Source organism: Castanea sativa, chromosome 6 (genome assembly GCF_040712315.1).
Source record: "Castanea sativa cultivar Marrone di Chiusa Pesio chromosome 6, ASM4071231v1".
NCBI lineage: Eukaryota > Viridiplantae > Streptophyta > Magnoliopsida > Fagales > Fagaceae > Castanea > Castanea sativa.
The window spans coordinates 41491976-41635023 of record NC_134018.1 but is presented as its reverse complement, the minus strand read 5'-3'; the positions used below and the strand labels follow the sequence as shown (position 1 = coordinate 41635023).

The 143048-nt window shown below is 37.9% G+C and overlaps 12 protein-coding genes, 1 long non-coding RNA gene and 1 pseudogene across 17 annotated transcripts; 7 read left to right on the top strand and 7 right to left on the bottom strand.

The window, feature by feature from the left end:
- Positions 1-3972: 3972 nt before the first annotated feature.
- LOC142639982 (uncharacterized) lies at positions 3973-4728 on the bottom strand. Its single transcript, XM_075814102.1, has one exon. The coding sequence runs from the start codon at positions 4726-4728 to the stop codon at positions 3973-3975; it is 756 nt and encodes a 251-aa protein (XP_075670217.1).
- A 7225-nt stretch (positions 4729-11953) lies between these two features.
- On the top strand, positions 11954-13196 carry LOC142640896 (uncharacterized). The gene has a single exon (XM_075815212.1). It carries the CDS (start codon positions 12199-12201, stop codon positions 12889-12891), a length of 693 nt encoding a protein of 230 aa, XP_075671327.1. The 5' UTR covers positions 11954-12198; the 3' UTR covers positions 12892-13196.
- A 16972-nt stretch (positions 13197-30168) lies between these two features.
- On the top strand, positions 30169-35851 carry LOC142638746 (uncharacterized). Its single transcript, XM_075812812.1, has 7 exons — positions 30169-30541; positions 30628-30730; positions 31257-32390; positions 32709-32771; positions 32912-33117; positions 33440-33558; positions 35422-35851. The coding sequence occupies exons 1-7, from the start codon at positions 30485-30487 to the stop codon at positions 35528-35530; spliced, it is 1791 nt and encodes a 596-aa protein (XP_075668927.1). The 5' UTR covers positions 30169-30484; the 3' UTR covers positions 35531-35851.
- A 9628-nt stretch (positions 35852-45479) lies between these two features.
- Positions 45480-51797, bottom strand: LOC142641493 (uncharacterized). The gene is made up of 8 exons (XM_075815932.1): positions 50913-51797; positions 50024-50330; positions 49453-49534; positions 48477-48534; positions 47616-47704; positions 47115-47210; positions 46932-47002; positions 45480-45960 (listed from the first exon to the last, which is right to left on the bottom strand). Exons 1-8 carry the CDS (start codon positions 51547-51549, stop codon positions 45837-45839), a joined length of 1464 nt encoding a protein of 487 aa, XP_075672047.1. The 5' UTR covers positions 51550-51797; the 3' UTR covers positions 45480-45836.
- A 10429-nt stretch (positions 51798-62226) lies between these two features.
- LOC142640605 (putative LRR receptor-like serine/threonine-protein kinase IRK) lies at positions 62227-66789 on the bottom strand. The gene is made up of 2 exons (XM_075814779.1): positions 64637-66789; positions 62227-63953 (listed from the first exon to the last, which is right to left on the bottom strand). Exons 1-2 carry the CDS (start codon positions 66121-66123, stop codon positions 62504-62506), a joined length of 2937 nt encoding a protein of 978 aa, XP_075670894.1. The 5' UTR covers positions 66124-66789; the 3' UTR covers positions 62227-62503.
- An 8388-nt stretch (positions 66790-75177) lies between these two features.
- Positions 75178-76008, top strand: LOC142639981 (uncharacterized). The gene is made up of 2 exons (XM_075814101.1): positions 75178-75323; positions 75561-76008. The coding sequence occupies exons 1-2, from the start codon at positions 75178-75180 to the stop codon at positions 76006-76008; spliced, it is 594 nt and encodes a 197-aa protein (XP_075670216.1).
- A 6750-nt stretch (positions 76009-82758) lies between these two features.
- On the top strand, positions 82759-91040 carry LOC142640648 (tRNA-aminoacylation cofactor arc1). The gene is made up of 12 exons (XM_075814830.1): positions 82759-82994; positions 83478-83573; positions 83833-84003; positions 85038-85103; positions 85724-85789; positions 85905-86021; positions 87648-87799; positions 87971-88061; positions 88295-88363; positions 88947-89038; positions 89802-89865; positions 90629-91040. Exons 1-12 carry the CDS (start codon positions 82914-82916, stop codon positions 90731-90733), a joined length of 1170 nt encoding a protein of 389 aa, XP_075670945.1. The 5' UTR covers positions 82759-82913; the 3' UTR covers positions 90734-91040.
- A 1451-nt stretch (positions 91041-92491) lies between these two features.
- On the top strand, positions 92492-94642 carry LOC142639980 (uncharacterized). Its single transcript, XM_075814100.1, has 3 exons — positions 92492-93031; positions 93503-93734; positions 94170-94642. Exons 1-3 carry the CDS (start codon positions 92492-92494, stop codon positions 94640-94642), a joined length of 1245 nt encoding a protein of 414 aa, XP_075670215.1.
- A 1743-nt stretch (positions 94643-96385) lies between these two features.
- LOC142637961 (two-component response regulator ARR17) lies at positions 96386-99909 on the top strand. Of its 2 annotated transcripts, XM_075811949.1 has the most exons (6): positions 96386-96940; positions 98438-98582; positions 99013-99092; positions 99285-99362; positions 99455-99525; positions 99612-99909. In XM_075811949.1, exons 2-6 carry the CDS (start codon positions 98444-98446, stop codon positions 99700-99702), a joined length of 459 nt encoding a protein of 152 aa, XP_075668064.1. In that variant the 5' UTR covers positions 96386-96940; positions 98438-98443; the 3' UTR covers positions 99703-99909. The 2 variants fall into 2 exon arrangements, with proteins under 2 accessions (XP_075668064.1, XP_075668063.1); XM_075811948.1 differs by lacking the exon at positions 96386-96940 and having other exon boundaries at positions 98242-98582.
- A 390-nt stretch (positions 99910-100299) lies between these two features.
- LOC142637962 (uncharacterized) lies at positions 100300-101635 on the bottom strand. The gene is made up of 2 exons (XR_012844939.1): positions 101445-101635; positions 100300-101188 (listed from the first exon to the last, which is right to left on the bottom strand). It is a non-coding gene; the product is annotated as an uncharacterized LOC142637962 (long non-coding RNA).
- A 2032-nt stretch (positions 101636-103667) lies between these two features.
- LOC142637960 (glycerol-3-phosphate dehydrogenase [NAD(+)] 2, chloroplastic) lies at positions 103668-108213 on the top strand. Of its 2 annotated transcripts, none has more exons than XM_075811945.1 (10): positions 103668-103736; positions 103947-104389; positions 105525-105661; positions 105788-105893; positions 106122-106323; positions 106470-106557; positions 106964-107111; positions 107458-107607; positions 107680-107829; positions 107941-108213. In XM_075811945.1, the coding sequence occupies exons 2-10, from the start codon at positions 104108-104110 to the stop codon at positions 107953-107955; spliced, it is 1278 nt and encodes a 425-aa protein (XP_075668060.1). In that variant the 5' UTR covers positions 103668-103736; positions 103947-104107; the 3' UTR covers positions 107956-108213. The 2 variants fall into 2 exon arrangements, with proteins under 2 accessions (XP_075668060.1, XP_075668061.1); XM_075811946.1 differs by having other exon boundaries at positions 103669-103736; positions 106482-106557.
- A 188-nt stretch (positions 108214-108401) lies between these two features.
- On the bottom strand, positions 108402-110516 carry LOC142641683 (F-box/kelch-repeat protein At3g23880-like). Its single transcript, XM_075816161.1, has one exon. It carries the CDS (start codon positions 110350-110352, stop codon positions 109087-109089), a length of 1266 nt encoding a protein of 421 aa, XP_075672276.1. The 5' UTR covers positions 110353-110516; the 3' UTR covers positions 108402-109086.
- Positions 110517-111699: 1183 nt separating this feature from the next.
- Positions 111700-116583, bottom strand: LOC142639115 (uncharacterized). Of its 3 annotated transcripts, none has more exons than XM_075813215.1 (6): positions 116230-116583; positions 114826-115759; positions 114144-114239; positions 113720-113856; positions 112030-112259; positions 111700-111950 (listed from the first exon to the last, which is right to left on the bottom strand). In XM_075813215.1, the coding sequence occupies exons 1-5, from the start codon at positions 116532-116534 to the stop codon at positions 112073-112075; spliced, it is 1659 nt and encodes a 552-aa protein (XP_075669330.1). In that variant the 5' UTR covers positions 116535-116583; the 3' UTR covers positions 111700-111950; positions 112030-112072. The 3 variants fall into 3 exon arrangements, with proteins under 3 accessions (XP_075669330.1, XP_075669331.1, XP_075669332.1); XM_075813216.1 differs by having other exon boundaries at positions 111700-111943; XM_075813217.1 differs by having other exon boundaries at positions 111700-112259.
- Positions 116584-125464: 8881 nt separating this feature from the next.
- On the bottom strand, positions 125465-137788 carry LOC142641640 (trans-cinnamate 4-monooxygenase-like; annotated as a pseudogene).
- Positions 137789-143048: the final 5260 nt, after the last annotated feature.

Below are 143048 nucleotides of genomic sequence, written 5' to 3'. Positions count from 1 at the left end.
CTTCAATCTCATCAATGAGCCCGACCTGATGAGGATACTCCAGTCCAAGATTTTCGTCCATACAAATGGACAACTGCGAGCGGCTCACATCATCCTTGGCTACAAACCCATATCCACCAGCTTCCAAGCCCCTAAGTACATGATAAAGGTGAAGAACCCTCGAATGCACCAGATTAACATTGCGATACCTGGTTTTCTCACAGGTCCTCCTCCTGAAGGCACACAACCAGTAGAACTACCTTCCCAGCACAGTGCCAAGGAAAAGGCAACGTCCTCTCACTTGGTTCTTGAAGAAGCAGCCAAGGTAGTGGAGGTTTCAAAATTTTGAAGTTTTTGACCAGCCTCAGTCTTCAGAGCCTGTAGGCACTACTTTCTGCCACCTTCCCCCCACACAAGTCAACAGCGTCCAAGAAACCTCTAACATACCCAACACAATGATGCTACAAAGAAAGCCCAAGACGAGCCTACTCAAGCTCCTTGAGTCCCACGCAGGAGGATCGATGCCCAAGTGATCGTCCAGACTAGACCTCCCACTCCTCTTCCCGCCCACACTTCCTAACCTAAACCCGCGAACAAGAAAAGAAAGTGGGACCGGAATGGAAAGGAAATGGTTGAGGAGGGAGAGGTCATCCCCTCCAAGGAGCCCGAGCCCTATAAAGGGGCCAAAATAGCAAAGGGAGCACAGACAAGGTCCTCAAGTGAAAGGGCAATCGTGGAGAGAGGACATGATCGTCATCCCAGGGTCAAGATCTGGGACCCCCCTTTGGTGTTGGATGGAGCTCCTCTTCCCCCTGGACTCCTCTATCAGGGATTTCTATAAGGGGAAGGCAGGCTATGTGGCCAATGCCTTGGAGCAGCCATTATTGCTACCTCAAGACATAGCTGACTTGAGGTCGCTAAAGAAACATAAAGTGTTTCTAACCCTGAAAAGGGACTTGGCAATGGTAAACTTCTTCTTTTTTTTAACTAAGTATTCACGTCATTTTATCTTACTTTTTTTTTAAGGCGATCCAAACAACGCATATTGTCGTGGAGTTAGTAAGTGACTCCCACAAGCAGATGAAGGAAGAGGAGGGACGGCGTATAGCTGCCATCAAGGCATTCACTCTGGCCAAATAAAGGATCAAAGACCTCAACACCTAGCTAACTAAGGCAAACAGAGACAAAAAAAAGTGTCGAGGCAGCTAGAGGGGGCCAAGAGGCAAGCAGAGAACCAGCGCCAACAGTTGTGCCAAATTGAAGACCGGCTTACTATAGCGAAAGAGTAGATAGGGGCTCTGAAGAAGAAGCTGAAAAAAGCAGAGGAGGCTGCAGCTAAGGCTAAGCAGGAAAGGTATGAGGTCGGAGTGGCAGAGACCGAGGAGAACCTTAGGGCCCAAGTCACTAGGGTTTGTAAAGGCTACTGCCTCCAAGTGTGGAATGAAGCACTAAACCAAGCTGGGGTGGATGCTTTTTCCACACTAAGGAGGGCAAAAAATGCCTTCTATCCCCCAGCCCTCCAATTGGCAAGTCCCTTAAGCTCCCAAGCTGAGGCTATTCCCAAAGCTCTAAAGCCCAACCAGACTGCTTCTGCGGATGCTCTTCCAACTTCAACCATCCCTCCTAAAGAGGCTGACCGAGTTGGTGCAGTGGAGAAGGATAATGAGCCTGTAAAGGAGACAGCCCCTGTGCTAGCTAAGCTCCCACCTGCGCCCAAGGACTCCTCCAATGGGAAGGGAGCCTCCCAAGGCCAAGAACTGGTACTGATCACACTCCCTTTCACTGCCAAGGAGGACCCTAAGGGCAAGGGTACAACTCAAGCAATAGTGCCTGAGGTGCCTACCACAACTGCAGCAAAAGCCAATCCTCCTCCTTCCAAGTCCAAATAGGACTCTAGTTATATTTTGTTGTTTCCTTCTTCTTCTTTTTTTAAGTGTTCATTTTATATGTATTTTCTTTTTTATTTATTATTTTTTTTCACAGGTACTTCTTTTGCCTTTCCAAGGCTTTACTTAATGAATAGTACTAAGTTTCTTTATATCTTCAGCATGTTTATATTGAACAAAAGGTTATCTCATTACTGCTTATAATTTCATTGATGTAAGCTCAATCTACAGTCTCTTCTAATTGAGACAGCATTGTCTTTAACCTTGACAAGTGTCTATACAACTTGTAATCTAATTGTCAAATCTCATGCAATTGGCAACTTAACAAACTAACTTCCAAACGCATAATAATTGATAATCTGCAATTTAACTTAGAAACACACTTTGTGTACCTGACATACTTGGCTCAAAAGGTTAGGTGCAATTCAAGACTCCATCCGTAACTTCAAATAAATGTGGAGTGTTAATTGTCTAAGGCATGCAGCCTGAGGAGACTAACGCGTCCAGGGCTTCAATTAACAGCTCAAGTAGTAGGGGGTGTTAATTTACCCAAGGTATGAGGTCCGAGGAACCCAGACATAACCAAGGTTCTGTTTAACACTTAGAGGCATAGGAAATGTTAATTTACCCAAGGTTTGTGGTCTGAGGAACCAGGTATAACCAAGATTCTGTTTGACACTTAGAGGAATAGGCAATATTAATTTACCCAAGATATGTGGTCTGAGGAACTAGAAATTACCAAGGTTCTGTTTAATACTTAAATAAATAACTAAAAGTATTAACTTACCCAAGGTATGTGGTCCGAGGAACCAAGCATGACCAAGGTTTTGTTTAACACTTCAATAAATAATTGAAAGTATTAATTTACCTAAGGTATGTGGTTCGAGAGACCAGGCATGACCAAGGTTTTGTTTAGCACTTAGAGGAATAAAATACACAACATATAATATTATAAACAAAAATGTGGTAGGATTGCCTTTTATTAATTGTAATACCTTCGTAGGTTATTTACATTCCACAGGCGTGGTACAACATTTTCATCTATGTTTTCTAAGAGGTAAGCACTTATGCCAGCCACTGAGGTAATATGGTATGACCCCTCCCAGTTGAACCCCAATTTTCCCCATGATGGGTTCTTTGCAGTACCCATAACCTTTCTCAACACCAAATCACCTGGTGCCAATAGCCTTGCCCTCACACCTGTATCATACCCTTGCTTGAGCTTCTTCAGATAATATGCCAGTTGAACCATGGCAGCTTCTCTTCTTTCATCAACCAAATCTAGGCTTCTCTCTAATAACCTATCATTGTTGTCTGGGGTGAATAAGCTCGTGCTCAGTGTTGGAAATCCAGTCTCTAGAGGGATCACAGCCTCGAACCCATAAGTCATTGAAAAAGGTGTTTCCCTAGTTGACTGACGAGGAGTAGTCTTATATATCCAAAAAACATGTGGTAGCTCTTCCACCCATCTACCCTTTGCCTCGTCTAACCTCTTCTTAAGCCCATTCATAATAACTTTATTGACTAACTCAGCCTGCCCATTTCCTTATGGATAGGCTGGAGTGAAATATCAGTTTATAATGCCCAATTCATAACAGTATCTCCTGAAGGTTTTACTGTCAAATTGGAGCCCATTATCCGAGATGAGGTGTGAGGAATCCAAACCGAGTAACAATGTTTTTCCACACAAAATTTTTTGCATCTAGATCCCTACTATTAGACAATGGCTCAGTTTCCACCCACTTCGTGAAGTAATCAATTCCGACCAAAAGTCATCTTCGATTTCCCACAGCCTTAGGAAATGGTCCTACAATGTCCAAACCCCACTAAGCGAATGGTCATGGACTAGGCAGAGGATTGAGGACACCCCCTGACTGATGAATGTTCGGAGCAAATCTCTAGCACTTATCACATTTTTTTACATATTTTTGTGTTTCTTTCTGCATACTTGGCAACCAATACCCCTAAGTAAGGGCTCTATATGATAGCGACCTGCCCCTGTATGAATTCCACAGATTCCCTCATGCAACTCTTCTGAAAGTGGCTCCACTGCCTCAAGATGAACACAGAGCAAGTATGGTCCAAAGAAGGAACGCTTATACAACTTTTACTCCTCGAACAACCAAAAACGAGGAGCTTTCCTCCGTATTTTATCTGCCTCTCCCTTCTCATCGGGCAAAGTACCTTCTTTGAGAAATAGGACCAAAGGATCCATCCAGCTAGATCCAACCATGATCTGGTGAACTTGGACATTCTCCTTGGTGGGCTTATGCAAATCCTTAACAAGTATATCTCGAGGTAAGTCTTGTCCAGAAGAGGTTGCCAAAGTTGCCAGAGAATCAGTATGTGTATTTCTGCTTCTTGGGATTTGTTGTATAGTGAAAAACTTAAAACTTGACTGCAAACGCCAAGCTTCACTCAAATACCCTTGCATTCTCAAATCTCTAGCTTCCAACTCTCCCCTTACTTGACCTATAACCAACCTTGAGTTCGAGAATACTTTCACAACTTTTCCTCCCATCTTCTGAACCATGGCAATCCCTACTATCAAAGTCTCATACTCGGCTTCATTATTTGTGGCCGAGAAACCTAACCTTAAAGATTTCTCAAAGGTAATCCTGTCTGGGGACACTACAACTACCCCCACTTTAGATCCCTTTTGATTTGCTACACCATCAACATACAACTTCCAGGATGAAGGCCCTTGTAGATAAATTGCCTTAACTTGCATTCCTCCTGAGTTATGCTCCTCGTCCTCTATCTCTATTAGAGACTTAATAAATTCTGCCACTAAATTTGCAAGAACTTGCCCTTCAAAAGAAGTCTGAGGCATATACTTGATGTCAAATGCCCCCAAAATCATCCCTCACTTGGCAATCCTCCCTGTATAATCAGCCTTTCGAAGCAACAACTGCAGAGGGAGTTGAGTTAACACCATAACTGTATGAGCTTGAAAATAATAAGGGAGTTTCTGTGTAGCATGCACCACGGCCAAAATAGCTTTCTCTAAAGGTAAATAACAACCTTCTGCTTCATGTAGTGACTTGCTCACATAATAAACTGGTTGTTGTACTCCATTCTCTACCCTTACTAATACCAAACTAACTACATAGGGAATCGTGGCAATATAGGCAAAAAGAACCTCTTCCTCCTTGGGTCTGGACATAATAGGTGGCCGAGAAAGGTAATCCTTCAATTGCTGAAAAGCTAGAGCACATTCTTCAGTCCACTCAAACCCATTCCATTTGTGTAATAGTTGGAAAAAAAGGCCTACATCTATCTGCGGACCGAGAAATAAATTGGTTTAAGGCTGCAGTTATTCCTGTCAACTTCTGGACTTCTTTGGGATTCCAAAGAGGTTATAAATTATTAATTGCCTTAATTTGATCAAGGTTGACTTCAATTCCATGATGGGTGACCATGTAACTCAGAAATTTGCTCGAACTAACGCCAAAGGAACACTTAGAAGCATTAAGACGTAACTTGTGCTCTCTCAACACCTCAAAAATACTTCCGAGGTCACTTACATGCTTGGACTCTACCTTGCTTTCACCACCATGTCATCTATGTAGACTTCAATATTCTTGTCAAGTTAAGGTTCAAACATTCTAGTCATCATCCTCTGATTAGTTGATCATGCATTCTTCAATCCAAAGGGCATCACCTTGTAGTGGTAATTCCCAGTGGGTGTTACAAAAGTAGTCTTCTCTTGATCATCCAAAGCTAATGGTATCTAAGGGTAACCTTGAAAGGCATCCAAAAAACTCATCCAATGATGATTAACTATTGCATCCACCAACTGGTCTATCCGAGGTATCCGGAAGGGATCTTTGGGGCAAGCTTTGTTTGGATCTGTGAAGTCCACACACACTCACCATTTCTCATTCTTCTTCTTTACCACCACCATGTTGGTCAACCACTCTGGGTAAAACACTTCTTTTATTGCCCTTGCACGCTTAAACTTCACCACCTCTTGCTTAACAACATCAGAATGTTCCTTAGAAGAGCATCGAGGTGGTTGCTTCTTAGGGGTGACGAATGGATTAACATTCAAATGATGACAGATGAATTTCAAATCCACCCTGGGAGCTTTATAAGCACTCCAGGCAAATACATCAACGTTCTTCCTGAGGAAAGCAACCAGTTCTTCCTTCTCTCGATGAGGCAACTGAACTCCCACTTGAAAATACTTCTCATCGTCATTATTAATGATGATTTTTTCTAACTCTTCACACTTTTCCCCTTCTGCCACAGTATCCGAGGGCGTGACTGCTTTCTTTGGTTGCTATAAATCCCTTTCCATAAGGACCGAGGATTCGCCCTCAGACTAATGTCTAATTGCTGCCACCAAACACTGTCTGGCCATAGACTGACTTCCAATCAACACATCAACCTGGTCCCTTAAGGGGTACTTCACTTTCAAGTGCAAAGTGGAAGAGATAACCCCCATGGCATGAAGCCAAGGTCTCACCATGATAGCAGTGTAGGGAGAATATGCGTCCACCATAATAAAATCCACCTCCACGACCTCTGACCCTGCCTAAATAGGTAATTTGATCAAGCCCTTTGGGATAACTGTCTTCTCATCAAACCCCACCACAAGGGAATCATAGCTGACCAAGTCTTCAGGCTTCAACTTGAGCCCCTTGTATAGGTCAAGGTACATGATCTCTGTGCCACTGCCCTGATTTACCAAAACTCTCTTCACATCATACCCCTATATCTGGAGGGTAACCACTAATGCATCATCATGTGGCTGAAAAGTTCCCACTTCATCCTCATCAGAGAAGCTTAGAGCTGGTCAGACTTCCATTCTCCCCCTCTTAGAATCAGGGATTAAATCCTCAGTGTGTGGCTGTGCTATGGACATAATCCTAGATGGATAAGAACCAGTCCGACCTGGGGCAGCAAGAATAACACTGATCGTCCCCATTAGTGGTCTTGAGGAAGCATCCCTTTGATGTGCCAAGCTTGCCTGGCTCCCCTGCCTAGTGGGTTGATCAAGGAAGTCAATACCGTACCGGAGGCTGTACTGGTTTTGTCACCAGTACGATATATTTCGGATACCGGTCAATACCGGTGTACCGTTTCGGGTTTACCGCTATTTTATACACACACACACACACACACACACACCAAAGTATCTAGAACCATGTTTATAAACATATAATATTTCATTTATATTATAGTAAATATAAAAGTTTATTATAAAACATTACCTCAATTCAGAACAAATTATTCATAATTTTAGACTTTAGTATCAAATAAAAGAAAAAAAAAACACAATATAAAAAATAGAAAGCTTAGTTGTTCATTGCATACTAAGAAAACAAATAATACTAAGAAGTTAATGTAAATAAGTTACCATTATACTTTTACAAAAATTCAAAAATTACAAAACTAAAAAAAAAAAAAAAAAAGCTTTTTTCTGTACCGGCCGGTACGCCTGGTACCGGCCGGTATTGCCCGAAATTGGCCGGTATGGCCGGTACGCGACCGGTACGGCCGGTATTTTTTCCGGTACAATATAAAAGTGTACCGGTACCGGTGCACTGGCCGGTACGGCCGGCACCGGTACGGTATCGGCCACACTAGGGTTGATACAAGAATTGCTTCAACTTCCCAATTTTGACCGATTGTTCCATGTGATAATGTAAAGTCCTACACTCTTCTGTAGTGTGTCCTCGGTCTTGATGATACTGGCAATGAAAACTTTGATTACGCTTCATGGGATCTCCTCCCATCTTATTTGGCCACTCAAAGTATGACTCATTCTTTATCTTCTCCAAGATTTGGTGCACAGGCTCGCAGAACACCTTGCTAACTACCTGGGCAGTGGCAAGCCCAGTATGTTTAGCAAAATCTCTCCTGTGGCGATTATTGTTATACCTCTCAGACCTAAAATCTCTTCGGTCCTGGGGAACTACCTTCACCTTCCCCTTTCCTTGTTGTTGATCCTCCTCAACCCGTTTATACTCATCAATTTGGTCCATTAGCTGACGCACACTTCGGGCAGGCTTCCTTGTTAAAGACTTCCTCAAATCATGTTCAGCAGGTAGACCGACCTTAAACGTCTTTATTACTACATCATCAAAATTTCCATTTATCTCATTAAACATCTCCCAATATCTATTTGAGTACATCTTCAGGATTTCTGCCTCTCGCATAGCCATAGATAGCAAGGAATCTAAAGGACGAGGAACCTTATTACAAGTGACAAATCGGGCCCCAAAGGCCCTGGTAAGCTCTTGAAAAGAGCTAATTGATCCTTCCTCCAACCCATCAAATCATCGCTTCGCCACTAGCCCCTAGCTAGATGGGAATACCTTGCACATTAAGGCCACATTCTTTGAGTGGACAGTCATTCTCTGGTTAAAATCGCTAACGTGCTCCACTGGATCCGTCATGTCATTATACATAGTAAATGTTGGCTGGGTAAACCACCAAGGAAGCTTTCCCCCTTCGATCCTCTATGTGAATGGTGATTTGGAAATTTGGCGCAAGACCCTACTCATAGTATCATTCCCCAAGCCCCTACAAGCCGGGCTTCTGCTTTTTCACCTGTGATAGTGATCCTCATCATAAGAAAAAGACTCACCGAAAGGAGTCCTTGATCTGGACCTGTAACTATCATCATCATCAGAGTGAGACTCTGAGCTCGAAGGAGTCCATCTCCTTTGCTTACAGCGTAGCTTCCTCCATAAATGATCTATCTACAGCTGCATGTTCCTGGTGTCTTCCCTATGGGACACATGACTACAACTTCTAGAATGACTCCTACTTGTATGGGTGGTGTGTACACTAACTTCACGGTCTCTCCTTCGTTCAAGATTAAGGAATTGATCTTGACGTTGGGATCCCATAGATTCTTCACGATTTGGTCCTGAACCTACCATGATTGAAATAAGCTTAAGAATGTTCAGATTCCCACAGATGATGCCAATTGTAAGGACACGATTTACTCCATAGCCCAAATGGATGGACAATGGTCCAATGAGCCCAAAATAATAAATTTGTTAGAGAGTGGGCTTGAAACTGAATTTTGAATGAGTTAGGTGGATGATGATCACAATAGGATAGTTATTATTGGAAAGAAATAAACAAACAGTTTTGAACAAAAAAAGTTCTGCTTGGTTAAGTCCGAGGAAGGTTTGTTTTTATATATTTCTCTTAGACTTATATAAAAATTACAGTTTTTGGGTACACAGTGATTTTTCTCTTGTTTTTCTGATGATCCCCTTTGTAATGGGGTTCTTCTCTTTTATATTCTCTCCCCTTCTTTCATCTCAGCCCTCCACGTGTAGGTTAGATTGCTAATCTTCTTAATACTTGTCCCATCAACACTTTCTTGAAGTCTTTAGGGGTAGCTGTAAGGCTGAAAGTTACTGTTCAGATATCACTTCCACATTAATGCAATAAGGGAGTTAGATGTAGAGTATTCAATGCGATGGTAACAGCTTTCTTCTCAGATATTTCCCAACAGGTATCACGATTGCCTATGCCCTGTTCTTGATGGATGGTCGGACCTTGACCTTCACTCTGCTTAGCCGATGAGGTATTTCTCCTCAGACAACGTCTCCTGCTCATTGTGACCAGACTTCTTCCACGGCCCATTAATATGTATGCTTTCGCTAGTACTTATCTGTCCTCGGGCTATTTGACATCCTCGAGAATGGCCCACAGCCCAATACTTATATATGGACCCTTCATCCCTACAGGTAAAATACTATTTTTGGTCCCTAAACTTTAACAAAAGTTTTTTTTTTTTTGTCCATAAGCATTAAAAAGTTCATTTTTAATCCCTAAACTTTGTAAAGAGTTTTTTTCAATAGTTTAGAGACAAAAATAGGGATAAAAAAGAATTTTTTTAATAGTTTAAGAATGAAAAATAAACTTTTAGTAAAGTTTAAGAACATAAATAAATAATTTTCATTAGTTTAAGGATGAAAGATGAACTTTTCAATAGTTTAGGAATGAAAAATGAACTTCTTAAAGTTTAGGGATGAAAAACAAAATTTCTATAAAATTAAGGGACCAATATAATATTTTACCCTACATTTTGTAATAAATTTTTACCAATCTTAATTTTTAAACACTTTTTTTGGGCTTATATACTCAATAATCATTATAATAAAATTTTGAAATTACAACCATTGTTATCTTTCTAATGTAGATTCAATTAATTTTAATATCATTCTCTGTCTTTTTTTATGATTTTTCATATCTAGTTCAACATTTCTAGTATACAATTCTAATAATAAATAAAAATTATATACAAAATAAACACTACTTATCTTCAACATAAAAATAAAAAAAGTAAAATATTATAATCTAATTTATCAAATGCACTATTACAATTCCACTTAATAATATAATCACTCAACTATCCTAACTTGTCCAAAAAAAAAACACGAATTCAATATATAACTTGATAAATTAATACCAACTAAACCAAAATTAAGTTTACATAGATTAGTATATAATTTTTGAAAAAAAAAGAGATAAATTTAAAAAACTTTAATTTACTTAAAAATGAGTTTTAATGTGCCTTGAATAAAGTGATACGTGAAAGGATTTGTAATTACTAGACAAACCCCAATTACATCACATGTCAATTATGATATTTTAGTTAATATTGGCTTATAAAAAGATCAAATTTTAGCATTTTTAAATCTATATCATGAATATGCACTTTAGATTTTAGAGTTTAATTTGAAACTAATATTAAACTTGAAATTTTATTATGTAAATATTGTTATAACCTATAGCCTATACACAAAATTTTCAAGAAAAAAAAAACTATTACATAAAGAATTTTAGATTATTTTGTCATTTTCTCCTTAAAAAGTCATACTTCTTCTTCTTCTTCTATTTTTTCCAAACTTTATTTTATTTTAAAGGTTTATTTAAAAAACTATTTTTAAAGGTTTTGAATCTTAAAATCATTATTAAAATATATGAAGGTTTTAATCTCATTAATTAATTGTTTATAGTTTATGTAGTAAGTACAATGTCAATCCAACTACACTTTGTTAATATTTTTAGTTGTGGCGGCTACAAGTAGTATGTTGGTTCTAATTTTCTAAATTAAGCATTTGTTTTCGAGTATTTGCACGCAATGAGATGAGATCTCATAATGGCCAGCTATGCGTGCCACGTCAGGAGAGAGATTGAATATGCCGATGTGTAAAGCACACATTGCTGATGTGTAATTCGCCACGCTTTGTGACATGCAAGCCGGGCGTGTTATGGTGTGGCACCGACCAAATTGCACGCATTTTCCACAAGTTAACCTTGTGTTTGTCTTTGTCACTCACGCCCTTTTTACTTTTTAGTCACTTTCTGGGGCCCACTTCCCAGATATATTTACATTTTACATGTTATTTCTATTTTCTAACAAAATAAAATATAAAACTCATGTAAAATACGATTATTTCATTACTTATTATTAAATAAAAAATTTAGAATTGAAATGTGACTATTTCTTATAAATGCTTTAGTAGTTTAGTTTGATAAATTAGTAAACTCATAAATTCCTTTCTAAAAAAAAAAACTCATAAATTCAAATTCTATTATATTTTTAAAAAATTCACAAAATTTTGAGGGGTAATAGAGAAGATTTGTGATAAGATTTTACCACCAAATCGTGCTAGATCTTATCGTCATTTTTTTAGGGAAGCTAGATTTTTGATGATTTTGATATAATGTTGATGTGTAAGAAATTGACTAGGACTAAGCGCGAAACCTTCAGCATATATTGCAAAGTGCACAAAGTTCGTGTGTTCAACTCGTGGACAAACACTATGTACACGTTCTATTTCACCCAGACCACGTGCCGGTCCATGCTGGCCACTCTTCTCTCCAATACGGTAGATTCCACTATAACCCACTCAACCCACCCAATACATTCTCTCATCCACACACGTAAGGCAGTCAATCTAAATAATTTGGAGCATCCAACGGCCGAAATCAAAGGTTGCAGCAGATTCGAATAGCACCACAAAGTGGACAAACAAAATTCATGAATGTGAATTTCGTTGCTTCTTCGACCAGCGTAGCGTTTAAGACCACGACTCTTCAAACATTGATGGAGTTGAACAAAACAACACGACCGAAAGTTACTCAATCCTAACCAACCGAGTCAGCCAAAGGTGAAACTCCTAGGCCCTAGCTCTCCTCTCCACAAGTGACTTCTTTAATTATCCACACTTTAAATACGATACAATAAACCCCTCAAACCAGAAAAGAAGAAAGAAAAAACACGTTCACGTTTCTTAGAGGCAAAAGCGCAAACACATTAAATACAGAATCTTTGTAGGCAATCTCTCATCGAATGGCTTTCACTACTTCGTCTAATCTCAATCTGGGTCCTCGTTGTGGGGCGAATCGTGATGGTTTTTCGAATCGATTGGGTCAAGGGCCGTGTTCTTTGGCGATCAAGAGCAACGACGCCGTGTGGAGAGGAATTAGACGAAGAGGAAGAATTTCGATGTTGATGACGACGGCGATGGAGGCCAAGACTGGTTCAAAGAAAATGGAAACGATAAACAATAGCGAAAAAGGGAAACTGGGTCATGAAAAGCTGGACGAATGGATGACAAGGTCGGTGGTGGAGATCGTGAGGAACTTAAGGTCGGCACCGCTAATGGTACAAGTACACGCGGAGAATAATAGTAGTAAGATGTGGTTAGAGACGGAGAAGGCGGAGGAGGAGAAGTGGGGAATGGTGAAGAGAAAGTGGGAGAAAGGAGAGGCTCCAATGCCGAATGGGCTAATATTGGTGGAAGAGCTTGGAGAGGTAGAGAGGAATATAGAGAGTGAGAGGGTGTGGGGGATAGTGGTGCAAGGGAGAAAGGAAGAGTGCGGTGGTGGACCATTGTGTTATTTGTTGAAGACAACAAGCGTTGCGTCTGGGTTGGGAATGTGTTGCACCCACTTTTGTTTGGTTCAGGTGAAGGGGTTCAGGGAAAGCGCTGAGTCGCAGCTCAAGAATTCTTGGTTGGTGCAGGCTGCCTTCTCCTCGTGATTTCGGATTTCAATTGAATATTAATTTGCACATAACTACTATTCTTTACTTTAACCCCAAAAAAAAAAAAAAAAACTATCAGGCCAGGAGCGCCTGCATTGTTTTTTTTTTTTTGAGATGATTAGAAATTTAGAATATATATAAATGACCTGCAGCTCCTCATTGCCCTCAAGCACCCGCTAAAGCACTCTTTTGTTCTTTTGCTTATCTATTTGTTTCAATTCATGGTGTTTTTTCGATCAGGAAAAAATCATGGTTTTTTTTTTCTTTTATGTATATATATATATTCATGATGTTTCAAATCATTGATTGGTTTGGTTTCTATTTTTTTGCAACTGATATTGGATATGGTTTGGTCTTGGGCCGGGGATTCCTATTACTAACACAGTTCAAAAGATAAAATTTTGGGCGTGGGCTTAGATGTTGGCCATTTTTAATGAGATAGCTCTAGTCCAATACAATTACCTATTCTTGAATTCTCAAATAATTTATTTCATGTTCCAACTTCCAAGTATCAAATTTAATTCACTTCGTAGGATGTAGGATGTATGTAAGATTTGCCAACAGGGCTTGGCTCAACTGGTAAGACTTGAGCACTTCCTCCAACTCACCTAGGTTCGAGTTCCGCCACTAGCATGAGTCCGTTGGTGGGCATTCATAAGGGTTGGGCTAACCCTTATTTTCTTTAATCAAAAAAAAAAAAAGATATATGAAAGGTTTGTATCAATCCTAATTTGGAAGCATTTTGTTGATGTTTGACTTTGATTTACATGCTTCAACGAAAAATGTTGTGCTGTGACGTAGATAGCCCTAACGTACTCTGTTCCAGGTTCAAATCAGCAAGGTCAGTGACCACACACTGAATAACTTTTTTTGTTAAGGAAAAAAAAAAGTGGTGTCTGAGGTCTTTTTCCGATTTGCCACATGTTTAAACTAGATTGGGCTTTCTTGCTAACCCGGATTTAGTTTTGGGAGCTGAAATTGCAACTCGCTTTTACATCAAACTTCAGCCACAGTTTGGAGAATTGGGTGTTAGTGTTAGTGTTAGTGTTAGTGTTAGCTTCAAAGGCAAAGGAAAGATGACAGTAGTCTGATGAGGGAAAAAACTGATCAACAATCTTTTGTGCACTCAGTAAAAGAGAGAGGGAGTGATATAACAAAGGAAAGGCATATTCATAGTAAAATTTTTCCTCTTTTATGAAAAGTTTGACCAAGAAAAATATAATTCTCATAAAAGAGGATTAAATATGATGCTATACAAATGCATATAATTCATTACACATAAATAAATTCGAGAAATACTATATGCACAATACTTTTACTACAAATTCTAAGTAGTAGGTTTTTATTGGTGCACCAAAAAAGTAATTTTAGTGGCGGATTCAAATTAAAACCAATAACAACTTATCACCTAAGATATATGCACAATACTTTTACTACAAATTCTAAGTAGTAGGTTTTTATTGGTGCACCAAAAAAGTAATTTTAGTGGCGGATTCAAATTAAAACCAATAACAACTTATCACCTAAGATATGTTGTGAAAATGTCGTAGACACGTAGTGCAGTAAAACTTCTTTTTAAATTCAATTGAAATAGTTGCTAAATTTTTTTTTTTTAAATTGCTAACGTCTTTTTTTGTATCAAAGCATTTTAGAACTCCCTCTAGTGGTCTTTAGACACGAGGTATGCTCTCTCTCACTCTCTTGGTTAGCGGATGATTCATATGGTTAACTTGCTTGTGTGATATAATTCTGCTATGTGCAGTTTAATAATAATAGGTTTGGCTTACCTCCAGTACATTTTTAGTTTGATATGTTCTTTTGTTTTAAATATACAATGCCAAAAAAAAATATACAATGCCAAAAGGTAGTGTGCTTTTATCTCCACCTTTATTTAGTTAGTGGGTTACGTGGCAGTCTCTCAGTAAAATAAAATGAGATTCTAGTTTAAAAAATACTGGAGGTAAGCCAAACCCAATAATAATTCATTCTGTTAATTTTTTTTCATAGATATGATCGAATAAGAAGATATGGGATTAGGGAATCCTATATCATATCAAATCTATGTAATATAATCTATTAATTAATAGAAGAAGATATGCGATTGGGGATCTTTTCCAACTTTCTTTTCCTTTTGTTTTAGGATGCATCAAACAGCTAGCTAAGTATAATACATTAATAGGATTCATAGGAAATTTATTTGGTAGAATACCCTAGAAAACCTTAGAGAATCTGAATCCACATTAATATTAATATTATTACATGGAGATTGATCTGGCTATGTAATATAATTAATAGAATAAGAATAGGAAAATCTCATATCGTATTTAAAGTGTGAACTATTAACTTGAAATTCATGTGGGTACTAGTTAACTCAATTAGTAAAGTCTCTGATGGTTGAATAAGAATTACAACAAAAGCCGATTAATGTCTTGGCCTGATGATAAAGAGTTATAATTAAAAGCAGACGCCATAAGTTGAAATTCTCTATAAAAAATTGGAATTAATAATATAAGTATACTGTTAACAATAGCAACATTTGGATTCATGTTTTGATAGACACGTGTATTGTAGCCCAATTTTGTTGGTGTATATATTTAAAAAAAAATTGTATATAAATGTTTTTATTATCTATAGAGAGAGATATTGATATTTTTTTTATGGCTTAGGCACAACCTTACAACTACTAAAATGTAAAATTTTGTTAGATAATTCAATTTACCCTTATGTGCGATGACCGATGACTAGTGCATAGTACACTGTACACCAAGTGTTTCAAATAATTTCTCAGTATAATTAAAACCAAAATGGTGACAAAGCTAAAAGTATGCATAATGCATCCTCTCTCTTTCTTTTCTTTTCTTTTTTTTAATTTTTTTTATGCATTCTGAAGACCTTTGAGGGAAATAAAAACCTTTAAGTATGGGGTTGGGCCGTGGGGGAATCTATTTAAATCTATTATTATTATTTAAGGTGGTTTTTTTTTTTTTTTTTGGTGCACGTAAGTACGTAACTGTTGGTAAATTATTTGGATTTCTGTTTATATTGATTTCAAGCTTTTTGCTTTTTGCTTTTTTGGGTTATGTGGGTTATGTGTACTTAAGGTGGGTTATGTGTACGTAACAGTTGTTTTAAGGTGGGTTATGTTCCCTTATGTTTGGATGTTTTTTGAACCCTTTTTTTTTTTTTAAAGAATTATGGCAGATGTGGACTATGAGAAAGTAGTCTTTTCAGACAATGAGGAATACGATTCCAAGTTTAAAAATGAAAAGGCAAAACTCAAATCTGATCTTGAAAAAAAAAAAAAAAAGAACCTAAAGCCCGTGAATTATATGACACTGGACCCAATATGTACAACATTTGATCCCGAAGAATCTTTAAAACAATGAGAAAATTTTGTGGAGTCATCAGGTTATAGTGTCAAATACTATCAGCCCAACACTATACCTCAATCCCCTCAACCTCAACCCAAATAGTTCAAAGAGTTGGAGGTATGTTCTTTCTCTCTGGTTTGTGTATACTGTATAGTAGTAGAAAAAAATGGGGCTTAATCAACTAAACTTGTTTGTTGACATTGTTGTGCAGCTTCTTGAAGATGAACACAAGAAATATTCTTCCTACGCACGAATGTTGATAACACGCTACAATGAAGAGAAGGTTTGTTTTTTCTTCTCGATCAATATGTAATATGGTTAGTGGCGGAGGCTGAATTTAAATATATAATGAAAGGTTTTGACTTTTGGTTGATTTCCTCTACTTTGCTTCATAATCTTTTGAAATCCCACATTTTTTTTTCATGTTTTAATCAAATCTAATTTATGTTTTTCAATTGAATTTAAATTCTATAAAAATTTCTTATAAAACATTCTATATTTATTGCTCCATTAGAAATCTTATTGCATCATATTTTTTTAAAATGATAGAATAAATAATTTTATATTCAAAATTTCAAACACAATTACCTATTAACATATACACAATCATATTTTTCTTAAGTCTTATTGCGTATCATATACAAAAGATCATATTTTCTAGAATTTTTCCATGCATTGCATGAATTACTAATTAGTGTAAATTTATCGTATGTATTATTTTACCTTATAGAATACATACGATCATTTCTATCTAATATATATTGACAATTCATAACTGACTCTAACATTTTGTAATTAAGGTTTTGTTTTTTTTTTTTTTTTTTTAATGGGAAGGTTTTGTTTGTTGTTATTTCTGTTTTACTATAAATTTTCTCAAACATAAGAAAATTTCATTAAACCAATTTTATATAATTCAAGAAAAAATTTATTTCATTAAGTCATGTGCAATTGTCCTTTGAATTATGTTAATAACAATTTTTTTTTTTGAGATATTTCTTAACAATTAAATTATGTTAATAACAATTAAATTGAAGATTAAATATTGAAGTATAATTGTAGTTTTAGAATAAATAAAATGAAGACGAATCATTTAATTCTAGATAAAGTAAATAGCTTTCACTTTTTATGTGCCATACATAATGATGGGACTGACGAAGTGAAACATAGACGAGGTGGCCTCACGGACGAACCTAACCCGTTATCGTCATCATCAGAGGAAGAGTTAAGGCCATTGAATGCTGCCAATAAAGCCTCAACCGTTACAAAACCAGCTGGACGAACCAACGAGAAGGCATTAACACCCATTACTCCCCCGAAGACGTTATCAGAAGAGGTATTAATGCCCCAATGGATACAATCCCCAAGAGTATATAAAACCCTCTCAACACCAAAACAAGGTACACACAAAAAGAACTACATCACAATTTTAACTACTTTTATTCCTGATATTTCAACAACTGTCTTTTTCCGTACTGACTTTATCATCGGAGGTGTTGTGGCAGGCACCACACCGGTGACCACTTGAGTAAATTCCTGCTCCCACAGGTTCCTCAGAGTACTTACAGGAGCCGTCTGGACGAATCCCAGCAAATCAACGAGATACTGCTTCATCAGCTTGGCGCCGTCTGTGGGAACGACTTTCTCATACAACAAGAACACAGTTCCGACCAGCTCCAGATGGAATCCAACCAGGACTCAGCGGCCTTGGCGCAGCAAGTCTGAAATCTCGCAGCCACCGTCGAAGAACTTACAAGACAGAATCAGGAGATGAGACAGAGGTTACAGCAAGAAGAGAACCGGTCAAGAGCTGTTCAAGAGGAGGAAGGGGATAGCCATGGAAGAAGTGACCGACGGAGAACGGTAACCCCAGAAGAGCAGCATTCTGACATCCTCTAGGAGATGAGGAAGGAGATGGACGAATTAAGAAACGCGATCAAAGAGAAAACCGATCGAAGCCTGGATAAAATGGTCAGAGCGACGGACTCTCCTTTTACCATGGCAGTCCTAGAACGACCAGTACCGGCGAAATTTCGGCTACCTCAGCTTGAGCCTTTTGACGGGCTCAAAGACCCCCAAGATCACCTTAACACCTTTAAGACGACCTTAGGCCTTCAACAGCCCCCTGACGAGATCATGTGTCGTTCATTCCCCACTACGCTGAAGGGAGCTGGACGAGAATGGTTCACGAGATTGCCCACTTCGTCCATCAACAATTTTGAGCAGTTAAGTAGTGCTTTCCTGCGCCATTTCATCGGGGAGCAACGTCCCAAAAGACCAGCGGATCACCTACTCACTATTAAGCAAGGAGAGAGGGAGACATTGCGATCATATGTAAAACGCTTCACTCGGGAAACTCTAGAGGTGGACGATGCAGACGATAAGGTCCAGCTGACGACATTTAAGGCAGGGCTTAAGTCCAGAGAATTCGTCGTCTCGTTAGCAAAGAATCCACCCCAGACGATGGCAGAGATGTTGTTGAAAGCTCAAAAGTACATGAATGCTGAGGACGCACTGGCGGCCATCGTAGACGAGGGAAAGCTAAAGACGGAAGGAAGAAAGGAAGACGAATGCAGGGGCCAAAAGAGGGAGCGTTCAAGCCGCCGGGGGGGTGACATCGACAGACGAAAAGACGAGAAAGCTCCACGACCGGTAAAATTCACTCCTCTAATTATGCCTGTTGACAAAATTTTGGCACAGATCCAGGATCAACACCACCTAAAGTGGCCGAGGCCCCTGCACTCGTCACCAAGTGTGCGGGACAAAAGCAAATACTGCCGATTCCACAAGGACCACGGCCATTACACAGAAGATTGCCGAGATCTGAAGGGACAGATAGAAGAATTGATACAGAAAGGAAAACTTCAGAAGTACGTAAGGAAGGGGGACTCCAACAGGTTCAGAGAGGGCAACACGAGCCAACGAGAGCCCTCGTCCAAAAACGAGAGTCGCCAATCTCAACCACAAGAAGTGGTCGGAGAGATAAGCACGATAGCAGGAGGACCTTTCGTGGGGGGATCGTGCAAGTCCCTCAAGAAAGCATACCAGAGACAAGTAAACAGTGTCCATACGGAACCCCCATTGAAACAAAGACAGACGAACCAAGATATATTCTTCAGCGAAGAGGACGCAAGGGGGGTCAGGCAGCCCCATAACGACCCTCTGGTGATAGCACTCACAATTGAAGGATTCAATACTAAAAGGATCCTCATCGACAACGGTAGCTCTGTAGACATTATGTACCTATCGGCCTTCCAACAATTGAAGCTAGGTCCTGGTAGATTGCGTCCATTTGAGTCCCCCCTCGTCAGCTTTAGCGGTGACAGGGTATACCCCAAGGGCATTGTGACACTAAAAGTCATGATAGGCGCCTACCCGAAGCAGCAGACCCGTCATCTGGACTTCCTGGTTGTGGACTGCCCTTCTTCGTACAATGTGATCATTGGTAGGCCCACGCTCAACCGGTGGAAGGCAACAACGTCCACCTACTGCCTAAAGGTAAAATTCCCAACTGAAGACGGAGTCGGTGAGGTAAAAGGAGACCAAGTCTTGGCCAAAGAATGCTACCAGGCCGTGTTAGCTGCAGGAGAAAACCACACATGGACGATCGAGAGAGAAAAAGAAGACAGAATGGAAACCTTGGAAACAGTGGAACTCGTTGAGGGGGAAAGCTCAAAGGTGACGAGGATAGGTACAACCATAAGTCCCGAGATGAGGAATGAACTCGTCCGTTTCCTTAAAGGAAATTTGGACGTATTTGCATGGAGTCACGAAGATATGCCGGGCATACCATGCCAGGTAATCCAGCACGAGTTGAAGACAGATCCCGAGAAGAAACCCGTCTAGCAGAAACGACGAGTCTTTGCCCCCGAACGAAACCACGCAATCAAGGAAGAAGTTAACAGATTATTGCAGGCAGATTTCATCCGAGAAGTTTACTATCCCGAATGGTTGGCCAACGTCGTGCTAGGGAAGAAAGCAAATGGAAAGTGGAGAATGTGTGTAGACTTCACGGACCTGAACAAGGCCTGCCCGAAAGATAGCTTTCCTCTGCCAAGGATAGATCAATTGGTAGACTCTACGGCTGGACATAAATTACTAACATTAATGGATGCATTTTCAGGTTACAACCAGATAAAGATGGCTGAGGAAGATCAGGAAAAAACTGCTTTCATCACAAGCCAAGGACTCTACTGTTATAAAGTAATGCCCTTCGGACTAAAAAACGCAGGAGCAACGTACCAAAGACTGGTAAACAAGATGTTCAGCAAGCAAATTGGAAGGAATATGGAGGTATATGTGGACGATATGCTCGTCAAGAGCAAAGAAGAGTTGACTCACCTAGACGACCTGGGAGAGACATTTAACACCCTCCGGAGGTATCAGATGAAGCTCAATCCTAGTAAGTGTGTGTTTTGAGTAGCTTCAGGAAAGTTCTTAGGGTTCATGGTGTCCTAGAGAGGAATAGAAGCAAACCCAGAGAAGGTGCAAGCAATACTCGACATGGCATCCCCCAGAACCATCAAAGAAGTCCAAAAGCTCACGGGAAGGATAGCTGCACTGAATAGGTTCGTCTCTAAAGCGACGGACAAATGTCTCCCATTTTTTAAAACATTGAAGCAAGCGTTCGCCTGGACTGACGAGTGCGAGGCAGCTTTTCAAGAACTCAAGCGCTACCTAGGCAGCCCGCCCATCTTGAGTCCCTCAAAAGCAAGGGAAAACCTTTATTTATACCTAGCAGCATCAGCCACGGCCGTCAGTGCAGCCTTAATTAGAGAGGAAGATAAGAAGCAGCTCCCAGTATACTATGTCAGTCAAGCCTTCCAAGGGGCAGAGGCCAGATACCCCAGGATCGAGAAGATCGTCTTCGCCCTAATAGTGGCTTCACGAAAGCTGCGACCATACTTCGAAGCACATCCTATCCTTGTAATGACGGACCAACCTATCCGAAAATCCATGAACAAGCCTGAGGCAGCGGGGAGAATGGTCCAATGGGCAATTGAACTCAGCCAGTTCGACATCGAATACCATCCCAGAACAGCAATCAAGGCGCAAGCTCGCGTACTTCATAGCCGAATTCACCCTTCCAGAAGATGACGACGACCAAAAAGAGGTGGAACGGTGGACGATCCAGACTGACGGATCGTCAACCCAAAAGAGGGGAGGAGTAGGGGTCATTATAAACACCCCCGATGGAGAAAAACTCCAATATGGAGTCCAATTAAAATTCCCGGCAACCAACAACGAGGCTGAGTACGAAGGCATACTGACGGGACTGAGACTTGGCAAAGCCCTCGGGATTAAGAACCTGCTTATTCAGAGTGACTCGAAGCTGGCAATAGGGCAGATCCGGGAAGAGTATGAGGCGAAAGAAGAGAGGATGCAGAAGTACCTCAAGCTGATCAAACATTTGGCCTGTGGGTTCGATAAGTTGGATTTCGTTCGGATCCCAAGAAGCCAGAACGCCGTGGCAGACGAGGTCGCCAAAATGGCCTCGTCCAAAGAAGAACCAACGAACAGTGAAATTCTCATGGAGATTCAGAAACACCCCAGCATCGAAGAAGTCCCAGTATTCTCCATCCAGAACATAGGTGGATGGATGGAACCGATCGTCTCGTATCTCCAAGACGGGCATCTCCCTCGTGACTCAGCGGAAGCTAGGAAGGTTAAAGCAAGAGCGGCCAGGTTTACAATTTTGAATGATACTTTATACAAAAGAGGGTTTTCCTTGCCTTACCTGAAGTGTCTCGACGAGGAAGAAGCCAAGTACGTCCTCCACGAAATCCACGAAGGGATTTGCGGAGACCACGCCGGGCCTAGATCCCTGGTAAGCAAGGTTGTTAGAACAGGATATTTCTGGACAACCATGCAGGAAGACGCCACAGAGCTCGTCAAGAGGTGCGATAAGTGCCAGAGGTTCGGGAATATCCAGAGGCTGCCAGCAGAAAAGATGACGACGATTACCTCCCCGTGGCCATTCGCACAATGGGGGATTGATATCGTCGGCCCATTACCCCAGGGAAAAGGACAGGTAAGGTTCTTGCTCGTCGCTATTGATTACTTCACTAAATGGGTCGAAGCCGAGGCAATGGCAACGATCACAGAAGGAAGAATCTGTAGCTTCGTGTGGAGAAATATAGTCTGCAGGTTCGGGATTCCAAGAGCAATTATTTCAGATAATGGCCGATAGTTCGACAGCCAGGGATTTAGGGACTTCTGCTCGGGGCTAGGCATCAGGAACAAATTCTCGTCACCTGGACACCCGCAGTCAAACGGACAAACAGAAGTAACTAATCGAACCCTGCTCAGGATCCTCAAAGCCCGGCTAGACGAAGCTAAGGGCGCATGGCCGGAAGAATTGCCCAATGTCTTGTGGGCCTACAGAACGACGGCAAGAACCCCAACGGGAGAGACACCTTTCAGGCTCACCTATGGCACCGAAGCCGTAATTCCCGTCGAGGTAGGGATGGCCAGCATCAGGCGAGAAGTGTTCCATGAGGAGGACAACGACGACCAACTTCGAATCAATCTGGATTGCCTAGACGAAGTTAGGGATAAGGCCTCGGACGTGACGAAGAAGTACCAACAGAAGATGAATGAATATTATAACAAAAGGGTCAAGCTCAGAAGACTAGAAATTGGTGATCTCGTCCTACGCAAGGTGACTACTGCAACTAAGAACTCCGCCCACGGGAAGCTCGGTCCCACGTGGGAAGGACCTTATAGGGTCGTGCACTACTCCCGACAAGGTAGCTATCATTTGGAGACCCTAGACGGACAAAGACTCCCACGACCCTGGAACATAGAACATTTGAAGAAGTACCACCAATAGATATAGATCAAGAATGTACCAATTCCTCAAAATTAATGAAATGATGGTTCAAATGATGTGCTCATACAGGTACCAAGTATCGGAGAATTAGAAATAAAAAATGCCTAAGTAATAAGATTCCGCATCGACGGATGTACATTACTGACGAAGGCAATACAAAGTTTTCCTAAGTAATAAGATTCCGCATCGACGGATGTACATTACTGATGAAGACAAAAGCAAAGAACTTTTGTCTAAAGTAATAAGATTCCGCAAAGACGGATGTACATTACTGACGAAGACAAAAGCAAAGAACTTTTGCCTAAGTAATAAGATTCCGCATCGACGGATGTACATTACTGACGAAGGAAAAAGCAAAGAACTTTTGTCTAAAGTAATAAGATTTCGCAAAGACGGATGTACATTACTGACGAAGACAAAAGCAAAGAACTTTTGCCTAAGTAATAAGATTCCGCATCGACGGATGTACATTACTGACGAAGGAAAAAGCAAAGAACTTTTGTCTAAAGTAATAAGATTCCGCAAAGACAGATGTACATTACTGACGAAGACAAAAGCACAGAACTTTTGTCTAAGTAATAAAATTCCGCATCGACGGATGTACATTACTTACGAAGAAAAAAAAAATGCCTAAGTACAGGAGAAGGCTTAAGTAATAACGTTCCCATCAAATGAGCGAACATTACTGACGGATACAAAAAAGTTTTATATAGCAGAACATGTGAAAGTAGATATGATATTATAAAAGCCTAAAAACCAGAGGCCATTGTTTGTACGAAAAACAAAAGAGAAACCCATAAACACTGGGCTAAAAATACACATGGAAACCTTTAAAACGTTCTGGAAAGCAAGCCTTACAACATAGGGCACAAAAAAAAAAAAAAAAAAAAAGATAATTTTTTGCTGGTCAAAAACAGGTTCAAGCGTCTGGATCAACATCGTCTTCAGCGGGGACTTCAGGAGCAGAAGCTTCAACGACTGGAACATCAGGAAGGCCTTCAGGAGCGTCAGCAGCCGCAGCTTGAGCAGCCTCGTCAGCTGAGATTTCCCTGTCTACCTCTTCCATATCCAATGTCTCCAGGTCGATCCCAGAAGGATGCTTGAGGCAGTACCTCCTTAAAAGATCGAACCCTTTGAAGTACCAGCTGAAGAGTACAGAGTTGTACTCCTCCGTCTGCTGGAAACCCTCAATCGCTCTGGAGGCAACGACCTTGATTTTTTCCTTCGCGGCTGCCAGCTCCCCGTCTTTTTCAAGCACGAGCTGCCGCTCTACCCTCAGCTCGTCATTTAGCTTCCTAGCTTCCTCCCTGGCTTGTTGGGCGCTCTCCATCGAAGCAATTAGTTCCCTCTTCATCTTTGAATTCTCCATCTGCAAGACCTTGATCCGGGACAGCGAAGACTCAACCTTAATCTCCTGAGCAAGATACTCAGAAGAGAGGTGAACAGTCTCCCCCAGCACCTAAAAATATGCATGTTAGTTTATACACGGCGACATTTAGCTCAGAATAAACCAGCCTAAAAGACACGAATGTTACCTGGACGAGCTTCTGGAGATGACGACCCATCAATTCACTTGTGTTCATGCCTGAGAACACCTTCAGGTCTTCTGCAGTCACGACTCCACGAGCCCGATCCATCGCCAGCTTCTCGTCATCCCAAATGGTCGACGAAGATGTAGTCTCCTTCCCCCTCTCCGCTGTACGAGGCCTCTTCGAAGCAGGGGTCGGGATCTCTTTTATTGAAGTAGCCGGCGAGGCCGTCCTCGTAGTGTCGGCACCCGAAACCACGGGGGTAGGCGAAGTAATCGGGGTGACAGAGGTAACTTTCCCTTTCACCCGGACCACTTTCTTCCCTATGCTGGACAAAGGTTCGTCCTTCTTGGATCGCATTTACTCGTACATACCCTTATTAAATTTAGTCGTCATCTCTGCGAGAGAAGAAAGTATTGTAAAAGAACAGAGCAAATAAATACGAATGTAGATCTGACGAACCCAAACCCTTACTCTTCTTCCCTTCAATATCGAGGCTCCGGAGGACGAAGGGAGATGGATCGGGGCCTAAGTTGTAAAAAGCGAGCGTCCGAGGATCTACCAAGTCGTCCCAGTTTTCGATAGACTGAGCATACACAATGGCTGCCTCGACACGCTCTTTGTACCTGCTTTTTAGTTTTGGTCTCCTTTTGACAGCAAAAAAAAAAAAGGGAGAAATTAGCAACGATAACATCGGATTCAATAAAGAAGGGAAAGGAAAGGATACTGACGCACCTAAAGTCGGGGTTCCCCACCGACGAAGCAATCGGGGGATATCTCCCCAATCCTGGTTAGAGGGAGTCTCAAAGTCGTCCCCTGACACAAACACAAATCTGGACTTCCAGTATCTGAAGGACGAGGGTAAGCCCTTGACGATCCTGGTTCTTCTCTCCCAAGGTACTAGCTCATAATAGCCATACTCCTTCGACTCTTTCAAACGGTACAAATAAATAAGCTTGTTTACCTTGATCATATCCCCATTAGCAGCCAACCATATCTCCACACAGTTGACTACTATCCTCCACGAATTGGGCATGAGCTGCCCAGGAGCAATACCCAAGTAAGCTAAAAGCTCCATCACAAACGGGTGAACGGGGAGCCTTAATCCACAAGTGAAAGCGGCCTCATAGAAGCACACTTCACCGGGGAAAAACTGACAAGCCCTCTCCTCGTCAGAAGGCCGACGAACCCGAACTCGCTCCGGGAACTGAAACCTATCCCTAAACCTACCCACGGCATCGGAATCTAGCCCACACGCCTCCACGAGGGCATGGAAAGCCTTAATCTCTCTCAAGGACGACGCGGCAGTATCCCCCTCCATAAGATCACCACTAGACGATAACCCCGTCTCTAGATCGCTGACCTAACTTCAGACATCGGTCGTTGTCTCTTCACCAAACCCTCAAACCAATCGACTGACCGGCGAAGCAGGGGAAACAAATCGCCCAAAACAATGCCTAAGCCACTACCCGCAAAAACGAAACCCTCCAAATTGGAAAAAACACCTAAAGACCCTCCTAAACGAGCAAAAAGAAAGGAAATCGAAGGGCAAGTTTCTCTAACTTCTAAGCTACCGACCATCGACACCCAGACAAAGCACAGGTAAATAGGAAAGTACTGAAAAAACAACAACAAGCAGAAACCAAAAGGAAAAGGGAATCAAACGCCTGCGAAGAAGAAAAAGGGGAAAGAGAAATAGAATAAGAAACATACCTCAAAAAGAAGAGACAAGAAGCCCAACGCGCACCAGCTCAGAGGGAGATGAAGAAATAGGTGAGAAAGAAATAGCTAAGACAAACTGAGAATTAGAAAAATGCAAGATAAAGCAAGGGAGAAGAAGTTTAAAAACCAAATGGAGGTGAAACTGAAAATCGGCGGGAAACCTAAGGGACATAATTCTCCGCCAACCACATCACGCCACGTGGCCACAACCCACGTAACGCCGCCACCACGCATTCAATGCGGCACGGAGTCCCAAAAAAAAAAAACTGTTCGGTTTCTACAATCATCACTGACGACCGTGAAACCCGGGGGGCATCTGATGGGACTGACGAAGTGAAACATAGACGAGGTGGCCTCACGGACGAACCTAACCCGTTATTGTCATCATCAGAGGAAGAGTTAAGGCCATTGAATGCTGCCAATAAAGCCTCAACCGTTACAAAACCAGCTGGACGAACCAACGGGAAGGCATTAACACCCATTACTCCCCCGAAAACGTTATCAGAAGAGGTATTAATGCCCCAATGGATACAATCCCCAAGAGTATATAAAACCCTCTCAACACCAAAACAAGGTACACACAAAAAGAACTACATCACAATTTTAACTACTTTTATTCCTGATATTTCAACAACTGTCTTTTTCCGTACTGACTTTATCATCGGAGGTGTTGTGGCAGGCACCACACCGGTGACCACTTGAGTAAATTCCTGCTCCCTCAAGTTCGTCAGAGTACTTACAGGAGCCGTCTGGACGAATCCCAGCAAATCAACGAGATACTGCTTCATCACATAACATATTAATTTATAATATACAAAAACATTATAATAATAATCATACCAAATGAAATACTTTAATTTCTTTCGTTTTTGTATGAATAAGAACTCATCCCAACTCTCTAAACAGAACATACACTTTATAACTCCTTATTAATCGTTAAGAGCGTCAGCACTGAATGGGTCAAATGGAAAATGTAGGCCTCTTTTGCAATTCTTTTACAATTCAGCCTAAAATCCTTGCTCCATTGAATATTGTATTTTGTAACTATTGTAAAAAAAAAAATACAATTGAGCTACAGTACCATCTTAAATGTAAGATGGTATTTAAGATGATACTGTAGCTAATGGGATAAAAAAATTATTTTTTAATACTCTCTCTCCCATTTTTAACCCAGGAATTTCTCTCTCCTCTCTCATTATTTCTCTTCTTTTCTCTCTGTTCCTTCTCTCTTTCCCATCTGCTCTTTGCACTGTTCATACTCAAGACCCTGTGGGTTTTGACAACGGTGGAATCGGATAGCTTCGATGGGTCGGCGTGACGGCTCCGATGGGTTTGAATCGGAGCTCCGATGGCTTCGATTTTAATTCCGACAAGGCATCGGTGATTCTTTGTTATGATTTTGCTGGGTTGCGATCTGGCTAAAGGAAGAGGTCTGTGATTTTTTGTTGTTGTTGGCAAAGGTGGAGATCGGTGGGTGGCGAGATTGGTGGAGCTGTAGTGGCTGTAGCATTGTGATCGGCGTGGGTGTTGATAGTTTTTTTTTTTTTTTTTCCAGTTTCGCCGATTTGGGTTGATATGGATGATGGAGGAGTTGTGTAGAGGAGTTGGGTTGATATGGATGATGGAGGAGGAGTCTGGAAGATTGGCGTTGTGGTGGCTGTGGCGTTGATCAGCGTGAATTTTTTTTTTTTAGTTTCGCCGATCTGGGTTGATATGGATGATGGAGTTGTGTGGAGGAGTTAGGTTGATATGGATGATGGAGGAGGAGTCTGGAAGAGAAGAATGTGAAAAGTAAAGTAATGGAGATTCAGAAGGTGAGTGTGGGGATAAAATTGGGAAAAAAACAAAAAAGGAAAAAATATATTTTATTGTGAAGATATATTATTTTAATGAGTAGAATAGAAAAATAAAAATTTTGATGTTAGGGTATTGTAAAATGGTATGATATGATTGATAAATTAGATTTTTGGGATGGTAAAATATGATAGAATTAGAAAAATGAATGCTAATTCTCTAGTCATGAACATTTGGTGGAGAGTACAAATTTTGAATTTGTGGGACCTACAAAGGCAATGGCAAACCTCGTTCGTGGTGTGAGTTTTTGTATTCGTTTCCAGGCAAAGCCCATCAGTGCCGATCCTGTGACAACCTTTGAAGGTTTTATGTTTGAGGACTTGTACTACCCTAGTAAAGTGTGCCTCGTAGTTGTCAAATACTAAAGCCAATGTAGCTCATGGACATGGAGGATGAGGTCGTGGTTTCAACAACTGGATATCACGTTGGAAACTAAAGTCAAGCTGCTGGATTAATAACTTGATGCTTATTCTATTTTTCTCTTTTTTTCTTTAAGTTGCTGTTTTGGTGTGGCATCTCTGCTACTCTCCTAATTCTTATTTTCAGTAAAAGGACATTTATAAAGATTGAATTTTGCATTATTTGCAAGAGGAATTGATGAGTAGTTTTTCAACGATATTATGATCTATGACACTGTCATCCACCACTAACACATGGGATTGCTCCACATTTTCCATCATCCCCTTTGTTGAAGAAGACCTACAGAACCAGCTGCATCCATATGTTCCAGATCTAAGAAACATAGAGATAGAGACCTTTACAGAGTCACTAAAAGAGAGAGTGTGTGTGTGTGTGAGAACTGAGAAGTATCAACTTATCATTATTATTTTTGCATTACATATTAAGAACATAATATCATCATTATTATTATTGCAATCAAAGGTACAGGTAAAGTTGTAATGCTAAATGATAATATTTACAATTACTGCAATTTGCGAACCTTTATACCATGGCGGCATGACCTGTTTTCTTTCATGTTCTTCAAGGAACTTACATGTGATAGAAGGATTCAACATAACTAGTTCAAAACATTAACTTCGAGTATGAATCCGGACAGTAATATGTTAAATTGTTTATCAAGATGCAATTGGTTTACCTTCCCAGATCCTCCTGAGTTTCATGCTAATATGTGTTAGACCTTCTACAAGCAAGCTGAGCTCTTCTTAATTGTTTCTACCTCCACCTTTTTATGTAAACTTTTTTTTGGGGTGGGGGGGGGGGGGGGGGGTAAAAATTTAGACTTTAACTTTACAAGGTTGTTATTGCAAAAACTCTCAATACAATACTAAATGTTTCCACATGATAGGAAGGGAGATTCAAATTTTGAACTCAAGTCATTCTCATTTGAAAGCATAAGCAATGCCATGATAATAAAAGTATAAAGACTTACTAATTGACTTTACTATTGGGGTGTCTTTGACAAACCCACCAAGGGTAAGCTAATCTTAGAAAGAAGTCTTCTAGTGATTCTTACAAGAGATTCAACTAGATATTCATCCATACCTAGAGGAAATAGTTTGTAGCTTTATGATGAAATTCGGGGCATGTTTGGTTGAGTAAAATTATTTGTAGTTTTTGAAAATACGTGTGGGTAAAAAAGTGTGTAAAAATACATGTAATATTGTTTAAATACTGAAAACTGTTGTTAAAATACACTATCAAACAGCCTCTCAATTCTTAAAATCTTATAAATCACTCCAACCCTGTAATAATTAGTAACATGTAACTGTAAATAACCCTCCTAATAATCAAAGTGAGTTAAGGTGGCGTGGAGTGGAGAATGGTGTGGGATAGAAATTAGAAACGCGTGGGAAAATTGTGAGATGGCGTGGCATTGTTGTTGGGTTTGAAATAAAAGTCCCTCCACTTCTCCAACCTCATTTGAATTTGAAAACACACCCACGTTGTTGCCCTCCAAAAAAAACAATAACTTAATAATAATAAAACTCTAGAACACTTATTAGTAATTGAATCACTACTACTGAGAGACAACCTTCGGCGTTTGCAAATTGCAAAGCGCGCTCTCCCTCTCCAATTCAAATCCAAATCCAAATTAACACTACTTTTACTACTAATCAAATCTCCGAAAACAAAGATTATCTCAACCCTAGCCCACTAGATCAACCAAGTTTCAATCTTTATCTCCGCATAGAACAATAACAAAGATTCATTTTTGTTCTTGACCCATTTGATATTTTCTCATATTTTTGTCAATTCTGAAGCCCACAATCCAGATTTGTTTGTTTTGATAAAAGGGTGTGAGTGCCAAAAGTATTGTGTTTGAAATGAAAACGAAGGATCAAGGGGAGCGCTCTTTATTGATACCCAGATCGGATTCAAAGGTTGGTTGGTTGGTTCCCTCTTGCTCTCGTGTTATTTTTGTTTCTTAGGTACATGTTTTTTATTTCTTGATTTTGGGTTGTTATAGATTGTGAGTGAGAAGCGGGGCAGTGCTGGATTCGAAGAAAAATGTGATCTTTCTCGTAAGCGGGTTAAAATGCGAGATCTTGAATCAGTGTGTAGGTCTGAAGGCAAGTCTTATTTCAATCTCTGAATTTTCTTTTTGGTTTTGGAAATTAGTGGAAAAAAGGGTCTTGATTGGTTAATATTGAGTCAGAAATGTATTGCAAAGAAGCTTAGTAGCTTAAGTTAATCATTTTTTGTCTAGGTTTCTAAATTGTAGCAGTATTTGCACTCCTCTTTCAGTTGAATTTTTTGCCCCTCTTGTGTATTAAATTTGGTGGACAATGAGCATTGCCAGTTTATTTTCTTCTGATTAAATAATATATTTAGAGTTCTGATGAAGCAGTTTGTGCACTTAATCAATTTTTTTTAACTACAATAGAAGTTGATCCAAAAAGAAAAGAGGAAGTTATGAATTACAGATAATGATGTTTAAGCACGTTACATGGGTTGCACATTTGGTTTGATTTTGAGACACAAATATAACGTATGTACCATATCTTTTCTGTTTCTTATGTTACTTTCTTGGTTTCCTATCTAGGACAGTGGATTTAAGCTGTTCAAAAGTAGTAAATTCTTGCATTTATGCCACAGGAATCAATTTCCATTTTCAAAAATCATTGAAAAACAGTGAGTCTGGTGATCAGTCTCCATTTGGTGAAGAAGAGATGTCCCAAGTTACTGAGGTGCCTATAACATCTGACTTGGATGCTTCTCAAGCTGAGAAAACTGGAAATAACTTATTTCCAATAGCAGTCAATCTTGCCCATGGACCACTAGATCTCAATGCTGAAGCTTGTGCTGCCAAACATTCTGTCTTCAATGATACTCAGAAATGCGCTGAGAATTCTGGCAAACTATCTTTGCTTCAGAACCATGGGAGAGAAAATAACAATAATTGTGTAACCTCCAGAGGCGTTAGCTTGGATCTTAATGCAGAAGATGTCTCTAGCTCTGTGAACCAGGACACATCTTATCCTTTAAAAGTTCATGAACGTTCAAAGTCAAGAGACGTCTCTGAGTGTGGGAGTACTGTGGAGGGAGATGAAGATCCACTACGGCGTTGGAGGGAGATGAAGCAAAATGGTTTTCTCTCGTCTTCTCATGGAGGCATACCAATGCCAAAGCAACGGACTAGGAAAAGTAAAAGTGATGTGATCAAGAAAAAGATGGAGCTTGCAAAGAGAGAACAAGTGGACCGGTTCACTAAGATTGCTGCTCCAAGTGGATTGCTCAATGGATTGAACCCTGGGATTATAAACCATGTGAGAAACAAAAAACAGGTCCACTCCATTATTGAGGCCCTTGTGAGGTCTGAAAAACTCGAAAATGGCAAGGTTGGAAGCAAACATGCAGCTCAGCTAAATAGTGAAAGTACAGAAGCTGCCAACAGGAAGGACCTGGAAAATGTGGATGATTCAGGAACACAAGAAGTCAGCTTTTCTCATGATGATGGATCGTTATGTTCTTTGTCCGGGATCAGACATACAAGAGGATATCCTGTAGCAATGAGTAAATCTTCTAATTTGATTACTGGGGGCACAGGTGGACATTGTGATCCAAGTATGATAGAGAGGATTTGTGGTAAAACTTGTGACTCAGACTCCACCCTCGTCAGTCAAGATTACATGTTAGAGCTGAAGTTATCGTCATCAAATCAGGCATCCGAGAATGCTGGCCCTTTGCCTAATGAGGAATCAGCAGCAAACTTTGCCAGCTCTATAAAGGGTTAGTATACAATTTTCTTTACAACTTTGTTTCTTTGATTGTTTCAAATGTCTACTGCATTCTCTATTTCATTTTCACAAATTTTATTGAAAAAATAGAAAATGTTCTGCAGAAGAAGTTTGTATTTTGTTGGGAGCAAGGTAGTTATTTGAGTGTACAACAGGAAAATGTGTTAGTTCCACGGGTTATAAGTTGGATTGAGGATGAGGTGATATTATAGTAATTAGGCATAAGTATTTCAAAGTTATTAAAGTTGGTTTAATGTGGCAATGAGAAAGAAAAAGCACCTCAGCTGATATGAATGCTTTTTTTTGTCAGCTGCTGATGTTGCTTCTCAATGGTTGGAACTTCTTCATCAAGATATTAAAGGACGCCTTTCAGGTAATGCCCTTTTCACCACCATGCAGGATCGTTATGAGTTTTTTATTATTATTATTATTATTATTTTTTTTTTCCTCACCTGTTTGTGAGTGCTTTACTTGCATTTTTTTTTGATAATGTATATTGTTCTTCAAATACAGCTTTGCGGCGTAGTAAGAAGAGAGTTCGAGCTGTAATTACTACAGAGTTGCCTTTCCTGATGTCAAAAGAATTCTCATTTAATCAGGAGAATGAGAACTCTACTGATAGATTTTCTAATAGTGCAAGTGCTGACATGCATCATGCAAGATGGAGCACAATGTTTGATCAGATGGAGAAAGCGCTTGCTGAAGAAGAGAAACAACTTGTGAGTATATGAAAGTGATTTTTCTGTTTCATTTGCAGAATTATTCTGGCCGTATCTGAAACAATGAAATTCCCACCCTTACTATCTGCCACATAGGCATGCTTTGCATGCACTGTCAACAAACTTGGGACACACAATTTACCTTATGTGAATCTTTTCTCCGGCTATTTGGCTTCTTTTTTTCTTTCTTTTCTTTTCTTTAACCTAGCAATTCTTGCCTTTTTAAGTAAAATAATTATATAAAAAAAAACCCTCAATTTGCTCAATGGAAAAGTAGGAATGAATTTCTGGCTAGTTAATGCCTTATGATCATGAATTTCAGGAATGTTGGTTGAACCAAGTAAAAGAAATGCAGCTGCATTGTGACCAAGGCCTGCAACATGTCCACTGGAATGTGCCTTTTGGTTTGAAACTGCTCGGAGCATCAGAAATTGACCCCAGGTAAAGTGTGTTATAGTTGCTGCTGTTATGATCAACCTATTTTTACTAGCTAGATGTACTGGTGGTACATTATACGCCATATTTTTCAGCTCCAGTAGACATTACATTATATATATATATATATATATATATATATATATATATATGTATATGTATATGTTGTATGCCTTATTCCAGTGTGCCTTTTTTAAAAGGAGGAGAATACCTATCAGGCTATCACCACTTTAAATTATTTTGAGTCTGAGAAGATTTCTTAGGTTATAGCATGTTTCTATCTTGAAGTTAGCAAATATGACAAACGTAATATTCCTACATCTGTTGCAAAGAGTAGTTTGAGCTGTACTTCCATGTGAAAGTCAGGACGATGAGCCCTACTTATTATGCATTTACCTTCATATTGTTTCCAGAAAATTTCTCACAGAACTTCAGAGATAAGTGCTCAGTGGAAAGCCAAAGCTCTTTTTCTATTAAAAACATGTTAAATCACTAACCAAATTGAGTCTTAGGAGTTCAAGTGTAATGATTTCTACCATATTTGGATGTACCACAGCCAAGAGTTCACCCTATGCTAAGCCAGTCACAATTTGTTTCCAACTTGTATAAAAAAACATGATTATGTGCTTTCCTTTCTGGCAGTAATTTTGGTTGTGTCACAGCTTCCTTGAAATTTTCTTTATTAAGTTTACAATTTTTTTGCTTCTTTCTGATTTTGTTGACTTGTTTTCTTTTCTTTAAAGATAGATAAAGGCTTTGCTGCTTATCAAAGAACTGAATTCTTTGGTCAATTGCATTTTTTGTTTGCTAACATGCCATGATCTCATCATTGAAGTCAGAATTGTAATTCTAGCAAATTTATGTCCATATTGTATCGGGTTGTAGTAAACTTTCCCTAATAGGTTATTCTTGCATTTCATTATAGTATTGTGGAAATCATAAGCACATAAAATAATGGCCTTTATAATTCTAGATCTAATGTATACTTGTCAACAGATTAATTTTCAGTATAAACTTGATTTCATGTGTGGGAATTACTAAATTTTTTCATAGTCTAACTCTTGCATTTTCAACTCCTTTTTTATATACGTTGAAGTTTCACAAAGAAATTATGCCCCCGTTTGTCGGTCTTAGATTCTAAATGAGTATGTCAGTATGCCTCTTGCCTACAACACAGGAGTTGTATATTAGAACTGTCTAAAAGAAAAAAAGTTTCTGTTGGGAAACCTACAATTGGTACACTACTCCAATAAGTATAGGGTGGTGGCTGTGGTCAGGGGGTATTCCCTTAGGTCCACGAGTATTTGAAAAAAACGACAAACAAACCAAAAAAAAATGAAACAGTTGGATCTCAGTCAGTTCTGGTTGTGGATCATCTTTTACTCCACTATAAGTTTGCTCATGCTTTGTGGAGTGAGGTTTTTCTTATGTTCGGGGTTCAGTGGGTGATGCTGAGTGCAATTGTCTCTCTTCTTTTCGCTTGGAGGAATTGGTTGGGGAATTATTCTTCAAATGTTTGGAATATGGCACCGGTGTGTCTTATGTGGTAAGCATGGAAAGAACGCAATGCCCAAATTTTTGAGAACATTGAGCGACCTATTGATTTGTTGAAGACTTCACTAGTTAGTTATTTGAGTGGTCTCGTATTTGGGGTCTCTCACATTGTATTTCCTTGTCTGATTTCATTATTTCTGTTTGATTTTCCATTTGATTTGATTGTATCTTTTGCATTGTTGTGAGCTTACAATAGTAAACACATTGCACTTTTGCTATCAATAAAACTTTTATTACCTATAAAAAAAAGTCAGTTCTGGTTGTGAAGATTTTTGTCCCTAGTTTTACAATTTTATCATTTTATTCATTTTGCAGATCAAGAAAAGCGGATAGCTCAGAAAGGGAACTAGCTGTTATGGCTGCTGCAGCTTCCATTTACTCGACGTCCAATTTTTTATTGTCAGAGAATGTATGCTGTTTCTGACTTTAACTACAGTCTTTTCCCCTGTCTAGTTATATTGACTCTTCTCCATGATACTAGGCCTTGATAAACCTCCATGTGCATTAAACAGCTAATTAGTAGGTCTTTGAGTGGATAAGCCTCTTCTGAGTTGTTGAGCTGTGTAAGACTAGAAGAGATTTTTTTTTTTTTTACTTGATATCCTTGGCAGTGTCTGGTAGTTGTAACTCTTAACTGAATGAATTAAATTTTTTTGTGGGAATATTTTTTTTTTCCTTGTTTTTCTGGACAGAGAACAACTGTTGGTGAATTTCAGATTTCTAATGCACTTCCTCTTGGCAATAATTTCTTCCGTAAATGTATTCACTTATTGGATTTGTCTTTTATGAGAATTTTACTTCATCAATTACTAGCTTTTCTTCTGTTATCTATTGTTGCAAAATGTTCATTGAAAAGTATAAAGAAAGGTTCCTATGCTGGGGATATAGCTTGGAAGAAATTTTCACCAAAATATCAGAATGTCATTTCTCTATCCTTCTATATCTTGGCCTAGGTAGCAACAAGCTCCTTGTCGTAGTCCAAGGCACTTCTTCACTCATATATAGTTGAACAGGATGGATGACTTGTGAATTTTAATTACTTGAAGACACTATCTACCATTGCAAATAAACTGAGAAGCATTCCAAATGCTCCAGACCTCAAATGCCTCTATCTTACATGTTTAAATGGGCTTTTTGCCACGAATTCTTTGTAGATTCATGACTTCTCTTTATTGGTTTGCATTGATTGCAGTTGAGAGCTTTGGTTGCAGTTGACAATTGAAAAAAGTTAAATGTGGTATCAATCTAGTTTTCACTTGTAATTTGTAGAAGTGTAATGAAGATTGATTTGGTGGTGATTGAGGATGCAAGCTCACAGCAGAGAGAGAGAGAAAAGGCCAATGGCCTTCGGAGTTTGGACTAAATACTGCTTCCACTCATATAAAAATGGAATAGAAGTGAAATGGACAGTCTATTTTAGAGTTAAAGATTACAATTCCTGTATTTAGGCCTGTCCACAGGTCAGGTCGGGTCAGATCGGGTTTAGGCTTAACCCGCATCTGACCTGACCAGATCAGTTGGACAAACTTTCAACTCGCTGCCGACTGAGAGGATGATCAGTTTGGACAGGTTGGAACAGCAACAAACGGCGGTCGGGTACAGTCAAAGACGAGATTTGGAAAATAGAGAAAATCGGCGAGAAAACGATGAAAATCGACCAAAATCCTTTGAGATTTCGCTGGAAATAGCAAAGATCTTGACTAGATCTGGCAAAATCTCGCTAGATCTAGCCAAGTAATCAACTACATCTAGCAAAATCTTGCCGGATCTAGCCAAAAATCATCTCAAAACTGGCTAGACGATGAAAATCGGCCAAAATCTTTGGAGATTTCACCAAAAATAGCCAAGATCTCGATTAGATCTAGCGAAATCTCGTCGGATCTAGCCAAGAACTCGGCTAGATCTAGCGAAATCTAGCCAAAAAACATCTCAAAACTTGCCGGATTTATCAAATATCGTCGGAATATTTGTGAGTCAGTCGGATCAGGTTTCTCGGATTTTGAAAGAGAACTGACATCCAACCCGTCAAAGTTGGGTTTTGGAGGAACCAAATTGTCACGGACCGTCGAAGAAGTCGGTTCGGTCAGCAGTGGTTCGGGTGCGGTCGGCAGAGGCGGGTGGGTTAGGTCCCACGGTTGACTAGACAGCCCTACCTGTATCTAATAGTGTTTAGGATTGGGAGTTAGAGTTTGAGAATCAGCCTCTCAAAAAAACAAAGGCTTAAATTTATTTACCAATCACTTCTTCTAAACCTCCTAAACATGGGAGCTCTGTACACTAACTATAACATACATTTATCTAATAGTGTGTAGGATGGTACATCTATTAAATTTTAAAATGATGATTATTTAAAAAAAAATTAAAATGATCAAGATACTCTTAAATTTGTAATATTAAATTTGAATAATAGAATAAATTCACTTCATGGTATTTATATAAGTTGAAGTTTAATATTTATTGTTGTTTTGCTTTTGTTAAACTATAGCATTTTGGCCCACCTTAGTCCATTTTAATTGTAAAATCTATTGGCAAATAATTAAATGGTTTTGTTCAAATCTATTAGTACATGAAATCATTTAAGCTCTTTTAAAATTAATATTAAATAAACCACAAGATCTTTTAAATAATGCATCTTATGAATGCTTTCATTTAAATTTTTAATAGTTAAAAGAACATTTAAACAATATCATTTATTTACTAAAATTTTTACAAAGTGGCATAATTGGTTAGTGTCACATCAACAACATAATAAAAAAAAATTAATTATTTTTTAGTGATACTGTAGTTAGTACAAATTAATCTATATAATATCTAGTAGCTAAAGTATAATGTTTTAATTTATTTTGGTCCATTTTAATTGTAAAATCTAATGATGAATAAGTAAATGAGTTAATTTAATTATTTTGTCCAAATCTACTATTACATGAAGTTATTTTAGCATTTTTTTTAAATTAATATTAATCAAACAATAAGGTCTTTTCAATAATGTATCTTACAAATGTTTTCATTTAAATTTTAAACAGTTAAAAGGAACATTTAACTAATATCATTTTTCAACAAAAAAATTTACAAAGTAACATGATTGGTTAATTTCACGTCAACAATATAATAAATAAATGCCTAATTATTTTTTGAGAAATGATATATTCACAACCTTTTCACAACAAATCTTAAATGACAAATTGTTACTAGTTGTTATGGGTGAGCAAAAAAATAATTTAAGTTGTGGATTCAAATTAAAACGAATAACAATTTACTATCTATAATTTGTTATAAAAAAAATGAATAAATTGCACTTTACCCACCTGTGGTTTGGCCCGTTTTAACAGTGCTCACCCGTGGTTTAAAAGTTATAACTTAACCCACTTATGGTGGCCTCCGTTAGACCCCCGTTACCCACCTCTACCCTTTCCGTTAGAAAATCTCATTTACTATATAAGCTAAAATTAGAACCCAAATAAAACCCTAAAAAAAGAACAAGCTCTCTCCCTCCCTCAACTTTGGAACCCCCAAAAATCCCCAATCTCATAATCCCTTTCTCTCTTTACTTTGATTGCCAAAGTGAAACCCTCGAACACTTGCAAGCAAGGAGGAGGTGTGCTAAAGCTTGGGTTTTCCTCTAAATCAGGTATGAAATGACTTTCTAGGGTTTACTATTGTTGTGTTTTTTCTTTTCCAATGTGTAACAATTGATGAAGGAAATTCGGATTAAAGTTTTTCTATCATAAAATTAGTGGTTTACCATTGTTTGGTTTACCATTAGTGTGTTTGTTCTTTTATAGTTGACATTGATGACTGTGGTCCCTAGGAATATTTTGGTTAGATGCATCTTTAGGTTGTCTATGGTGCCAAGGAGACAAATTGTTTAGTTGGTTGTGTTTCTTGTCTCCCCTAACCCTACGTTAAATGGTATTTTATGTTGTACGAAATTATTTTGCTTTTGTCAATGATTGATGCTTTTTGTGCATGTCTTGGTTATATATTTAATTATTGTTGTTTGTGCATGTGTTTTAACTCTTGTAGATGGCTGCTGAAATTCGTTTTGATTTTATTATTCATCATAGTGGGAATTTTGAGTGGAACCCTGGTTTAGAGTATGTAGGTGGTGAGGTATCTGTAATGGGTAATGTTGATCCAGATCTACTAAGTCATTTTGAGGTACAAGACATTTGTGCTGATATTGAGGGACCTATTAATAGTAGGATTTATTATTTAATACCTAGTGATGACTTAGAGCAAGGGTTAAGGTTAATTACTTCAGATGATGATGTGACCTACATGTGTGAACTACATGCTGAATGGCCAACAAATGAAATCACACTTTATGTAAAACCTGAAGTTGAACCAATTGCTATTGAAGAACCTATAGTTGAACCAGATCAACCAATTGCAATAGACCAGCCATGGGAAATGAATGATGAAGATGATGATACTGATTGTGAGGAGGTGACCAATAATGTCTCTGTTAGATCATCTGTGGTTGACCAAAATGATGTTAGTGAAGAACCTGTTGAGGGTTTAAGGGATGGTAGTGTTGGTGGAGCTGTGCATATGGATGACCATGCTACCCATAGACAGAATGTGGATGACAATGCTACCTATGGACAAATTGTTTGTAGTGAAAATGTTCATATGGATGAACCTGATTGGCTAGATGAAGGGTATGAAAGACCAGATTATCCTGATGACATATTTGGTGCTCAGGTACCCAATATGAGGGAGCATCAAAGAGATACTAAAAATGTAAATGAGGGAGAGCATTTGAAGGAGCCAGTTAAAGATAATGGGAAGAGACCAGAAGCTGCTACCAGTGATCAAGCTGCTGATGATAATGATTGGGCTGAAAAAGCTCTTGATGACGATGACACTAGGAGCATTAACAGTTTTGAGGATGATGATGAAAGGGTGAGATGTCCAAAGTTTAATGAGAGGAATGGCATGAGTAACCCTCAGTTATGCAAAGGTATGAAGTTCCCAAATGGGAAGGTGTTTAGGGCTGCCTTGAGGGAATATTCAGTGAAAAAGCCTGTGGACATTAAGTTCAAGCTTAATGAAAAGACCAAAGTTTCTGTCCACTGCAAGTATGAATGTGGTTGGAGGGTATATGCATCACAGATTGCAGGAGAGTTAACCTTCCAGATAAAGACCATGGTTCCAACTTGTACATGTGGAAGGACATTCAAGCATAGCTAGGTCACTTCTACATATGTGGCTAGGAAGTAGTTAGATGATTTCAACAAAAACCCTGATTGGGCAATTTTTGGTGTGAAGCATCGAGTTATGCAGAATGTGTCTGTAGACTTGAGCATAAATCAAGTGTACATAGCTAAAAGGAAAGCTAGAAAGCTTATACTAGGTGATGAGAGGTTGCAGTATGGGAAGCTCAGGGACTATGTAGAGATGATAAGAGTAACTGATGTGGGGAGTAAGGTGATTCTGCAAACTGAGATTACTGAGCTTAACACACAACCCAAGTTCAAGAGGATGTATGTATGTGAGATACAATGCACAGAAAGTTGGATTCTTGGGGGGGGTGCAGGCCACTTGTAGGATTAGATGGTTGCCACTTGAAGGGCAAGTTTGGTGGACATATATTATCAGCAATTGCAAGGGATGGGAATGACAATATTTTCCCTGTTGCATTAGGTGTAGTTGAGCAAGAAAACAAGGATACTTGGGTGGGGTTTTTACAAACATTTGTAGATGATATTAGGAGGCCAAATGAGTTGACTCTGGTGTTCATTTTAGATAGGCAGAAGGTAATACAATTCACTTGTTTTTTGAGATTTCTGTTTGTTCTTAGTCATTACATTTCTACTTTTTGAAAGTTTTGTTTTTGTTCTTAGGCAGATGGTGTTCATTTTTGTTCTTTGGATGTTTTTTTATTGTATTTATGATAACCAGAGATTGATACCTGCCATAGAAATGTTGTTCCCAACAGTTGAACATAGATTCTATGTGAAGCATATTTACAACAACTTTAAGTTAAACTTCAAGGATTTAGAATTGAATGTTGCATTATGGAGGTGTGCTGCAGCAACAATAATTAGGGAGTTTGAGAAGAGAATGCAAGATGTGAAGGAATTGGACAAAGAAGCATGAGAGTATCTAGCAGACATCCACCTAACCCAATGGGCCAAGTCACATTTCACTCCAAGAACCATCTCTGATTGTTATGTGAACAATCTTAGTGAGTCATTTAATTCTTTGATACTAGAAGCTAAGGACAAGCCTATCATTGCCATGCTAGAGTGGATTAGGGTTAGGTTGATGACTAGAATGTACAGTAAAAGGATTGGGATTGAAAAATTCACTAGTGACATATGTCTAAACATAGTGCAGACGCTTGAGCAGTTGAAAGTTGATTCTAAGTCATTTTCTATTGTTCCATCAGGTTGCTATATATATGAGGTTGATAATGAGTATGAGAGGCATGTGGTTAACCTTACAAGAAAGTGTTGTACTTGCAGAGTTTGGGATTTGACAGGATTCCCATGTAAACATGGTGTTGCAGCAATCTATAAGAACCTGGAAAGGCATGAGGATTATGTGCATGCATGCTATAAAAAGGATGCCTATGTGGCTGCATATAAGGAGATGATTACCCCACTGCCTAGCCAAGATGAATGGGTTGAAACCAACCAACTTGCCCCTGTTGCTCCAATTGTGTACAAGCCTCCAAGCAGGCCGCCAATGAAAAGGAAAAAAGATGCAGATGAGCCAAACAACCCATACAAAGTTTCTAGGTCATATAGACCTATAAAATGTGGGTTTTGCCATAAGGAGGGATATAATTCAAGGTGTAAGGCTGGAATAACTGGTGAGATACCATGGCAAAGGAGACAAAGACTTGAGAGGCAAAAAAAATTTGTAAGTAAAGCAAGAATGTGTTCACTATAACAATTATATTACAAATCTAATTCTGATGCAAGTAAATTCTTTTTGTAGGGACAAGGAACAAGCACTAACCAACCAGCAAGCACTGACCAATCAAGTCAGGGTGTAACTTCAGTACCTCAGCCAGCAAGTTAGTCACCTACGTAACCAGCAAGGAGGTTTGCAAGGCAGCCACCCTGGTTTACCAACCAAGTAGCTAACCAGAAGTCAGCCAGCCAACCAGTCAGCCACCTAGGCAACCAGTAAGGAGGTTTGCAAGGCAGCCAGCCAGCCAACCAGTCGCCCAGCCACCCACCTAGGCAACCACCAAGGAGGTTACCCAGGTAGCCAACTACTCAAGCAGGCAACCAGGAAACAAATCAGCAAGCAAGGCTGTCAACAAGATTAGCAAATAAGAAGGCCAACCAGACAACCACCATTCAAGCAAGGCAGCCACCTAGATCTGCAAACAAGGTAGCCAACCAGTAAGCAAGGCACCCACCTAGACCAGTAAACAATATAGCCAAGCAGACAACCAGTCAACCAATAAGTGGGGTAGCTAGCCATTTAACAAGAAAGCCAACCACCCATCAAGCAAGCCAACCAGCCACTAAGGCAGCCAATAGGCAAACCCTACACACAACCAACTGAAACATCTGCTTCAGCTTCAAGTAGACTACCACCATCTACAGCAGATTCAAGTAGACCACCACCAAGTAAAGCACCCACAGCTCAATGGTTCTCATGCAACCATCCCATCTCTCATACTCCTTAGGAAACATGGGACACAAGAAAACCTCTATCTCAGGTATATACACAAACACAAACACCACCCTTTATACTAACATAAAACAATGGATTAGATCTTGATATGGAATTGCTATGTATTTTGCAGCCTCCAAGGGAGTTGGTACCACCAAGGGTAGTTGAGAGCAGTCATCTATTCTCATATGAGAGGAGGTGGATTAAGAGCTGAGACATCTGGTACAATGTTTTCAACAGGAAGGGGAAGGGGTAAGGACAAGGGCAAGGTTTTTGGGAAATGAAGATTGGAGAATGTGCAAGCAGAAACTTTACTTTACTTTACTTTTTTTTTATTGTGCATGTCTGATAGTGGCATGTCACCACTTTTTTGTTATTGTGCATAACTTTCTACTGTAAAGTTTTTTTGTTATTATCTTAATGGGGACAGAACTACCCATTATTGAAGTACTTTGGCAGTGTTTAGCCATTAATGTTAGGTGGAGTTCACTTGTTTTGAACAATGCTTATTATATATGTATGGAATGGAACTCTTGCTTTAAAACATACTTCTTTATGCTTCTTCAATTTATGTAAACAGAATCTTGTGGGATGCATGTGCAATTGACCCTTATATAAAGAAGAACAGATTGCATACCCTATTCAAATTACAAAAACACATTACAAGACAGCATTACACATTACATAAACAAGACAGCATACTCTATTCAATTACATAAAGAACACATTACAAGGCAGCATTACACATTACATAAACAAAGCAGCATGCTCTATTTAATTTACAAGATCACATTACATAAAGAACATATTACAAGGCAGCATTACACATTACATAAACAATGTAGCATTACATAAAGAAGAACACATCACATAAAAAAGAACACATCACATAAAGAACACATTGCATACTCTATTCAAGTAAACAACAACATTACATAGTGCCAAATACATAGTTACCACTTTTCTTTTTTTTGTGGTAGTACCCAAATTTATACAATAACTACAACAACTTGCCTTCAAGGCAGACTCAATAGCTTTGTTCCAAATTCTCTCATCCTTCCAAAAAACACAAAAAAAAACCTCCATGACACAACAAGTACAAATTTGTACTTCTGTAATTTCTTTTTAGCTATCCTCTCTCTAACCCTAGCTTTTTCTTTCCTTCGCTTGGCTACTTTTTCCCTCTCAATAGCTGTTGTTTCCCTATCACTAGCCTCCTTTTCCTTTTCCTCTGCAACTCTTGCTTAATTCTTGTATATATTGAATCTTGCAAGGATAATGGGTGCAACTTCAGACCCACACTTACATGTTTTGCCATCCAACCACCTAAAGTATTTACAAGTAGGTTCATCATCCTACAAACAAAATCAAATTAGGGTTATTCATAAAGCCAACAAAACCAGAAAATAAAAATACAAAAAGGAAAAAAAATCTGAAAACCAACTGTTACTCACCACATCATAGTAGCTACACCCATAAAACCTTCTCCCAAAATTGTTCAAGGTCCAAGCAGTCCATAGCCGACAATAGTCAGCAGAGCATAAATGGTAACTGGAACCCGAGTAATAACTTGAAGAAGACATGTTCAAATTTCACTTTGGCAATCGGAGTACAGAGAGAAATGGGTTTAGGGATTTTTAGGGATCTTGATATAGAGGAAATGGGTTTGGGGTTCTAAGGTAGAGAGAGTGAGAGAGCTCGTTCTTTTTTTAGGGTTCTATTTGGGTTCTAATTTTGGCTTATATAGTAAATGGAATTTTCTAATAGAAAGGGCAGAGGTGGGTAACGGGGGTCTAACGGAGGCCACCACAAGTGGGTTAAGTGATAACTTTTAAACCACATGTAGGCACTATTAAAACGGATCAAACCACATGTGGGTAAAGTGCAATTTTTCCTAAAAATATTGTGGATGTAACACTCCTCTTATTTATTATTGTTGTGGCTCATTTTGAGCCACATCAACATAGCATATCAGTTTACTTTGATCCATTCAATCCAATACGGTCCACTTTGTTTTGTTTTTGTTTTGGCATATCATATTTACTCATTTCCTAACTAGAGAGACTCTGCCGCCCAAGGCACTTGCGACCCTTACTCTGTGGCCAGATTACCTACAAAGGCGACTACCCCACCTGGAAAGTCCTTGCATGGCAGTAGCGTGCCACTCAGCTTATGCTAATACATAACCACTCTAACAGGCGTCAATACCCCAAGGATAGATTCAAGAACGGCAACTAATTTTGAAATAGAAGGGGCATGGAAAAAAGGCAACTACTGGTGTGGAACAGTTTTTGTGGCCACAGAGTCAAAAGGGAACAAAATCTTCACCAGAAGTAAAAGCAGCAGAGCAATGAGCAAGAGAACTGCCAGACTCATGTCAATCCAAGAGGGATAGCTCAAACCAAGAAGGCCGGCTATGACAGACTGATCCTACTGCTGCCAACAAAGGACCTGTAGAACATCATCACAAGGAGAAGCCAATTCATGTTGAAGGACATCACATAGCTAGGAGGAAGGCACTCTCAACAACAGTAATTCTGGTGCCACCACCTATCCTGCAGGAGGCCTACACCTTAGCTGATTGCTAATAAGAACCGTATAAATGCTTTCTGGATGTATGATATTTGAACCCCACCTTGGTTGCTCTTCTACATTGGTACCCAAAAAAAAAGAAAAGAAAATGTGTGTGTGTGTGTGTGTGTGTGTGAGAGAGAGAGAGAGAGAGAGAGGGATTGTCACGCCAACAAACTGAAGCAGCACTTGATCTTATAAACCAAAATTGATTACATGACATTCATTTTCCTTTTATACACAGGCTTCACTTGAATACAATAATTGCTCCCATAATTAAAGCAAAGATGACTAAACGTTCCTAACTCAAATCTCATTCAGGTTTCTCAAATCAGCAGTAACATGGCTTCTATAATTTACAAGACGCGTATATCATGATATTCTGTCACAAGAATTACAATAATACAAGCACAAACAGAACCCTCTTCCTTGATAAAGTTAGATTAAAGTTTTGAAACGTGGCATATTGGTAACCAAGTAAGAATCACACTTCACTTTTGCCAATTTGGAATGCTGCAGCTCTAGAGCCAGTTTGGAGCCATCTTGCTTGACATTGTCTTTGAGGATGGGTCATCCGGAACCTTAGCGAGTGAGCGATATTGCAATTTTACACTCTCTGCATTGTCCAATGTCTTCACGACATACCTATAAATAAGATTCATGTCAGTAACAAAAGCAAATTTCAAATTTATTTATTTTCTTTCTTTCCATTTAAACACAAGCACTATTCTAGTAAATGCTCATTGATGAGCCGAAAGTAGCTTAAACCAAGGGAATCTAGTTCTCTCTCTGATCTCTCACACCCATGTTTCTCTTCACCCTGATTCTATCTATTTTGATTTAGAAAAAAAAATATCAATCAAAAGACCAACTTTAAATGATGTTTCTTCGCCTTTGTTCCCCAAAACTGACCTGTTTTAAGATACTGAATTTCAATCATACTATGACAAGTACAAAGAATACTATTCATTGTAATGCAATTATCACAGCAGAAATAGTATCGAACTCAACCAAATTCTTCTTCAACATCAAAATGCCTACAGCAAATCAGTGATAGTTGAAATTAGCTGGCTGCAGCACCAACTCAACATTCTTTTTTTGATGACATGGAACCTCACCAAGGGAGGGTCCTTTGGACCCAACCCTGGGGGTAAACCATGGATACACGAGTAACACAACCCCACCCGCCAGAACCTTGTATTAAGTAATCCAAAGGAACTCCTAGTGGGGATTGAACCCAGTCTGGGTCTACAGTTCATCCCAAGCCTCCAACCACTAGGCTGCACCCTGACGAGTAGCGCCAACTCAACATTCTTCTAGAATTCCATTAATACACTTTAAGAGTAAGTACTTGCTACACTATATCATACTATGTGAGTAGTCCAAGTACATTATGGAATACCAAACTCCCAGCTCAGCAATGTATCAATCCCAACTATTTTGGGTCAATACAGAATTTTTCCTTGTTCTTAATCTCCATATAAGAGCCATAACCTCCATTAGATCTTTAGCAATGAAATTCAGACACATCACATCAAGATAGATGTTTTAACCAATATTTCAAATCTTACAATCTGTAACAAATGGAAGGGTTGAGAAGTGGGCAAGTGTCTAACCATCCATTTAAGCATTGTGTTGTTACAATAGCCTCACGTCCAACAAAGCGCTGTGGTGTCCTTTTGTTTCCCTGATACATTTTCCCTCCAATTATTAGTTTCAAGAAACTACTAAACAAGAATTACAGTAAAAGATTTATAATAACCCTTTATAATAACCCTTTAAGTGCCATAAAATATAACCTTTATAATAACCCTGTCTGTCACTGCAAATGGAAATTGTACACCTCTACCCCTAGGAGGATCCATGAGAGTTGAATCACCATAACCACCTTTGTCCTACAAAAAAACAAAACAAATATTTTAGAGGAAATTTCAAGGGCAAGTTAACAATTAGAGGCCAGGCTGTCCACTCTCTAGTCACAAGAGAATGTTCAAAGACAGCAACAAGCTCCAGAGATGCATTTTGAAAAGACACACCACCCAGATCAAATTACAGAAGTAAAGGCACAGAATTAGGGTGCAAGCCTGCGTGATAAAACTACAACCCAGCTCAGATCAAATTGCATAGGTTTACAAAAGAAAACTAGGCCAACAGTTTTATACAGTTCCTTTTGGAAAACAAGGAAATTTAGACAGTTAACCTGCTGCTTAACCACCATGTGGCTGCACAGATGCTGCTCTCTCTCAATCAGAGACACAAACTTAAGATGCTATAAAATTTGCACCATAAAAAAGACTAACCTGGTCAAACCTTTCTCTTCTTCTTTTGGATGAGCGATAAAACTGTAACTCTTCTTCCCGGCGGAATGCCTGCACAGCAGCTCGCAGAGCTGAACATGTAAATCCAACCAAAAACAAAAGAATAAAATAATTAGAATAATTAACCTACTAACATTCTAAGCTTGACTAAAATGCACTGCTTTTTACATGCTTGGGTTTGAGCTGTTTCTGACCCAAATTCCAATTCTGGCCACCTCATGAATTGTGAGTGTTTCATTATCATGACGGATTTCACAAAAAATTAATGCTGGCTCCTACTAAATAAAATTATAAATTATAAAGGATTCAAATCTCGCCTCTAGAATTTGGGCTCCTTTCATCCCTCCCTTTTTAGGATCATCATATGTCATCTTTATCAAAGTGGATATTACATCATGAATTCTTCCAGAAACATCAAGTACTGCCTCTGGAGCTTTAGCAGCAAATCTAGACATCTGAAGTCACATTGATATAAACCTTTTCATTTGGTACAACAACAAAGATAGTTGTCGGTCAGATAAAGGTGTCCACATGGCAAACTTGGAACCATAACACAGGTGTTGCCCTAGCAATTAAGTCAGACATTTATACATTTTTTTATTGGTAAGTTACGCACTCACTGGGTCCTAAACCCATGACCTCACCCTCCACCTAGAACTTATAAGAAGAGAAGGTGCCAGGTCAGCTACAGCTCATTGGCAAGTCAGACATGCATACACTATTTCCCAGAACACAAAAAGGGCAACTATGGCTGTCCAACTGGAGGGTTTGTAACATTACAATTCATGTTGATGCACAATAAAACAGAAATTAGACAAGCTTCCATGACAGAAATTTACTTACAGAGATTTGGAGCTATTGAGTCTTCTGAAATTGACTGAGAACAAGTGTAGCAAACTTTCTGAAGAGGCATCATAAGAGTTAATCAAAATACTATATGATGAGCACAAAATAGAAGAAATGGCCAGTATTGCTGATCCCCTTAAAAAAACTCCAACACAGGAAGTTAGATGTGCACAAAAGTAGTTAATCCACACAAATTAAATACATAATGTTAAATTATTGATTCTCCCAAAAGCTTAAGCTATTAGGAAATGGTGAGATTAATCACTTAACCATAATTCTAACACTCCCCCTCACTTGTGTGCATAAAATTCCCCTTAATAAGTGGAGGCCCAACAAGTGGGAATTTAATATTTTAAATGGGAGGTAGAGTGAAAATAGGGATTGAACTTAGGATCTCCTATTCTGATAGCATGTTAAATTACAAATTCTCCCAAAAGCTTAAGCTATTAGGAAATGGTGAGTTTAATCACTTAACCATAATTCTAACACATAACAACAAGCAAAAAAATAAATGCTTGAGCATTGCAAATATAGAAGATCACTCTATAATTTAATATTGTAACACTAAACGAAAAGTATCCATAAAACATGGCTCAGAATGATCAAGATGGACAGCAGTTGATTTATAGAGGGGGGAAAAGTGGCTCTTTTAGATAATAAAATGAGTCAATCTTACACATTGTTATACTATGAGCAAGTAAGGCTTTTTGATACATTTGTTCACATGTACACCTCAGCTCAATGATTTTCCAAGCAAATAATCATTAATCACTATGACAATTTGAAGAGAACACTCATATCAGTGGTGAATTTCAATGTCAAATACCATTTTTCTGTGACTTCTACTTTCTCTGTTCTTATATGCCATTAAGATTTAATGCACAGCAATTTTCACCCAGCTCCAGAAATTATGTATAACTTTCAATAATATTTGACAACTGATAATTCAAAAAGGAATTTGCTGAAAACTCACCATTCTAGTAACATGCTGTATTCCCCCACTACCAAAGGAATGTCCACAAGGCAATATCATTGCATCATCCATAAGAGCTCCACTGAATAATGAAAAATCAAGTATAATGCATTAGCTATTACTTATTGTAGTAATCATGACATGATTAACTTGAGTCCAAAAGACATATTCAACAGAAAACTTATGCACAGTGTGACATACCTACATTCAAATGTAAATAAAATTGGATCGAATTTGTTATAAAATAGCTCACAAAATGATATATTTTACCATATAAAGATCAAAATTTAATCCAGGGTATGGTTTTCAGTGCCCAATTGAACATGCCAGAAAATATGATTGAACCCCTTCTACCATCAAATTAATCTCCAGTAGTGTAAGTCATATATAATGGCATTTCACCAAGGATGTGAATATAAGTTTTGCACAAGCATGACACAAAATAACATTTACAAAAGAGTTTTCAATACAAAAAATATTATCACTCTATATGGCCAGTAATACATTATACATAGAGTAGAGCAACAACAACAACAACAAAAACCAGCTGATTATGAAAAAGCCAACTTACTTGACAGGATCTGAGAGAATAGCCCTCAGAGACTCTCCTGACTCACTTGAACACGAAACATCCCTTCTCCCACTAAACCCACAACCATTGTCCATAACTACATCCTTGTGCCCAGAAGCAGAAGCAGTCTCAGTACCATGCAAATACTGAGAATAATACAACTCCCCATCAGGCTCCGCAATAGTTACCGCGTTTTGGTAACTCACAAGCCTTCCTTGCTGCTGCTGATGATGATGATTCTCGCTCGTGGCGTCATTTGCAGACTGACCCACATTCCCATCTTTCCCCAAAACCTCTCTACTCGACCCTATTAATTAATTGCCATTATCATTTACCACCAATTAACAACCTGAAATACCAACAATATTCCCAATTTCTTTTGTTTTTGGAAAGTAAAAATTGGAAATTTTCTTCAATTTCTTACCAAAAAATTTCGACCCTAGCACCCAATTAGCATTTAGGACCAATCAACAAAACCTCAAAAGACCAGTGAGCTCTAGCTCAACTGGCACCTCCTTCCCTTGCAAGTGCTAGGTGGAGAGTGAGGTCGTGGGTAAGACCCACCAGGTGGGTGTGTAACTTATCAAGATATAAAACCTCCAAAAATCAACTAAAATCCAACCCCCCCCCCCCCTCAATTTTGTTGGAAAAGCGAAATTCTCGAGTTTTAAGTCCCCAATTTCTATTAGCACCAATAAAAAACCAACAAAATTCCAAATTTTGGGAGGGAGAGGGGACTAAAAATTATAAAATATATATATATATAAATTCTTGCATTTTCTTACAGAAGAACTCGACCCAAGTATCCAATCAGTATGAGCAGCAATTAACAACTTCAAAAATCCCATATTTAGAAAGTAAAGAGTGAAAAATGAAGAGAATTTCATACCAAAAGCGGAATGGTGGTGCTTGGCTTTCCCATTTCCCAGTTTGTCTGCAGCACCGTGCACACTGCCACTACCACTATTAGCATTAGCACTAACATTAGTATTATTAACCTTATTGCCAGCGTTATCGTTATTGTTATTATTGTTGTTGTTGTTGTGGTTGATGGTTCCATCAACACCAACGACCAGTCGCTCAACCTCACCATCAGGGTCACCATCATCGACCTCATCGTCGTCGTCGTCATCGTCAACATCGTCGTCGTCGTCGTCGTCTTCGTCGGAGCTGGGAGTGGTGGCTCCGCCGCCGTTACCGTCCCAATGACGGCGATGAGCGAACAAGCTGCTGCTGCTGCTGTTGTTGTTGTTGCTGTTGCTGTTGTTGCGGCGGAAGTCGGTGGCGGAGGGGGGCTGAGGGGCGGTGAAGAAGAGCTTGTCGTCGATGAAACCGGAGAGCTCGCGGGTGGACTTGGGGTGGTCCTGGAGTCCGACACGGCGTTGGTGATGATGCTGAGGTGGAGGGGCGGAGGCTGCGGCGGCGGCGGCGGCGGAGGAGGAGGAGTTGAATTCGAAGACAAGTTGGGAGTTAAGACCGTTGGAGTGGGACTGAGAGGGGACCATTCCTATTTCTTCGGAGGACATGTTTGGGATTTTAAAATTAACTGAATTAAATTTAGGATTGGGAATTGGGGGGCATGATGTTTTTTGATGTTGTAAATGTAATCAGATACAATTTGGGAACTAGGGTTTCCGATTTGAGCTGTGAGCCGTGAGTGTGATGAGTGAGAGAGAGAGAGAGAGAGAGAGTGGGTTTCAGTGGAAATGGTGTGCCACCTTTTTTTTTTTTTTTTTTTTTTGGGTGGAGAATGAATGGGGATTTTGTAAAGATTAAAGAGGAGATATGCTCAAATTATGGAATAAAATCCTTATTATTATGGTATTGAGTATCAAGTATCAAGTATCAACCATATGTATCAGCTACTTATCAAAAAAAAAAAGTATCAACTATGTATCAGTTGAAACCGTACTTAAATTTGTATTGAAATTTTTTTTTAATAGGGAAAATGTTTGGAGAAATATAATTTAGAATGTGCTTAAATTTTATAAGCTAAAACTAATTTTGCTACTGTGATTGTAAATAAATCATATAAAATACTAGCCACGTGCTCATGCGCATGCTGAGAGGCTTCTCTATTTTTTTGGATAAAGGTTAAATTTTTGCATCTATTATAATTTATAAATATATATTTTTATTTTTCAAATAAATAAAAATGATAAAACTTAGAGATAAAAAGTAACTGTAATTTCTTTTTTGAATATAATTTTTTTTTAAAGAATTCTCTTTTTGAATTTAAAATAAAATTTGTCATTTAATATTTATGACCCTATTTCTAAATGAAGTTATCGTTTATTAATGAAGATATTTTTGAACCATATAAAAGTCCAGTTGAAAAAAGGAAATCATTTTGTATATAGTATAGACTAGCATGGGCTTTCTCATAATCACCTCAAGGCCGAATTACATTTAAAATGCAATATATATATATATATATATATATATATATATATATATATATATAAAAGCTTATCTCATATTTTTTAAAAAATTTTTCTTAATTTCCTTTTTTTAGAAAAATAAGCTTATCTTATATGTTATCATAATTATCTTATCTCATTCTCTTTGTGTTTAAGATTATGGATTTATTTTAAAATATAACTACCTCCTTAATTATTTGAAATAATTAGGAATTTTTTTATTTTGAAAATTCTAAGCTTTTAACTAATCTCTACGTTGAAATGTGTCAATTGAGCTATAAGCTTATCTTATATGTTATCGTAACTATCTTATCACATTCTCTTTGTATTTACAATTATGGATTTATTTTAAAATATAATTACCCCCTTAATTATCTCAAAATTTTAAGGATTTTTTATTTTGAAAATTCTAAGTTTATTTATAATCTCTATGTTGGAGTGTGTCAATTGAGTTTCAAGACTCTTAATAAAAATTCTAAAATCATTGTATTATGTATTTTAAAATTCAGTTATTTTGTTTCTAAGTATTTAATTAATCAAAATCCACTTTCTTCTTATAAGATTTAGCGTCCGTTTGGCATGATTAATTTTGCCAACTTATTTTACTATTCAACTTATTTTTGCTACTATTCATAGGTCCTACTGCACTTTTTAGTACTATTTATGGATCTCATTACACTATTTCAACTTACTTTTACCTTTATTTACAGTACTTTTAGCAAAAAAATTTCAATTTCAGAAAATAAGTAGATTCTAAACAGATTCTTAATTGTAAAGATGGGCCAATGACCGTGTTGGTCTAATGGCACCTCCCTATATCGTAGTACCTACTGTGGGAGATAAAAGTACTTGAATAAACGTTTGAGTTTTAGGCCTGATTGGCTGGTATAAGTCTGTTTGGTCAGGATCTCTAGGCCCACCGGTCAAACCGCACTGTATTAGTCCGAGGAGTTGTTCGAGGAGGAGTATATCCTCTGACAGGCCCAGTAAAGACCTTGGGACTTACTAAACGGCTTAGAGGCATAATTCTGGAAGAACTGGTGGGTAAAAGTGTGGTCCAAGCCCCCTTTAGAAGCAGGAACATGTGAGAAATATCTGAGGAAAAAATTGCTACCACCACATTAAAGGCCCTGCATCTACCTCTCTGGCCGCATTAATGGAGAAATGACCTCTGAACAGTAGAATTCAATCTTCCTGCTATTATTTGAAGACTCCAAGAAAGTGGTGGATGGGACAAGTATCTAAGAGGAAGATTTGTGTGACACGTGGACGAAATAGGGAAGAAGAAGAAGTACATAAGAAGACGAGAGAGGAAAGAAAGAGGGATCAGCTTCTTAGCTAAAAAAAAAACTAAGAATTGTAATCTTTGGCTTAGAAAAAGAAATACTATACAAATTGTCTTCGGCTTACGTCCGAGGAGGTTTCTTCGTCATATTTATTTGTCACTTGCATAGATTGCGGCATTCTAACCTGTTGATAAACTTCCAACATCCCAAACCTAGGTTTCAAACTCATACTCTACAAATTTCATTGTATAAGGCTCTTTGGGCCTGAGCCCATCACTTGTTTTTGGGTCTAGGTACAAATTATGCACTTACACCTACTACCTAGGGGATTTTTTTTTTTTATTCAAGAACCAGGGAATGGGGTACATTTAGTAGTTATTGTAAGTGCACAATTGCACCTGGACCCAAAGACAATCACGGGCTCAGGCCCAATGAGCCTTAAACAATGAATTTTGTAGAGTGTGGGCTTGAAATCTATATTAGAAGTACTGGGAACTTGATAACAGACTAAAAAGTTACAAACACTTGTAAATAATAAACAATAATGGCAAATAGACCTCCTCGGACGTGAGCCGAGGACTACTTCTGTATTATTTCTCTTTCTTTCTTAAAGGTTACAATTCTTTTTTTTTTCTTTTTTTTCTCGATCTCCCCTCCCTTCGGCCTTCACCCCCTTTAAATACTTCCTTCGTTGATGCCTTTTGGCTAGTGACTAGAAGTTTCAGCCCTACTGTTCAGGGGTCACTTCCCCATTAATGCGGCCAGGAAGGTAGATGCAGAGTCTTTAATGCGAAGGTGACAGCCTTTGCTCTTGATATTTTCTTTAACACTGGTGCATCGAGAAGGTTCAGGGTTTCCCCCTTTAACCATTAGTCTTTCTAGAGTTGTGCTTTGACCTTCATAATGAAGTTTTAAATTCTCTTGGGCTTGTCCGAGGAGAAGCTCGTCCTCGGCTGCACCCTCGGACCCTCGGCGTATGGGCCAATTCTTAAAGTTCAATTCTGGAGCAGGTCGGCCCTCCATACTACAGTCCAATGGCCCATATGCCCACTTGAGTCGTTTTACTCCTCACAGTTATGTATATTAGCTTGTAACCCTAAACATGTGCATGGATACACTTAAAAATATATAATAAGATGCATAATATAATTCTTATATATATAATTTAAATACTATTGATAGTCATTTTTATATTTTGTTAACTCTTAAAAAAAATTGTAAAAATATCATTAGGTATAAAATGTAAATTGTCCATTTTTTTAATTATTGTGAAGCACCTTTTTTTTAATTCATTTATTCTAGACTCTTTGATTTTTGTACTTAATAACTCACTTTGATGAATATTTATAATGTGGTCTCACATTTGATTCTAAAATTAAGAAATAAAACTCTTTAAGAATAAATAATTTAGGACACATAACGTAAAATTGAAACTCTAATTTGAAATTTTAATTTGAGTTTCTCACAATTTCACTTATTATTATATAATATATATATATATATATATATATATTTTTTCTAAACCAAACTTAAAATATAAATAAATAAAAATTGCATAGATGGAATCCCTTATTTAATGTGTGCTTGGATTAGTTTCTTAAAATAAGTAAACATAAAAAAAATTCACAATTACTTTCCTGGCCAAGGTGATTTAAGAAGGGAACTTATTAATTAATTGTACAAAAAGAAAAAGAAATAAAAAGGGGTGTAAGAAAGAAGGTAAGAACATGTCTGCTTTGCTATTTCATAATATGGATTGGGCTGTCTTTTACTCTTTTATAATGTTGCTTGCTTTGAACTGCATCGGAAACCATGTGCATATATGGATTGCGGCCCAAGGTAACAAACCAGCCAGGCCATGCTATTGCAATGGTGCTTGGTGGCCCCAACTCCCAAGGGCACTGCCCAACACCGACACAAGGGACCCAATTGGTTTTTAGGGCCCTTGGCTCCAAAAAATAAATTTAATTAAAGTGATCAGTTTGGGTTTCACGAGCAGTTTATGTTACACCCAAATGCATTATGTTTACTATGACAATTCATTTATATATCAATTCCAGTCCCAACCAAAGAAGTAAATTGTAAAAGTTGTGTGAATATATGTGATGATTGTATGATGAGCGGAAGTTCAACTTAATAACTTATGTCCACAATGAGAAACTCTTTGATGGCTATATATATATTAAGCACCTATATTACAATAAACTCAATATAATGTTTATATAATAGAGAGTATTTGACTAACCTTGGGTTAACTATAGACTAACCTAAAGTTAATATGTTTGTTCTATAAGTACATGGGCTTACAATTGATTTGGGTCACTTAGGCTATAATATGTCTAACATAAATAATTAGAACTAATGTAAAACAATCCAACATGAAAGAAATTAAAAAAATGCCAATCGATGTTTTTCTATCAAGTGCATGTGAAATAGAGAAATGATTGATATGATTTCAAGAACTCTTCAATTGCTTCACAAATTCAAACTAGAAAAGAACGGATTATTAGATCAAGAAAAAACAGGTTATGAGATTAAAATATGAGTTGAGTTTAGCCTACTTTTTGATAATGCCTAAAACGGTAGATTGGTGAAAGCAAAGTTTGGTCTATAAAAAAAAATTGTCAGTGTCATCTCTTCGAAATTTAAAGGTGCTATTTGTTTTCTTATCATAAATCTTTTTTCTAGCAATGTCTTAACGTCTTTTTGAAACAATGTCATGAGGTTTAGGATACCATTTCAGCTTTTTACCTCCCCAAGTCTTCACCTTATCATTGTTAATTAGATTTAAAAGGAATTTTCACCAATGTCTCCCATATACTCATATAGAGCTGGAAAGGCAAGGGATTTAGCAACGATGAGATACCCTTGTCTCATAACAAGTATCAACTTACTTTGTTGGAGAATATGAGAAATTATTGCTCCAACAATGGTATTTAAAATAAGTTGCAATGAGGTGAGTGACAAAGATTGAGGTGTGGACTATGTCTCTCGCTTAAAATGATTTGTGCCTTTTTGATAGCAGTACCAATGAAGAGAGGTTATTTGACACATCGTCTCCAAAATACAAGCCAGCTGCACCAATTTTTATTTTTAACACCTCCTATACTAAAAAATAAAATGCTTTCTTTTTGTTGGTTTAATGAATGGAAGGATGTAGGAGGGTACATGGCTATGGAAGGATTTTAGAAAGAAACTTGCATTTGAGTGATAAGAAGAGATGATAAGTGTGTGCTGTTTATAAGCTTAGGAGAGAAAGATACCTAAAGTTTTATATAAATGACACAATCTTAACTCACCTAATAATAACCTATTAAAAAAAATTCAACGCCTAAGGCTTGTTTGATTAATTTTCTACCAACTCCACTCTATTTCTCCTTCCTCCCTTTCAATCCAAACAGGTTATTAGTTGAATAACATGATAAAAATGGGTTATCAACCTTTGTAGGTGTTTATAACAACGGGTGCAAAGAAGTAAGCTACCATTCATTATTTTAAGAGTTTATAATAACCGGTACAAAGAAGTGAGTTACCACTCATGACATTAGGTTCAAAGGCATTTTTATTAAAAGACCACAGCATGCATAGGTGAAGTAATTTTGGCTTTTAATCATCCTTGAATTAGCTTCGTGAATAATTCTCCAAAGCAGCACTAGTTCTTACATTCAAACTTGATGGTTTTGAGTGAATTTACATGATCAGCTCAAATAGTTTTCTTGGAAGAGGTTTCAAGAAACTGCAACTGGGCAACTGCATATATATAAAAAGCAAACTTTAATTATTAAACCAAACTAGAAGCCAAGTCCAACTTCTAGGCACCCAATACAGAGGGAGGCAAGTAGGTAATTACATAATTACTTCATGTCATGGTTGTCAAAATCCCAATCTGGATCCTACGATCCTACGATTTTACGATCTCACCTGCTCAAAACGATTAAGATCTTTCAAGTCGATAGGATCACACGATTTTGACGATCCCAAACGACCTTTATTTCTTGTAATGTTTTTAAACTTAATAGATTGCTCAGTTGGACTTAAATGAAAAATAAAATCCCAATAGACCAAATTTTTCAACTCTAATGTAGAGAGTGTGCCAGTTGGATCCGAATAAAAAATATTCCAATAGAGTGTCATGTTTTGAGATTTTTGACCTCTTTAAATGATGCTTATAAATGAATATAGTGATGTATGGTAATTATATTAATGAATGTATAATTTATGTGATTATTTAACATACAAATGTTTATTTTTTTTGTTTTTTTTTCAAATAATATAGGATCTTACGATTTACGATCCGATCCTACGATCCACGATCTCACCTACCTCCTACGATCCTACGTAGGATCCCGATTTTGACAACCTTGCTTCATGTACATAATTAATTAGATGAAGTAGAGTGGGTTATATAATATTGGAAGAGGAGCTGTGTCCTTCCATACATCAATCCAAACATCATGTGCTCTCAGGACTAAATTACTATGCGCTTAACAAAAGTTGAGGGGGTATCATTTTGTCACTCAATAAAGCATGGACCCAAGATTAATTATTTATAAAAAAATAAAATAAAAAAGCACACACACTCACACACAGAGACAGAGGATCGAAAGTTGTCGAGTGCGTATGCTGCACTTTATCTTCATCTCAATAGTGCTTTATGTCCTTTTTATTACTTTTTATCTCTGCTAAAGATCGAATGAAACGCAACTTTTTGGTTCAGTGCTGCTCCTCTTCTTTGTAAAAGTACTTGCGTGCAAGATTTAGATTTTAAAGTTGAAGCTCTAAAATTCTTGGCCTGCCCAAAACGCCTTTCGTTCATGAATGCAAATTGCAAAGCATTATTAGTTGGTTGATCTAATGAGAGGGTTGCCATATCATATGTGTATTGGACACTAATAACAGATACAATAATTAAGCACTTAGAGCATTCCCATTAGGGGAAAAATATAATCAAGGCACAAAAAGGTGTTAGCAACGGGACTTGTAAAATGTCAAAATTGCAATTTTTTTTACAATTGTGCTACAGTGTCATCCTAAATGTAAAATGACACTATAGCATAATTGTAAAAATTATAATATATTTTAATTGATAAATATAATCAAGGCACAAAAAGGTGTTAGCAACGGGACTTGTAAAATGTCAAAATTGCAATTTTTTTTACAATTGTGCTACAGTGTCATCTTAAATGTAAAATGACACTATAGCATAATTGTAAAAATTATAATATATTTTAATTGATAAAGTGAGAGAGATGGAGAGAAAAGAGAGGGAGAGTTGTATTAGAATATATTATATTATTTTAGTGGGTAATGTATATTATTTTAATGAGTAGAATAGAAAAATAAAAATTGGGATATTGGGTGTGTTGTACAATAGTATGGTATAATTGATAAAGTAACTTTTTGAGATGGTAAAATAGAATATGATACAATTTTTTATTGGGAATGCTAGGTATTTCTTTCTATCACTGGCTCTCAGATGTTAGTATATAATTAATGTGACTCATCACTAAAAGAATAATTAAGGTTATTAATGAAACCATGTGCTATTTGATGATGACAATGCCAATCTAATTGGGTTCTCTTGGGCTCAACACAATTTATATAACTTATATATAAATAGCTAACTGCCCTAGGGACAACTCATTTGCTTGTAATCTATGCACATGGCTATGAAAATTTATATTCTTCGATTCCCCCACTTCATAATGGGTGGTTCTTTTGAGGTGCAGCACAACTGTGACAAAATATATATGTGGGAGTGCTCAATTCTAAAAAATATTTTTTTCAATTTAAAAAAAAAAAAATATATATATATATATATAAGAAGACTAGAAAGGGCAACTTATGTAAGTATTGGGGTAGATTCTCAAAAAAATATAAGTATTGGTGTAAAAAGAGGAAACTATTCAATAATCTCCCTCATATTAGTAAGGAATTGGATACTCTCTCTCTTTCTCTCTCAATCCTCTCTCTCTCTCTCTCTCTCTCTCTCTCTCTATATATATATATATATAAATCTATCTATATATATAAAAGTAAAAAATTATATTAAAAAATTGGTTGCAACCTAAGACTATAACATTGCTTAATAAAATAAACATTATTACATATTTTGAAAAGCTAACCGTTGATTCTCAAAAAAAGAAAAGCTAACCGTTGAATTGCATATTCTTTACGCTCTTAATACACATGTTAAATTTTGTGTAATTTGATATTATTTACTATATGATCTATAAGTTTATATATTATGCATAATTTTAAATTACAAACTTACAATTTAAAAATTTTATTAATGACATAGCTATTGATCTTTAATTTTCTAAAAAAATTGCAAGCATGGAGGATATAAATAGAAAATGTAATTTAATGATAAATTTGTCAAAATTCATCTCCATTAAATAAAAAAAAAAGTAAGGTTGTAGTCTAAGACTACAACTAATTTTGTAACTAAATTTTGTCATAAATTTAATTAATGAAATCAACTATTAGGTGAGGGACAAAGTTTGGCTATAACTTAATTATAACTTAAGGCTACAACTCCCTCTAAAAAATTTAACACTACTATATATTTTGAAAATCTAACCGTTGGATTACATATCTTTTATATTCTTAACACACATATCTTAGTTAAAAAAAAAATTCTTAACACACATATCAAATTTTGTGTTAATCAGATATTATTTACTATTCGATTTATAAATTTATTTTTTAGACAAAAAAATTGAAATTTAAAATTTGGTTAATGACATATTTTTTGATCTTTTGATATTTTAGAAATTTCGTAAGTATGAAGCATATAAGAAGAAAATATAATTTAATAGTGGATTTGTTAACATTTACATTCAATACAAAAATACTGAGTAAAATTATAATTTTAGATTACATTGAAATTATTAGTGAAATTTTGTCCTTAAATGAAATGAATGAATTTTTCATTATAAATAATTTAATAATTATAAATTTACAATAAAATAAAAAATTTGAACCTAAATGATTTCGTTTATAACACCAAAAATATATATTATTCTTCCCATCATTTATCAAAAGATACTTTGGCTAAGTGGCCCTCACAACCTCACATAAAACTTGTTAGACAAAGGAAAATGGTATATTAAAAAGTATTTAAATAAGAGTCCGAATAATGTATGTCGTCGAAACTTTTTTAATTTTGAATAAAATTTTTTAAAAAATAATATACTATTGCGTTGGTAAAATCCTTTAAATAAAGTTGAAATTAAAACCTAAAAGGACAGAGGTAATAGTAATAAGAATATAAAAAAGAGTATTTCTATTCCGACAGCATCATAGCATGTAATATTCTTTTTCTATTCCTTCACAATCGTTATCTTTGGGTCATCAACTCTTTATTTCTTTAACATGACTTTCCCATTTCCCGTTGTAGTTTTTCCCTCCTGCCCATTATTCTATCCAGTACTTTAGATTAAATTGCTTCAAAGTGGGTGCTAAGAATCTTGAAGTCCTCAGGTTTCTCAACTCACTTTTGACTTGTACAATTCTATTTTAATACCTTCACCATTGCTGTCATTGGAAATGCATAATTTGGATGAATGGGACGACCATTTTTGTGCAGGACCGTGAAAGTCAAGACTTGCCCTTTGTTGTGAGGGACATTACTAGTCAAAAAAATATAGGGCTCTAGATAGTATTTTTAAGTGAAATAGAGCTCAGGACCAGGTAGTATTTTTGCGAGAAAAAAAAATGCATGTATCATATAAGATAATTATTTGTAAGAAGATTTGAGATATTTGAATTATAGGACTTGTGCAAAATTTTCATGTCTTTTTTCACAGATTTTGTTATAATTTATTATGATTGTTGCCCAATAAATCTGTATATTTCATGATAATTGATGTGATTTATTGTGAGTAGTAAATAAATAATGTAATAATTTTTCACCCTTCTTTTGGAGAAATATTATTGGTGCAGGTGGTTTCAATGATTTACGTACAGAAAATGATGTTCCTCCGTGACAAGCGGTGAAAAAAATTGAAAATTTTTTCAAACGCCAAAACCATATAGTCCCAGACTCCCAGTACAAACATTAATGCACTGAGTGTCCCAGTACAAGCATTACACTCTTTCCTCAATAAAATGCTCAGTCATGGTAGTAATAATTGTCACAATTTGTCTGCTCCAATTAAAGTGAGATATTTACCTACCAACAAGTACAGTGGACAGGGTTGCCTGGATAAAGGAAACCCATTTGTAATGTAAGAATGTATTAGTGCCTAAACAGATGAGATAATTAAGCGCTCGTTTAGTTTATTTGAAAATATTTGTAGAAAATACGTGAGTGAAGAAGTGGTAGAGAATATGTTGTTTGAAAATTGAAAATGGATGTTTAAAAACACAATCCAAACACCCCTAAAGTTCTTTACTTTCCAATTCCTCTATGAAATTGGAAAGAAAATTTTACTGCCCCGCACAAACTGCCTCCAGGGCTTATCAATATCAGCTCAAAAGCAACACTGAGAGATGACAAAAGATTAGTAACATGGTAACAATATTTGTAAGGGAACCAAACTGGGACCCGGTGAAAAGGAATCCGGCAACCTGACTATTACATAAGAGGAGAAACCACAAACATAAGCAGGAAACAAACATGAAAAACCACAAGAAGAAATAAATAAATAAAAAGGAAAAATTTTCCAACATTCAAATTTTTCTTCTCTCAGATAAATGAACAAAACCGGATTCTTCTTCGCCGGGCAACTCATTTAAATCCCTTCTCCCAATCCCCGATAAGTAAAAATTCATTCCAATTCCTCTTGGCCCTCTGAAGGGCATCTGATGAGCTCCAATATATTAACTACCTCTCCCATATCTGGCCGGTTTGATGGCACTTGCGACGTGCATATCAACCCCAACTTCATTACAGGAATCGCCTCCTCAGCCGGGAAGTTACCCTGAAGCCTCCCATCAACACATTCCTCCACCCTGCCTTCCTCCAGTGCTCCTCTAACCATGTCACAGAGCACCACGACATCATCTTCCATGTACTCCACAGGCCTTTTCCCAGTAACGACCTCCAGAACTAAAACCCCAAATCCATACACATCACACTTCTCAGTTATCTTTACAGTTCTACAGGCAAACTCAGGTGCCATGTACCCTAAAGCACTCTGAATCTTGCTGCTTAAAACGTAACGGTCAAGCATTGGCAACAATCTTGCTAGACCAAAATCTCCAACTTTAGGTTCACCAGTGCCATCAATCAGGACATTACTTGATTTTATATTGTAATGAATTATGCTCAATTGATGCAAGTGAGCCAAGCTTTTTGCTGTTCCAAGAATTATATTGAACCTCTCATTCCATGAGAGGAAGTTTCCACCTAATCCTTCGTGGATGTGTTTATGCAAACTACCACCAGAGACAAACTCATAGATGAGGAGCTGTAATGATGGAGTCCAGTAATAACCTTCAAGTGCCACAAGATTAGAGTGCCTGACCTTCCCCAGTTTCTTAACTTCTCTTTCAAAATCTTCTTGAGACTTGACAAGACTTGAGACAGTGAGCTTCTTTATTGCAACTGGGTGCCCATCTCGAAGAACAGTCCGGTACACTGCTCCAAAACCACCACGGCCAAGCTCACAGTCCTTGTTGAGCAAAGCATGTGCTCCTGTGCTGAAATCAGGGTCACCAGAAAACATGACAAGCTTGCCAGAATTGGCATCTGTAGTGGGAGAATGGCTAAACTCATCCCCGGCAGATAAAGTAAGAACTGCTGCAGACCTAGCTCTGGATGACCTAACACGGAGATTAAGTACAGTGATGGCAATAACACCAATGACAATGACTGCAGCCGCTCCAATGGCGATGAGTGCGGAAATGCTGAGGATAATTCTTTTGTGAACAATATTTGGAGGTAATGAACTAGATGTGGAATCAGAAGAGGAGTTAGGATTGAGGACAATTGGTTTGGGAAGTACTGCAGGGCAAGACTTATTGACCGCAGAACCACAAAGAGATGGGTTTCCAGTGACAGAGAAAGGGGAGATGGTGTTGAAAAAACCACCGGCAGGTAATTCACCCTGGAGATTATTGTGAGAAATATTGAAGGTGAGAAGGTGGGGGAGGTTGGCCAATTGCTTGGGTAAGCTTCCAGAAAGGTTGTTAAAGGACAAGTCCACATTTTGTAAGTTTGTAAGTTTGGCTATTGCTACAGGTATATAGCCACTCAATCTGTTCTGAGATACAAGCCTGCAGGATTCAACCAAAACAAAGCAACATAAACAAGAAATTAAACCCCTGTTACAATGATAAAAATTAGATATGATTCTTATCATGTGACCCTACCAAGTTCAAATTGTCCATAGAAAGAAGCCTTAAGGTACTGACTAGTGTGTAAGCATGAATATCTATGTCAGCCAAAAATATAAGAAAACTTGGAACTTCATATTTGTCACACTATGCAAAGATACAACACTATAAATTCTTACAAACACAAAGATATACGCATTGTCACACTATTATTTAAAGGAAACAGCCATCAACACCAGAATACCATAAAGTTTCTCAGTATATCCCAGATAATCTTAAATATTGAAACAATTAACTGGAACCGGAGAAAGAAGTTGGTGGGGGGGGGGGGGGGGGGGATCAATCAAGTTTTTCCAAGACTAGAAATCATAAAAAAGAGCTAGTTCAGTTATCACTGAAGACGCCATATTTCATTTCAAAAGGGTTATTGAATCTTTAAAAAAAAAAATGCAAATACAAGTACAACTCCTCTCTAAGCATAGTAGGGCACGGTTAAACTATTTGACATAGTTATCTCTTTGACAAGCTGCCATTCAACATCGAGACTGTTACAATATCAGATTAAAGTAAAATAGAAGCAAGAATTTGTTTTTGAGACATCGGAGACTGTAAAGATAACTTACAAAGTTGTTAAAGAAGAACAGTGCTCAATTGAAGTTGGAACCTTCCCCCATAGAAAGTTCTTCTCCAGTCTCAGTTCATTCAAAGAAACTACTCCTCCAATTTCCAGTGGAATACTTCCATTCAGCTGATTCTCACTCAAATCAAGATTATTCAGGGCCTTCAACTCTCCAATTGACACTGGAATATGACCAACAAGAAAGTTCTTAGACAGATTCAAGAACTGCAAGCTGCTCAAAGCCCCAACTGAGGATGCGATTTCACCAGAAAATGCATTGTGGGACAAATCCAAGATTTCAAGTGAGCTCCCCACTGACGAAGCTAAAGGACTATTCACGCTTCCACTCAGTTTCTTCTCTGAAAGCGAAACTTCTTGTAATCCTGACTTGAAAATCCACGCAGGAAGATCACCCTTCAACGAATTCTGGCTGAGATCTAAGACCACAAGGTTTTTGCAATTAACCATGGACTCCGGCAAGGTTCCTGTAAAACCATTGGCGGCAAAATTCAAAACCTTCAATGACTGAAGATTCCCTATTGAAGATGGAAGCTGACCAGAAAAACTATTGGCCGAAAAGTCCAAAGTTTCAAGGCTTTTCATTTCTCCAATCCAATCAGGAACCTCACCAGTAAAAGAATTCATGTGCAAATTAAGAAAATTACACAATGAAAGCTTCTTCAATGTCTCTGGAAGGGTCCCGGAAAGTGAATTCTCACTAAGATCAATGAACCTCAAAAGCAAACAACTTCCAATGCCATCAGGAACCTTCCCAGAGAACTGGTTCTTACCCAAGTTAATGGCTCTCAAATTATTCGAACCTTCAATCCCCTTTGGAATCTCACCCACCAAGGAGTTATCCGATAAATCCAGGGATCTAAGCCCATTCAAAGACCAAATCCCAGATGGTAAAGACCCCGAAAACTGATTCGACGAGAAGTTAATAGACGCAAGAGTTGAACACGAGCTCAAACTGTCTGGTATCTTCCCAGAAAGCTTGTTCTTGGCCAATGAAATGACTCGTAGAGACCCACATTGCCTAAAGAAATCCTCTGGTATAGCCCCAGATAGGCCATTCTCACTCAAATCGAGCACTCGAAGACTGTCCAGCCGTGCAATGTTGGGGGTTATGGTTCCGGTGAGATTGTTTTTGGCCAAAGATAGCTTGCGCAGAGATTGGAGTTGGAGAAGGCCTCTGCCTATATGACCTGAAAGAGAAAAGCCATCGAGGTTGAGCTCAGAGACCCTGTTGGATCTAGGGTTGCATTTCACAGCAGCCCAGTTACAAGGACTATCATCGTCTTCATTCCAAGACACAAGCTTTCCAGTTGGATCTTGGATATCAGCCTTGAACACAATGAGCCCCAGCACGTCGTCGTTTAATGATGGACTCAGAGATCTCACAACAGCTGGGATTACAGCCAGCAACAGCAGCAACAACAACAACGACAACAAACTGAGCTGGCGTTTCATTCTCAACAATGCTAGCATTGTCTGCTGGTAGTTCTAAGAAACTCGAAGACCCAACAGAGCCATGAGAAATTAGTGCCGACACAGAAGAAGATAGAGCCTGAAATCACTCATTCTGAGCTTCAAAGACTCAGACTTTGAAACGAACAAGCTAACCTAAACGCATACACAACCCAAGAAATTCCAAAAACAAAAGCAAAAGGCCAACTTTTTCTAGAACGGCTAGATTTGAAGCTCCGGAAAACCAAGAAACGTCAAAGTGGAAACTACTAGATACCAGGAAAGAAGTAGCATTGGTAAATAAAGAAACCCCAGGACGCAGAAACGAAAAAAATACTAGCTGAAATGATAGGATTTGCCGAGCAGGTAAAGTGTGGAAAGCAAAAACTTAGAAATTTCTTCAGAGAGCTAAGATTTTTGAGGTTCAGGAAACACAAATCAGAGAGCTAAGAAGAAAATAAGAAAGAGGGTCTGCGAGGTTTCGATCTAAGAACCCAAAAATGCAGAGCAGGGCGCTCAATGTCTAGTCAGAAAGTCCCAACAAAGTCCCCCGTTGGATTTCAGCAGTAAAAGAAGAAGCCCCCACTACAAAGCCTAAAGCTAGGGTTCCGGTGAGAAAATGGTGAAACACCAAGTACTCTTCACTGTGGGGTTTAAGAGAGAGAGAGAGAGAGAGAACAGTGAAGAGAAGAAAACTAATTTGGTGTGAGTTTTTATTTAAGCATTAATTAACGGGAAAAAGAAAAAAAGCAGAGCAGGAAGGTAGCTGAGGCCTATTGATTTACAATCTTTAAGATGTGGACGCGTGGCACGATCTGTGCGGTTGATTGGAATCCGACGTGGCATTCACGTAGTCGTTGTCACTATAAAACTTTTGACGTGGAAACGCATAAGTGGCAATTTTTAGCTTTAGCCTTTACTTTAGCTGCTCTGCGTGTGTGTCTCAGTCTGAGCTAAAAGCTTGGCCTTTGTGCTGTGTTTTGGTCCAAATTTCTCTTTTACTAAGATACTCCTAAATTAACGTTTTATGTTGTACAATGTTGACCTGTGGTCGCCAACGGATAAAATGGACTAATACGCCACTAACCATGTCCCAAGGATTTGTTGTACAACTGATTCTACATACTAACAACCTTTTTTTTTTTTTTTTTCAGTTTAGTACTAATTTTTTTCAAAAGACTGAAAAGCACAGTAAAATATTAAAAACTGTAAATAAACAAATTAATTAAAAAGTTAAAAAGGGGAAAAAAAACTTGTCCAAATTTACACTTTAAGCCTGTTTGCCTACTAATTGATTCAGCTTATTTAATTTTAGACAGTGGTTGGATTTTACATCCTAAAGTTTTAAAATTTGAATTTTATCTCTTGAAGTTTAGTGATATTTAAATTTTATTTCCTGATATTTTAAATTTTGAATTTTACTTCTTATGTTTTAAGAATATTTAGATTTTACTCTCTAAAGTTTTGAGGTGTTTAAATTTCACACCCTAAGTATAAAATCCAAATAACCCTAAACATTAATGTGGCGTTTGGTACGGGGAATCCACATTACTCTTGGCATCTAGATTCTCAGGAATGTGATTCCTAGGAATCACATTCCTAGGAATGTAGCTATTCCTATGTTTGGTTTTATTGGGAGATTCCCAGGAATGTGAGATGATAATGTTTGGTGTATTCCTAGGAATCTTAAATGAATTATTTGTTTTTCCCATTTTGTCCTTAGATTTGAATGTGAAGTACCAAGCCCATTAAAAAAAAAAAATCTTCCTTTAAATAAATAATGAAAAAATATATATAAATTATTAATTAGTCCTTTAAAAAAATATCTTACTCTAAATAGATAGATAAAAAACATTATATAAACTATCAATTAACAACACATTCATTAAAACTGTGATCTAACGTTTCAAAATGACAAGAATAATACAGAAATAACTATTAGCAGAGTTATTTATCTTGTTTATGTTGTTTTGGCGGGAAAAGATAAAGACAAGAGAGAAGATATTGATAATTTGTTTTATAGTTTATCTTAATTGCTTAAATGATAAGGAAAAAGGGTTAAAATTGTCAATTTATAAAAAATACAATTTCTTTTAAGTTTGGGAATCTGGATTCCCACCTGTTTTAAAGGGAATCCACATTCCCACTGAGAGGGGTTTAAGGATTCCCCTGGCATCTGATTCCTTAGCGTAATTTGCAACCAAACATGGGAATCTTTAAACATTCCTGGGAATCCTAAAACATTACCCCGTACCAAACGCCACTTAAAGGGTAAAATCTAAGTTTTGAAATAACAGAATGTAAACTTTAATCACCCCAAATTTCATATGGTAAAATCTAAATTCTCAAATTTTAACGCGTAAAATCTAATCATTTTCAAATTTTCAGAGTTTAATTTACCATTTACTCGTAATTTTTTAAAAATTTGTTTTTTAAGCTAAATAATGCAATGAAAAAAGTCCCAAAACCAACTTTAAGAGACCATTAAATAGGTCATTTGTGTCCGTAGACCGTGGCTTCCTAGTACTAACGTCACCTACTATAATGGTTATTGGTTGAGGCCACCCTGACCCGGCACCTCATAATTGACATTAAAGGTTCTTGTCCCTCCCAATGATGTCTTAGCCCATGAGAGAAAGTTTCCAAGGGAAAAAAGAAACTAGTCAACTTATTACTTGAACGAAGCCGAGATAATAATGGAACTCATTAGAAAAACCAAAAAAGTAAGGAAGAATGAAACTCTATTCAGTGACTTTTAGTGTCCATGGCTTAGCAACAAGTTGACAATCCCACCATAACCAAACGTGTTTTGGTTAACAATTAAGCAATGCTTTTGAATAAGGACATTTCAATTAGGATAAAATACAACTACACCCATGTAGCAGTTTTTTCTACTAAATATAGTATTAGTTTTTTAATATTCTCTTTCCTAAAATCATTAGAGAGAGAAATATGAGTGTGTATGTGCATGTGATTAATTTTCATTAATGATTTTAACAAAAAGTTAATTGAAATAATTAATAATCAATCATAGTCATTGAATATCACAAGGGTTGAATATTATAGAATTAAATTAAAATCACATTAATGGAGATGCCTTTTTCCAATTCACTATTTTTTAAATGAAAAAAATTTGGCAACAATTTTTTTTTTGAGAAATAATTACAACATACTGCTAATCCTGCAGTTCAAACCCTTTCTCCCCTAGACCCCAAGCACTTTGTACAAGAGGCCTGCAAGTGTAAAAAATGTAATAAGAAAATGTAATTTAATACTAAATTTGTCAAAATTTACACTCAGTAAAAAGATATAGTGTAGAGCAACAACAAACTTAGTTGCTCTACTCTATATCTTTTTACTGAGTGTGAATTTCGACAAATTAAGTATTAGATTACATTTTCTTATTACATTCTTTACCCTTGCTAAATATTCAAATAATAAAAAATTAATAGCTATATCATTAATCAAATGTTTAAACTCTAAATTTTTGTAGTCTAAAATTAGACATAAAAATTAAGTTTATAGATTGATTAATAAATATTATTCGATTGATACAAAATTTATTATGTGTGTTAAGAACATAAAGAACATCCAATTTAGTAGTTATATTTTCAAAATATATAGTCTTGTTAATTTTTTTAATAGGAGTTACAACCTTATACTACAACCAAGTTTCTAACAAAACTTTGTTAGTTTTAAAAAAGTTTTATAATACAAAAAACTACATGGATATATAATTGGAGATGCATTTAATCATTTTACCAAAATACAATACTATATACACAAAATTTTCACAATTTTTTTGTTATAATTATTAACATTATTTATTGTAATTGGAACAATATCATTTTTACCGAAAGCATAACACTCATATCATTTTTATCATCTGTAAGTGCACAATTGCACCTGGCCCCAAGAACAGTTACGGGCTCAGGCCCAATGAGCCTTAAACAATATGAATTTGTAAAGTGTGGGCTTGAAACTCAGGTTAGAAGTGTTTGAGGATTAAATGACAAGCCAAAGATCGCAAACACTTGAAAACAACAAGGAATATTATAAATCAGCCTGCTCGGACACAAGCCGAGAGCTGTTCTTATATTATCTCTTTCTCTTTTTTCTTTTTCTTCTTTTTTTGATTACCAAAAAAGGGAGTCCCCATTCCTGTTCTAGGTTTTTCCTTAAATACTCATCTTTTTGATACTTTGTACACGTGTTGCCCCAACTCCCCCTTAACCCAGATATTTCTTTTCTCAATGCCTTTGAATAGTAACCAGAAGTTTCCCTTCCACTGTTCAGGTGTCACCTCCTCATTAATGCAGCCAGGGTGGTAGGTGCATGGTCTTTAATGTGGAGGTGGCAGCCTTTATCTTCGGTATTTCTTTAACATCGATGCTTCTAGAACATTCAAGGGTTCACCCCCTTTAACCATTGGTCTTAACCGTGTTGTTTCCTAACCTTTACCATGAAGTCCCGGGTTCTCCGGTGTCCGTCCGAAGGGAAATTCATCATCGGCTGGATCTCCGGATCCTCGGCGTATGGGCCAACCCGTAGTATTAACAAGTTCTAAACCCAAGAGCAGGTCGACCTTCCTTAGCATGGTCCAAAGACCCACATCTCCATCAGGGTCTATTTTCTTCCCACATCATCAACCAATCACAAGAAGTTAAAATTTTGTGTCCCTTAAACTCTTATTTTTCTTTGTTTTGGTGAAAATTTTTATACTTGGATTATGGGTTAAGGAAAATGGGAGGTTGAGTATATTGAGGCAAAGTGGAGAGCAACAAGTGTGTAGGTGGTTGGATAGATAGATACATGGAAAAAGGAAGAAAAAGAGAAAAGTAATAAAGGAAAGTAGGTGGGCATGGTGATTGGTGGTGGTGGGTAGTGTAATTAAAGAAAGAAAGAAAGAAAGGGTGACTGTCCTCTAGTCCTGTTGGTGGATGCAATTCAGAATGCAGAACGCAGAGGCGTGAGCAGTACTACTGAGTACTGACTGGCCTTTTGCTAAGGCTTTCTTAAATTCCATTAAAGTTTTTAGGGTCCCCCTACCCTCCTCAATTCTAGCCCATTCATTCACTTCTCTCTCTGGTGTCTTAAATGTGGGGGGGTTATTTAACCCTTCCAGTTCCACATTGTTCAGCCTAGCCAGCCCTAGCTAGTAATAAGGGAAAAGGTACGTTTCTCTTTCAGAGGGAATCTGGGTTAATTACTCCCCTAAGTTGTGACATATGAATAGGCCAATCCATTGGTCAAAAACCGTGTCTTTACCCCTACCTTTATTCCTTTCTCCGGCATCTTAAACACATGCAAAAAAAGGTGACATATCATTGTCCTCGTCGGTTTCAATTTTATATATATGTAAGAGCTACGTTTTTCTATCTTAATTTAGAATTTAATTTGTTACAAGGGCACTTGACGTAACCATGTTTGAATATTAAACAACTATAATAATGACAGTATCCAAAAAATAATAATAAAATAACTAATAATGAAAATTGTAAAGTAACAAACATGGATTGGTTTTTTGACTTACCACAACACAAGAGAGAAAGATTAACCAATTAAATTGTTGGCTTCTTCTCATGCAAGCTTGTTTATCTTGCACTTGATCCCTATTTATCAACCATTATATCTAGGGTATAAGCCCTAATTCCATCTCAAAATAAGCACTCTTCATGCGGTTGCATATTGTTGTTATTATTATTATTTAAAACCAAAAAAAAAAAAACCCTATACGGCGGGGACCAAGCCCATAAAGCTTAGGGCAGAAAATATATTTGTCTTTATGCATGGTGATGGTAGTATGTGGCTTGACATTTTATTCCAATTTTGGAACTTACTGAGCAACCCCGCGCGAGAATTTATAATTAATTCATTCTGCATTACAGAATTTTGACTTTCAAGTTTTTCTGGAGTTGCTGTTCCCATGGTTTGACCTCTGCTAAATTTGAAGGGTCTAATATTATGCTTATATATACTTCTCATTTTTAGAAGAAGAAAATGCAAGTACAAATTCTAGTATATATTAATATGATGCTCTAAAACAAATAGAAAATACGTAATAGTAAGAATTAAGAATTATATGAAAAAGGAATAAGCCAACGACCCTTGAGTCAGTTGGCACCTCAATTGGCACAGGGGCGTTTAGGATTCGATGCCCGTCCCCCATCTCAATGCAGCAAAAAAAGTAAGAAAATGAGTAATAACATGATTAACATCACATAATTAACGTTCTTTCAACTTATTAGTTATAATTATGCATCATTAAAAACACACACAAGCTTTTCCCTTTTACTTAAGAATCTATTTCTTATAGAAATTTTTATTCCATGGTTAAGCCTTTAAGGCATTTGTTAATAACTCATTTTTAGAAAGTTTTGATACCACTACATGGAAAATAGAAAAAATTTGTATAAAAAAAAGTTACTATTTTATTGTTCCATAAAAAGTTTATAAATTTTTTTTTTTAAAACCAATATTCCTAGAGTATCCATTAACTTTTTCGCTTTATTGAAAATATGTACAATAATTATTCATTCAAAGTAGCAATGTTTACAAATTTATAGCATCAAAATTTCATCATTTTTGTATAAAAAAGAAAAAAAAAACTTTGTAGTTTATAAACTAGTACTTACTTGTATTTCCAAATTTGACATCTACTATTCAAATCCCTTTGTAATTGTAATTATTAAATTATATAAAAAAAAAGAATCATCATTTTATGCTCCTTTTAAATAGACTACATTAGATTAAAGAATTAAAAATATTTATTAATAAAACAACAATCCTAAGTAATTGGATTTCCCTGCTTATTTATGTTGCCATTTAAGCATCAAAATCCCAAAAAAAAAAAAAATTCACATCAGCATAACATGTTTTTTAATTTGGTTTTTTTCTTCTTTAAATATTAATTAAAATGAACCAATTTAAAATCAACCACATTAGAGCGTGACTTAGAGCATCCACATTAGTGGATGCAAACTTATCATATATTTTGCACAAAAAAGCTATTTTTTCTATTTTACACCCTTATTTTTACAAAACATCTACATCAGTCCATCTATTATACACTATATTTTATATAAATAATATTTTTATATTCTTTTTTGAATATTATTTTATGTCTTGTTTCTTTTTCCTATCCTTCATTTTCTTTCTTCTTCTTTCTTTTTCCTTATCTCACTCTGTCGTTTCCTCTATCTTTTTCTTCTTCTTTCTCTCACGGTCAAATCAACATCACCATCAAAACCCAGAACACCTCTCTAGTCCACTGATCTCCGTCAACACTCCATCACAAGCACCACAATTATCAAAACACAGAAACACCGATCCACATGTAGCGGTGACAATGGTGATGGTGATGAACACCTCTCCAATCCATCGATCTTCATCAACACTCCATCATAAAGCACCACAACCATCAAAACCCAAATGTGCCGATCCACATGTAGCGGCGGCAATGGCAACGGTGATAAACACCTCTCTAATCCACCGATTTCTGTCAACACTCTATCACAAGCACCACAACCATTAAAACCCAGAAGCACTGATCCACATGCAGCAACGACGATCCACATCATTGATCCAAATTGCCTCTCTGATCCACGATCCACAATCACCGATCATTGATCCAACGTTTTTGTTCCAGTGTTGACTTTTGATTTTTGTAGTTGATTTTTGATTTTGTGTCTGTGGGAGTGTGTATCAGAGGAAAAAGAACATGATGAGGGAGAGAATGCGCTAGTTTTGCAGATAGAGAAGAGAGAGAAAAAAGGAGTGAATTATAAATTATTAAAATATTAAATGCATGAGCTACTGTAAATGTGCATATATACACAATTATTGTAACTCTTGTGCATTTAAACACAATTTTATACTCACTGATGTAAATGTTTTTTTATTCAAAATGCGTAAAATCAGTTATTTTTTATGTTTTGCAATACTTTACATGTATTGATGCTAGAGCAACCACATCAGTCCCTCTAAAATCTTCTAAAATAAAAGAAACTACCAATTTTACACATTTTGAGCAAAAAAATACCCACATTAGTGGGTGTAAAAATATGCAAAAGTGTGCAAATCCATCCACGAGCTACAGTAACCGTGTATATTTACACGGAACCTGTAGCTCATTTATACATTATTTTATTAATTTTTGTTCACTCATTTTTTTCTTTCTCTTCTTCGTGCTCAACAAACTCAATTAACTGCTCATCTTCTTCTTTTTCCTCAGATGCACACAAACACACCCACACACAAATACATCCACGCAGACAAATCAACACAGAGATATACTTGCTCAAAAAAAAAATAGAGATACACAAACACAGATCGGTGCTTGACTGGATCAGAGCTCGTGGCTCATGGATTGTGGATTGTGGATTGTGGATCGGAGTGGATCGGAGCTAGGGAGAGTTGATCGAGAGGGAGAGTTTTTCAGGGGAGAGATGGGTATAGAAAGAGAGAGAGAAACAAACAGAAATGGGTAGAGAGAGAGAGAGAGAGAGATGCGCGTATATATATTCGGTAGTTAGAGAAATAATAAAAAATGTGAGAAAATTGATTATTTAATTAAAAGATGTGTAGAATAGACGAACTGATGTGGGTGTTTTGTAAAATTAGATGTGTAAAATAAAAAAGTAAGTTTTTAGTGTGAAAATAAATCTATAAAATGAAAAAATTGATGTGGTTGCTTTAATACTCTTTGATGAGGGTGATTTTACGAGTTGCCAAATACCTTAAGAAGGCTGACGGGAGTAGCAAGCCCGTCAGCTCTGGTCAATAAAACATCTCCTTTTGACATCCGTGGCTACACCTCATGCCTGACGGCGTTAGGCTGAAGGAAGAAAAGATGACGGAGTCAAAGCTAAAGGTCCTAAGCTGACGACCTTACCAGAGACATGCGTAGGCTGACGACCTTACCGGATACACGCGTAGGCTAACGACCTTAGGAAGTAAAAGCTGAAGGGGTAACCCAACCTTCATCCATAGCTTGTTTTGTCCACCATGTACGTGCATATGAAAAAAGTTCTTGCGCTACACGCTTGGCCATTCGCCCTGTGGGGATTGGATATCATGGGACCATTCCCAATAGCAGCAAAGCAGCTGAAGTTTCTCATCGTCGGCATCGATTACTTTACCAAATGGGTCGAAGCTGAAGTCTTAGCCACGATCACTGAAAAGAATGTACGGAATTTCATATGGAAAAACATTGTTTGCAGGTACGGAATTCCAAGAGTCTTGATCTCGGACAACGGTAAACAATTTGACAACAACTCCTTCCGGACCTTCTGCTCAGAGCTAGGAATCAAGAACCACTATTCCTCCCCAGCCCATCCTCAAGCAAACGGGCAGGTTGAAGTCACGAACCGATCCTTGCTTCGAATCATCAAGACTCGGCTCGAGGGGGCAAAAGGCATATGGCTTGAGGAGCTGCCCAATGTACTATGGGCGTACAGAACGACAGTAAGGACTCCGACGGGGGAAACTCCGTTCCAGCTAACATACGGAAGTGAAGCGGTCATCCCGGCCGAAATAGGACTCATGAGTTACAGGGTGGGCAAATATGACGAGGGAAGAAATGACCAAGAGCTACGTTTACGGCTGGATCTAGTTGACAAGGTAAGGGCGATGGCTGAACAGAGACTTGCACGATACCAGGACCTCATGGCCAAGCACTACAACTCCCGAGTCAAGCGCCGAGACTTCAAAGTCGAAGACCTCGTTTTAAGGAAAGTGATGGGCGCTGCTAGAGATCCTGCACAAGGGAAGCTTGGCCCAAACTGGGAAGGACCCTACAAGATTACATCATGGCTAAGAAAGGGCACTTATCACTTAGAAATGCTTGACGGACAGAGGCTACGACACCCATGGAACGCCGAGCATCTCAGAAAATACTACCAGTAAAAGATAGCAAGCAGAACACTACTCCTCATTGCCAGTTTACTTTTTTTAATTATCTGTCCTAATTTATTCCTATCTACTATATGTTTTAAGCTCAAAGGGCTGAAAGTTTATCCTTTTTCGAACAAAGTTCTACTTATGCATTCATCATAATAAGAAGAGTTTTATTCAGAAACGACTAGTAAACTTATTATGTCTCCAAGGAAACAGCAAGTCCATAAAGTGGACGACCTTATGGCCAAGTCCACAAAGTGGACGACCTTATGGCCAAGACCACAAAGTGGACGACCTTATGGCCAAGTCCACAAAGTGGACGACCTTATTGCCAAGTCCACAAAGTGGACGACCTTATGGCCAAGTCCACAAAATGGACGACCCTATTGCTAAGTCCACAAAGTGGACGACCTCCTGACTAAGTCGACAAAATGGACGGCCCCATGGCTAAGTCCACAAAGTGGACGGCCTCACGCCTAAGTCCTCAAAGTGGATAACTTTATGGCTAAGTCCACAAAGTGGACGGCCCCATGACTAAGTTCACAAAGTAGACAACCTTATGTCTAGGATCACAAAAGTAGACGACCTTAGGTCTAGGACCACAAAAGTGAACGACCTCACGGCTAAGTCCACAAAGTGGACGGCCCCATGGCTAAGTCCACAAGGTGGACGACCTTACGCCTAAGTCCGCAAGGTGGACGACCCTATTCCTAAGTCCACAAAGTGGACGACCTTATTGCTAAGTCCACAAAGTGGACAACCTTATTGCTAAGTTCACAAAGTGGACGACCTTATTGCTAAGTCCACTAAGTAGACGACCTTATCACTAAGTACACAAAGTGCACAGGGGCAACAAAGTACTGATTTGTCCTCTTTATTGAACGTTATACTGAACCCGTCACCTACCTGTGACAGCTAATGAAGCTGACGATGCTATATATAAAGTAACGGGTATATGGCAAACATCTTAAAATAAGTTATTAATCGGCTAAAAGAAAAGCTGACGGCATTGTTCATAAAAGTGACGGATATATGGCAAATATATAAATTGAATTGAATCAGCTAAGAAAGCTGACGCCGTTAAAAATTGACAGGCATACAACAAAGTTTTGATCCAACGACGTCGCCTATAAAGCTGACGAAATCATAAAAACAACTCGAAGTCTCAGCTAAAAAGGAGCTGACGTCGTTACTACCTCAACAAACAGAGAAACAACGTCGTCACCCCTATGCTGACGGGGTCGTCATGAGCAAGTGGTTTTAACTTAGAATATAACAAGAAAGAAACATACTTGGAATATAAAACGACATATTAAGATTAGCGCAAATACTGTCTTTACAAAAGCCCAGAGAAATGGGCGTCAAGCGTTAAAAGTCGTCTACACCCTTAAAAAAAAGGGGGGGGGGATGCTGAGATTCATGAAGTAGGGGGATCTCGGGACCTTCCGTCATCTTTAGAAATAAAGGGCTGGGCGCAAGGAATAGAAGGGCTGACGGCATTTGGATCATCACCATGAGGATTTGCTGGAGCCAAAGTAACAAACTGGTCCGCGGCTGGCTGAGCAAGAACGACGCTGTTATTCCTCTAATTATCATCGTCACCTTCTTCATTGATGGCGTCGCCTGCAAGGGTTGACGGGATGGACTCATCCATAGAAATCTTAGATAAATCCAAGTCAGGATGAACGGATTTCACTTGTTTCAAGCAGTCCTTAAACCCGTCACCATAGTAGGCGGCACAAGCGTCTATGAAGGATGACGAGTCCTTAAACTCCGTCACCGTGTCGCTCCTTGCCGTTTCCACCTGGACTAGGATGGACTTTAGCTACTTTTCCGCCGTCAGCTTGGCTTCTTCTTCCAGCTCCCGTCGACGGCTTTCCTCCGCCAGTTTTTCCTTTAAATCTTTCAGCTTTGCACCCAAGATACGGTTTGCATCATTGTATTGCGCTTGACCGTCAGCCAGATACTTGGTGCTCTTATGAAGACGGGCAATCACCCCCTCCTTAGCAGAGCACCTATCTGACAAAGCCTTCATGCGAACCATAGCCTACATAGAAAAAGATAAAACAACGTCAGAATGTTAAGATTGATTGGGCACCAAAGTAAAGAGAGAGGCATACCCTAGTAAGATCGAAAAGGCTTGACGCCCCTATCTCTTCAGTGGCCTGCTCAGCACAAGGGTCCATCTCTTCATCCTTTAAGATGGATTCCGTCACCTCCACAACATAGTCTTTGTGGGTTAACAGGCGGCGTACGGATCCTTGGGTGATGGGGCCTGACGAGGTCATCGGCCCCTTACCTGCCCCATGGATGGACCTGGGAGGTGACGGCCTCTTTGAAGACTTGTCCCCAGGAGTCATGACAACCTTTTTCCCGGGACGGTCATCCTTGCCGTCAGGTTTCCTCTTGGCTCTTGTCCTCCCGGCAGGCTTTGGGGCAAACGGCGGGGTCAACTCACCCCTAGCCTTCTCTTGTTCCTTCTTCTTAGTAGCAGCGGCAGCTCGTACTCTTTGCCTAGCTGACTCCATTTCTGCGAAAGATAAAAGTTAGAAAAAGACAGCGTTAGGATGCAGACGAAAGAAATTGAAAGATGCTCACGCCGACGAGAATAAGCGTTTAGTTTGTAAGCTTCCTCCGTCGGCTCGGGACCGCCGCAATACAAGTATAGAGTATCTAGCATGATTAAGTCCCAACACTTTCGCTCGTCCAAGGGGATGGCTGTCACTCGACGAATAAAATCCTCTTGTTCCGCGGTAATGCGCGGACGATTGTTAGCTGCAATAAAAGAGGACGGGTTAGAGGACCGGATAGGTAGACGAAGCAAGAAAGTCGACGGGACTAACTTGAATTTCTAACATATGCCCAGGTGTTGTCAAAACCATTAGGCATGGACTCTCATTCCTCCTGACGGCATACCCAGTTCGTCCCCTCTACAAAGAAATATCTGCTCTTCCACTTCCTATTGGAATCGGGCATGTCTGACACCAATTTTAACTCTTTCTCCCTCACTGCAAAATGATACACCCCCTTTGACGAGGAGATATGCTGAGGGCGGTAGTATCAAAAGAACTCGTCCAGGGTTAACTGACGGTTCCCACCACTTAAACGACCCCACAGGATCTCGGCACCAATAAAGGTTCGCCAGGCGTTAGGGGCAATCTGGCTGACGGATATCCCCAGAAAATTAGCCAGCTGACGATGCAACGCCGTCAGTGGTAGCCTTAATCCGGCAGCGAACATGGCATCATACATGCCGACATCCGCGGTTCATCTCGAATAACACCTCTCACCTTCTTCGAGAAGGCGGATGAGGATGTCGTCTGGTATTTGGTAACGGGAACGCAAACTTTTGAAAACATTTTCCGACATCGTCGGAAGGAACTTGTTGACGGACCATTCTGGGGGTAGGATGAAGGGACGATCATCACCAGAAGCTCCCGAGGTACTCTCTAAGGTTTCCTCGTCACCGTCACTCTCACCCCTGTCACTGGTACTTCCTTTTTCATTGATCCTCTGGTCTCCATCATCTACCCTCTCTTCTCCACCGTCCTCGCTCACCTCACTTTCTCTAAAAATCCCTACTTCCCCGTCAGAAGGAGTTGATGTTTCCCTTTCTGACGACCAGGATAGGCCCTTCGCGGGCTCACGGCCTGATTGGAAGACTTCGTCGTAACCCGCTCCGTCGCGGATCGACGATTGATCACTCGTCGTCTCCCTAGACATCTGACTACCTACAAACGATAGGTTTTTATTCTAAGATCCTAGGCAGACGACTTCACTAAAGGGCATTACTAGAAAAATAAAAAGGTAAAGTGAAGAGTACTTACGAGTAAAAGGACGGTCTGAAGAAGCTGACGGCAATCTGGTTGACGGAGTGAAAAGATCAGCAGTGACATTCTCTTTCTCTCGAAGTCAACAGGGTGTGAAAAGTTGGGAACAAGTGGAAAAATGAAATATATATAGGCGAAAGGGGGCACGAAAGACGAAGCGACACGCTCGTCCAGACACGGGGCCAATCAGTCCAAGCCATGTGTCCCAGCATTTAATGAAAATGGCACGAATTACCACGCAAGAATGGCTCCCCCAATAACGTCCACTCCATAACCTGTCAGCTACAGCTGACGGGGTCATGGAGGAGGGGGCAGATGATGAGGGTGATTTTACGAGTTGCCAAATACCTTAAGAAGACTGACGGGAGTAGCAAGCCTGTCAGCTCTGGTCAATAAAACGTCTCCTTTTGACATCTGTGGCTACACCTCATGCCTGACGGCGTTAGGCTGAAGGAAGAAAAGATGACGGAGTCAAAGCTAAGCTGATGACCTTACCAGAGACATGCGTAGGCTGACGACCTTACCGGATACGCGCGTAGGCTGACGACCTTAGGAAGTAAAAGTTGAAGGGGTAACCCAACCTTCATCCATAGCTTGTTTTGTCCACCATGTACGTGCATATGAGGAAAGTTCTTGCGCTACACGCTTGGCCTTAGTCTAGAAAATTCCTATAAGGAAAAGAACTCTAAGAAATACGAAATTCCACGAGTTACTCTCCTAGAAGGAAAGAACTTCCTGACCAAGGCGTGAATTTTGGCCCAATGCTACTATATATACTCCAAAACCCTCACAAAACAAGGTACGCATAATTAACTCGACTCTGACATTCTAGGGTTGTAAACAGACTCTAACTTTACCTTCGGAGGGTTTTTAGCCGGCACCACACCGGTATCCTTTGTTGGCCTTGTCTGTTATTGTACATGTGTTGTTTTGAATAAAATGAGGACCACGTGACAACTAATGAATTTTCGTTCATCATCACTCTTAAAATATAAAATCGAGACTTGGGAGACGTTTACCGCTCTTGGCAAAAAACAAAGAGAAACGTTTACCGCCAAAAGCAACAACAAAAACTTTGTAAACTTTGGTTCGAATTCCAACACTCTGATTTATAATTTTATAGTACTAATTAATGTAATTTTCTTACAATATTTTTCTCTAAGTTCCTACTCCCGAGGTGAATAAATCCAGACAGTAAAACGACACTGCTATTCTTTGCTTTTAGCTTGTCGTTTGTGGTTTTTTACCTCAGTTATTTATTTTTATGCATGCCGCTCGAGCACTACAGACTAAACAGTATGCACGGTAACAAGAATTTCTCGCCAAGTAAAAGTAATTGACAAAAGAAAGATCATCCAAATTTCGCACTTGTACAGTTGTACTTGGCATGGTCAGGGAGAGCGTAACAATTTTGAATTTTCAACTCACAGAATTTGAACTCAGATTCCATTCACCTCATTCAAATAGTGCTGCATGCAGTATCACTTTTGTTATATATGGACATCATTTCTTCCACAACTTGCTCTACCATTTTTAAGATTACTGGTTGTACAATTATTTTCACATAAATCCCGCTAATAGTAGTTATATCATCCACTTTTTAAAATTTGCCATTTTAAATTTGAAAAATTGCAACAAAAAGTTAATTATATCCATAAGATTTATTCGCTGGCGCATGTTTATGATATATCATATATAGATATTGTACTTTCACTTGTCGCACTCAAGGATATTTTTTAATATGAAAATATTGGTCATATCATATGTGGCATAGAAAACTAGGAACCAATCTTTCATAACATGTACACTAATTACGAAAGCAAATAATAATGCTATAGTGTAAAGATCTAGTATTTGATTTGGCAGAAGGTTGGTTTTGGGACTTGGACTAAACCCTGGTACTAGTACTACCGATCTATGCTAGCCAAAACGCTGATGAGCTACAATTCCAAGCTAATTTTGGCTTGTATTGTAGTTAATTTTCAACTAATTAAAACATTTTCATGCTTTCTTTACACCCTCTTATTTTCCCTCTTCCGTATAAATGGCGTCACGCTAAAATATGATCCAAACTAAAGATTTGTTGTTAAAGCTAATTTGGCAATTTGGAGTGGCGCTTGGAGGTATTGGCAGTGTAATCCCAAGGCTGAGGTTGTGAAAGAAGGCTAATATATCAATTATGATTGTGATTGCGAAGAAGCTAGCCAAAGTGGTCTCATTGGCACCACCACCACTAATGAGCATCAGTTGTATAGGACGAATGCATGTGTTTATGTGGGTCTGAGTGTGGTTATCTTAGGTAGTGGTAGCAGTGTGGTCATAGTATGATGGGATTATAGCTTTAGGTGATGGCACAAATAGTTTGTGTAGATGGTTTAGGGAAGAAAAGAGAGAGCTGAAAGAGGACTAGTGAGAGAAAATTTCTAAGAAAAAAAAAGAAAAAAAGAGAGTTTTTATATGAGAGTATTTCAAAACTAATAGATTTGCTCAGTGAATCACATGCTAAATACAACAATTTCATTTCTAAGAGCATATGATCTAAGGATCAAATTGGTTATTTTTTAAATATTTTAGATTTGTTTAGTATTAGTCAAAACCTCATGGATGTCAACTGTAATTTACCTATTCTGTAACTAACACTTTTCCTCGTTGATTTTTATAAGCTAAAAAATGTTAAAATTAAAGGATAAAGCTATTACTTCAGCACCCAATGAATGTGTGTAGTGTACCTAAAAAAAAATTTGAGTAATTTTTGAAATAAAAAAGGGATTTGTTGTGGTAGATATAGGGTATAGTATAGAGCTCTAATTAGAGAACCCACCAAGTCAACATGACTCAATGAGCATGGCAAAACGAAACCATAATCATTTTTGTGCTAAGTCCCATAGGGGGGCCGTTATATTCCAAGCCCATTATGGTTCAAAATATTAAATGGGCTACAATATGCCAACCCCATAAAACCCATACACGCAAAAACCCTATCAAATTTCTTACTGTCCGAGTGTTCCTCTGTGAGAATTTTGCTAGGAAAATTAAACACAACAGAAAGACTTGTGAGAAAATCGAAAGGAAAGATAGAAGAAGATGGCCGCGAATGGATGCTTCAATCTCGATAGAAATCAAAAGATAGTGTTTTCTCTTTGTAAACACCTCTCCTTAGATCCTGTAAGCACCACCTTCACTTATTCCATTTCTTTACGCCAAGCTTTTTCAATGCACAAATTTTGTTTTCTAGTATAAAGTTTGCATTTTTCTTTCTGGGTTATTTTTTTTGGGGGGGTGTGGCTTGGTGGGTTTTCTTTCAAAAACTTGAACATTAGAGCATGAGTTTGTATATTGGAATTTTAAGATTTGGGTCATTTGGATTTGAGTGGATAAGTAGTTGTTAATATTGGGTGATAATTTGTGGGAGATTTTGACTTATATAATTTCTTATCATGACCTCATGTTGCATGTCATTTCACTGAACTTTTTATATGTACTATCAATTGATGAAATGCAATTGACATTATGTGTGTAATTTGGAGAAAAAGATGTTCTCATACATGAATAAACATTCTCAAAATTTGATATTTGTACTGGCTCATAATATTCACAGTTCTGGGAAATTGATATCAAGTTATCCTAGTTTAAAATTGATTTATGCAGAAAATTTTGTCGGATGATGTCAAGGAAAATGATATCAAGAGCTTGTGCTTGAACCTATTGAAGTCATCTGGGGCCCCTTTGAATGACAATGATGAGGTAAAGTTGATACTTAGTTTGCCACCTTGAATAATGTTACTAGACTCTGTCATATTGAATTCTTAGGTGCATGTATAGATTGCTTCTGTAAGTGACTTCATAAATTATGGAAATCTTTTATAATAGAATGAAAAAAAGATACTTAATGAAGTGTTTATGTATAGACCCCTATTAGTGTGCTGGTGTTGATTTTGCTGGATTTCTTATTGCTAAAATTTGTGTATATTTTTTATCTTAAGAACTCAAGTTGTGGTTGTAGGTGATGAAGTGGATAACCTTTGCAGAGAGTTTTCCTTTAGATTCTAAGTCATGCTCTGGAGTTCTCAGTGGATTAAATGACGACTTGGCTCAAAAGTCTGTACTTTTGGGCATTGGATTAAAACCCTCGGAAGCTGATGTTATTGTGTTTGCAGTACTACATCCTTTGTTGGTATGGAATTTGACATTCCATTTGTTTCTCATTCTACAAAAGAAAATGAAGTGAGAAAAAAAGAAGGAAAATGAAAAGAACTTTAAAGTTTTATTTTTTGTCATTTTATAAAAGAAAAAATGGAGAGAATATGAAGAGGAGAAAAAAAAGTTTTATAGCTGTTGGGCATGAGAAGAAAAGTTTGACATTGTTTCCTTACACTTTTTTTTTAATCCTTTTCTCACCTCGTTGGCAAACCAACTAGTAGAAAGAATAGAACTAAAAAAAAATCTCTTCTTTTATTTTCTGTAGGGGTGAATCAAATGAAATATAATCTTTTTGCTTCAAATGAACCTTCACAATTATTGTATTTGTCTATTTTCTGAACTGAATTATGATTGACTAAACTTTATGTTTTATCAGTAATACAATTGTTTATTTTTCCAAGGTGTGTCATTATATAAAACTATTAAAAATCAGTATCATATGGAATTATAGTAAGATAAGTAGATAACTTAAGTATTATATATATAATTTTTTTGATAAGTAACATAATGTATGATATTTAATTTGTATATATAAAAAGAAATAAGTTAACACATATAACAGTTCATTTAGTCCCGAAATTTTCATTCAAATCCATTATATATGTGAATGTACACTTATTTAAATTTTATTCATTCCTTTTTAAATTGATATTTGTATTTTATGTATCTCATGAGGAAATTTTGTTTTCACGATAACAACTGGTGGGCCAGTTTCTACCTTACTTTAAGCAAATAAGAAACCAAAAATTATATATTTGTTATAACTGTGAAATGGAAAATTAAATGATTTATAACTTCCTTGAGAATGAAACCCTTTTAAAATGGTGAGTGACTCAAGAATAAGATTGCCCTTTTCTTTTAAAAGGTTTTAATCATGTAGTTCTATTATGATGCCAATCATCATTCATCACATTCCAATTGGGGGTTGGAGGTGCCATTTACCTCAAAGGCCATTAGTATTACAGTATAGAAATTTTATTGACTTTTTACTGTGGTTCTTATTTCTAGATTGGCCTTCCAAATGCAGAAAAGGAAAAATTACCTCATGTGTTGAGATGGGTGGATTACATCCAGGTAGGGCCATATCCTGATTAGTTCTGTTATTTTATTCATTAATGTTTTTAGTATTTTCATGAAAAATGTGTAGTTTCCAATTTTTCTCATAAGATGCAGACATTAACTCCTTAGTTAGACATTGGCTTGTCTATGTATCCATTTAGGGTATAGCTTGGGTCTGTTTCAATTAGCTGTCATGTGTTTTAGCTGTTTGCAACAATTTGATGCGTGATACATTTTTTCATTACATTAATGATTGGGAGTGTCAAAAGTTATTGATGAAGTCAGGAGAGTCATAATGTACTATCTGCTGCCCTAAGGAAATGTTTAGGCTGAGTCTAACTTATTTGAGTTCTGGGTATGCATTTGAAAACCTAGGTACATCTTTTCAACGAGCAATAAAATGCCGTGGGCCATATTTGTGATTCAAAGATAAAAGAAAGAAAACTGAAGATTCAGAACATGGGGACAAATGAAAGTAGATTCCATAGCTAACCTTAGAATTATACGTGCATCAAAACCCTGCTCCATCCATTGGTCCCTGACCTTTTATGCGGTCTTGGTTGCATATTGTTGTATTTTTACTGTGTGCATATTATTAGCCATTGCTCAAAAATTATTGCAACACATTTTAACAGAACAAGGAGGACTTCGGGGAATTATTTGAGAAGATATTGCTTGAAAAGGCTAAATTTGAGCCACAGGTGAGTACTTTTTTCAGTTTACTTGTGTGTTTGGTTGTTAGCCTGTATATTACTGATTGAGTATATGGGTTGAAGCAAATGAAATATATGGGTTCCACTAACTCTTCGAATGCAGGGAGCAACAAATACAGTGAGGGTGGAAGTAGATCCAGATGCAAAAAAGACATCGCAAAGTACCAAAAGTGCAGATAAGTCGGAGGCAGCTATGAATCCAAAGAAAAGCGATGCTGGGGTAAGCCCTGTTAAAGTTGTGATCCTTCTTCCCCACCCCAATTTTTTCTCTTTTCTTGCATTATTGTTTTATTTTTGGGGTAAGTTCTGTTTATGGGTCCTTACCTTTTGTCTTTAGAAATATAAGTTTGGGATTATGTAGAGTTTTATGTGGTCCTTCCTCATCCCCTTGGGACCAAAACTTATAAAAAGAGCTTATGATTGTGTTGAATTTTAGAAGTCCTTCCATTATAAACATCTTTGTTAAGTGATTATGTTATGTTCTATAAAATGAATCAGAGGAAATTTGACAAGTCTTGGATTTATCGATGGGGATCTAATATCTTTAACTGAGTGGGAGCTGTAACTGTAAGTGCATTTCAAGCGTAGGTAGGCAAATCAAGTTTTTATTATTATTGTTATTATTATTATTATTATTATTATTTTGATAAGTTCAAGTTTTGAATATTATTACTTTTCAAACAAACATGAAGTTTAATTCAATATCAATGCACATAAAGACTCAGAGATTATTCTCTTAAATATAGAAAAAAAAAGCATAAATACTTGGAGACAAGTTCTTTAAAATTCATATAATTAAGAAGTATTAGACTTTCATGAAACAAGAAAACTATTGATTGGATATTACTGAAAGCTTATACCTAGCCTTGAAAACTATTGACAGGGAGTGCTAGATAAATTCTTATAGAAGTATAATGGTTTGCTATTGGCCAAGAGCCTTGTGGTTTGGTAGCATTGCGAATCTAGGTTCAATACCTCTCCTGCGCTTGTTGTAATACACAAAAAAAAAAAAAATGAAATTTGAATTTAATCAGAGAAATTGTTGTTTTATATTTGTTAAATTACTAGTTTTCCCAAAAGCATAAATTCTTAGAAAATGGTGAATTTAATCATTTAATCTAACAATATTCTTCTAATTCTTTCAGGTTATACCACCATATAAGTTATTAATGGCTGGGATCTCTGTCTGGGTTCATTATTGTAAATGACTAAATTACCTTCTACGGAAAAGCAGTAATTTTTCAAAAATGAAAATACAAAAAATATAGAAACCCAACAAGGAAGACAAAAACTAGTTGCATATTCAGAACATACAACCAGTAGTTGGCACTTGTCTTACAGCTCTTCCTTTAGCAGCCAGGTCAGCAGAGGCGTTTGTTGGGGTGCAGCCTTGTGTTTTAGTGAGAATCAGGGAATGTGATACTTTAACATGTAGAAAATTCATGCCGTTAAGTCAAAGATTAGGCCACCATGGAATATTTACATTAGATTCTGACCATGATAAAGCTAGCTGTCAGGATAATCAACCTCAGTGGCACTTCCCTTATTGTTTTAGACATTCACACGTTCTTGTAAAGATCTTGTATCTCTATAATTTATTGGGGATTACCATCTATCTTATGTCCGGATTAGTCCATGCAAATCATTATCAAAAGCATCCAAATTGACCTTGCTATGTTTGTAACAAACGCTAATTTTGTAGGGTCCCATGTGTATGTGTCTCGGTGTAGGTTGGTGGGGTTAGATTTAGAGAGAATTCCATTGATTGCTTGTGTTTTTGTTTTTTGTTTGGTTTCCATCTTTGTACAATACTTGCATAATGACACTGTTTATTTGGAATTTTAAGAAAAAGGCCATACAAGATAAAGAAGCTACACAGGAAAAGAAAAAGTCATCTGAAACAGCAGCAGTTGAGAAAGACAAAGATATTAGTGTCAGTTTCCTTAATATACAGGTTGGTCTTATTCACAAGGCATGGAAACATCCATCTGCTGACAGGTGTGGCAACAAGCTCTTCTATCTTTCTCTTCAAGAGCCTTTTTTATTCATTAGATGACAACTGAATTTCTTGCACCCCATTGTAGTTTTTTGAGGTTTTACTGTCTGAAATGCAATATAACTGTAGGATACTACTCATTCATTAGCATTCCCTTTGAATTCATGATGCAGTTTGCTTGTCGAGGAGATAGATGTTGGAGATGCTAAACCACGTCAGGTGGTTAGTGGTTTGGCCAAGTTTTGTAATCCAGATGATTTAAAGGTAATAATTACTACATGATTTAATAAGATAAAATCAATTTGATGAATTTAGGTTGCCTGTGCTCTGTTTTAGCTTCTAAATTGTTGGATTTGTTTAAGATTCTTCTTCTTCTCTCTTCTTTCTTCTCTCTCTCTCTCTCTCTCTCTCTTTAATACAGGCGATTCATATTGGATTATTGAAACCTGAACATTTCTTACTGTTGGTTCTTTCATGTTTTTGCATGTACTGTACAGAACCGGCGTGTCGTATTGATTACAAATGTGAAACCTGGAAAGCTACGAGATGTGATGTCAGAAGGACTGGTACTCGTCCTTGGCATTTTTATCAAATTCTGCTCATGTTTTTCTTGAATGGCTTCATTAATGAAGCACTATGTTCTGCAAAGATTTTTAATTTTTTTTAGTTCAAATTTTTCTCTTTGGATATTCTTAACTAGCCTAGAATAAGGTAAAAATAAAATAAAATGATCTGTGTGTGTTGCTAGAGGGTTACCATAATTTTTGAGATTTCACCCATGGTCGATCTACAAAGGATATACTGATATATGTAGTTACTTGTTTTCCCTTAATCCTCAATAAGTATACATGAATACAAAGAAGCATAGAATTTTGCACTAATCTATTTTGGCTTATCAAAAGGAAAAAAAAAGAGAAAGAAAAAAGATTGAAGGTTGTGGTATTGAATCACTTTGCTAGTGGCTGTTTTGGCTTATATATATGACACTTCCTCCGTTCTTATATTGAGGTCGTGGGTTCACCATCACGTGCATGAGTAACTTGTGGTTTAAGAAAATAATTATTTCATTAGTCTAAGTTACCCCTTTTGAAGACTGCAATTCTAGTGGACTGATGTTGATGTCCATACATGTAAATCCAACTTTTACAGGTGCTATGTGCTTCTAATGAAGATCATACAATTGTAGAGCCTTTGCTCCCTCCTGAAGGGGCCAAAATTGGGGAGCGCATTTCATTCTCTGGGTAAGCTTGCAGAAATCACGTTGAGCTATTAACATACATTTATCTCCTGGATAATCTAGCCTAACAGCAGTTTTGTGAGTATTGTCAACAAATTGATTCCTAGGAAGACGGGTTTGAAGCCTTGACAGAGAATCAAATGGTCACAGCTTGTGATCTAGTTGATTAGTTTTGCTATTTCACTGTTAGCTTGCTTTCTGTTTCTGACTGTATTTTACATTGTTAGTTTGCTTTCTGTTTCTGACTGTATTTTACACTATGTTTGGGAGTTTATAAAAGAATGGGATAGATCATAAATGAATGAAATGGAAAATGTTGTATTTTTCCTAATGTGTTTGGGAGTATATAAAAAGAAGTAATGAAAAGGAAACAAATATATAATTCCACTAGTATACCCTTCACCTCTTGTCTTTTTTAAAATAAGGATAAAATCAATATTTTACCTCCATTTTATTAAAGGAATGAGTGTTCCTCCCATTTTTGTTCTTGGGAGAAATGCATAGGAGCTAATGGAGTGGAATGAAATATCCCTTAAAGATTTTTTATTCCATTTATTTCCTCCTTCTAAAAGGACTGTTAGAGTTAGTCGGGATCGATCCTCTTCAGCCTCACTTTCTTATGGTTGAAGTAATCTCATATTTCCCATTATATAGTTGGTCAAAGTTTGCAATCATTGTGGCATGCATAGAATGAAGTGTGGCAGGTTTATCTTACATTTTTCGTGTATATAATGTGTATCTCACACACATTTGGTGTTTTTGTCTAGGATTGACGGAAAGCCAGAAGATGTCCTTAACCCAAAAAAGAAACAGTTGGAAAAGATAACACCGGTATGTGTATGTTTTGCATCTTCTTTTCTATGCAGTAGCCTTAAGTGGATATCTATCTGTTACCCAGATTATTCAATCGCCTTCCACATCTTAAATTTAATACACAGAAGGTAAACCGTATAGCGGCTTATTAGATGAGTGGTTAAGGGTGACTAAAATCTGGTCCTTTGTTGAATGAATGGCTTAGGTTTTGGGTTATATCCTACCAACCATACTCCCTTTTTCATAGAGAAACTATCAGCAAGCCACCAGATATTTGTGGTCTGTTTTGTGAATTATGAATCAGTGATATTACAGCTATCAATTGTTATCTGGACATATTAGTTTTTAGCTCAACGGGCACCTCTTGGTATTTGACGTCTAGAGTTCAAATCTCCCTTCCCTATTATTGTTACTATATAGGGTCTGTTTGGATAGAACTTATTGCTGAAAACTGAAAACTGAAAATACTGTACAAAAATAATTTTTTAATGTGTAAAAATTACTGTTCATCCCAAAAAATACTGTTCATTGGCCTAAAATCACTGTTCATGGCCAATGAACAGTGACAGATGCGCGTGGAAAAAAAAAGAAAAAAGAAAAAAAGCTGAACGTGGACGCAAGTTTTGCTATCCAAACGCCCTCTTAATTATATCTAAACACACACACACACACACACACATCCATGTTATGGTCATCACCTCTACCCTAATAATTGCCTTCTTTATGCTCTGTAAATAAATGCTTCTGAATTTGGAGAAATAATTGTGTTTCATCGCTGCAGCATCTTTTCACTGATGACAAGGGTGTGGCCACTTTCAAGGGAATCCCATTTATGACTTCTGGTGGACCATGTACATCATCCATTCCCAAGGCAAGCATAAAGTAATGAAGACGGTATATTGGCTTCTAAGAACAGTGTAACTCACTTTTTAGATTTGAGCATCAAAGCTCTACTTGATAAGAAGACATTAATGCAGGCATGGTTTTTGATTGCTTAAAGTGTCTTGTTGCTCTTACAGTCATTTCAAATGGTTTCACATGCTATTGCATTCAGTTTGAACCTGATTATACTGAGCTCAATTCAATTAGGATCTGATGATACAGAAAGTTAAGCAAATGAGGGGGAGCTTTTTCTATAGCCCTTTCTTATATTAATCTATTCTGAATATCAAACTTCCGTTATTTTGGTAAAATTCCAGTGAGATAGCTTGCTTTCTCCTGTTATTTAATCTCTCCCTCAAACCGGCCTCATTTATCAAGAACCGTACTCCCAATAACAGTTGTGGCTGTTTGCAGAGGCTGGATAATTTGCTTTCTGATTATTTTTTGATTGGTAAGTTACACATGCATCTAATGGGGAGGAGCTGTTGAGCTAGAGTTGACCTGCGATTTAGCTTTCTAATTATTACAAAAAGTTTAACATCAACGAGACAATGACTATCGTGCCTAGAGACTTTTTAGGGGAGTGGGAGTGTTACAAATTCAAGGCTATAGGTATTTGGAAAAAACTTCTTTATTTATTTTTCCTTTTGGGTTAACTGATCTAAGTGAGTAGTGACTAATCATTGGAATTAGGCTACTACAAAAAAAAGTTCCATTTATTTTTGTCGGGTTTTAGTTATTTAATACATTTATGCTATGTTTTGATGAATTAGTCAAGGTTTGGAACCCTTGCAACTATGAATCTATGATAGAAAACCTTTTGCTTGTTGCCAAACCCTTCACATTTCTATGCGTGATGAGACACCCAAAAAATCCTATGGAACGAGAGTGTGGTGTATGAATTTACTTTCATAAGATATTTGGTTTATTGTGTAAACATATCAATATAACTTAAAAATGATATTCTTTTTGGAAATAAAAATTAAAAAAAATCCCATCCAAACCTAAGTTTGATTTGCTATGCAAGTAATAGAAGTGAGAATAACTTAAAACCACGTTTTTAGTTATTTTGGACCGATTGTATTTGCACATAGTGAGTGTATAAATGTATTTGACTTGGGTTTAGTGTCATGTGCATTGGACCTGATAAGGTGTTATGTGTTCAGATATTGCCATGTGGCACCATTTCATTAGGTCCAGTGTATAAGATGTACTGAACCTACAAAATACACTGGACTTAAGCCTCTCCCAAAATAAAAACATTGTCCGAATCAAAATAGCAGCATTTTACTCCTATATATAGAATAACTTGGTGACAGTTGTGTGAAAAGATTGAGTCATATGAGACTTCAATGAGAGTCTTTGATCTTGGTAACGTTGCACACAGCCAAGAGCCAAGGTGAGCATACGCGCCAAAGTTCGATCTGCTTAATGCATGGATTTATAAAATCATATCAATAACTGTATTTCTCATTTGAATCGCAATCAAAGATTTAAGGTTGTTTTCTCACAAATCTTTTCTTTCTTATTTTATGTCATTATCTGATTTGATGTTAGTCTCTCTCTCAGATTTGGTATAGATTTGTTCTCACTTCTTCCTTTATTTATTATTTATTGGATGATAAATGAAGATAAGTTGCTAACCACAAGAAAATACTTTAGAGCCTTTTGAGCCAACAAGGGGCACTAAGCAGGGAGACCCCTTATCCCCGTACATTTTTATTTTGTGCATGGAGTATTTAGGTCACCTTATTAAGCAGAAATGTGTGGAGGGCTCTTGGGCCCCTTTGAAGCCTCTAAGGAAAATTTGGGTGTCTCTCACCTTCTTTTTGCGGATGGTATCATTTTATTAAGCAAGGTTGACTCCGTGGCCTGTGAAGCAATATTGGAAGTGCTTGAGAAATTTTGTGTCAAATCTGGGCAAAAAATTAGCTCGGAGAAGTCCCGCATATACTTTTCTCCAAATGTCAATGAAAGATTGGAGGAAGAAGTCTGTGATAACTTGGGCATCTGGGAGACTCATGATATTGGGAAGTACCTTGGCTTCCCACTAAGGCATAGATGGGTTGCGAGGAACCCATACAAATTTATAGTGGAGAAGGTCATGAGCAAATTAGTGGGGTGGAAGACTAAATACCTCTCCTTTGCTGGTTGGACGGTGTTAATTAAGTTTGTAATGTCAGCAATCCCTAATTATGTGATGCAAGGGGTGGCCCTACCAGTCCATATATGTGAAAAACTAGATAAGGTCAATCGGGATTTTCTATGGGGCTCCACAAGTGAAAAAAAGAGGATGCACATGGTGAGTTGGAGTAAAATTGTGAGATCCAAGGAAGAAAGGGGTTTGGGGATTCAAGCAGCTAGAAAAAAAAACATAGCGTTACTCTCAAAATCAAATTGGAGGATGTACCATGAACAAAATGCTCCATAGGCTAAGGTGTTACTAAAGAAATATTGCTCCTCATCGAGAATGAGGTCGAGGAACCCGGAAAAACTTCCTTCATCACCTAATTGGAGAGCTATTAGCTTTAGGTTTCCCATATTTATGAAAGAGATCTGTTGGGGAATGGGTAATGGCCACTGGATAAAGGCTTGGCTGGATAACTGGATTAATGGAAATTTTCTTCGAGGCATGATTTAAAGGCCCTTAAGGCAAGAAGATCAAGAATTGACAGTGACTGACCTATATCATGATCACGAATGAAGATGGGAAATACTTTCCTTTGAGCTGCTGGATTTAATTAAAAACAGAATTAAAGCTATTCCAATTCAGCTGTTTGGAAATAGGACAGATTCTATCATGTGGAAGTACTCCAAAGATGGGGAATTCTCCACAAATTCGGCCTATCAGCTAGCTAATGAAGATGACATGGCTGAAAACCAGTTTCAAGGGCAATGGCTTTGGAAGCTAGATGGGTTGCCAAAAATTATAAGCTTCCTTTGGCTGTGTGTCCATGGTAGTATTCCTATGAAAAGTGTGCTGGCAGTTAGGGGCATCAATTGTGGTAAAACTTGTCCATTGTGTAATCGGCATGAAGAAACCATTGTCCATCTTCTTTGAGATTGTGAAGTTGCTCGTGACTTGTGGTATATGTTGGGGGTACGTGCTTCACACATAAATTCCTTCAATGAAAATTTTTAGACTTGGCTTAAAACAAATTGTCTAAGCACTGTTAGGTACAATACATTGATCCCTTGGAGCATGTTGTTTTTATTTGTGGTTTGGTGCCTATGGAAGAATAGAAATAAAGTGGTGTTTGAAAACACCACTCTTAATTCTAGGTTGGACAAAGCCTGCATTGCTCAAGCAAGGGAATATTTTTACTGTGTGAGTACAAGCCACCAAGTCTCTTCTCGAGTTGCTATCCCTATTAGGTAGACTAAACTGCTAGGTAGGTGGCATAAACTTAACACGGATGGAGCGACTTGTGAAAATCCAGGCAAGGGCGGGGGTGGAGGAGTTATTAGGGACTGTCATGGAGGTTGGGTTAAGGGATTTTCAAGACCAATAGGACACACAACTAGTGTCATGGCTGAATGGTGGGCTTTACGTGATGGTTTGATGTTGACCATCCAATTGGGAATACATCAGTTAGAAGTAGAGCTTGATGCCAAGGTGATTGGGGAGATACTTAATAGTGCAAATTATCCTAATAGAAGTTATGCTACTCTGATGTGTGATTTCAGGTCTCTCATGGCAAGGTTCAAGCATATTCGAGTGGGGCACGTATTTAGAGAGGCGAATAGATGCGTTGACCTTTTGGCTAAGAGGGGCTGTTCCATGTTGGAAAATTTTGTTATGTTTGATACATCACCCTTTGAAGATTTAAATGTTTTGCTTGATGCTGATATGAATGGGCTGTATTATTATAGGCATGTTGCCAACACTCTGGTCTTTGTGGCCAGTTTGTAGTTTTTTGTTTGTTGTTTAATATATGCACCTGTTTAACAAAAAAAAAAAACTAATAGTTGAGTTACATGTCTCTCATCCCCTACTTGATTTGAAATTAACAATTAGGAAAGAAGAAACAGAAAAAGAAAAAGAAGATGGATGGTGGTTTACTATTAAGACCGACATAAGTACTTTTACATAAAACACTTCAACATGTAGTAATTTTTCCCCTCTTGAACTTCAAGACTTCACGTCATATTACTCATAGTCAATAAAATATGTGCATCATGGGAAAAACTACACAAAAAAAAAAAAAAACCTTCTTTTTTGTTAAAACACAAAGTGCTCTAAATTTTGAGTGTAACATTTATGTGGTACTGTTTTATTATGTAAATTTTTTTTTAATATTTATTAAAATAAACGATGAGTTGTTGATGTGATGATACATATCCATATTTAAAGTTATATTTTCACATAAAACAACATTATATAAGTGTTTTGTGTTACAATCAAAATTTCAAAGTTAAGTGTTGCACAATTAATGACCTACACATAAAATAATACCACATGTGAGTTAATTATTATACTCAAAAGTCAAAATCTCAAGGGGAATTTGTATTTTGATGGGAAACCACATGAGAATATTGGATATATTTTCTATATTCTATATTATACATACATGTGTTTTTTTAAGAAATTTATTTTTTTTAAAATATTTATATTTATGCCTAGCGTATAAACCATATTATAAAAAAATATTTTTACAATTAAAGATACAAAAAAATTAATTTTGTTTGATAATTTATAGGCAATACAATTGTTTATTTTGCCAATGTGTGTTATTAAATATGACAATAAAATTATATATATCAATATTTTTTCCATGTTTAACTATTTATATTTAATATAATTTTTTTAAAATATTATATGTATTATAATCTTGAGTTTTTTCTTTGATCTATTAAGTCCTTAACATCATATGTATGTTAGTTTTTCCACAAACAAGAAATAAAACTATTTTAAATTATAGACATATGAGAAAATACTTTGCTATCTTTTATTTTTTGGTAATAAGTGAATGAAGGAATATATTAAACATCATCTCTTTCAATCACTTGCGTTTTATTTTTCTTGAAAATACAACCACAATTTGGAAAAAAAAAACTTAATTAGTTGTCTTATTATAATATTTTATGAACTTATAATATCCAAAGATATAATATCTTATAAATTTAATTACTTAATTCGATATTTATGTTATCTTAGATAACATAAATGTGATACTAAATTGAAATATATCCAAAGAAATAATATAAAATATATAATTGTTCTTTTAGTTCCAAATTTTTAAATGCTTTTAAAACTTTGAACTAAATTAATTTTGTGTGTAATATGTATTATATATATTTTGTTCCAACTAATACTAAACTAATTAAAGCTTCAAGGAATTTTTTTTAACATTCTGCAAAAACACTTTTACAAAATGCAATATTTAAAATATGGGTAATTACACTAAACCCACCTGTGGTTTGGGCGAAAATCACTTTGCCTACCCGTGGTTTGAAAAGTGTCACTTAACCCACCTGAAGTATGGTCCGTTTGTTTTCCGTAACCCACCTCTGTTAAAATCAGGGGTAAATAGGTATTTTTGCTCAAATTTTATGTCTCTCTCCTCCCAAAACAAAAAATAGCACAAAAATGCAAGAGAAATAAGATAAAAAGGAGGGTTTTGTGAAAATTCTATGTCTCTCTCCTCGCATTGTTGTACTCGAAGCAAAACGTCAACAAAATCCTCTCTACCACTTCTCACACCTTGTTCCTTTACATGTTCCTCTATAATTTCTTCACAAACAGCTCATAAATCCTCCAAGTTCTTGCTCAACCTTTTCGTGTACCCATTTAATGAGCCAACCTAGTCCCAACCCAGGAAAAAGTCACCCAAACAAAACCCAGCAAACAAGGCCTGTGTCTTGGTCAAAACCCCAACCAAATGACGCTTTTGCCCTTCGTCCTCCCCACTCTCCTCCTTAAACCTCTTCCCAAACGCCACGCGACACAGCACATCGTTTGCCAAAGCGAAAAACATCTTACCCAGGTTGAGTTCGGACTCAGACTGAGCTGACGTGGAGCCCAGCAACCGATTCATCTCCTAGTCTCTGACGAGTTGGAACAAGCTGACCCGTTTTGAGCTGAGCAACTCAGTGATGCAGATCTTCCTGGCTTGGCACCTGAGCAATTGAAGGAGAGGTAATGAGCTGAGAGAAGGTTTGATCTGCTTGCAAAAACGTGGTCGTGGGTTTTAAGGATGAGTTTGGCCAGGTGAGCTGATTCTCTCTTCAGTTCCTCACTCTCACCAACCCAAGCCGTGGGTTTCGTTGTGTTCAATGTGGGTTTTAAGTTTAATGGTTTGTGGGTTTGATGGTGGTGGATTTTGGCTGTGGTAGTGGGTTTATGGTGGTGGATTTTGGCTGTGGTAGTGGGTTTGTGGTAGTGGATTTTGGTTGGTTTTGTGGTGGATTGTGGGTCAATGGTGGTGTGGCTGGATTTTGTCTAGGTTTCGTGGTAGCTGGATCGAGCTAAGATGCACAGTTGGTGTTTTGCCATGCGTTGGTTGTGAGTTGGTGGCTGGGTTGGTTTGACATAGCAGTGAGTGGTGGTGATGGTGGTGGTGCCGTGAGGGTTGTGGGTCAAAGAGAGGGAAGAGAGGAAGAAAATAGAGAGATAGAGATGCCGTGAGGGGCTGTAGGTGTTTTTTTTTTTTTTGGGTATGTTCTTCATGAAAACCCTCCCTTTTGATCTTATTTCTCTTGTATTTTTGTGCTATTTTTTGTTTTGGGAGGAGATAGGCATAAAATTTGAGCAAAAATACCTATTTACCCCTGATCTTAACAGATGTGGGTTACAAAAAACAAACGGAACATACCTCAGGTGGGTTAAGTGACACTTTTTAAACCACGGGTAGACAAAGTGATTTTCGCCCAAATTACGGGTAGGTTTAGTGTAATTACCCCTTTAAAATATTACTGTATGAAATTTCACGAGAGAGAAAAAAAAAATGATCGATGTAACACTTTTTTGTTGCTGAGAGTTGAGACAAATGATGTAACACTTCTTGACTCTTGTTTCTACATGTGCATTGAATGGGAAAATTGCTTCATAATAGAACCATTTTTTAAATATTGAATTGTACATATTATATACACTCTTATTTGTGTACACGTAAAAGACAAAAGAGAACATTGATTCGTTATCTAAACTCTTGGAACTGTCTTGAAATGTGTAGCTGGTAGTCTGGTACACACAGATTCAATAACTAGATTCACTAGAGAGTGAGGATATCGTTGAAAGATGCGAATGTAGATACTCGTAGAGAGAGAGTTATGGTTTAAAGAAGAAAAGCAAATCAAAAAAAAGAAAAAAAGAAAAAAGAAAAAAAGAGAGAGAAATCCAATAAAGATCACGAAATATCTGTGACTGATATGATCTCTGTGATAGCGTGTGATTCTCTCTCTCTTTTCTAAAATTCCTCGCTCACCAACCACCATAATTTTCTTATGCATTAACTCTATATAAACGACCACATTACGTTCATACATGTCTTGTGAGTTTGTTTATGTATGCAATCTCTCTTTATTATAGTTTTGTCAGAGAAGCATCTACCTTTTTGGTCTTTCCATCATTAATTTGTTTGCAGTGTCTTTTATTGCAACTGTTCTGTGACTATTACTCTTGATCGCGGCTATATAACTAGAAGAACATCTTCATTATTATTAAAGTTTTCTGAGAGGGACTTATAATTGGGGTAGGGATCTGCAGGAACATATGGATGCTGCTAGTGCTGCTTCTTCTTCAACAAAGGGAGTGATGGAAAATGTGGAGCAACCCCATGTTTTAGCTGTGGATGATAGTCTCATTGATCGCAAACTCATTGAACAACTACTCATAAACTCCTCTTGCAAAGGTAATATACATTCTTTCTTCCTGGTTTGGGATGCAATAGTCTCTTGGTTTTTTTAAGGCTTTTTTTATAAAAATTTTTCCCACAAGGGTCACAGTTGCTTAGGGTGATGTAACTTAACCCTCCTTCTATACCCCAATTAAATTCAATATTGCTGTTGCATTGTCCTTGGAAAAGATAACACAGTTTTTGGAGCAAATGGAAGAGTTGTAGCTAGTCGAATTTAAAAGCAATTTTGTGTGTGACTAGCTACAATTTGACTAAAAAGAGGACATGAAGAGTGGGATGGTGAATGCTTTTACATATGAGTAATTCATAAAAAAAGCATTTTATTCTTTGATATGCTACTAATTATGTTACTTGCTCAAAAAGGAAAAAGAGTTTTTGTTCGGTACTTCGGTTTTCAGAGTACTTATAATTTATGTGGCTGCAGTGACTACTGCGGAAAATGGGAGAAGGGCATTGGAATTTTTGGGCTTAGGAGACGATCAAAGTAACACCTTGGAGGGCAGAGTAAGTTACTCTAAAAAGAGAGATAATTCTGAATTTTTTAGTCCGTTTAACTATTGGACATTATCCAGAATTTTTCCCTTTCAAAGAGAATAAATATGGGAACATCTTCAGTTGAGATGAATCAATGACCAATGCATTCATAAATTGTCTTCTGAATGCTAAAAGGTATTTAATATTATGATTATCTTGCAGGTATCAAAAGTAAATTTGATAATTACAGATTATTGTATGCCAGGAATGACAGGCTATGAGCTACTTAAAAGAATTAAGGTATTGCAACAAGCAATAATTAGTATGCCTAATGGAAAGAGCTTATTTCAGTGACAATAATGTTGACCATATCTCTGTTTCTTTTCAAGCAGGAATCATCAGTCATGAAAGAGGTTCCAGTGGTTATTGTGTCATCTGAGAACGTCCCAACTCGTATTAACAAGTATTTGCAAATGATGCATGTTCTCTTCTGTTTCTCTTCTTTTCACTCATATATCATTTTTAAAAGATTTGCACTTTTCTGATCAGGTGCTTAGAGGAAGGAGCTCAGATGTTCATGCTGAAGCCCCTAAAACAATCAGACGTGAAGAAATTAAGATGTCATTTAATGAACTCCTGAAGATAAACACCCGTATTCCTAAGAAGATTAGAACCCGCAACAAGTATTCCAATGACTAGAGGAAGCCCCAGAATTCCTTGGATGAAATAAAATTAGCTTCAGTTACCAATCAATTTTGTTTTGCTCAAAAATCCTACCCTCCACATCCACATTGCTGTGTACGATTAACGTTAACCAAATAGTTTCAATGACATTCCTTTCTGCGATAATCATGCTCAATTTATTATCTTTAATTGTCTGTAGATATCAATTTTCTTGTTTTAATGCTCTCCTGAGCCATATTTTAGTTCGGGAAAGTACTTTTTAGTCTTATCATTGCTACGCATGGATGAGTAGTTTTTCTAGCTAGTTGGAAGGAAGAGTTATCACTAGGCAACTGCAATCACAATGCTAACCCTGCAGAAGTAGGTGCCTAACTATTTACATTATTGTTACATATCTTCAATTTTGACTTTTGAGCTTCCGCTTGCCGACCAAAAAAAAAAGAGCATCCACTTGACATGGCAGAATGCAGGCTACAAAGATCCATCAATTGTTTTTTATGCAAATACATTCAATAATTTGACAATATTAAATTCATGTTCACCCACCACAAAGTAATCAAAATGGTACAAGTATATCAATAATTTTGTTTTTTTCATCAAAACCAGTAATTCCCGATGCCTTGATCCTCTCAAAATGAATATATAATTCAGAATAGAAAGGAAATGAACAGAGTCTATTCAACAATTAACATAATAATTACAATTTAACTCCTTAATCGACATGGCAAAAGCCAAGGAAAAATGGGAACATTCCTCTGAAACTAACTCGGATCAAGTTCCTACGATATACTTCCTATAAATGACCCCAGCAGGCCACTCCACTAGCATATATACCTCCATTAGAAAAAAAAAGAACGAAGACATTTCTGGAAGTATTACTTTGGAACCTTGCGGCCCCAAAAATAGTTTGTGAGATTCTAAAACTTTCAACCTTTTGTACATAAATCAAAAATAAAAATATTTTGTTATTTTTCCTCCATATTCTTCCTTTGGAAGAGGAACATGGATGAAAATATTTCCACGTAAATAGATTGGACAAAGTGAAGCTCCCTATAGAATACTTCCCAAACCATATTCTTTAAATGGGTTGGGGACCAAAAGAGAGAATTTTGAAGTCACCAAAGCTTTAAAGTTCAAACCTCGTAATTCACAACAGAGCCACAAACAATAATGAAGAATGAATCAAAAGAAGTGCTTGCGGTGATGGTTGTGGTGACGGTGTCTATGTTTATCGCATCCAAAGCATTGGATAACGGGGTAACATGAGACAAACATGCACCTTCCTATCCGTCTGAATATTGAGGAGGCTAGAACACGAGGGCATGAACAACAACGTGCCACAAATGGTTTGTGACGAGGGCTAGCCCTTTCATTTTCATGTTGGTGTTGGTGGTTGTCCATATAGATATATATATTGCTTCAACCTCCACCACCTCTATCACCTAAAACGGCAAGGACCAAGAATTCATGTATGAGAGCTAGGATTATGCACATGCTTCAATAGAGAACATTTTTTTACAATCAGAATGAATTCCCAAGACCCAGAAATCAAATAACACAACTACTATGATTGAAAGCTTTTGTACCAAAGAAAGAAAAAAATTTGATAGCAAAATTTCCTCTGTTAATAATTCAATTTTTGGAATGAAGAATGAATTAAAAATTGTACAAAGGTTTCAACTTTCAAGAAATTCTTACCTTCAATTGTTAGTGATAGGCCTTGCTTTGTTCTTCTTTTGGATGGCCAGAGACTTGTAGCTAACATGACCATGTAAACAAGTATAATTTTATAGCTCCATATTTAGTGTTACCTTGGGCAGGAACAACATTTCCGATTTTTTTTTTTCTGATACTTTTATTGGATATTGTATAGAATATTCTTTGGAAGTTTTTTTACTTTATTTAGTTCATCTATAAATAAAATAAAATAAAAAGAGAAAAGGCTTTTCCTAACAAGTACGCAAAGTGGAGAGGAAGGCGGCCGGGACTAGTTGAAGGTGCAAGTGCAACAACTTGATACTCGTCGGCAGTGTCTTTTACTTGTTTGGTTTTTCCTACCATAAATTAGGCGTCTTTTAATAATAATAATAATAATAAATAAAGAAGCATTTGATTTGATGTATCACAAAATATGGTTTACAGTTGCACCATCATTAATATAGCTTATAAGAAATTGACCCTGAAGATTACATTTTCCCTATTTAATCAATTTGATTCTTATAGTCAATCAAAGATTTCATAATAAATCAATATGATTCTAATATTCAATCAAAGATTTGATTGCTTAGGTGATCTTTACCAGAATACAATGCAAATTCCTATTATTAAAAACTTTCCCTTTTCTTAAAAAAGAAAAAGAAAAAGAATTAAGTTTCCCAAAAATTGACTTGTACTAGTGTTGAACTTTATAATTCACACACACAAAAAAAGGACTTTTTAAAGTGTTGAGCAGTCGAGCCATTGTATTGTATCATTTCTTTTCATATGATTTCTCACCTAACAAAATCACACTAACATGAAATCACAGTAAGAAAAGAATTCAAGAAAAAAGAGGTATATATTTTTGCTTGTTATGTAAAAAAAAATTTAGTGGGTTTTCATTAATTTTTATTTATGATTTCTACAAGATTTTAAAAAAAGAAGAGGGTCGAGCAAATGTGCAATTTATGTACATGTAATTGTGATTTTTACTAGACCAAACTAGTTATGCATTGAATTTGGTTTAATTACTTTTTTTTTTTGGAGAAAATTTTTGGTTTAATTACTTGTGCAATTGATATTCTATAGGCACGCATTGAATTTGGGTTATTTACTTTTGCAATTGATATTCTATAGACACTATGGTGAGATTTATCATAAACATAATAATTGTAACAAGTGAGTATTGCAAACCAAATATTTAACCTAATGTTTAAGTCATTTTTCATTTGATTTAGATATGTTAATACATGGTGAAGAAATATCTGATAAATTTCTTTTTCCAAGACAATGATATGGTATGTTGAGGTGAACGTGAAGCTACTTTATTTATTTAATTTAATTTTTGATAAGTGCATTTTGAGTCCCATGACAAGGAAATTGAAAAATACAAATTGATGATCTTTGTATCATGAGACGTGGTCATCAACTAATCATGCCATCCCTTGGAGTGAAAATTTCCTATGATGCTTCTATGAAGGGTTTGAGGGAGTTTGATCACTGAGTTTCAGGTGTTTATTGGATTCAAGAATCTCTTCATTAATCCTTAGGATTTTTTATATATATATTTATTTAAGTACATATTGCATATTGGTCTTTTATATGTAAAAAAGATTATAGATATAGAAATAAATAACTCTCACAATCCAGAATAAAAATATAAAGTTGTGATGAGGTAATAGGTGGACGAAACATAAATAGAATACACGTTTCGGATGAAATGGTTGTTGCTATATGTTATAATAACAGATCATTGATTTAACTTAATACCTAAATAAAATAGATAGAAAAACGTTTAACTTTGAATTGGTTTGGAGTTATATTCTTCCAACCCACTATGTGAGGATTAAAGAAATCTATCCATGTGTAGTTTTAGTTATATAAATTTTTTAATGAGTCATATGATAGTTTTACAAGTCATCACATAACAGAATAAAAAAAATAACTCTAAATTAATTTGAATCTAAACTTTCTTCAGTATATATATGATTTTAGGCCAATGTTTTGAGTGAGTGATGGCCCAAAAATTCCTCAAGGGTTGGTTGGGCTTGGGCCCTAAGGATGCCCTTCTTTTTTACATTGGGGTCTAAATTAAAAAAATGTTGTTGTTGTTGCTGTTGTTTTTTTTTTTTTTTAATTTTTTTTTTAAGCAAAAAAATGTTGTCCTTTTATGCACTTGATAAACGGATAAAGATTCTAGATGCAAGGATAAAATTGAGAGACAAAACCAAAATTTTAAGTAAAAGACGGTAGTATCTAAATATGAAAGTTGGTGGTCAAAATATGTATACAGTAATTATAAAGTTTAATTATAAAATTAATTATAGTTAAATTTTTTTTTTTATATAGCCTATGCGAGTAAATTTTTTTTAAAGATTAAAACATAAATAACTATATTACCAATAAATTACCTAAATTACAAAATTTTATAATTTAAAATTATACATAAAATTATATAATAAATAATACTAATTTTTTATCTAAATTTTCTCCGTATAACAGTAGGCGAAGGGCCACGAGACGCAGTCGCATTTTACAAATTATTACAACGTGTATGTTAACTGAACCAAGCGAAACACTGAAGAAAAGTGAAATTGAGAAAGAGAAAGAGAGAAGGAAACAGTGCGCTGTGTTTCTTTTCTTGCATTCCAAGTGTTTGACAAATGGCGTCAGTGTTCACGAGCCCAGTCTCAGTCTCAGTCTGGGCTCCAACCAATCCCAGACTCCAAAGAACTCCTTCAACCTCAACCTCAATGTCTGTCTCTCTCGCCAGTTCCGATTCTCAGCCACCCTCCGAAGACTTGGACCCGGAAACCACTGCCACTGGTGACCGGTCCAGGAAAGATAGGCGCAGAGTGGTTCGATTGGCCTGGGAGAAGCTGGTTCGTTGGTCCCGCTCTTGGCGCTCCAAGACCAAGATTGATGTTCTTGAACGTACTAATAAGGTCTCTTTCTTTCTTTCTTTCCTTCTTTATCCTTCAGCTACGTCCACTTCATATTTTGGTGCTCAATCAACTTCTTTTCATATATTGGTCCATTTTGCTTGCTTTATCGTAATGACCCATGGTTTAGTATGACAGTTATTCAGTGTTTAAATTTTTAGATATGCATCAAGATATGTTCATATCTTGGTCCATTTTGTTTGATTTTGATGTTCTAAGTTATAGCATGTGCCTTTCCCAATGTGCTATATACATCCCAATTGGCACTTTCTTATCCCATAATAATGGGAGGAGGGTGAGGGTGAGGTCATGAATTCAAGGCTTATTATAGGGTGTGTGTGTATCAGTGTAGTCAAAGGCAAAAGGAGACCTTAAGCCACGGAAGTCCTTTTGTTGCCTAAGACTTGAGGTGCCAAAAAGGCACTCACCCAAGTGAATTGAGACACCCAACTCTATATATAGTTATTAATTATTATACATGTAATAAACTCGAATAATATGCATCTAATGCTTATTGGGCACAATTTCAATTTTTCAAACTGGTTGAGGCTTTATTAAGTAATACTTAAATATAAGAATAGACTTTACAACAATATCATACAAAAAAATTTCAGAAAACAAAAAGATAAAACTATTAGAGCTTAAAGATCATATGATTGTTTTTTTTTTTTTAATAAAAGAAATCTATTTTTTAAATTCTAGCAGAAAGAAAGAGAGGTGAGATAAAAGAATGCAAGAGAGAGGGACACCCGCAAGCTTAAAGTCAAGTATAGAACAATCCCTCTTGGCCAAATTAAAATTTTTTATTTTCATTGAGGCTCTTGCCTCAAGCATCTTACAGCTTATTTAAGGCGGTCCTCGCTCGCCTCAACTCTAAAGGCAAGTGATTCACTAAAGGCATCTCGCTTGAGCGCCCAACTTCCCTTTGACTACACTAGCGTGTGTAACTTACCAATTCAAAAACTTATAGCATGTGCTTTTGCAACCTTTTTTTTATTGGTAAATAGACATGCAGTGAATGGCTTGGATCCTCTGTCTCACCCACCACCCTGCTTTTACATGTACAGGATCTGTGTTTGGGCTAGTGTTCATTGGCCTTTTGCAACTATATTGTATGTTAATTCATTTTGGTCTTTAGGTTGTGGTGCTTGGAGGTGGATCGTTTGGTACAGCAATGGCTGCCCATGTTGCAGATAGAAAGGCTCAATTGGAAGTTCACATGCTTGTACGTGATCCTCAAGTTTGCCGATCCATTAATGAGAACAACTTTAATTGGTAACTTTTTATTTTTCTTCATCATGTCATGCCTCTACACTAGGCATTGCAATCTTATCAAAGTGACCATTTTCCTCTCTCCAAGTGTATGTATAATCATGCTCTCTTTTTTGTTTTTCCTCTCAGCAAGTACTTGCCTAAACATAAACTACCTGAAAATGTGATTGCAACAACGGATGCCAAATCTGCTTTGCTTGGTGCGGACTATTGTCTTCATTCAGTGCCCGTGCAGGTCTTTCATTTTCCCTGTTTCTGTTGGTGATTCAGTAATTCAGAGCTTTGATAGTAACTTTTATGATGATTTTTCGGCATTTCACATATTCACAACCTGATGCTCTATCACTACAGATTGCTATAGTAATTTTATTTACACCATCAACAATACAGTATTTTATGTTTCCTGGTCTAACATTATGTATAAAACAAGGCCACTGCCTGATTCTTATCTCTTTTCTTGCAGTTCACCTCATCTTTTCTTGAGGACATTGCAGATTATGTAGATCCTTGCTTGCCATTCATCTCCCTTAGCAAAGGGTTAGAGCTGAATACATTGAGAATGATGTCTCAGATTATTCCTCAAGCATTGAGGAATCCCCGCCAGCCTTTTGTTGCACTATCTGGCCCTTCATTTGCACTAGAATTGATGAATAAATTGCCAACAGGTGACATTATTGATTAAAATTTTTTCTTTTCCTTTTAAAAAATAACTAATACAAGTATTTACCATTGTAAAATCTACACCTTTAAGTTGTTCATTCTTTGGGGGAAGCTAAAATTTGTGTCTTGCCTTTTCTTTTGCTTTGGGTAGCAATGGTGGCAGCATCAAGGGACAAGAGATTGGCAAATGCTACTCAGCAGTTACTAGCTTCTAGTCATTTAAGAATCAGCACTTCAAGGTAGATGATCTTCACTAAATTCACTCGAGTAAATTTCTATTCAAATAAATAGACTAGCTATCTCTCTTTTCCCCCTCCTCTCCTCTCAAAAGAAAGCCCCTCAATGACAACATCCCAGTTTCCCACTCATGCAACACCATTCCTAGTTTCCCACTCTGTTTTGCCACCAAGTTATTGGATATTTATATTTGACCATTGGTCACTGAATCCACCAATTCTGCCCCCTTGGTTAGTAGTTGCTTGTATATGTAGTATGTACCTACTTGATTATCTCTGTCCCCCTTTGGTCATACTGTCTTTTAGGTTGGTGTAGCATATATGCTAGAAGTTTGCATTATAAAATGTAAACATCCATATCCATACATTTTGTACACATGCTCAGCTCATAACCTCTGATTAACTCCAGTGATGTTACAGGAGTGGAAATTGCAGGTGCACTAAAAAATGTGCTTGCAATAGCAGCAGGTATTGTTGTAGGGATGAATCTTGGTAACAACTCTATGGCAGCTCTTGTTGCACAAGGTTGTTCTGAGATACGATGGTTAGCAACAAAGGTATCTTATTTTCTATTGTATGTAATATACATATAGCGTAAGTCATTGACAACACCTTAGTTTTTATCTATGGAATGCTTATGGCATTAAACCCTGCTCTTAAAAAAAAGCATTTCTGCATTTGGATATGGTGACTATCCTTTGGTCAATGACGAATAAGCCATACTTGATAGCCTTTTGATGATTTAAATGGGCTTCCTTGTCCTTGGTTTTGTTTGGTTTCTGCATAAATTCATTGGTTGGTCTGTTAATTAGTTGTTGCCTTAGTTCCAAGAGTGTTGTTCCAAGGATTTATGTTACCCGTTGCTGTTACCTTACAAAATTTTCCTCCAATCTATTTTTGAAGATGGGTGCGAAGCCGACAACCATTACTGGTTTATCGGGAACTGGAGACATCATGCTCACATGTTTCGTGAATCTTTCAAGAAACCGAACGGTTGGAGTCCGCCTTGGATTGGGGGAGAAGCTTGATGATATTCTAAGTTCTATGAATCAGGTGGTTAAATTACTACTCCTGATGTTGGTTGAAAATTGTGTTTTGTGGTTACTCAGCGTCCATATTTTGTAGGTGGCAGAAGGTGTATCAACAGCTGGAGCTGTGATTGCATTGGCCCAGAAGTATAATGTGAAGATGCCAGTTTTGACAGCAGTTGCTCGAATTATAGACAATGAACTGACCCCGAAGAAAGCTGTTCTCGAGTTGATGAGCCTTCCTCAGGTTATTCTCACTCAATTGTGTTCAAACGAAGATAAAAGTTTATGACTGTAATCTGCATTTTTTTTTTCGTTTTGGAGATTCTAAATTTTACATTATAAATTTTAACTGTAGGTCGAAGAAGTATGAAACGTAAGGACTTTGTCAAGAAAATGAACAATTTTTGTTGAGTGAAGCACTCCGACGTTAACTCCAGGTGCTGACATATATCAAACCACACGAGGAACAATTTACAATTACACATGACATTACACAAGTGAATATTTTTGGGTCTATATATTGCTTGAACTCGCTATTTTTTGGTCAGGAGAACAGTTTTGTAAATCAGGTATGATATTGAAATTCTCAAAATGAGATATAATTGAAATGATGGTTTTCATTTGATAAGACCTCATTTCTACGGCCATTCAATGGTTGTTTAAAATTCGCCTATTTTATTGAAATTAAATTTTTTTTGTTAAAAGTATTGTAAATAAAAGTAAATATTAGTTGAAATAATACAATAAAACTCGTGAATAGTAATAAAAATAAGCTAAATAGTAAAATAAGTTGACAAAAAATAAGCTAGTTAAACAAATACTCAATCTTTGTCTTTTTATTTATTTATTGGCTACTGCCATTCAATCTCTTGCCACGAATACATGCTATGGATTGATTATATATCTAGATAGATAATGAGAAATTAGAGCCATCATTAAGATGGATACACCAGAGTAGATGTGAAAACATTGATCCAAGTAGAGTAATTAGAGGTAATAAACAGACATTGTTCACCAAGTGCTTTAAAGAAATACTGCAGTAAAGGAAATGAAACGCAAATTTTAATACATGACTAATTGGGAAGCAACCTCCGTATGCTCATGAGTAGGAATTCTTATCAGTGTCCGAGGTCACCACTAGAAACAAGAGGAATTTTGATAAGTCATATGAGCCGTCTCTGTTTGGTGTTTGCCTGGCGGCAGTGGGTGCATTAGTACCATAAGATTGAAAGAAAGACTGCAGTAACATTTGAAGGCAATGAAATCGAATTTTCGGTCATGAACTGTAATTAAGGATCAACCTCCATACGCTCAAGAATAGGGTACCCTTCTCATTGGTGTCCATGGTCACCACCAGAAGAAATAAACATTTTGCCATTGCCAGAGTTTTCACAAAGTCGTCTGAGCCACAACCTGTTTGGTGTTGTCTTGCAGAAGCAGGTTCATCCACACCATAAGGTGAAATCAAATTCTGCATGCTTAAGAGTAGGCACTCTCCTTATCATTGTCTAGGATCACCACTAGAACAAGAGAAATAGTTTGCAACACCGTGCTTTAAACCAAGAATCAATTGCCAGAGGCTGCGAGAAGCTGTGTGAGCGGACCTCATTTGGTGTTGCCTTGCAGGAGCAGGTTCATCCGCCGCATAGGGTGAAACCAAACTCTCAGCACACACGGTTTCTTGTAACCAATGTTCAACGCCATGAACAGCCAGTTTGCTAACCTTATTTTCTATCGGGTGATAAGTAGCAAAGCCCTCCAATTTTATTCCAATCACCACTGCACCACTCCTGGTGAAACATAAGGGCACATAGTCAGAATGTCTAACAGAAGCTTCAGGTCCAGGCATCCTCGGAATAGTAATCAATTTGGTCCAAGTCTCATCATCCTTACTTGTCCACACGTCAACATAGCTCAACCTCTGCGTATGAATTGCACAAAGCGACCCTTCCAAAGTCCCCAACCATGATACATTCCTACGAAAAGTATCAGGAGGGGATGGCACCACCTTAAACTTCTCCTTAGCCAAATCAAAACGCAAAATTTCACAGCGAAAGGGGTCATCATTGGCTGCCACAAGCCAATACAGAGCACCATTGGCATTAGTGGCTTGAAAGAAATGCTCAATACAAAAAGGTGGAGTGTCTTCGTCTGGAATTTTTCTCCAAGTATTGGATCCTAGAGTTAAGACCTCGACCTGAGGATGGTAATCCTTGATCTTCGTTTGACAGTAACTAGATGGGGCTCTAACAACCTTGTAATCCCCGATGGTAGAATCGAAACCAAGACCAAAAACCTCCCTAGTGGAATGAAAATTTCGTGGAAGTGGAAGTCTCTTGTATTGCCTAATAGATGGATTCCATAAAACAAGAGCACCATCACCACCGTCGTTGATAACCACACAAATCAAGCCATCACAATGACCCTTAACATAATAAGGCAAATTCCTAACGAGACCAAAAAAGCCAAGCTCAACAGCCTCTTGAAAACCGTCTACAGTAGTAGTAGTAGTAGTACAAGTATTAAAATTGGGTTTGGGTTGTTGTTGTTGGGGGCCTATGGACAAAAGGGTGTCACAATAACGAGCCAGAAGGATAAGGGACCTGGATTGGTTGAAGTGGAGGTGCATGTGGATGAAAGAAGAACTGGTAATAAGAGAGTGCCAAGATTTGGAAACACACCTGAATCGTACAAGGGGCTTCACCGGAAGCCTTTTCAGTATGTCGGGAATGATATCTTCTGGAAGTTCCGGTGTGGGTGCTTCCATTTCTGATTGTCGTGTAGTCGTCAATTTGTGAAAAAGGTTTATTAGGGTTAGGCTTCACAAAGCAAAGCAAATGGGAAAGAAGTGGAAGGGGAACAGTGTGGCTGGGCTTTACTTATCTTTATCTTCTTTTCCCCCTTTTTCTTTCTGAATAGGTGGGGTGGTTGCTTTGTGTCTTCTTTTCTAATTTGTTTTGTTTTTATCGATCCATCACATTTACATGTGTCCTCCCTCCAATAACGATTCATCCTTTTATTTATGTCTAGTGTTTATCTTACATTATTCGTTTTTTTTTGGTGCTAAACTTACATTATTCGTTAACTTAACAGGCGCGGCAGCATTTTTGTTTTTATTTTTATTTTTATTTTATTAATTAACAATTTTTATCTATGCCGGCTTTATTATTATTTTAGTGGTAATGGAGTCAAATAAATCATAAATTAAAATCTACATTTCACCTAGGTTAAGTTGTGTTCATAAATCAGTTTACCAATCATTTAATAAAAATAATTAAGAGAGAGAGAGCTCTATTTAGAGAGAGAACTTTTCTAAAACTAGGAAATGACCGAGGTAAAACCATAAAATTTTATAGTATTTTTCATTTTTCTCTATTCCTTCTCTGTCCAGACTAATGGAAATAAATAATAAAAAGGGGCACTGAGAAACAATTTCATAAAAAAATTAGACTTTAATTAACAGTTGATTAAAAGCATTGGACCTAATTTAATAGCATAATGAATAATTGACCTCACTTTAGAAGGACAAAGTATCTCCTACGCCCCTTCACATGAATAAGGTATTTTACTTTATTGAAAGAGGAAAGAAAGTCTCGCTGTCTTCTTTCTTATGTTTTCCTCCTTTATTCTTCTTTTACCCTTTTGATTTCGAACTCATTCTCTTGTGAATGCAATGGAATTTTCAACATTTGGGCTTCAGGGTTATAAGCTAAGTATCCCAACAAGGTTGGCTTTTAGAATTTCACTATGGTTTGAATTGCATTATTGTTCAAGAAATTCATTATCACATTTACTACTGGTGGAGTGTAAGTGAAGGTTGAAAAAGTTAGAATCAGCATAACGTGCCTATAGTCTTTGCTTTCAAGCTACACTACGGGCATGTTGAGGTTAAAGCCAATTAATAATTGTAGAAGCCGCTAAACATTGTTTGGATGAGCTTGTTTTCACATTAAAAAACAGAAGGGAATGTACAACTTTTCAAAGCTTTATTTTTTTAGAAGTACCTTTTTAAAGCTTTTTTTATTTATTTCAAAGATACAATTGAAGTTTTACACAATAAACTAAATATACTAATAAAAATAAGCTCATACAAATGCTGAAATGCACCACAATATGAACACATCTCATCTCTTGCCAATTCATTACGTAAGTTACAAGCACTATGCGCTTCACGAGAATAAATCAGGTTCCCAAGACAAGTTTGCTAAAACATTGTACATCAGAGTACCCTAAACTACTGGATGATAGTCACTTACCTATGAAGAGAACCCTTCAAGTATCTATGGAACTCAGGTTTTTGATTGCCATCATGGCATGGTATTGTCTGTCCTCAAGCCCCTCTCCTTTTTGTCTTCTGTCTGTCCTCTATACAAAATTGCAGGAGGTATTAAAAAAGAAAAAAAGATATTACAAAACTCCTGGATGATAAACATGCTTTTTTGACCTGTGGTGTTTGAATGAAATATAGAGAAAAAAGTGAGGCCATGCTATTCTCTCTTGTCCTCCTCAAGATCTTCTCCAAGCCCAAACACATGGTGGTCTGCTGCAATTGAGACCTTCCTTTCTTTTCTCTCTAGCTTGGTGGCCAAATCTCCTGCCACCATTATTCCACCTCCAGTGAGTGAGATAGCCTCCTCTTCAAAGTCTTCCCCTGTCTCCTCTGAATATGCATATCTGCACAAACCCAAATCAAACCAATTTTCATGAAGGCCAGTCTTCTAAGCAAAATGGTTCAAAACAATGATAAAATGATGTCTTAGTTGTCATCACTGAAAAAATTACAAGCAAAAACATACCATGTGACAAGAAGTTCAAATTTGGTTAGCATGTGTGACACATTTTAGTACATATTAGGTGTTAGAGGAAGCTTTCCACCTCTAAACCTAGCTAAGCGGTTAATGGGGCAAGAGCATCAATCTCCAAAATATCCTAAGAGGTAGAGTGCCCTGGAGTGGCTATGTAAATCTACATGTTTGAACAATTCCATTTTACTATTATTATTATTATTATTATTATTATTATTATTATTATTATTATTATTTAGTTTTGCAATTTACAGCATCAGATTAAAAGAAGATAGTTAAGTGACATAAACTGAATATAATCTAATGGTGTTAGAATGTATCAAACCATTCAGCAATCTGCTTAAATCCAAGTTCATGCAAGTGCACCCTGTAGATGAAGCTAAAAGAATGAAGATAAAATATTAAGTTATCCCATCTTTTTGGGAAAAAATAGGTTAATGCAAGTGCATCATGTGCCTGAAGCCTTTTAATAATAAAATAGACCTGAATTCATCCATATGGGTGCTCTCAATTCATCAATCCACATTTTGGTGGCAAATTTGCTCCAAAAATACCAACCTGCAGTCCAAAGATCAGCTCCATTTACTCCTTTGGTTGGTTCAGGCATCTAGTTTTCAATATACATACTTTCTAAGAATAGATTATTCTTGGTCCTACTCAATTTCCTGGGAGATAGTAGGCCTTCCAAATCTGAAGACCACATTCTAAGCTGCCCCATACGTTCAATAATAACGCAACAAACTATACTACAAAATCCTTCACAACATAACACTGGTTTCAAAAATAAACTCTGCCCCTGATCTCTCCATATAACCTGAAGAAAACCATAGCTTGCATATCATATGAAACAAGAAGAAAAAAGAAAGTGATGGCCCTTCGTTATTTTATGCGTGCCTAATTTGGAGTTGGGAGTTATCAGACTTCTTAGAAACTTGAGAGAAACTGCCAAGAATGATCTATTTCTCCTAAACTTAGGAAACATCCAGAAATATAGCATGGACCTATTTTGCATGTACAAATTTTTTTCATTAAAATATAAGCACAAAATCATTGACCATTTTTTCTAGGCTGCCTAGCCCCAACACTCATCCATAAAATGTCAAATCTGCTTTATGCAGTTTCTAAGCTTTTCCTTTTCTATTTTGGAAAGAATTTTAAAGCATAACTTCAACCATCTTTAGTTATCAGTTAAATACTGTAGCATTCTATAATCTTTGAGTGATCATATTGGAAGTTGGAACCAAAAACCATTTAAAGCAAATCCAGCAAGTAGTAGTTTACCAAAAATAAATAAAAACAAAAGAAAGGGTATCAGAATCAAGGATGTACCTAGTTGGGTTATGTGAGGGATCCCAAAGAACGCATATCACCACCAACAGTATGAATGCAAGACAAGTCCAGAAAGCTGGGATGATCCAAGCACTTCGCCACAGTCCGCTCAATGGATCGGACGCATTAAAGTACAACTGAACCAACACAAATCAGAAGCTTGACCCTTAGTAGTACAATTCTACATAGAGAAGGGGGGGGGGGGGGGAAGGGGGAGTAGCTCTTATATTTAATAACATATATGAATGACTGTTTCAAAGAGCTACAAAATTGTGCAATTCTAGGGCCAAACCATTGTAGAAGTACAAACTTCTACAGCAAGATAAAGAATAAGATTTGAAAACATGAGTTCTGTTTATTCACAATATTGTGGAAGATGAAAAGGAAAAGCGAAAGAACTGAAAATAAAAAGTCAAAAGACCACCTCATAACCAATCCAAGCAACAGAGAGCAGCACTGATATTGCAAGGGAATTCGTAAACTTCCGGTAGAGCTCAAGTTTTGCTACGCTTCTTCGAATCTGTGAAGAAAGCAAACAAACAGATAGAATGATTACAATATTTGCATCAGAAATATAAAAGCTTCTTGCCAATGAGCACTAATTCGAAGTGCATCTCCTTCCCCTAAATAATAAGGTGAAGAAAAAAGTCACAGGTTCAAAATCCATGGGGTCTACGTGTAACTTACAAACCAATTAAAAAGGGAAAACATCAATGGGATGTATGATTTAATCTTGGATTCAAAAGTACAAATTAACACAGCATCCCACCTATTTAATAAATGCAAAGCATTCTTTGAACATACAACTGTTGGTTATTTTTCTGTGGCAGATGCATCATGACCTCTAATTTATCGAATTCCATTGACCTAGCTCAAGCTAAATGGTCAAAAAATTAATGTCTTTCCTGAGTTTATTTAATAACATGCATATCCATGCATTGCATATCGCATACCATGTTTGATGTTTGTGTGTGTATACAAGGCAAAATGAATTAGTCCCTTTCCTTAATAGCCACAAACTACTAGAGACAGGCATTCAACAAGTCAATGTTTACTCAATAACGGCATGGAAGGGATGTGCAAGAGAAAAAAAGAAGTAAGTTGACCTGAAGCTTCTCCAAAGTTTTAGATAATGATGAAAATATCCAAAGAATAAAGCAGGCATCCAGTAGAGCAACAGGTAGCACAAGAAAGAGTCTTGTTTTTCCAGAAAAGTCATTGATATTCCCCAAATGTTCAACAAGCTCAAGAGCTTCAGAAGCTGCAAAGTATGACACACCAAGAAGAAGTATTTTTGAGGTTATATTGCCAAGTGTTGGACGAACAACACCATATCCCATTGAAACCACAAGAAGGAGAAGACGGGAGAAAGTCTTCTTAATAGCACTGAAGCTAACTGCCCATACTGTAATTCCCATTGGTCTGCTTCCAGTGGAATTGAAATTTGCATATTCAAAATACCAGAGAGCCATTTCACACATCCCTAGGCCAATTACAGCTGTGATGTGGTAATGCAACTGTATCACATTTTTCCAATATCGTACAAAGCGGATGAACCAGAGGAGACCTAGAACAATATAAGCTAAAGACATTAAGCCAAAAAATGTCATCAGTGGTGTCATCTTTCCAGGTAGATAACCATCCGGATTCTTCCAAACTGTTCGTCCGCTAATTAACGTGCCCACTAGTTCTGGATCACAAAACATGAAATATAGATAATACATTCCAGTACTATTGATCTCAATAGTTTCAAGCACCATTTTGGCCTCTCTGTTTTTTCCTTCAAAGAAGGTCTGAATTCGTATTGGCCCATCAAGCTTATCTGGTTCTTGATGGATTATTACCTCTCCTACCTTGCAGGATCCATTCTTGGCAAGATCAGGTGTGCAGCAAATCGCTTCAGAATTCAAATAAGAACCCCCAATCTTTGTCCTGTCTTTGACCCTAACAATTATAGCTTCAACCAAGCCAGTCCTTTGTTGCATCTCATTCTGCTTTTCAGCAGATTCTGCTGTTCTTTGAAAGGTGATTGACTCAAACCTAAAATTTTACATATGAAATAGAATTAATAAGACCTTCAAACATTTTCAATTGTGCATATAAAACATATACTAAGCATTATATATGTATTCATAACTTCTCAATATCATATAGGCTATGGCAGACATAATTGTCAACCTCCTCAAGAGCTTTCATTACCACCTACAACCAAACATGAAAAAAGTCCATCAATTTTTTTTAAATGACATGTAGCACCACCATTTTTAATCTTGATTGCAATGAAAAGTGTAGCATTGCACATTTCAGTCCAACAAACAGACACAATCATAGCAAGTCAAGCCAATGGGTACTTGAAAAATCCGTTTCTACCAATGAAAAACCTATTCTTTTAATGAAAATATAAAAACTTATCATTCTTTCATGGTAAACAAACAGATCAAACATACCCATTTGCCCCAATTTTGTTTTTGTTTTTCCAAAGAAAGTAAAAACATTGATATTATTATTACCTGATGAAGGACTTGCCAATGAAAGGTTTATCTTGAGGAGAGGGAATGTGGCGAACTCTGGAAGCGTAGAGGCCCTCACTACCACCATGGAAGAAGAGTGAATTGGAGCGACGAGAAAAGGGTTCGTTTTGGTATTCATGGATGGAAGCACCGACTTGGACAATGAAATGGGAGCTCAAATGTAATATTAAACCAACAATAAAAATGGTAACTTTAAACCCTTTTGGATTCGGATTGAGATCACAAGGAACACTCCCTCTATGACCCTTCATCGTATTCGTATTATACATATTCATCATCATCATCACCTTCGTTCTCAATGTCTCTTTCTCTGTTTGTCTGTCTGTCTTTCTGTCAATGTGTCAGTTATAGTCTTTTGTTTCTCTCTCTCCGTCAAAGATTACGGGGTAGTGATTAGATTCGCATTGCTGGACTTTGTAAAAATGTGTTAAAAATGAAAATGTTACTCATTTTGTCTGTCTCATTAAAAACTACTGCCATATATACGGTCCATAACATTAAATTTCCTCAATGGTTTGCCTCTTTTTGTATTTTGTGAATTTAGGAATTTCACTTTTTGGCCTTTTTTTTAACTGTCAAGTCAAACTTACTATTTTTTTTTGAAAGTCTATAAAGACATTTAATATAAACTCTACCTCTTCCTTTTTTGAGCATATGTATATAATTAGATATATATTACTTGATCATACAATAGACAAAAGAAAAAAAGATTTATCCTTGGACCTAGTTTTTCCCGTTGGCTGCAAGAGAATTGTAGAAATCATGATATTGAATGAAGCATTGCACTTGTACAAATAAAATGGGAGAAGTTAGTCCCGGACTCCGAGAAATGCGAAGAAGGCATTGGCATTTTGGCACATGGGAACATCATATTGGCAAGTGCATTATTCACAGCTATGGTTAACTTCATGAACATCGACATAAGTTTTTGTTTCCACAATTTTTTAGGATTGTATTTTATATGCGATGACGTGAAATATCGCCAGTTAGATCACTAGTTAAATTTGAAGTTTTTGACGGTCTTTAAGTATCTAAAAGAAAAGTAAAGCTAATTAAAGAAACCATGGGGATGTGCGACAATGGAAGAAGTCTCCAATACTTAAAGTTTGCATCCATCTATGTATTTTGTTTGTAGATAACATTTTTCTCATAGTTTTGCAAATGAGGCTGATTATCCATTTTATAGGTGGCTTGAATAGTTATTGTGCTCATAACTGTCTTCCTTGACCTAATTGGAAGGGATTATTATCCTAAGTGTAATAGTTGTTGTCTTGATGGGAGTGTAATAGTTGTTGTCTCCATGATTTCAAAGGTACCAGGAAGCTTTCAAGGATTGCCAATCTCAAGATCACAAACCCAAACAACAACCCCCTCAGAGGCCCTCAAATCATGATTGGCAGATAATCATCAAGGTAGCAGCTCACCAAAACAGAAGATCAAGGAGGAGTGGGTATGCGTATGAAGCTAAGGACATGGAGGGCGGAGTTATTTTCACAGGTGGAGCCAGCAAAGGAGGAAGCCCCCTTACCTAGTGCTTTTGGAAGCAGTGAGCAAGGCAACAATTAGAGCAAAGGATCTGGGCTTCAACAAAGTCATCATCCTCGGTAATAGCAGAAGACCGGAACAGATTTGCAATAAATCTCAGACACCAACTTGGCAGAAGCTTACTCTTATCTCAGACTTGAACCAGCTACAACTGTAGTGGCTTATCTCTTTTTCCTTTATTGTCCCTAAATAGTGCTTTCTCGTGCAACTGACTTAGCCTTTATCACCGCATGTTTTCCTGTTCACTTATGTAGGCTCAATCCCAACTTGTTGTGAGCCTTTTGGCCTTTATATTTTGTACTTTCTGTTTCTGTTGCTTAATGAATATTGTTTTTTCTGATATATATATAATATAATATAAAAAAGGCCTTTGAGTAATGATATTTATTGAATATATTGATTTTATTTTATTTTATTTTTTGTTAAAAAAGGTCTTCGAGTAATGATATTTATTGAATATATTGATTTTATTTTATTTTATTTTTTGTTGAGAATATTGAATATATATATATATATATTTTATATAAGATAGAATTCTACTCTAACCTAATCTAAGTATATGTGTGTGTGAAGCTTCCTCTTGAAGACTTAAACCTCGGCTTTTACTCCCCACACTCTATAAGCACTTATACTTGTAGAGTGACCATCGCACCAAGGGTGTGCGATGGTATATTTAATATATTGAATGTGCTTAAGTAGTTACTTTTTTTTTTTTTTTAAATGGCTTGTTGGTGACTCAAGGAAGGTGGATGACATTAACATTATTGAATTTTCCATATTCATGGATATTAAACAAGGAGTTTTATTAATCAATATAGCACAATTACGTGGTTTGTTAATTTAAAAGCTAATGCACTTTTTTTTTTTTTTTTTTGGTTGAAGCTGCTCTTGGGTTGGTTATGGCTTGTTAATGTGTATAGTGTTGTGGGCTTTAGGCCCAACTAGATTACTTGTATAGCACACATTTTTGTATAGCACACATTCTTGTACTACAGTTTTACTTGTATTGCACTCATATTTACTTGTATTGTACTCATATGCCTTCTATGTAAGGGCACTCGTGTATATTCTTTCAGTGAGAAATACAATACTATTGAATTTAATATTTCTAACATGGTATCAGAGCCACTACTCTGACATTTTCTTAGCAGTCTTGTTTTTATTAGTTACTCCATTCTCAACATCGCTTCCACCGTCACAGCAGTTGTCGAAGCCTTTTGCCGTTGAACCTTCGACGTCTTTCAGACATCGTCCTTGGGTTCCAGACTTGTAGCAGTCGCCGTTGAGGAGTTCCACACTGCAAAGACCACTGTCTTTTTTTGCACTACCGCGACTCTTGATCCAATCACTTTTCTACAAGTACCACTGAGATTGTCTTGCATCGATCTACATGTTCGTGGAAGCCTCGAAGCCACTGGAGACTGCATGCGCCGCTCAAAGAATCTGTGCTGCAGTTCACGCACCCCATGCGCTGTCATCTCTTCCAGGCTGACGTCATCTGTGACGTCAGCAGTGCCACGTCAGCATCCAGTCACCTGCTGACGTCAGCGCCACATCATCTTGATGACGTCATCACCTCTGACCGAGTGGACCGTTGACTTTGACCGGGTCGTTGACCATTGATCATTGACTTTTGAACATTGACCGGGCGTTGACTTTGACCGTTGACTTTTTGTAGTCCAGGTTCAGCTTACTCAATTTTTCGTGTAGATTTCATTTTTGCAGTCTGTTTTTTGCATATTGTGTCTCTAAATGGATAACAAAGATATTTTTCTTCCTAGCCCATCAATACTGTATTAGAGGGGAATAATAATTATTTATCTTGGTCTCAAGCTATGCGCAGTTTTCTTAAAGGTCGCATGCTCTAGCAATATTGTACTGGTGCAATCACTATTCCTGTCAAGGGGGTAAGTGAAAAAGATGCTGCCTTCCTCGGTCGCATGATTGAATGGGATAGTTAAAACCACATGATCCTCATATGGATTCGAAACACTTCCATTTCCTCCATCTCCAATCTGTTGGGCAGCTTTGATGATGCAAAATCAGCTTGGGATATGTTGGCCAAAAGATACTCCATTACTCACATATCCATGAAATATCAGTTAGTGGTTGAATTGCATCAACTCAGGCAAGAACCAAGGCAATCTATCAATGACTACTATGATTAACTTCGCTTCATTTGAGATCAAATTGACTTTTCTGATCCAACCTAGGCATACTCAAAAGATGCTTAACAATATGCTACTGTTAGAGATGAATTTTGTCTCTATGAGTTCCTGATGTCACTCCACAAGGATTATGAGCCCATCCGAGCTTAGTCGCAGTCCTCCTCCCTCTCTTGATACTGCTGTAAACGAGTTAGTTAGAGAAGAAGCTTGCTTTGCAACCCTTCAAGCCCAGAATAAGTTTAATGTTATGGCTATTACTCCTTTTGCTCCACCCATAGAGTAACCTCAACAATCAGGTGATCCCTCTGGCTCTAACAATCGTCGCAAGCAAACCAACAAAAAGTTTTGCAACTATTGCAAGTGTCCTGACCATACTATTAAGACTTGTTACTGTCGCAACAAATCTACTGCTACAGTTACTAATACTGAGTCTACTTCGCCAATGCCTCCCATTTCAACTGAGTCCCAGTCTTCTGCATCCACTATCAACCTCTCACCCACTGAACTACACGAGATCATAGCTCAGGCTATTCGTATGGCTGGTAATGCATATCTTTCCACTGCTCTCTCAGTTTTACCTGATAAGTCTCAAACTTGGCTTTTTGATTTTGCCTGTTGCAATCACATGACACCTCACTCGTCTTTATTCTCCAAACTTGACCCTACACCACATCCTCTAAATATTTCATATAGCTGATGGTTCCACCATGCATGGGAATAGTCTAGGTTTTGTTTCGACCTCTAACATCTCTGTTCCTAGGGTTTTCCATGTACCTGACCTATTCTATAATTTGTGCTTTGTGGGACAATCAGTTGAACTAGGATATCGTCTTATTTTTTACTATTCTGGGTGTATTGTGCAGGATCCAAGGACGGGACAAGAGCTTGGGACCGATCCTAGAGTTAGGCTCATGTTTCCCGTGGACAATCTTCATCTTCCACCTATTGCTCCAGTGTCTGTAGTCGTTGCTGTTGTTGCGGTTTCTTCCTTACCTTCTCTCGCACTTTGGCATTCTCGTCTTCGTCATGCACCATCTTCTCAGGTACAACAGTTAGCTTTTAAGGGTCTATTAGATTCTGTGTCCAAAGACAATTTTGATTGTACTTCATGTCAGTTAGGAAAACAGCCAGCTTTACCTTTTAATAATAGTGATTCTATTTCTAATAGTATTTTTGAGTAAATTCATTCTGATGTTTGGGGACCTTCTTCTGTTACTAGTATTGGTGGATTTCGATATTTTGTTGTTTTTATTGATGATTATTCTCGTTATAGTTGGATCTTTCCTATGAAATCTCGTTCTAAAATTTCGCCAATATACAATAACTTTGCAAAAATTGTTGAAACACAATTTTCCAAACGTATCAAAAATTTTCGATCTGATAATGCTTTTGAATATACTCAATATGCTTTTCAAGCTTTGTTACATTCCTATGGCACAGTACATCATCTAACTTGTCCAGGTACCTCTCAGGAAAATGGTCGAGCTGAAAGAAAACTTCGTCACATTCTTGACACTGTTTGTGCTTTTCTTCTTTCTGCCAAAGTTCCTTCCTCATTTTGGGGTGAAGCTGCTCTTCATTTTGTTCATGCTATTAACCACATTCCAAGCACTGTCATCAATAATCAAACTCCGTATGAGTGCCTCTTTGGGTCACCCCCTGACTATCATCACCTTCGCTCCTTCGAATCTGCTTGTTTCATTCTCCTTCAGCCTCATGAGCACAACAAACTTGAGCCTCAGTCTAGACTTTGCTGTTTCCTTGGTTATGGCGAAACTTAAAAGGGGTATCGGTGTTATGATCCTGTCTCTCATCATCTTTGTGTTTCTCGTAATGTTGTCTTCTGGAAACACCGCTTGTTTGTTGAACTCTCTTACTTTCGTTCTTCCCTAACTACCTTATTTGTTTTAGAAGTCTTTCTAGACGAGTCTCATGTTCCTTCTCCAAATACTCTTGATCCTCCTTTGAACTTCTCTATCCAACCTCCAGATATTTTTGATGCTTCTTCTGGATAGGTCGAAGATGAACAGATTGATGACGAGCTACCCCAACTTGAGCCTGGGTCCCCTGCTCCTGCTCTGCCTGAAGATCCTCCATAAGACATTCCACCTCGTCACTCAACCCGGGTAAGATCCATTCATACACATTTACTTGAACATCATTGTTACACTGCCCTTGCTACACTCCACGAGTCTCAGACCTATCGTGAGGCCTCCACTGACCCTTTATGGCAGATTGCAATGAAAGAGGAATTTGATGCATTAACCAAAAATCATACTTGGGATCTGGTTACTTACCCTCCTAGACAGTCTGTGGTTGTTTGTAAGTGGATTTACAAGATTAAGACTCGCTCTGATGGGTCCATTGAGCGCTTTAACGCTCGTCTTGTTGCAAAAGGTTTTACACAGGAGTATGAGATTGATTATGAAGAGGCCTTTGCTCCAGTTGCTCGCATCTCATCTGTTCGTGCCCTTTTGACTGTTGCCGCTACTAAAAAATTGGATCTTTTTCAGATGGATGTTGAAAATGTCTTCCTTAATGGGGATTTGAGTGAAGAAGTTTATATGCAACCTCCTCCTGGTCTCTCTGTTGAATCAAACAAGGTTTGTCGCATTCAACGTGCATTGTATGGCCTTAAACAAGCTTCACGAGCTTGGTTTGCAAAGTTCAACTCTACCATCTTTCGCTTGGGTTACACTGCCAGTCCTTATGATTCTGCCTTATTTCTTCATCGCACTAGTAAAGGCATTATTTTACTTCTCCTCTATGTGGATGATATGATCATAACTAGTGATGACCTCATACAAGAACTCAAGGATTTTCTCAGTTAGCAGTTTAAGATGAAAGATCTTGGACACCTTAGCTATTTCTTGGGTCTTGGAATCACTCATTCCACAGATGGTCTTTATATTACTCAAGCCAAGTATGCTTCTGACTTTTTGTCTCGAGCTAGACTCACTGACAGTAAGACTGTTGACACTCTAGTTGAGCTTAATGCGCATTTGACTCCTTCAGGGGGGAAACCATTGTCTAATCCTTCTTTTTACAGACGATTGGTTGGCAGCCTAGTTTATCTCACAGTTACTCGTCCAGACATTGCCTATGCTGTTCATTAGGTTAGCCAGTATTTGTTTGCTCCACAATCGACTTACTATGCTACTGTTCTGCGCATTCTTTGATACTTGAAGGGCACTCTTTTCCGTGCCTTTTTCTACTCAACTGAGTCTCCTCTTGTACTCCGTGCATTCTCTGATGCTGATTGGGCAGGAGATCCCATTGATTGCAGGTCCACCACTGGCTATTGCTTTCTCCTTGACTCTTGATTTCCTAGTGAAGTAAGAAACAAATCTTTGTGGCCCGCACCAGTACTGAAGCAGAATATCGTGCCCTTGCTTATACCACATTTAAGCTCATTTGGCTACGATGGCTTCTTAAGGACTTTGGTGTGTCCACATCCTTTGCTACTCCTCTTTATTGTGATAATCAGAGTGTCATTCATATTGCTCACAATGATGTCTTCCATGAACGGACTAAACATATCGAGATTGATTTTCATTTTATCCGTTATCATCTTGTTCATGGTGCTCTCAAGCTCTTCTCCGCTCCTCCAAAGATCAACTTGCAGATATCTTCACCAAGTTACATCCTAAGGGACGCCTTCATGATTTAGTTGACAACCTCAAGCTAGTCTCACATCCACCTTGAGTTTGAGGGGGGTTGTTAATGTGTATAGTGTTGTGGGCTTTAGACCCAACTAGATTACTTGTATAGCACACATTCTTGTACTATACTCTTACTTGTACTGCACTCATATGCCTCCTATATAAGGATACTCATATATATATTCTTTCAGTGAAAAATACAATACTATTGAATTCAGTATTTCCAACATGGCTTATGATGTAGCCCATAATAAAAGATGGAGGTAGATTTCATAGGTATCTCTCATCTTAAAAATAATTTCCAAATTCCAAGACCAGATCTTATCTTGGTCTCCCATTTACCTGACAATCCACGAGCATGAAGAGGAAAAGACTTACTTGCTCACCAAATAAATATCCTTGCGAGCAGTGATTAGGAGTATTTTGTGAGCAGTGATTAGGAGTATTTGAAGCATAAGGGGTATTTGAGTGCTAACCCTCAACTCAATCATGGTCCAGCAAATTTGGTGGCATAACCATATGTATGATTGGCCTAGAAATTTAGAAATACTCCAATAATATGTATGTGCGGGGGCAGCATGTATTGATATTAATCTAAAGTTTCCTAGAGTCCTTAATGAATACGAGTGTACAACAAGTAGCACAAGTAGGAAACTACATTTGTAAAAGCACCATAACGTGGGAAATGACATGAGAAGCATGCATTAGGCATTACAATTCCCATGGCTTTTTAACCAGTGTAAAAGTGTGCTCGGTAAAAACAAGTTGCATCAAAGTAGTTTTATGAAATTATAAATAGCATCCATCATCGTGACAAGTGTTATTCAAGTCTAAAAAAAGAGAGACAAGTAGAAGGAACAACTGTCAATAATCGTCAAAAGGCTTCAAGTATAAATAACGGACCCAATCTCTAGAAAATTAGACAATTTCCACTAACAAACTTCTTTATATAAGGATTTTTGTTTGTTTGTTTGTTTTGGTAATGGCAATAAAAGTTCCTTAAGAGATTTGCTTGTAAGTTGTAATTCATAGATAGTAGGTTTTCATGTTTGTAAGTGCTTCCTTATAATTTTGTTATTCAGTATAGTCTTGAGTTTACAAGTTTATTTGAGATTGATGAAAAGTTCTTAGTTGTTAGTCATGTTTGGTCCACAACCTTAACACCATGCAAATCGAGGATGAAACTTATTTATAAGTCTATTGGTTTGTTTATTTTTAATTTTATTTTGGTACAAATCTATGTAGTCCCAAATATTATAGAATATATGATAATATGAGGAAGAAAAAAATAAGTGAGAAGAGAGAAAACCTGTGTATTTAAGTAGTTTGACGTGGTCTTCATTTAGGAGACAAAAGCTCAAATAAATAGTACATTTTTCACTCCTTGTAATAATACATTACAATAAAATACTTATTAATAATGGGATTACACACAATATGAATAGTACATTTTTCACCCCCTCGTAATAATACTTTTTTTTTTTCATTCTCAACCCAAAAAAAAAAATGATAATTTTTTTTGTTGAAAATACTAAATATTTTTAATACACACATAAGAAGAGAAGAAAATGTTTTAAAGAAATTTACAGTGGTGTATATTCAAAAGGGCCTAACTCTTGAATATACACTACAGACTTTAAACCTCTTTAACTTATAGTCATTTTTCAATGTGAAATTAATTCATTATTTTTTCTTTTAAAAATATTAAATATTTTTAACACATATGAGGAGAGAGGAAAAGATTTAAAAAAAAACTTGCAGTGGTTTACTAAATATCCTTCCCATTATGAACACATGTCAATATTTAAGAAGGAGAGAGAGAACACAATGATTTCTTAATTAAAACACCCGTGGCTTGGCAACAATAGTAGAATGCTTCAACATGTGGAAGCTGAATTGGCCTCCCTTCTCGGAAGTGTCTAGCTTTGAGTGTCCCGGTGGAGGCAAGAGCTCAAAGTTTTGTACTAAACGTCCCAACGTGATTCCAATAATTGGCAAAGAAAGTATCATCCCTGGACAACTCCTCCTTCCAACACCGAAAGGAACGTACCTGAAATCATTGCCATTGACTTCCACTTTGGCCTCTTCTTCTAAAAACTTTTCAGGCCTGAAGTCTTGTGGGTTTTTCCAATTGGCAGGGTTGTTACTTGTTAGCAAGCCACCATGCATTCACAAGGACCTTGCTCTCAGCTGGAATGTCAAACCCGCCAAGCTTAGCATCACAGAGGTTCATGTGTGGGACTAACAGAGGAATGGCCATCCTTAGCCGGAGAGTTTCCTTGATTATAGCTTGTAGATATGGGAGTTTGTGGATGTCTGGCACGGTGATTTGCACTCCTGGACCAAGCACCGTATCAATCTCATTTTGTAGCTTTTGTTGGATCCCCTGATGGTTCACCAGCTCGGCGATGCCCCATTCAATCGACCACAATGTGGTCTCAATTGCTGCATGCATGTGATACTAATTAATACTAATATATATATATATATATATATATATATATATATATATATATATATATATATATATATTTAAAAATCTGAGTGCCGAACCATCAATCAAATTTTTGCACAATAGAAGCGTACAACAATATCGACAGAGGAGGAATATAATTAATTAATGTGCTACATTTTTAATTTTAAATCAAGATTTTATTTAATGTTCTGATTGTTTTGATGTTAAAATTTTATGAAAAAATGAATCATTTTTTAAAAGGTATTTTTTATAAAATTATCTCTTTTTTTTTTTTTTTAAATGTTCGGTAGAAATCTTAAATATGTTGAAAAACAATCTCCTAATTTTCCTTAGTTAGCTTACTTCGAGATATAATTGTTTTTCAAAAAAAAAAAAAAAATCTCTAAAAATAAAGCATAATTTTTATGTTAATCAAAAATAATTTTTTTTAAGTTTTTTTTTATACTAATAAACACTGAAAAACATGAAAAATTATCAAATTATACGGGGACAAATGAGATACCAATTCTTCTTCATTTTTTGATTGGATGAATTTATTTTTATCCTAAAAAAGAATATTGTACTTATAACTTTTGAAAAAAAAAAAAAAATTCTCTTAAGTTATAGTAGTAACTATATTCTCATATTCTTTGAGATTTTTTGTTTTTGATAATCATATTCTTTGAGAATTAACCGGCCATATAATACCTTTGGTTTCAACCAATGTGAAAGAAACAAAAAGTAGCTTACCAGCAACGTTTAAGTTGTCAACGATGTAGAGGACGTTGTCTTCGTTAATCTCACCATTTTGCTGAGCGTCAAGAATGAGATCCATTGCACATTTTTGAGCATTGTTGTCCGTGCGTTTTGTGCTTGCGAGCTTCCTATAAATTAATCAACAATCAAAACAATTCTCATATTACATGAAATGGATAGTATTGTATTTATTAATTTATTTAGTATTGTTACATAAATTGTAAATAATTTGTTGTATAATTAATTAAATTGATAATAATTCTAACATTTTCCATTAATACACAGTTACTTTGGAAAAACAACCTATTATACTTAAAATAGGAAGAATAAAGACATAAAATCAGTGTTATAAATAAAATTGTTTGGATTAAAAAAAAAAAGATAAATATAAATAATTCGATTTCTATAGAACCTATTATATATAAGAGAAGAAAAGAAAATCACGAATAGAAAACGTAAGAAAAGCTTACTTCCTCTCCTCAAGAAAATAATCCTTGAAGAGCTGAAACCTCCTTTCCTTGACTTCCTTGCATACCTTTAAATAGCCCCTCAAAAATGGCCTCAAAATGGGAATAAAATCTCCATAATTATACTCAAAGCTTTGAGACAACCTGCTCCTCTCCCCATTCAATGTTTTAAGCTTCACAAACAAAGGGTCATCCTCACTTTCAAACCTCCTATCAAACATGATCCTATACATGTTATTGTACATTGATGGGAATGACGAGAATGGCTCACTGACGAGTAAAGTGACGAGAGAAAAATCCCACGTCACTGACGAAGGCACCAAAATGGTTCAATGACAGCAGTAATGCCTCGAGCGGTTACGACACCAGCTGGGTAGACCGTTGGAGGCATATTAAAGAACCATTACTCGGCCAGGAGCACCATTAAACCAGGAATTAATGCCGCAACGGCTAGACACCAAAGAAAAGCATATAAAGGAGAAGCACCATCCACACAAGGTACACAATTGCATAAAGAACAAATAAATTCCTTAAGAAAAACTCTATTTTCTTTTTTGGGCTAACTTTGGCATCGGAGGTGTTGTGGCAGGCACCACACCGGTGACCGAGTAAAGAAACCCGTCTTATTCGCAGGAGTGACACAGTTGATCGTTTGGACGGACTCCCGCCGACCGGAATTCATCCGGACGAACCTTCCTCAACCGACGATATCTCGCTTCAACGCCTTGGCGCCGTCTCGTGGGAAACGACGTTCTCGCATTACGATCCGAAAGCGCAGCTCCTACCAACTTCAACATCCGCATGGAGTCCAACCAAGATCCACAGCCTTTGGCTCAGAATTCGTACTCTTGTGGCCAACCGGTGGAAGAGCTCACTGCATTTAACGAAGAAATAAAGCAAAGGCTTCAGCAGGAAGAGAACCGATCGAGAGCAAACTCCAAGAAGACGAAGGAGATAACCATGGGAGAACCGATCGACGAAGGACCATCACTCCGGAGGAACAAGATTCGATCTCCTCCAGAAATGAGAAAGGAGATGAACGAGTTGAAAAATGCCATCAAGGAGAAGACGGACGGAAGCTTAGATAAAATGGTCCGGCAATGCATTCACCCTTTACCATGGCGCTTTGGAACGGCCGTTGCCACCAAAGTTTCTACCTCAACTCGAACCCTTCGACGGACTCAAGGACCCCCAAGACCACCTTAATACCTTCAAGACGACGTCGGGTCTTCAATGTACCCTCGACGAGATAATGTGTCGTTCATTCCCTACCACACTAAAGGGAGCCGGCAGAATGGTTCACGAGGCTACCCACCTCATCTATTGACAACTTCGAACCGCTTAAGTAACGCCTTCTCGCGTCATTTTGTCGGGGGACAACGTCCCAAGAGACCCGCGGACCACCTCGCTCACTATTAAGCAAGGTGAAAAGGAGACCTTGCGCTCGTACGTGAAGCGTTTCACTCGAGAGACCTTGGAAGTGGACGATGCGTACGACAAAGTACACTCGACGACATTCAAAGCCGGGCTTAGGTCTCGAGAATTCGTTGTCTCATTGGCAAAGAATCCGCCCCGAACGATGGCGTAAATGCTCCCGAAAGCGCAAAAATATATGAATGCCGAGGACGCACTAGCAGCTCATTATGGACGAGGCGTATCAAAAAGAGGGAAGGCACGAAGACGAACGTAGTGGGGCAAAAGAGGGAGCGCCCAAACCGTCTGGGGAAGTGACGTAGACAAACGAAAGGAAGAAAAGACGCCACGAACGGTAAAATTTACCCTCTCGATTATGCCTATTGATAAAATTTGACACAGATCCAGGATCAACATTACCTTCAAGGGCCAAAGCCCTTACATTCATCCCCTAACGTACGGGACAAGAACAAATACGCGATTCCATAAGGATCACGGCCATTATACGCAGGATTGCCGAGACCCGAGAGGACGTATAGAAGAGTTGATACAAAAAGGAAAATTGCAAAAGTATGTCAAGAAGTGGAGAACCCAAGAAAGTTCAAAGACGAAGGTAAGGGCCGCCGCGAGCCTTCGACAAAGAACGGGGCCAAGATTCCTCAACTACCGCAAAACGTGATTGGAGAAATACACACGATTGCAGTGAGGGCCACCATCGGAGGGTCATGCAAGTCCCTCAAGAAAGCACGCCGTAGACAGTGAATAGCGTCCATATGCTACCCCCATTCAAGCAGACGAATGCATCGTGACGTATCTTTCAACGAAGAAGATGCACGAGGAGTAAGGCAACCACACAATGACCCCCGGTTATAACACTCACGATCGAGGGATTCAACACGAAGAGGATACTTATAGATAATGGCAAGCTCGCAGACATTATGTACCTCACCTTCCAAAGAAATTCGAAACTTGATCCAAGAGGCCGCGCCCCTTCGACTCTCCCCTCGTTAGCTTTAGCTGGGACAAAGTATACCCTGTGGGTATAGTAACACTAAAAGTCACGATAGGGACGTACCCGCAAAGCAGCAAAACACGTCACCTGGATTTTCTCGGTAGTAGATTGCCCGCTTCGCGTACAATGTAATCATTGGTAGACCTACGCTCAACAAGATGGAAGGCGGTCACGTCCACATATTGCTTGAAGGTGAAATTCCCAACCGAGGACGGGGTTGGCGAAGCTAAAGGAGATCAAATCCGGCTAGGGAATGTTACTGCGCCGTCGTGGCCACAAATGAGAACCACACATGGACGATGAGAAGGAGAAAGAAGACAAAACAGAGGCTTTGGAAGCCGTTGAAGTCGTGGAGGGGGAAATCGTGAAGGTGACGAGGATAGGGACAAGACTAAGCCCCGAAATGAGAATGAAGCTCATTCAATTCCTCGTGGAAAACCAGGACGTCTTCGCGTGGAGTCACGAGGATATGCCCGCATATCACGACAAGTGATTCAAACACGCATTAAGCGTAGATCCCGAAAAGAAACCCGTCCAACGAGGCGCCGCGTCTTTGCCCCGAACGAAGCTGTGCGATCAACGACGAAGTTAACAAGTTGTTGCAGCGTACTTCATCGTGGAAGTGTATTATCCCGAATGGCTTGCCAACGTCGTGCCGGTAAAGAAAGCGAATGGAAAATGGAGAATGTGCGTAGATTTCACGACCTAAACAAGGCATGCCCAAAGGATAGTTTCCCCCTTGCCAAGGATAGACCATTTGGTGGATTCCACGGCCGGCATAAAATCCCGACGTTCATGGACGCCTTTTCAGATACAACCAAATAAAAATGGCCGAGGAAGATCAAGAAAACCGCTTCATCATGAGCCGTGGGCTCTACCGCTATAAGGTAATGCCTTTTGGACTCGAAGAACGCAGGAGCAACGTACCAAAGGTTAGTAAACAAAATGTTCAGCAAGCAAATCGGCAGAAACATGGAGGTATATGTGGACGACATGCTCGTCAAGAGCAAAAAGAACCGGCACACTCCGGACGACCGGAAGAAACATTCAATACCTCAGAGATATCGATGAAGTTGAACCCTAGCAAGTGTGTTTTTGGGGTAACATCGTGCAAATTCTCGGGATTCATGGTGTCTCAAAGAGGGATAGAGGCCAATCCGAGAAGGTGCGAGCAATACTAGACATGACGTCACCGAAGTCCGTCAAAGATGTCCAAGCTCACAGGAGGATCGCCGCATTAAATAGGTTCGTCTCCAGCAACGGACAAATGCCCGCCCTTTTTCAAGACGTTGAAGCAAGCTTTCGCCTCGGACTCGATGAATGTGAAGCCGCGTTTCAAGAGCTCAAACGCTACCTAAGTAATCCACCTCTACTAAGTCCGTCAAAAGAAGGGGAAAGCCTCTACTTATATCCGGCATCGACCGCCCGCCGCCGCGGCCCCGATCGGGGAAGAAGATAAAAAACACCGCGCTTATTACATAAGCCAAGCCTTTTCAGCGAAGCCAAATACCCTGCACTGAAAAAAATTGCATTCGCCTTGATAGTAGCCTCACGAAGCTGCGACCGTACTTCGAAGCACACCCAATATTGGTAATGACGGACCAACCGATCAGAAGTCCATGAACAAGCCGTAGGCAATGGGAGAATGGTTCGCTGGGCGTTGAACTTAGCGCTTTGATATTCGAGTACCTTCCCGGGAACTGCCATCAAAGCCCAAGCGTTAGCGGATTTCATTGCCGAGTTCACACCTAAAGACGACGACAATTGCGAAGATGCCGCAACGATGGACGATCCGTAGACCGACTGGATCATCACCCGAAGAAGCGGGAGGAGTAGGATCGTTATAACAACTCCCGACGGAGAAAAACTCAAGTATGGAGTTCGACTCAAGTTCCTACCACCAATAACGAAGCCGAGTATGAAGGAATACCGATGGCCGAGAATAAAGGAAGGCAATCGGAGCAAAAACCCGGTCGTCCAATGTGACTCGAAGCTAGTGGTAGCAATGCATCAAGGAGGAGTACGAAGCAAAGGAGGAAAGAATGCGTAAATACCTCAAGATAGCAAAGCATTTGGCCCGGAGTTCGACAAACCGGAGTTCATGCATCCCGAGAGGCCGAATATGGAAGCAGACGAGATTGCGAAAATAGCATCGTCGCAGGATGAACTCGCATCCACGAGTCGACCATAGAGATACAAGAACGCCCAAAGATCGAGGAAATCTCGATATTTGCAGCCAGTGGAATAAATACTCGGATGGCGCCAATCATATCCTTCCTCCAAGACGGCACCTCCCCCAGACCCCAAAGACGCCGTAAAGGTCAAGCAAAGAGCAACCACTGTGTTCACCATTCTAAATGACCGATTATACAAAAGAGGTTATTCCCTACCATACTTGAAGTGTGTCGACGTGGACGAAGCCAAGACATCTTAGAAGAGATACACGAAGGCGTGTGCGGGAACCACGCCGGCCCGCATCCCCGGCGAGCAAAGTCATCCGAACAAAGTTACTCGGCCAACCATCCAAACGTACGCCAGCCGCAACTCGTCAAAAATTGCGACAAGTGTCGAGATTTGGAAACATCCAAATACTCCCACAGAGAAGTTGACGACCATATCATCCCCGTGGCCATTCGCACAATGGGGAATCGACATCGTCGGACCGTTACCCCCGGGGAAAGGACGTAAGATTCCTCCTCGTCGCAATTGATTACTTTACAAAATGGGTGGAGGCCGAGGCAACGGCATCCATCACCGAAGCACGAGTCCGAAGCTTCGTGGAAAATATCATCCGTGTGTTCGGATACCACTGACAATCGTCACTGACAATGGACGACGCTTGATAACCAAGGCTTCGTAGACTTCGCTCCGGCCTCGGCATCAAAATCGCTCATCCCCCGGGCATCCACAGCGAACGGCGCACGGAAGTAACAAACGGACATTGCTCCGTATGATCAAAACCAAGCCGGACGAGGCTAAAGGTGCCCGGCCGAAGAACTATCCAACGTGCCGCGGGCCTACGTAACCACCGCAAGAACTCCAACGGCGAAACCCCATTCAAAGCTTACATACGCACCGGCGCAATCCCGTCGAGGTGGGAGTAACCAAGCATCGACGAGAAGCATTCCACGATGAAAGCAATGACCAACAAGCTTACGAGTAACTGACCGCCCGGACGAGGTAAGAGACGCAGCCTCGAACGTGATAGCAGGATACCAGAAGAAAATGACCGAGTACTACAATAAAAGAGTGAGACTCAGACGACTCCACGTTGGTGACCTCGTCTTGCGGAAGGTGACGACAGCAACCAGAAACTCCACCCAAGGAAAGCTCGGCCCTACATGGGAAGGACCTTACCGAGTCACTCATTACTCCAGGCAGGGCAGCTATCACCTGGAAACCATGGACGGGAAAGCACTTCCTCGACCATGGAACATTGAACATTTAAAGAAGTACCATGAAAAGGTGTGACAATCGAATGTATTCATTTTTCTGAAATTAATAAAAGCATTGCCTACAATAAGCAAGACCAGTCCACATTACTAACGAGGCACAAAGAATGTCTCCAAAAAAAACCTAAGTAATAAAATTCCGCACCGACGGATGTATATTACTGACGAGGCACAAAGAATGTCTCCAAAAAAATCTAAGTAATAAAATTCCGCACCGACGGATGTATATTACTGACGAGGCACAAAGAATGTCTCCAAAAAAATCTAAGTAATAAAATTCCGCACCGACGGATGTATATTACTGACGAGGCACAAAGAATGTCTCCAAAAAAAAAACCTAAGTAATAAAATTCCGCACCGACGGATGTATATTACTGACGAGGCACAAAGAATGTCTCCAAAAAAAATCTAAGTAATGGGATCTTGCACCGACGGATATACATTACTGACGAGACACAAAAAATGTCTCCTAAAAATCTAAGTAATGACAGGTGTGCATTACTGACGAGATAGAGAGATGTATATTCCAAGTAAAACAAAACAAGTAGCTACAAAACCAAGAGCAGTGAGCAATTACTTTAAAGCAAAAATAATAGTCTCAAAATATAAGTAAAATTGTTCCCAAGTTAAAGCCCAAAATACAAAGGGCACACCGAAAAAAAAAAAAAAAAAAAAAAAAAAAAAACGACACAAGCAGAAATTATAAAAAGTTTTCACTCGTCCTCTCTTTCATCAGCAGGAGGGACTTCAGCTGGGGTACTAGCATCAGAGTGCATTGCGCGCAGCCCTCGCCAGACATCTCTATCTACCTCCTCCATATCTAGCGTCGCCAAGTCTACCTGCAGGGGTGTTTGATTAGGTATCTTCGCTAAAGAACTCGAATCCTCAAGTACTACGAAAGAGGACAGAGTTGTACTCTTCGGTTTGCTGGAAGCCCTCTATTGCCCTTGCAAAGAACCCCTTTCGGCCTCTCCCGAGCGTAAGCCAGTTGTTCGTCCTTCTCTAGAACCAACTCGCCGCCGGCTCTAAGGTTGTCCCGAATCTTCTCGCCTCTTCCTTGGCGCATTAGCCTCACCCATGGCGACTATAAGCTCCTTCTTGAGCTTTGAGTTGTCCATCTCCAAGACCGATATCTCGCGATAAAGCCGACTCGACCTTGGCCTCTTGAGCTAAATACTCGCAGGAAAGATGAATACTTTCCCCCAACACTGTAGAACACATAGGGGGTAAAAAAAAAAAAAGGAGGAGAAGGAAGAAGTGAACGGGCATGTGAAGCAAAAATAACACAAGGGCATTACTCCGGACTACCTTGTGCAACCGACGACCCACAAGATCCTTCGCCGATGAGCCCGAGAAGATCCTCAAGTCGTCCGCCGTCACCACCTCACGAGCTCTCGTCCACAAAGCAAGCCCTCGTCGTCCCGTATTGATGACGAACGAGAGTCAACCTTCTCCTTCCCCTTGTCCGAAGTTCGCCGCTTCTTAGAAGCAGGAGTGGGGATTTCCTCGATAGAGGCGTTAGGAGAGGCCGACCTCGTCGTGTCGGGCCCCGGAGACGAGATGCGTAATAGAAGCCGCAGAGTAACCGAGGGCCCGTCCCGTACGCGACCACCTTTCTCCCAAGGTGGGATAAAGGTTCGTCCTTTTTTGCTCTCATCTTGTCATACATGCCTTTGTTAAATTTGGTCGTCATCTCTGCGAAAAAGGAACGTATAAAAAAAAAAAAAACATGTGAAAGGAACATTCATGAGAAGGAAATACACGAGGCGCAAATTACTTTTTTTTGCCTTCAATCCGGAGGTTACGCAAGACGAAAGCAGAAGGTTCGGGGCCGAGACAATAGAATGCGAGAGTGCGCGGGTCTACAAGGTCGTCCCAATCCACAATTGTCTGCGCGTACTCAATCGCCTTCTCCACTCGTTCCTTATATCTGCTCTTGAGCTTAGGGCGCCTTTTTACTGCGCAAAACAATGAACAGAGGAGTTAAAAAAAAAAAAAAAATTTGGAGAAAATCAAGTTCAACGAAACTCGGGTGACGGGAATAAGTAATGACGCACCTAAGTTTGGGGTCCTCCACTGACGAGATAGCCTCGGGAGTTCACCCCAAACCCCTCCAGAGGGGGTTTCAAAATCGTCCCCCGACACAAAGAAGAACCGGGATTTCCAGTACCTGAAAGACGAGGGTAAATTTCGAACGATCCGGGTCCTCTTTTCCCATGGGACTAACTCATAATACCCGAACTCTTTAGATTCCTTTAGACGGTACAAATAGGTGAGCTCGTCCACCCTAAGCTCTCCCCCGTCTGTAGCGGCCAGCCATATTCCCCACACTCGACCAAGATCCTCCAGGAGTTAGGCATAAGTTGCCCCGGAGCAATGCCGTAACGATCTAACAACTCCATGAAAAAGGGATGAACCGGGAGCCTCAACCCGCATAAAAGAAGACTCATAAAAACGTACCTCCCCTGTGGAAAGAATGACAAGCCCGATCCTCCTTGGCCGGCAAACGAACCCTAACCCGCTCCGGAACCGAAATCTTTCCCTAAATCTACCTAAAACCTCGAATCCGTACCACATACCTCTCTAAGGGCGTGGAAAGCCCCGACCTCCCGAAGGAAGAAACGGCGTATCTCCCCCACCGGATCGTCACCGGATGACACTGCCCTCAAGCTCACTCGTCCTCACCTCGTACATCCTTTCCCACTCCCTTAACAAATTCCCCAACCAATTGACGGATAGGCGAAGTAATGGCAACAAATCGGCCACCACCACTCCCAAACCGTTACCCTCTCGAGATAAAACCCTTAAAATTTGGGGAAACTCCTACAAACCCTCCTAAGCGCGCAAATAGGAAAGAAATCGAAGGACAAATAACCCAAACCTCGTAACTATCTATCATAGAAAGACCAAAGAAGCTAAAAAAAAAAAAAAGGAAAGAAGGAAAAGTGGGGGCATCGTAATCTCATTATTAAGAAAAGGGGAAGAAGAAAAAGAAAAACGAAAGGAAAAGGAAAGAACATACCTCAAGCTAGAAAACCCCGCTGCACCAGCCTTTGGAGAGATGGAGAATGCGCACTAATTCACAGAGGGAATTGAAGGAATAGGAAGGAGCACGAACAGGAAGTTTTAGAAGATGAGAAACAAAAAGAAGAAGAAAAGTGGGAGTTTTTAAACAAAAAAAAAAAAAAAACTGCAACTTAGCGGGAAACCCAAGGGTCGCACAAAACTGCACCCACCAGTAAGCGCCACGTGGCAACAATCAGAGAGGCGCAGCCACTACGCCTTTATTACAAAGACGAAACCCCATCTCGCAACTCAAACGATTCGCATTCTGAGGACAACGTATTCGAGCGATTCGCATTCTGTGGACGACATACTCGATCCTGTGGACGACATGACGCGTCACGACGACCACATGATCCGGGGGCATCTGATGGGAATGACGAGAATGGCTCACTGACGAGTAAAGTGACGAGAGAAAAATCCCACGTCACTGACGAAGGCACCAAAATGGTTCAATGACAGCAGTAATGCCTCGAGCGGTTACGACACCAAACTCGGGTAGACCGTTGGAGGCATATTAAAGAACCATTACTCGGCCAGGAGCACCATTAAACCAGGAATTAATGCCGCAACGGCTAGACACCAAAGAAAAGCATATAAAGGAGAAGCACCATCCACACAAGGTACACAATTGCATAAAGAACAAATAAATTCCTTAAGAAAAACTCTATTTTCTTTTTTGGGCTAACTTTGGCATCGGAGGTGTTGTGGCAAGGTGCACCACACCTAAGTGACCGAGTAAAGAAACCTGTCTTATTCGCAGGAGTGACACAGTGATCGTTTGGACGGACTCCCGCCGACTGGAATTCATCTGGACGAACCTTCCTCAACTGACGATATTCTGCTTCAACATACATCATAAGCTGCAATCGTTTCCTCAACACAAACCCTGTTGTTGATGCCTCGGGAATCTTCTTAACATCATCAACAACCCTAGAAATCTCCTCCCCCCAACCAAACCTATATTTCTGAACAACTTTGTTTGTGAAAAAGGGTACACATCATAAGCTGCAATCGTTTCCTCAACACAAACCCTGTTGTTGATGCCTCGGGAATCTTCTTAACATCATCAACAACCCTAGAAATCTCCTCCCCCCAACCAAACCTATATTTCTGAACAACTTTGTTTGTGAAAAAGGGTACAGTCATGATCCTCCTCATCTTTCGCCAGTGCTCACCATACACAGTGAAGACCATGTCTTGGCCTTTACCAGTGAAAATCTCAAACACAACGTTTCTAGTTCGTGAACCAAACTCGACCCCTTGAGTGTGAAGGACCTCTTTGGCAAGGTCTGGGGAAGACACAACAACAAGGTTGCGTTGGCCCATGCGGAGCATAAAAATGTCACCATATTTGCGAGCGAGGTCGGAGAGGTTGCGATGGTTGAGGTCATCGCCAACTTGGAGCCAGTTGCCAAAAATGGGGACGGGAATAAGGCCAGGTGGGAGCTTGAAACGCTTGCCACGAAGTTTAGAGACAAAGACAGCGAGAAGAATGGTGAAGAAGAGGGATAGGAGGAGTTTCTCTAAGAAGGGAAGGTCCATGATGGTTGTGGGTGATCGAGTAGAAAATATACGTAGTTGTAAAGGAGCTAGCTAGGCATATGAGAATGAGAGTTGGGTGGGGAATTGAAGAAGACTATATAATATATAGAGAGTGAGGGAGAGAGGGTATTTGTGGGGAGTGATTAGGAAGCTGGGAGAGAGGAGTTGGGTGCATGGGCATTGTGTGATCAAGTGAGCAGGGAATTGGTGGAAGGTGTTGGGTATTAATTGGCCCGCCCCGCCGTCACTATTCGATTATAGAAGAGCCACCTTTCACCCCAGGACCAGGAGAGTCAGTGGAGTTGGTGGAGGGTGTTGACACAATTGAAATGCATTAGAGCGCTTACATTAAGGTTGCTAAAAACGTTTAAAAAAAAAAACTATTTTAATCACTCAATTTACAAAAAACACACTATAACAATGTTGCTATATTACTCAAAATTTTTGGCAACTGATTTACATTAAACTGCCATGCAGTCTACTAAGCTAACACTTATAATTTTTTTTTATCACTTTTAATAATAGCTTAATTTTATATATTTATATTATTATTAGAAAGTATTATCATACTTATTTTAAATTAATTCATGCATTTTATATTTGGTTTTAGAATAATGCTAAATAATTAATTTTGTACTTAATTGAATTTCAATGCGTGAACATGTCTTCTATAAAAGAATAGAATTAAATGATTGGATTTGTGCAAAGAAGAAGACTAATAGACTTTAATTTTACAAAGGTCATGATGAAGTCAAAATAGGTCAACCCAATTAAATTTGAGTTCAATTGAAGTAAGGAATTAAAGGAAATTTGTACCAAATTCAAGTTTTATTCGGATTAGGATTTCAACCTGTGTATTAATTAGTATTTTGAGCATAACTTTCAGTTCAAATGTCCAATTGAGATGATTCAAGTTGGGTTGAAAAGTTAACTTAAAGGGATACAACTTTGTAGTTTATTAAAATCCAAAATCTAACTTTACATGGGCCAAAAAATATTGGTTAATTGAAGTTTGAAAACATTAGATTTTCTCCAAACATGAATTTAACTTGTAATAGGATTTACTTGACATATTTAAAGGCTCCTTAGGGCAAAAATTAGGAAGAGCTACCGTAGAACATAATTTAGATTTTCTTAAAGTTCTTTTACAATTTTTAGTGTTTTGTTTGTGCTATGGCTTGTTAAAAGCCTTGTCAAGGTAAAAGGTGAAATCCAACCATTTATTGATATGTTCTTAACAACTATTTTATGGTTTTAATGCTTATATTATTATGTTTTTAATTGATTTACTCATCTAGAAAAGTGTCTAGTTCTGTGTAATTCTTTTATTTATTGTAAACTTTGGACACGTTAAATGCTTAGTATTTCATGCGAACTAATTCACTAGTTTTGTTTTGTCTAAAATCAATCAATTTTATAAAACTACCTTATACAATTAATTCTTGAGTTCTTATTGTTAAATCATCAGATTAAGATCATCCTTCGTATGAATTTCAGTTGAGTTATAAAATAAATATTGTTAAAACTACCAATAGATGGGTTGTGTGTGGATTCCTAAACCTTAGCACCTTAATATATTGTTTTTTTCTCTCAACTTAAATTCTCTTTACTAAACCATCAAAATCTCTTCAATTAAACTTTATTATTTTAGTTTTATTTTCTTGTGGTTTGCTAGTCAATTCCCTTTTTCTGTGGATTTTATCTCAGACTTACTAAGTTAGTACTTCGCAACAATCCTGCACTTGAGAGCATTATTTAAGTTGCAGCAAGTTTTTGAAGGGTTAGGTGCATGGGCATTGTTTAAGTCTTATCAAATTTTTGAGGGGTTAAGTTACAAAAAACTATTCCTAGGACTGGTTTAAGGTAATTCCCAACCCTCAGAGAAGCCACATTTTTCCCAAATCAATTTGCCTTTGTCCTTCACAAGCCGAAGTTTTTGTGATGGAAAAGCTTGATAGAGCTTTTGCTAGTATAGATTGGATGAATTCTTACCCCAAATATGTCCTTAGGAGCCTCCCTATTATTAGGTCAGATCATGGCCCCATTTTGTTGGACTTTAAGTCCTTCCCACCTTTTAAAAAAAGACCTTTTAGATTTGAAAAAATGTGGCTATCCCACCCTTCCTGTAAGAGTGTTGTGCAAAGAGCTTGGCACAATCAAATAAAGGGATCAAGAGCCTTTCAATTAAGACACAAGCTCATTAATATTAGGGATGAATTCCAACTTTGGAACAAGGAAGTGTTTGAGAGGGTAGAGAATGAGATTCACTTGTAACAATACCATCTTAAACTGGTGCAGAACTCTATCTCATCCTTTGAGAATGTTAAGAGAGAGGCCGAGTTGAGAGAAGAGTTGGAAATATTGATGCAAAGGGAGGAGGTTATGTGGGCTCGGAAAGCTAGGAGTGACTGGGTTCTTTTTGGGGAGAGAAATACCAGATTCTATTAGACTGTTGTGAGACAAAGAAGAGTCAGAAATAGAATTGTGCATCTTCAAAGAGGGGATGGTAGCTACACTGAGGATCAAGGGGAAATAGAGGATATTCTTGCACAACACTTTAAGACTGCTTTTAAGGACACTGTTCTATTATCTTATGATCAGATTCTTGCTAAAATAGGTACCATGCCTCTCCCTCAATTATCACCTCATCAACTCTCTACTCTGGACAGACCAGTCACTACTGAGGAGATTGAGGATACTGTCTTTCAGCTAGGCTCTCATAAAGCCCCTGGCCCAGATGGTAATCCTGCCTTTTTCTATCAAGAGGACTGGAGCATTGTCAAATTTGACATCTTTAACATTATCCTAGCTTTCTTTCACTCAGGATCTCTACTTAAGTCTCTCAATGCTACTTATATTATCCTCATTCCTAAAAATGCTTGCCCTGATAATGTGAATCACTTTAGGCCCATTAGTTTGTGTAATTGGATCTACAAGATTATCTCTAAGCTGCTGGTTAATCGCCTTAAGCCTTTCATGGACTCTCTTATCACCCCCTTTCAAAATGCTTTTATCAAAGGAAGAAATATTTTTGATAATATTCTCCTTGCTCATGAAATTTTTGATTTCCTTAGGAAAAGGAAGAGGAGGGAAAAGTTTATGGGGCTTTGAAGATTGATATGACAAAGGCTTATGATAGGGTAGATTGGAAATTCTTGAAGGTTGTTCTTATTTCTATGAATTTTATCCAAAATTGGGTTAAGTGGATTTTACAGTGTGTCACCACAGTCCAATATACTCTTCTTGTGAATGGAAGTTTATCTCAAACTTTCAAACCTAAGAAAGGGCTAAGACAAGGGGATCCTTTATCACCCTATCTCTTCCTTTTGTGTGCAAATGTGTTGTCCCTTGCACTTATTCAGGTTGAACAACATAAAAAGATCCAAGGTATAAGAGTTGGAAGGAAGGGGTGCACTTTCACTTGCTGTTTACTGATGATTCCCTATTTTTCTGTAGGAAATATGGTAGCTCCTTAGATAACATTTAATGTGTTTTACAGTGGTATTGCTCTATTTCTGGACAGAGCATTAATGTGGCCAAGCCAGATTTATATTACTCTCCAAATATGCCAAGAGTAGAGCAAGAGCAACTAGCCTCGGCCTTGAAGGTCAATATGATGTTTGAGCCTAGTAAGTACTTAGGTTTGAGTTTCAAACTTAAGGGTAAGAGAGTTGCTGACTTTCATTACTTGGTGGATAAACTCAACTCTAAACTTCAAGGGTGGAAAGCTAAGCTTCTCTCACAAGCTGGGAGAACCACTTTGATCCATTCAGCTTTTCAATCCATGCCCTTATATACCTTTTCTTGTTTTAGGGTGCCTGACAATATTTGTAATAAACTAGATGCCATTACAAGATCCTTCTGGTGGGGACATGATCAAGGGTTAGGAAAATTCACCTTCTCAACTGGAACAAAGTTTGTCAACCTAGGAATGTGGGAGGTTTAGGCCTTAAAAAGTTTAGTTTGATGAACCAAGCCATGCTTGCTTAACAATACTGGAGAATTCACCAAAACCTTCAATCCCTTAAAGAAAGAACTTTTAAAGCCAAATAGTTCCCTAGAAGCTCAATCCATGAATGTCAACCCAGACCCAATCAATCTTAGGTTTGGAGAAACATTGTGAAGCTGGATAACAAAAAGTTGAACAAGGAGAAGTGGTGGGTTGGTAATGGCACAAACATTCCTTTAGACCATCCTGCTTGGTTCCAAACCTCAAATCTGCATAATCCGAACCTTACCACAAGTATTGTAGCTAATTTAATTGACCAAACCACTCACTCTTGGAAATCTGGCTTAGTCAGATCCTTGTACCCCCCCTGTCAACTCTAAGATTCTAAGCATCCCTATCTTAAAGACAGGTGCTATGACAGATACTCTGATGTGGAAGTTCTCAAATTCAGGAGAATATAAAGTTCATAGAGCTTATGAGATTCTGTTGGAAGCTGCAAATCTGTCAGCCAATGTAACCTTTAGACCCCAAAATGTCCTTAAGTCTGTATGGAACACTATCTAGAGGGTTAGGCTTCCCTTGAAAATTTGCAATTTGGTTTGGAAAGTGATTCATGATAGTCTACCAACTTTTCAAACTTTGAAAGGGAGGGGAATTCCAATTGCTTCTCTTTGCCCATTTTGTGATAGTGTAGAGGAGTCTACTAGCCATCTCTTTCTTTATTGCAATTTTGCTAGAGCTTGTTGGTATGGATCACCTCTAGCCTTGCATACTTCCTCCCTTGGCTCCATGACAGTTTAGCAATGGCTCACCAGTTTTTTAGTTAAACATAAGAGGCTGGATGAGAATAGTATGAATACTTTGCAGCTGATGTTCATCACCCTCTGAATTTATGGAATCATAGAAACAAAGTGATTCATGAAGGAGTTACACCTGATCCAATGAATGTCATTTTAACCAATCAAAATCTGTTTTTAGGTACCAAGAGATCTTTCAACATCATCACAATATTGAAACCTAGAATGCTAGGCAGAAAATCATGGCGCAAAGTTCTAGTGGGCAGTGGAGCATTGTCCTTAAAAACTCCGGTGTCAGGCAAAGAAGAAGGAAGAGGAGTGCTTTTGCTTATGAGGCTTGGACCAAGTAGAGTGCAATGGTGTTCTATGGGTGTAGCAGCAGTGCAGCTAGATCAATTTCAGGTGTTTTGCTTGAAGGTTTAAAAGAAGTGGCAGTGACAGCAAATAGGCTTCAGTTCAACCAGATTTTGGTTTTGAGCAGTAATTAATGTTTAGTTCAGTTGTTAAATACATG

Excerpts from the sequence above, each read along its gene's own strand:
- LOC142639982 (XM_075814102.1), bottom strand. The coding sequence starts at position 4,728 with ATGATTTTGGGGGCATTTGACATCAAGTATATGCCTCAGACTTCTTTT.
- LOC142640896 (XM_075815212.1), top strand. The coding sequence starts at position 12,199 with ATGGCTTTCACTACTTCGTCTAATCTCAATCTGGGTCCTCGTTGTGGG.
- LOC142638746 (XM_075812812.1), top strand. The coding sequence starts at position 30,485 with ATGAAAACGAAGGATCAAGGGGAGCGCTCTTTATTGATACCCAGATCG. Across the intron at positions 30,731-31,256 it reads ATCAGTGTGTAGGTCTGAAG|GAATCAATTTCCATTTTCAA; the intron begins GCAAGTCTTATT and ends TTTATGCCACAG. Across the intron at positions 33,118-33,439 it reads CTGAAGAAGAGAAACAACTT|GAATGTTGGTTGAACCAAGT; the intron begins GTGAGTATATGA and ends CATGAATTTCAG.
- LOC142641493 (XM_075815932.1), bottom strand. The coding sequence starts at position 51,549 with ATGTCCTCCGAAGAAATAGGAATGGTCCCCTCTCAGTCCCACTCCAAC. Across the intron at positions 49,535-50,023 it reads ATTCTCTCAGATCCTGTCAA|TGGAGCTCTTATGGATGATG; the intron begins GTAAGTTGGCTT and ends TTCATTATTCAG. Across the intron at positions 48,535-49,452 it reads TACAGCATGTTACTAGAATG|AAAGTTTGCTACACTTGTTC; the intron begins GTGAGTTTTCAG and ends ATGCCTCTTCAG.
- LOC142640605 (XM_075814779.1), bottom strand. The coding sequence starts at position 66,123 with ATGCTAGCATTGTTGAGAATGAAACGCCAGCTCAGTTTGTTGTCGTTG. Across the intron at positions 63,954-64,636 it reads TGTTCTTCTTTAACAACTTT|GCTTGTATCTCAGAACAGAT; the intron begins GTAAGTTATCTT and ends TGAATCCTGCAG.
- LOC142639981 (XM_075814101.1), top strand. The coding sequence starts at position 75,178 with ATGGGACCATTCCCAATAGCAGCAAAGCAGCTGAAGTTTCTCATCGTC. Across the intron at positions 75,324-75,560 it reads TGGAAAAACATTGTTTGCAG|AACGACAGTAAGGACTCCGA; the intron begins GTACGGAATTCC and ends ATGGGCGTACAG.
- LOC142640648 (XM_075814830.1), top strand. The coding sequence starts at position 82,914 with ATGGCCGCGAATGGATGCTTCAATCTCGATAGAAATCAAAAGATAGTG. Across the intron at positions 85,104-85,723 it reads GATGGGTGGATTACATCCAG|AACAAGGAGGACTTCGGGGA; the intron begins GTAGGGCCATAT and ends ACATTTTAACAG. Across the intron at positions 88,364-88,946 it reads ATGTGATGTCAGAAGGACTG|GTGCTATGTGCTTCTAATGA; the intron begins GTACTCGTCCTT and ends CAACTTTTACAG.
- LOC142639980 (XM_075814100.1), top strand. The coding sequence starts at position 92,492 with ATGTGTGGAGGGCTCTTGGGCCCCTTTGAAGCCTCTAAGGAAAATTTG. Across the intron at positions 93,032-93,502 it reads AAAAAAAGAGGATGCACATG|CTGTTTGGAAATAGGACAGA; the intron begins GTGAGTTGGAGT and ends ATTCCAATTCAG. Across the intron at positions 93,735-94,169 it reads AGTTAGGGGCATCAATTGTG|GCAAGGGCGGGGGTGGAGGA; the intron begins GTAAAACTTGTC and ends GTGAAAATCCAG.
- LOC142637961 (XM_075811949.1), top strand. The coding sequence starts at position 98,444 with ATGGATGCTGCTAGTGCTGCTTCTTCTTCAACAAAGGGAGTGATGGAA. Across the intron at positions 98,583-99,012 it reads CATAAACTCCTCTTGCAAAG|TGACTACTGCGGAAAATGGG; the intron begins GTAATATACATT and ends ATGTGGCTGCAG. Across the intron at positions 99,363-99,454 it reads AGCTACTTAAAAGAATTAAG|GAATCATCAGTCATGAAAGA; the intron begins GTATTGCAACAA and ends CTTTTCAAGCAG.
- LOC142637960 (XM_075811945.1), top strand. The coding sequence starts at position 104,108 with ATGGCGTCAGTGTTCACGAGCCCAGTCTCAGTCTCAGTCTGGGCTCCA. Across the intron at positions 105,662-105,787 it reads AATGAGAACAACTTTAATTG|CAAGTACTTGCCTAAACATA; the intron begins GTAACTTTTTAT and ends TTTTCCTCTCAG. Across the intron at positions 106,324-106,469 it reads GATGAATAAATTGCCAACAG|CAATGGTGGCAGCATCAAGG; the intron begins GTGACATTATTG and ends TGCTTTGGGTAG.
- LOC142641683 (XM_075816161.1), bottom strand. The coding sequence starts at position 110,352 with ATGGAAGCACCCACACCGGAACTTCCAGAAGATATCATTCCCGACATA.
- LOC142639115 (XM_075813217.1), bottom strand. The coding sequence starts at position 116,534 with ATGATGATGATGAATATGTATAATACGAATACGATGAAGGGTCATAGA. Across the intron at positions 115,760-116,229 it reads ATTGGCAAGTCCTTCATCAG|GTTTGAGTCAATCACCTTTC; the intron begins GTAATAATAATA and ends GTAAAATTTTAG. Across the intron at positions 112,260-113,719 it reads CCCTCACATAACCCAACTAG|ATATGCATATTCAGAGGAGA; the intron begins GTACATCCTTGA and ends GGGTTTGTGCAG.